This window comes from Bombus vosnesenskii, unplaced genomic scaffold (genome assembly GCF_011952255.1).
Source record: "Bombus vosnesenskii isolate JDL3184/JDL3185 unplaced genomic scaffold, Bvos_JDL3184-5_v1.1 scf7180000014443, whole genome shotgun sequence".
In the NCBI taxonomy this organism is placed as follows: domain Eukaryota; kingdom Metazoa; phylum Arthropoda; class Insecta; order Hymenoptera; family Apidae; genus Bombus; species Bombus vosnesenskii.
The window spans coordinates 152,493-292,934 of record NW_022883453.1 but is presented as its reverse complement, the minus strand read 5'-3'; the positions used below and the strand labels follow the sequence as shown (position 1 = coordinate 292,934).

At 48.4% G+C, this 140,442-nt stretch overlaps 2 protein-coding genes and 1 pseudogene across 2 annotated transcripts; all 3 read left to right on the top strand.

The window, feature by feature from the left end:
- Positions 1-4,864: 4,864 nt before the first annotated feature.
- On the top strand, positions 4,865-5,695 carry LOC117239872. The gene is made up of 2 exons (XM_033505711.1): positions 4,865-5,144; positions 5,274-5,695. Exons 1-2 carry the CDS (start codon positions 4,865-4,867, stop codon positions 5,693-5,695), a joined length of 702 nt encoding a protein of 233 aa, XP_033361602.1.
- Positions 5,696-30,430: 24,735 nt separating this feature from the next.
- LOC117239874 lies at positions 30,431-30,551 on the top strand (annotated as a pseudogene).
- Positions 30,552-39,991: 9,440 nt separating this feature from the next.
- LOC117239870 (leucine-rich repeat-containing protein 24-like) lies at positions 39,992-99,435 on the top strand. Its single transcript, XM_033505709.1, has 3 exons — positions 39,992-40,038; positions 95,636-96,836; positions 97,996-99,435. Exons 2-3 carry the CDS (start codon positions 95,857-95,859, stop codon positions 99,188-99,190), a joined length of 2,175 nt encoding a protein of 724 aa, XP_033361600.1. The 5' UTR covers positions 39,992-40,038; positions 95,636-95,856; the 3' UTR covers positions 99,191-99,435.
- Positions 99,436-140,442: the final 41,007 nt, after the last annotated feature.

Genomic DNA, 140,442 nt, shown 5'->3' with positions numbered 1-140,442 from the left:
CAATTTTCGGTAAACTTAATTTTACGAATTTCGCATTTTCTAGTTCGGGCTTGAATATTACGTCACGGCTTAATATTACATTTTTTACTGTTGGCACGTACAATCGATACCCTTGTCCGTCATCTACATAACCTACCAAATATCCCTTGTTAGCCTTTTTGTCTAGTTTTGTTCTCTTCTTCGCAGGTATGTGTGCAAAGCACTCAGTACCGAAAACCCTAAACTTTTCTAAATTCGGCGGTTTCCCGTACCACAGTTCATATGGTGTTTTCTTGTCTTGTCTTGTCGGCCCCGTCTTATTTATGACATGTACTGCTGTGTTCATGGCTTCGGCCCATAAAAACAGCGGTAGATTTGGTTTCGGATATAGCATCGACCGACCTGCCTCTACTATTGTTCTATTTCCCCTTTCTGCGACACCATTCTGTTCAGGAGTGTATGGGACGTTAATTGTGTGCCTAATTCCCTGACTTCTTAAAAATTCTTTGACTTTTTTATTTTTGAATTCTTTCCCTCCATCACTATGAATTTCGTTAATTTTATCATTAAACTGATTCTCAACTTCTAGGCAAAGGATTTTTAATTTTTCAATTACTTCTGACTTAAGTCGTAAGAAGTACATCTTTGTGAATTTTGAAAAATCATCGTTAAATGTCAGAAAATACAGTTTCTTGCCTAATGACTCGACTTCCATAGGTCCACATACATCCGCATAAATAATTTCGCGAGGTTTAGTCGCCCGATTGATTTTCTCCTGAAAACTCGATCTATGATGTTTCCCGTACGCGCAACGTTCACAGAAAAAGTTACTATTCTCTACCACTTTCATATTTGAATTCTTTAAGAACTCTTTAACATGCCTGATATTTTGATGACATAGCCGTTCGTGCCATAACTGTAACGTGTCCGTGTTTGACTCCGCTCTATTGCTAAAATTACAAACTGACGGTATGATAACTCGCGTATCTACTTTATACAAATTTCCAATAACTGAACCTCTTGCTATTATTTTCCGATTTTGTAAAAATACACAATTGGTCCCTTCCTTTGAAATACAGAAATCTACGCCCCTTCTTGCGACAGATCTAATCGAAAATAAATTTGTTTTCATACCTGGTACGTACAGAACATCGTTCATTGTACATGTTACCCATTTGCCGTCCACAAAAGTCTCTATTTTAATTTTTCCTTTGCCGCACGCATCCATGAATGTACCATCGTCGATCTCTATCATCGTATTATCGAATTCTTCGAAGACGCTAAACCATTCCCGTCGTTCTGTCATGTGATCCATAGCTCCTGAATCGATTATCCAAACATCAGCTTGTATCGCTGAGGTATTTCCTAATAGACCAATTCCGCTGTGATCCCGATTTTGATTTCTAGGTTCCTGGTTGTCTCTTCTGTCACTTTTAAAACAATTTTTACTTGTGTGGCCTTTCCTTTTGTATATAAAGCATCTAAAGCAATCCTTCTTTAGATGGCCAACTTTTCCACAATTGAAGCAGCTTGGTCCTTGTTTCTCGTATTCACGTTTACTTGACTGCTTCTGCTGTTCCCTTTTATAATTATTATTTTTTGTTACCAGTAGCACCGATGTTTCCTGCTCGTCTTTCTTCCAACTGATTTCTTCCGTCATCAGCCTGGTACTAAGCCTGTCTAAGGTCTTCTTTTCTTCTTCCACGGAATCCCACGCACTGTGAAAATGATCAAATTTGTATGGTAACACCGATAAAATGCGCGTTATCAGCATTTTCTCGCCAATTTCACTTCCAAGGGCTTTCATCTTTGCCGCTATGAGTTCCAACTTTGATAGGTTGTACGAGACATTTTCAGATTCTTCCCATTTAAGATCGAAGAACTGCTCCTGGACCATATTTAAATTCTCATCCGACTTCATGTCATATACTGTATTCAACTTTTTCCACATTTCGTGTGCTGTTGTGCAACATAAAAGAAGATTCAACGGTTTCCTTCCTACTGAAGTCACGATTAATTTTCGCGCTAATCGATCTGCTTTCAAAAATCTTTCACGAGCGATTTCTTTCTCCGCGCTGTTACCTGGATGACACAGATTACCTTCACACACATTGATCAGGTCGTCATCTTCGCCCAAAAGTGTACGCATAACAAAACGCCACTGGAGCCAATTTTCGTCACCGCGTAACATCTCGATCTTCGCATTTGCTGATTCCATTTTAGCACCATCCCTTATTTTACTATGCACAACACTTTAACAATTTGTTCACTTCACGTTGCTACCTTGCAATTTACAGCCCTGGGCCCATAACCTGTTGAGGTTATTCGATGTGTAAACAGAGAAAACACGTGGATAAGTTGTAAGGTAGAAAATATATTTAAATAGAAGTGTAATAAGTAAGAATACAATTTGAGCTGGTCCAGATCCGCACGCAAGCTGTGTTACCCAATAACTGAAAAACCCCGAAGTCAACGTCGCCTGTCTACTGTTTATGGCCTGACTTCGTCGCAGTCTTTTATCTACGCGCTGTCGATGGCTTCAGTGCTTGAGTAAAACTAAAAAGACCGGATGTAGAGTTTTCTTAGAAGTGGTAACCACTTCAACAGCGAACATAAGCCCGCAGACAAAGAAGCTGGCACGGAGGAAGCCAGAGAAGCGACGACGCTAGGGGGTCGAAAATGCGCATCCTCCAGACGAACCTAGGAAGATCAAGGCGAGCGCAAGACCTGCTCTACCAAACCATTCGGGAGAGCACGGTCGCCCTAGCGGTGGTGGCGGAACCATACAGAGTCCCGGATGCTTCGGAATGGGCCGGAGATACGGACGGAATCGTTGTCGTCACCTGGACATCAACGCCCGGGGCATTCGCCCGCGGAGCCCTGCTGGAACGCGGCAACGGATACGTAGCGATCGAGTGGGCAGGGATGGTGGTGGTGGGTGTGTACGTGTCACCCAACAGCGGAAGGGCAACATTCGAGGAATTCCTGGACGGAGTCGGCGACTGCGTCAGGCGACGACTCCCCCGGCAAGTGCTCGTCCTGGGAGACATCAACGCGCACTCCATGGTATGGGGGAACGCCAGGACCAACGCGCGCGGCTGCACGCTGTCAAACTGGGCCGCGGGACTTGGACTCCTGTTGGTGAACAGGTGCTCGAGCAGTACCTGCGTGGCGTGGAGAGGGAGCTCCATCGTCGACATCACATGGGCCTCCCCCGATGCATTCAGGCGGATCTCAGGCTAGAGAGTAGCCGAAGGGGTCGAGACACTTTCGGACCGCCTCTACATATTCATGGAGGTGGACACACCTGGACCCCGAACGTGGACTACAGGCGATGGTCGCGGTTCGTCTAGGAAAGGACACGCGCGCCCACCGCCAAGATGGAAGGTTAAGGAGATGAATAGGGATCTACTCCGGGCGGCTGCCATAGCAACAGCTTGGAGCTGGGAAGCCCCGACGGCGACGACCGAGACAGACGTGGAAGAGGAGGCCGAGAACCTACGCCGAGCCTTGACAGCAATCTGCGACGCATCCATGTCACGTGCCATACCAGGCACGGTGCGAAGCAGGGCAGTCTACTGGTGGAACCCTCACATCGCGGAGCTGAGTACGAGCTGGTGTCCGGGCCCGAAGACAGTACCTAAGGGCCCGCCGTTGGCGACGACGCGACGAAGAAGGAGTCTCCTCGCGCTACCGGGCGTACCGCGTACTACGGCGCTCGCTGCAAAAGGAAATTAAAAACGCGAAGGACCGTGCCTGGTTCGAACTGATCGGAACAGTCGAGGCCGACCCATGGGGAAGGCCGTATAGGACGGTGACGCGGAAACTGCGCGCGAAGGGCCCCCTGGCAACGACGGAAATGGAACCTGCCCTGCTGCTGCGGATCATCGCGACACTGTTCCCCTCGTAAGAAGACAGGGCGACAGAACGGCCGCGGGAACCGACACGGACGTTGGAATGGAGGGATGACTGGGAAGTCACAGAGGAAGAGATATGGGAGGCGAGCAGAAGAATGGTCTCCCGCAACGTGATGCCGGGCCCAGACGGATTCTCGGGTCGGATCTGGGGGGAAGTGATGGGAGTCATGGAACCCAGACATCGGCGCTTCTATACAAGATGCCTGAAAGAGGGAGCCTACCCCCGGGCATGGCAGACGGCGAGGCTGGCCTTGCTCGGTAAAGAGGGTCGACCGACGACCTCGCCGTCAGCATACCGGCCGATATGCCTGCTAGACGAGGTCGGCAAACTGCTCGAGAGGGTAGTTGCCACTTGCTTGGAGCGACACATAGCGGGCCAGGTGCCAGGTTGGCACGAAAGCCAGTACGGCTTCCGGAAGGGACGCTCGACGATCGACGCGGTAAGACGCGTGCGGACACTGGCAGAGGACAGAGTTTCCCGGAACGACGTGGCGCTGGCGTTTTCCCTAGACATCGTCAACGCGTTTAACTCCATGCCGTGGGACAGGATACCGACGGCCTTGGAGCACTTCGAGGTTCTCAGCTACCTCGTCCGGCTGATCCGGTCCTACATCGGCGACAGGTGGATTTGCTACAGCAACAAGGAGGGAGAGGAAAGGCGTCCTGTTGAGCGCGGAGTCCCGCAGGGCTCGGTACTGGGACCGATCCTATGGAACATTACGCACGATGAGGTACTGCGATGCCCGCTGCCCCCAGACGCGGCCATGTAGTGCAACGCGGACGACACCCTGGTCCTGGTCGGGGGTCGTGGCTGGCACGGGACACTGCGCATCGGCGAAATCGCAAGGGCCTCCGCAATCCGTGCCGTGCGCGGATTGGGCCTGAGGGTCTCCCCTGCGAAGTCGCAGGCCATCTGGTTCTATGACAAGAAGCGGCAAGGGACCCCACCGCCCGGCCTATGCATAAACATGGCAGACGAAACCGTCCAGGTGGGACCGCAGATGAAATATCTGGGTCTCGTCATCGACAGCCAGTGGACGTTCGAGCCACACTTCGATTGCCTGATTCCGAAAGTGTCGGTGGCTGCTAATGCCTTGTGCGGCCTGCTACCGTACATCGGCGGAGGAGGAGACGCGGTGCGCCGATTTTCAGAGGGCGTCATTCTGTCCCGAGCGATGTACCCCGGTATGGGCGGACGACCTGTTGGCGAGCCGCCGCAGCATCCTGCTCCTGAGGAGGCTACACGAGGTAACCGCCATCAGAATCATTAGGGGATACTGGACGGTGTCTCACGCGTCGGCGACCGCCATAATCGCCCCCCCCCCCGTGGAAGCTCCGTGCGCTAGCGCTTAAAACAGTGATACACCCACCGGAGAGTATGGCATCCGGGAGAAGATCCGACCGAGCAGGCTGCTCCGAACGACATAGGAACCGCTGAGGATGACACGTGGGACCGGTTGCGATCCCAGCTGATCAAAGAGGGAGGTGAATATCTGGGCGCGGAGGCGGTCTTCTCAAACTGGGAGGCATGGAGGAGCCGCCACGGCCTCCCGCTCACATTCAGAATGACCCAGATACTCACCGGACACGGCATGTTCTGCGAGTTTCTGAAGAGAATCGGACGGGAGACGACAGACATCTGCCACCACTGCGGAGAGGACAGGGACATGGCGCAGCACACCCTGGGATTCTGTCCGGCGTGGGAGCTGCCCCGATACTCCCTGCGGCACGCCACAGGAGGAACATTGACCCCCACTCCTGTGATTATAGAGGCGATGCTGAGGGGGCCACAGACATAGACGATTTCCTCGTAGCTTCCGAGAATGACGAACAACATCGCGAAAACTTGCAGGTCCTGTTTCAACGCCTCAACGATTACGGGGTCGTTATTAATTCCGCGAAGTGCGAATTCGGCGTCCGCGAAATTCAATTCCTCGCTTATACTGTAACCGCCGAAGGGATAAAGCCGCTGGCTGAACGCGTGGGCGCTATCGCTAAAGTACCGCAACCCGCAACCGTTAAAGATCTTCGAAGATACCTCGGTATGATTAATTACAGTCGTTTCATACCGAGGGCCGCGCACACTCTCCGACCACTCAACGACTTATGGAAAGGCACAACCAAGCGCAACGCGTCTATTGAGTAGTCCGAGCATGCGAAAAAAAGCTTCCGCGAGTCGAAACGCGTTTTGGTCGACGCGACAATGTTAGCGCACCCGATCCCCTGCGCGCCCGTTAGCCTCGCGGTCGACGCATCCGATTACGCTATTGGTGCGGTACTTCAGCAACGCGTCAACGATTCGCGGCAACCACTAGGCTTTATGACAAAACTGATATCCCCCGCGCAACGAAAATACAGAGCGTATGATTGCGAATTGCTGGCGATGTACTACGCGGTTAAACGCTTCCGACATGCCGTCGAAGATAGGGAGTTCGCGATCTATACAGATCACAAACCTCTAATTTATGCGTTCAAGCAGAACCTCGACAAGTGTTCGCCAACTTTCCAACGGCTCCGTGATACAAAGCGCTACGCCGCCTAAGCGTAACACGACGCACTCAATCCGTCATCGATATCTCCACGCACCTTCCGCCGAATTTCTCGGAAGAGCATACACTCGCCAGCCGCGGCGGCACTTCTAATGAACGCACTCTAGTGGGAATATCGATGGCGAACGAAGGGAAGAATTAGTTCGATCGAAAAAATAAGGACATTCGACCACGAGCCGCGAAGCGCAAAAGACGAAAGTAAACGAGTCCGCTATTATCGAGGAATCGCCAGAACGTCGCTATTGTTGATCGTCGTTAAGTATCAACTGTTGTTAACTGTTAATTGTTATTCGTTGTTACCAAGTTTAATAAACGTTATTGGTTAAACATAACCGAGTGCATTTCAGTACCTATTACACCATTCCACCTCATATTTTTCGTGCACAATACAATTTTTGGGTTTAAGCCGCTGGGGAGCGAAGCCTTTTTATGAATTTTTTTTATTTTTTTCTGTCCTGAAAACTTGGTCGCAAAACAGGACGCTTCGGTAGTCTGCTTTTTGGGTGCTGTGTAACTTTGGGGAGGGGTGGGATGGGAGGGAGGGGGCGGGGGAGGGGGAATAATGAATAATATGTATCTGTCGGAGATGAAAGAACACCGGAACCTTTGGATAGCCCCGCAACATTGTAATCTAAAGTCTACTATAGTCGTAACTAAACAATTACATTCCAACAAGCCACACGCAGACCCTATTCTTCGAGTAAGATGATTGCCAGATGTCGATGCGTCTCCGCAGTACATGTTCGGCTAGCCCGAGGGCCCGTTATAAATCTTAAGGTTTAGTTAACTAAAGTCCTTCAAACAGACAAACAGTCTCAGTCCCAACTACGGGAAGATAGGGGAGACATATTTTTCAACGAGCGGCGTCTCCCACTAGCAACTTTCCCTCGAGGGCGGCTAGCATCTTTTTCTAACCACCGATATGGAGATTGACCAATTAGCAGCAACGCCAATTTCCCTTACTTTCTGAACGAAGGCTTTTCTCGACGAATCCGATGATCTCGTATCCTTAGACACACCCCGTTATAGTTTTCCTCTGTTGCATCATCGGGACGGGAAAGGCATTCTTTCTCGCGATCTCATTGATGAAAGGAGTAACCCTTTACCACCAGTGAATATTACGCGTCCGACTTAGATTTTGTGAGCACGTTCATCTATCATCCCGTCGACTGCGGATTCGTTATTGAACCTAGGATCATTGTCATTAGTTTCTCGAGTACCTAACTACCACGGTTACTTGTCCGGTTCTATAATAATCGTATTTGCACTAGTCAATGTCTTCTCCATTGCATAACGACAACGTGTAACCCAAACGAAGATTCGTTTCACGCCCCTAACCCTAATTCTAATGTAAACCCGACATCAGAAGTGGAATCAGTGCCGGTTATAACAGTGCAAGAGCTTACGACCATCTTGCGCGAGTTAATTCCCTCGCTAGTGCAAAAATCGAGTATGGAACCTAAAAATTTTTCGCCACCGCGTTTTAACCCTGAAACCGCGGGCTTCGACTCCGCTGCATGGTGCGCAGCTACCAATCTGATTATGGAGGAAAATCCTTTACAAAGCAGTGCCCTGAATATAATTTCAATAACAAGTGTCGAATCGGCTTCTACGTAGTGGAGACACTAAGTGGTAGATCAAGCCATCCGGGTGAGTCGTTTCCATTTTACCCCGATTTCGGAGCCGAGTGTTCGCTAATTAAAGAATCCGTAGTCTTGAGAATTTCTGACAAAAGAACGATTGATATAGTAGTAATGCGAGGAATAAGAGATATTGGTACTAAACGTATCGCTCAAATCTTGTCCGTTGCAGGTGTTAGTGGTTAGAGATAAATTTTTCATGTCCTCGCTGATAGTTATTTAACAATACGATATCGCGATTACTCGTTAAATTTTAAGCCAAGATTTTGACGTAATATTACACAAAATAGCCTCGCTATGTGTAAAACAAAAATAATTAATGCCTGTAATAAAACCGCTGAAAACGAGATCGATGTTAATGAAGTTGACAATGAGGTACGTGGTAGCGATAAAAGTCGATTAATCTTTCTTTTCGAAAATTCAGAGATTCATCCGTTACGGGTTCCCTACGTACTCGTACAAAAAATACAGGCCAGTTAGAAGTACAATTAATTGATCCTAACATCGCCGTACAAGGAGTCCTAATAGACTTCGCGAGCGCAGAATAGTACGTGATAGAACAAGCGACTTAATTACAGCCAAAAATCATAAAGCCTAGTAATTCACCGTTCGCGAGCCCTGTGTTACTCGTGAAGACGAACAATGGTTCAGATAGATGATAGGTAGATTTTCGAGAACTAAATAAATATACGGTCGCGGATCGGTATCCTTTACCCCTCATTGCGGATCAAGTCGCGAGATTGCAAAAGCAAGATATTTTATTATTCTGGACATGGCTGGTGTGTTTCTTCAAATCCCTATTCATCCTCATTCTAGGAAGTATACAGCATTGATTACTCTCGATGAGCAATTTGGATAATAAGTTGTTGTTTTCTTCGAATTCTTTTGTGCCTTTGTTCGATCCATTCGATGTCCTTTATTTGCATAACATAAGTGCGTGCGCGTTTAATATTTCTTCCGGAAGTCATTTTCGGGACGGCGATACTATGCTGACCCCGTCGAAAATGGGGATTCTTATACTTTCGGACAACCCTAATAATTGTGCAGCTCATACTTGCCTAAATATTCTAATATTTATGTTCTTCCTTGCTACAATTTTGTAAACCATCAAAGCGTTTAGTACGAAAATCCTCAGGAGTAGTCGTGTGCCAAGTCTTCTGTAGCATTTGACCCTTTTTAATTGCGGTGACATAAGAAATCATTTGGTCGGAGTGATCTGTACTACACTTCCCTTCGTTCCATTCAGCAGCGGCTGCTGATTTCGAGGTTGCGAACAAACGAAACGAGAGATCATTCTTGAGATTCTTTTGAAAACACGTATAACAGCCAACGTGCCATTCTTACGTTGTCGTCTATTTGAACGATCCCCTAATTATTGCCGACTCGATAGATCAAGCTCTAAAAGTATTGCACACCGTACTAGATACCCTTGTAAAAGCCGGATTCTCCTTTAACTTTTCAAAATGTTCTTTTCTAAAGGCATCGGTACTCTATTTGGAATATGTAATTTACGACGGAGAAGTTCGTCCCAATCCGGGTAAAATGCACGCTTTGAGTTCTTTACCTGCGTCAACGACCGTCACACAGCTCAGGCAGTTCATAGGTTTAGCCCTTTATTTCCGAAAATTCGTCCCTAAATTTTCACGGGTAATGAAACCCTTGTATGCGCTTACTTCCGATAATAAAAACATGACTTGGACAGATAGGCATGGAAAAATAAGGCAAAAGGTAATTTCCGCCCTGACCGACGCGCCGGTGTTAATGGTATTTGTCCCGAACTACCCGATAGAACTTCGTATCGACGCTAGTTCGGATGGATATGAGGTTATTTTAATGCACAAGATTGAGGGTAAAAATAGAGTAATAGAATATTACAGTATAAGAAGTAACCCTGCGGAATCTAGGTATCATTCTTACGAACCAGAAACGTTAGCAGTTATGAACGCCGTCAAGCATTTCCGTCATTATCTCCGCGGACGAGAATTTCTTGTCGTCTCCGATTGTAATCCTTTGAAGGCGTCCAGTAGTAAGGTAAATTTAAATGACAGGGTTTACAGGTGGTAGGCTTACTTACTAACTTTTACTTTTGACATTCTGTACCGGGAAGGTAAACGAATAGCCCACGTAAATTTTGTCTCGCGAAATCCCGTAGACTTGGATCGCAGTACGTTCAGCAAAATCGTAGAGAAAGAAATTAACCTAACCGAAATCTCCGACGATTGGCTACTAGCGGAACAACGTCGCGACCCACAAATTTCCGAGATCGTCGATAAATTACAGAACGAAGAGCTCGCGGAAGACGTCGTGAATGCGTGTGAGTTACGGTCCGGTACCCCTCATCGTAAAATACAGAGAAAAGGCAGAACTCTCTGCTTGTCCATTGTCCCCAGAGGTTTTAGATGATCTGTTATTAACCATGTACAACAGTCAATTATGCACTTAGGTTGGGATAAAACGCTTGGGAAACTGTGCGAGTGTTACTGGTTCGAAGGAATGGCGGAGTATGTTCGTCAATTCGTAGAGAACTGTCACGCTTGTCAAGTTTCGAAGGCCAGTTCAGGTAAAATACAAGCTGAATTACATCCTATACCTAAGACCAGCATACCTTGGCATACAGTTCACGTCGACATAACGGGCAAACTAAGCGGTAAAAGTGGTTCGAAACAGTATGTCATTGTTTTGGTCGACGTCTTCACTAAATTCGCATATCTGCATCATACTCGTAAAGTAGATTTCCTTAGTACCGTTAAAGCACTTAAGTACTATATTTTTATTCGGCAGTCCTTGCCGGATTATAGCGGATCAAGAGAGGTGTCCTAACGGGTAAAGAATTCCAAGATTTCTGGCAAGGTAAACACTGAAACTCCACTTAATCTCAACCGGTGCGAGTAGGGCCAATGGTCAGGTAGAGCGTACTATGGGTACGTTGAAAATTATGTTCACAATCATAGAAACGACCGGGCGATCGTGGCTAGACGCGATTGGCAAAATACAGCTGGCTTTGAATTGCACCACCAACCGCGTGACTAAATCGAGCCCATTGGAACTATTAATTGGTGGAACAGCAAAGACCTTACGACTCGTTGATACCCGATAATATCGAAGAAAGAGAAGTAGATATCTCTGATGTAAGACAGCGGGCAATAGAGGATATAGAAATTAGTGCTAGGTACGATAAAGGTGGAGTTGACAAAACTAAAGCTAAGGTAGTTAGGTTTAACCTTGGTGATTTTGTATTATGCAAAAACGAGGAAAGAAACCAGACGAAGTTAGATCCGAAATTCAGGGGTCCATTCGAGATAGCAAAGATTTTGGAAGGAGATAGATATACTTTAAAAAACCTTAGACGGCAAACAATCATATAAGGACAGACATGACAGACTGAGAAAAATGCTAGAAAGTTGTGCCCCTGCTGAGATGGACGTCTGCGATGATGACAACGATGGTGATTATAACGATGCAAGTGCACTGACCTCAGAGGATCATTAACATCACGTTGTGGTCGTAGTAACCTAACCCACAGTGACGTTTGCGTATCTGTAATATATCCACTGCGATGTTTCATGTACCTGTAATATACCCACAGTGACGTTTTGCGTGTCTGCAATATATCCACTGTGATGTTTCATGCATCTGCAATATACCCACAGTGATAACCCAACGTAGCAATATGATCCAACCAACTGAGATTCATCAGTGTACGAAATCGAACATGATCTGTCGTGTCATTACGGTCTGGCGACTCACAGAACGCAACTAGCACTTTGAATACAAACTATAACGCTACAAATTCTTGTTCTCTTTTAGTTTTGTGTTGTCAAGCCCCCGAACGAAATTTTGTTATTACACTGGACCCCTGACTTACTTGGACATTTATTTAAATCGTAAATAATGTCAGTTGCATCGAATCTAATGTAAGAAAGCACGATATTTTCGTTACACACGAGAACCTGTGATAGTCAGGATGGCTGTGTCGGAGATGAAAGAACGCCGGAGTCTTTGGAATTTTGGTTAATCCCGCAACATTGTAACCTAGAGTCTACTATAGCTGTAATTAAACAATTGTAGTTATTCAATCCGATTGTAATTGTTCGAGAGTTGTGATAATGAGCTTGGGCTCGAGGCGACAGCCAGTCGCCGAACGTAGCCGCGGTCACGGGATGAACGCTTTGTCTAACAAAGGCATGGAATAATTCTATAGCTCTCCTTGAAAAGGAAATAGTTGTAACACTCGACAGTAAACATTCCAACGGTTTCTGTCCCGTGGCTCGCCACACGCAGACCCTATTCTTTGAGTAAGATGATTGCCAGATGTCGATGCGTCTCCGCAGTACATGTTCGGCTAGCCCGAGGGCCCGTTATAAATCGTAAGGTTTAGTTAACTAAAGTCCTTCAAACTGACAAACAGTCTTTGTCCCAACTACGGGAAGATAGGGGAGACATATTTTTCAACGAGCGGCGTCTCCCACTAGCAACTTTCCCTCGAAGGCGGCTAGCATCTTTTTCTAACCACCGATATGGAGATTGACCAATCAGCAGCAACGCCAATTTCCCTTACTTTCTAAACGAAATATTTTCTCGACGAATCCGATGATCTCGTGTCCTTAGACACACCCCATTATAGGTTTCCTCTGTGGCTTCATCGGGACGGGAGATTCATTCTCGCTCGCGATCCTGTCGACTAAAGAGTAACGTCTTTACACTCAGAAACTATTTTCACGTTTTACCAACAAAGAGTCAGACTTAGATTCTGCGACAACGTCCATCTATCATCCCGTTGGCCGCGGATTCGTTATCGAACCTGAGACCATTGTCACTAGTGTCGCGAGCGCCCAACCGCCGTGGTAGATTGTCGGATCCGCGTTACCCATACTTGTGTCAATAAATCGTATCTTTGTCACACCGCAACGATGGCTACCTTCAATGAAGACTCATCAAACACCAACAACTCTATCCTCAACGCTACCCTGACATATCTAATTGTGCGAGATCAGAATGTTTAGCCTCAAATAAGAATTATGGAACTACACATTGTACAGGACGACGGTGGCTATGTGGTTACTGTAGCTGACTGCAAACACATAGATTGGCGGTTGGAATCCATTCTCGACTGGATTTTGACATAAGTGTGTTCAGGATCAGAAGTAAAATGTGATGTGTGTGAGAATGCGTACTTGGGCGACCGAGCTTCTACGTCTTAGGTCTCTCTAGGAAATTACCTCACGAGATGTGAAAAATAAAAATAAAAATACAATAAAGAAAAAATAAAAAAAAGTAAAAAAGAAAAAGAAGTCTACCTATGAAAACAACATAGAAAAAATGTGAAAAAAGGAAAAAAACTCTTTCTCCTCATATTCGTAATACTTGTAACACAGCAACATTGATACTAACCCAGAACAACGAAACGAAGGTCACCTGTCATCAAAAGGGTTGTGAAGAAGAATGAGGTTATGAATATCCGTACTGCCATGGTCTTAGTGTAGTAGTCCAGCTACAGATTCAAGGATTACATCCCCCTGGGGCCCCGTAGTCCATATTTTTTGATAATTCCTACAATAATATTTTATAATTGTACTTACAGATATTTATGCCAATTTATCTGCGAGAATATGTTTAAAAAAGTAAAATCCCGGTAAAAGATAAAAGGGTAGACATTTGCATTACCTATTAAGTATTATAGAAATATATTAGAGGAAACATATATATTTCGTCGTCCTCTCCAAGGTCGGTGCTGCTGATATTTAAAGGGGTTCTCTCCAAGGTCGGTGCTGCTGATATATAAAGGGGGTGCTCTCCAAGGTCGGCACTGCTGGTATATAAAGGCGGTCCGATTCCCGGCGGAGCCAGCATCATCCGACCTAGGCAGATCAGTATAGTCCAATATTTAACATTCGAAATTTTTTCGAAAACTTGTAAACCATGGAGATTTGACAAAAGACAAACGATCGGTTCCGAGAAGGAGTTCCCGTCCGGGTGGTTCGAGTCGAATCACTTACCACCATGTGGGTTCGTTTGGCTGGATGGCCGAAGATAACCCAAACACTCAATTTGAAGATGATAGAACATTCCGTGGAGTACTTGCCGAAGGCGAAAAGTTTAAGAACAGGCATGCTAGTCGCCGTGCTAGTAGATTTTAAGGAATCTAGCGCTTGGGAAAGAGCCATCCTTTTACAAAGGACCATGACTGGCTACATCGTCTTTCTAATCGATTGGGGGTTAGAAAGCGAGCAATGTCTCGATTCAATACGGCTGCTGCCCCGTAAATTGGCAAAAATGGCACCGTGGGCTAGAAAAATCGTCCTGCCAGGTGTACGAGAACAACCGATCCAAGGGAAGAGACATCGAGTGGCCCAATTCACCATGTTGAGACGGACAGGGAGCCTAGTCAACATCGATCCTTCTCCAGGAGAAGCAATAACTGCAAGGTTGCTGCTGGACCGAGAGCCGGGAGAATCCGCAAGAGATATGGCAGCATACTGGCTGGAGTTGGGATACCTCGATCCCGAATAATCGCTACTATTGCCAGACTCTTTTTTTCTAAGTATAATAATTCTTGTATGTATGGTTCTGTATGTATGGTTGTATGTACAGTTTTATGTGGATATTCGTATTTTTTTTTATATATATTACTACTGAATTGTATATTCTTAGTCAAGTTTGGTTTTGTATGTATGGTTCCGTATGTATGATTGTATGTACAGTTTTATGTGGATATTTGTATTTTTCTATATTTGTATTTTTCTTAGTCAAGACTGTAGGTGAATAAAAACTAATGAAAGCTTAAAAACTTGTTAACTCTCTCTTATCCTTCCTCCCCATTCACACAAGTCCTACAATACTAAATTTAATATTCAGCTGTACGAATTGCAAGGTACATAATAAAAAAAAAAGAATAAAAAAGTAAAATAAAATAAAAAAAGGAATAAAAGAAATAAAATAAAATAAAATAAAAAAGAGTTAAATTTAAGATATCTTTTAAACTAATCATTTTGCAAATCAAGTACTTGTATACTCCTCTGTAGAGAATCAAAAACTGCGGACCGGATCGTCCATCCAGAAAACGAGAAACCCGAGAAAAAGGAATTGCCCGTGTTGATGTTAGGTCGCGTCCTCGTCGCTTCGTTTATCGTTGGACACACGCTGATCGAACAACGACGCCTTTTCACGGATCCCTCGTGTTTTTCCTCCCTTTCGGTTTCGGAGAAAGACGCCGAGCAACGTGAATCTCGACGCGTGGCATAACGTTGTTTCGTCGGCCCGGCCTTTGACGCTGGTCGCGGAAGCGAATCGATACCTCGTCGATCGACGCGTGGCGGCGATACGCGTTGCTCTCGTCCCCCTGAGACGCGTAATTAAGAACGACGATCGAAGAACGACGGAGAATCGACGGACGAGGAGGCGGATGAATTCATTGGATATCGTGTAGCCGGCGATTATCGCTTCCCGATTAATAACTGCGACCATCTTCTCCGGAGTTCGTGGGTTATGACGTTTAGTCGCGATATTAACGTACTTCCAAAGATTACGGATCTAAGCCTGCTTCGTTCGCTTTATCGCGACTCTTCTTACGATCTCCATCGAACGCACCCCTGCGATATTTAATCGCACAGGGGACGAGGATCGTGCGAGTGCTCCTCTTTCCCTTGTTTCATGACCGATCTCCCTTGAGCGATACTCGACGTCGTTCGAGTCAAGTACCTTCAGATTTGTATCAACGTCGGCTATCGCGTCGTTCCGTGTCGCGGCATTTTCCATCCTAAAGGGATTCTTCGTTTCACATCGCAATGTCCTACGACGCGTTATATGGTCGTAAGAACGACGAAACCAAGATCCAACCTTTTTATACTTATTCGTATCTAGATCTCGAGTCGGTTATTAATCGTCCGGCGGCACACAGCGCTATTATCTCCGAACCGAGAGAGCAACGTCGAAAGAAACGGCGCAGCCGGCCGTTCTCACGAAACTCGCTCGCTCCAAGAATCCCGTGGCTCTCTTTTTCGTCCGAGGTCACCCTTTGTCCGTGAATTGGCATTAAGCCGCACTCCGATCTGTGCGCAGATCGTGTTCCACTGCGAACACTGTAAAGGGCAATTGTACGTCGAGTGGTACGCGGAAGCCGTTATCCCGCGGGTTACATATCGCAGCCCGTGGTTTCCGTATACTCGCCCTATAGCGTGCCGCGTTAATTCCAATTTATTCGCTCATTCGAAACGTGGCTCGAAACTTGATCCGTCTTACGTTCGCCAGTCCGTATTCTCGATACGAGAAATCGATCGACGTATTCCACGTATTCGACTCTTTTAAGCCGCCAAAGTACGACTCCCCGATCCTTTATCATTTAATATATATCCTATGTTTTATCGTTCTTGTAATATCGGAAAATAAGGATAGAAATTTTTTTTTCGATTACTTACAATTTATTAATATTAAATTGAATATACAAATATAAATTGGACAGAGAACGATATTTATTTAACGGAAACTAAGTGCAATACTCGTATCTATATCAAATAACTTTACAGTTATTCGACCACTCTCGTCACAACGAATCTAACACACACACACTCTCTCTCTAACATCTCTATCAATTCTCACGACTCTACTCTTCGACGACTCAAAACCTCTAACGACTCTACTCTTCGACGACTCAATTAGCTCTGATCTCCGCCAATACACTCCTGCCCGGTCGTGCTCGTTCTTGCTCTCGTCCTCTCACACACATACACACTTTTCGGCTCACATACTCTGGCCTCTCGATTGCCACTGCTTGAAATATGAAACCGTACCTCTGTTTTGACGCTGCTTATCCTTTCTCGCGTCGCTGTTACTAGGCGCTCTTGGATGTAAACAAACCACGAAAGACGACGTACACGGTTTTTTCTATTTTCAACCGACCTCTAATTCAAATCTATTCTACGATATTACATTCTTGCATTGTTTTCTTCCTCGACGTTGCACTAATCGGAGCAGATGCAAAGTGTTGGATAATCGATTCGAGATAATGGGATCTCGAGCGACAGGCGTCGTAGAGCCAAGGACAACCATGCCCGGACAGTGTCACGGTTACGAGCGCGAAGCCTTTTAATCGTCTTTCGCTCGTAATATGCGCTCGTACGCGCGTATTACGCCGATCCCGACACCGATCACGATCGATCGCGAGATCGCCAAATTAACGCTTAAAGCGACCTTCCAATCGCTACGTTCGGATCGCGTCGTCGGCGCAGGTACCGCAGTCGAGGTTGACACCTCCTCCTTCGCTCGTCTCGTCGTTTCTTGCTGGATCGCGAGAGAAAAGGGCTGATATCCTCTGAAACGCGCGACGCGGCATCGAGTTGTACCTCGTCGCGTTCTACGTATATCGACGATCCGTCAGAGAAGAACATCGGGAATCCTCGATCGCACTCTCTCGAGCCGTCAAGCCACTCACACCCGCTTTTCGCTCGACGCGCTACCCAGAGAAAAAAACGAAAATAGAGGTAACCGATCGAGCGCGTTTGCGCTTACGCCAACGAGGAGAATCTCTCGAAAAGACGAATCGATTCTTTAAGAATACGGACAAACTGTGTTTCCGGGTTTGCCTTCGGCGTCGCTGGACCTTACGCGGAGATCGTTCCGCGGCAACGACGATAAATCCTATGCCCTGGCGGATTCCCTAGTTTAGCCTGCGTGGGTCTAGCGAATTATCCGTCTTTTTTGTCGAGAGTCGCGATCCCCGGCAACGAGGTTGCAACCCGCTCGAAATCGTTGCCGTTATAAATTGCGTAGCGATAGGAAGACATCGATTCGTCGATCGAATCGAGGGGATGTAACGTCTGTGCGCGCATTTAGTTTCTAGAATCGCCAACGACATGTTTATTATCGACGGTTTCTTATTTAAAACGGTCGTTAACGAGACACCGTTTACCTACGACCGATCTAGTCGCATTTACATCGAGTTGCTTTCCGTGGTTCGAACGATTCGAATTCGTACAGCCGATTTACCGGATATTATCGACGACCGGACCTCGAGGCCCGAAATTACGAGGGTCGACAGCCTGATGATAACGCGTCGCCATTCTTCGGGCGTATTTCGATCGCTGTTAATCCGGCCTCGTTCTGCGAGCTGCAATCCGATCGAACTCTCGACGGAAAAATCCTCGACGAGTGCGTCTCCGATCGAGACGACGCGGCGACGACGACGTCTGGAACGTCGAATACCTCTGCGATCCTTAACGACTCGACACACGCGAGAACTCGAAGCGGGAGAATGCAACCGCGCCGGATCGGGATCGGAGTACTCTTAGGCCGGGTATGCAGGCTTTATTTGCCCGTGATAGAGGAGTTGCATAAGGAGAAGGCGAGTGCACGGGCGGCTGGTGGGAGCGATGAAGCGGTGCGAGAGGGAGAAGCTAGGTTTTGCGAACGTGGACGAGCGAGAAGGAACGAGAAGGGAGGGTTAGGTCGAGCAGGTCGTTGACGGTTGGAGGATGATGCCGTGTTGTCCCTGGATCGATCCCGGCCCGTCACCACCCCGACACCGCAACCACCAAGCGTCGGCTAACTACCTCTCGCAGATGTACGCGTGTGCGTATAACGGCGCACACTCGCGCGACACGGGCCTACCTCTCCCCATCCAGCGCCGCTCCAACAACCGCTTCTCATCCACTCTCATCCACTCCGATCTACCGACCTTCTCGTCCTTCTCTCCTCCGCCCTCTCCTACGCCACTCCACGTTCCGCTCTACGCTCCCGTCTGCGTTTCGGTCTAGGCATGGTGGCCGAGCCTCGGCCGAAACCTAGGCAGGCCACCATGTACCGCATACGATACGAACGTATCCTCGTCGTCGTCGGATCACCGAGAGAGCGGGCTGCTGTCGCGCACAGGCACGCTACGACGCACAGCGTTACTCTCTTCTCTCCGCGAACGCTGACACCGCGTCGTATCGCTGTAGCACGCGTGTCTGCCAACTCGTGCGAAAGCCGGGTATCAAGCACAGACGTGGCGCGATTCGTACGCCGTGCTCGAAACGCCGAGCCACACCAGGTTTCGTCGGAGCTCGCCGCCGCTTACTACTTTGGATGGAAATTTCCGCCGGGTCGACCAGGTTCGAGCTTCGCGCCGGGAAACGAAAACGCGGCACGCTCCATACGAAAGAATCGGATGTACGCGAGAACGTAAACGAAAGGATCTGCTCTCCCGGGAACGAGCACGGCGACTTTCTTCGGAAATTTACAATTTTGATGCGCGGCGTTGCCTACGGAAGCGATCACGGTGTCGGTGGTCAAGGCGGGCTTTCTCCGTCTTCCGCTCGTATTCCGCGCTCGCAATCGTTCACGGTCCGTCGACCACGTCCGCGAAACTCCCTCGCCACCGCTGTTCGCTTCTCGCGAACGCCCGCGTGCCCGCCCCTTCTTTTCGCAACGTTCCAAACGTCCCGTGCTGTCGCAAATATTACCTCGTTGCAAAAAGACATCGAGTTTTATCGCGACCAGCGGCAGAACGAAGGAACCGAATCGCCGCGCTGCCTACGTGCTCTGGACGCCATTAGCGAGCACTTGCGCGGGCCGGCGTCGTTATATATAATCGTTAAATATAATCGGACGAAGAATCTTATTCGATTTAATTTCGCGATGCTAAAGCAAACCGTGTTTCTTCGTCGAAGAAACGCTCGCGGTGCAGAGCAAACAAATTTTCACCAACTTGGATGTTTTCCCCTTATTTTTCCTTTTTTCTCCCCGAGGGACCATTCGTCGAGAAGACAGCAAGCAACGGCTGTTCATTTTCGCGAATCCAGCGAGGATAATTACGGATAAAATCTTGAGAAACAGTCGCTAAAAAATGACCGGTCCCAAAGGGGGGAAGGATAGAACGGGAAAACGGATGTACGGGCACGCTAGCGGCCACGGTTTCACATAAATCACCGGAGGTGAAAGAGCGGGAGCAATCGGGCCGAATATCGTATTTAGCTCTATCCGGCAAAGATTTATTTACGAAGTCGAGCTAACCACCGACGATACGTTTCCTTAAATCGCAGTGCCGCGTGGATACAAGCCTCCCGTTCCACGATCTGCCACTCCGTGTTCGCGCAGAAAGCGTAGAAAGCGTAGAAAGCGAAGTTTGAAAAATTCGCGCATCTTTGGCGAACGGCGAAACGAACGTGCGGTCGCGGAAAAGAAAACTATTAAAGGAACGAACGAGTAGGTGGATGGGCGAGCAGAAGAACGGGTAGAGAGAGAGAGAGAACAGAACGAACGAATAAATTAACGTTTCGAAGACAACGGGACGAAGACAATGGAACGAAGAGAGTCATCGGGATGTTTGAAACGCTGCGAGGATCTCTGAACTATTTCGCTTCTAACGAGTGAAAGGAAAGGAGAAGAAGCTTGCGCGCTAACTAGACGAGAGAAACAATTGGAACTTTCACGCTAAATAGGAAACGATTTTGCCTAGAATCGCAAACGAACACCGTTTCGATCTTGTAGGCGAGTCGGTGACATGGCACATAGCCAGTCGGTGTGTTACTACGAAATTACGAAGCAATTTCGCAGGAAATATATTGGGAAATGATTTCGACGCCGACATCGAAAGTATCTATTACACGACTAACGTTACCGTTACACGAGACCAAGCTTGTACGGATTATAACGACGAGGTTGATGTCGCGTTGAGCCTGTATCGTCGGACACCTGCCACGAGCAGATTGACGTAAGCAGGCCAACGTCGATTATAGGAGATGGTATTACCGGCGGTCACACAGATTTTCCTACGAATCGTCGGTCTCGTATTTGCGATTTCGTAGGTATCCTGCCGAGGAGGACAGCCAATTTAAGGACAAGCATATTGGCTTCGAATCGAGGCGAGAATTCGTTCGGCCCGAATTTGCTTCGAATTTGCTTCGAATTTGCTTCGAATTCGCTTCGACGAAGATTTTCTATCAAATTATTCGTGTCGTTCGTATTCGAGTTCCTTTCCCAACGTTCCACGCAGGGAAATTAAAAGGGACGATCTGAAAAAAGCAGAGTAAACTGGAGTAGCTTTGACCTGTATACCAGGTTCAAAAGGTAATTCAAACGTTTCGGTGTAGTTACATGTTTAATTAAGGAACGGTTAACCGGAATATCTTTGTAATTGAAAAGCATTGAATTCCGAGTAAAGTTGGCGAGCAGATTTCAGCTAGTTGAAGGGTCTTAAACGAGGTCGAAAATTCCACTAACGGCTATCTTGGAACACTCGATGAAAAGGATCCGTGGAGTAATGATTTTCCACAAACTTTATTCGGCATGTCCCTCGTACACGATGACGTAAAGCGACCAACCATCGTGATTAACTCAAATACGGCGGAAGAAGAGAAAGAAAAAGAAAAGTATCGTGGAGAAAAGGTAATACCATCGTAACCGTCGTAAATCGTTGGCAGTTGTCGCCTGTCGATGGTACGTTGATCGGGTCGGTTGTACGCGGAAGCTCTTTATCGACGGACTCGAAAAAACTTTCACATCCGGCGATCGCTAAGCAATTTAAGTTTAGCGGAAAATCCATTTCTCTGGCGAAGAAAAGAGTGCGAGCTAGCGGCGCGTGGAAAATATTAACTGATTTATATCCCGGGATTTAATAACCTGGCGACGTTGGGCCGGAGTACAGAGGCTCTCAATTACAGTCGGGACAGCGTCGTTAATACAAAAGGAGGCTCTTACGGTCTATAGATGGCGGGCCTTATCGTTGGCTCTCTGCCACCAGCAGGTTTCAGCGACGCTGCCTCGATATATCGATACAACCCCCCATTGGGTGAAACGACAGCGGGCTGGATGCTGTTTTTTCGCTACGGTCGGACCCGCGCTCCCTGTCGCGAAATGCTTTTGCGTCACGATGGTTTCGCGTCGGTTGTTTGCGCGCCGTTTCGTTACATTCCTGTGACTATAACGCTTGGTTACGAGTCGAAAAACGTTTCGTTTCCCGCTGATCTTTGCACGAGTAGGCATTTTTCTATTTTTCGACAGTGGATATTTTTTAGAAGTTTCTATACGCGAACATTCGTTGATTTATGCAACGTCGTATACGTATTGTCGTTGCTTGGACGCTGGTTTGCTGAACAGCGCGACGTTTTTTCCATCGCGGGAATCGCACAGACGCGTAAAGCGAAGGCCACCTTGGTATTAGGTATTCTCTTTGAGAAACGTGCAAGCAGAATAGGAGAAAAACGGCACGAGACGCGTTGCAAGGCGCGCGTTGATATACTTGTACGTATAGCCAGAAGCGGAAGGAGTTTTCGCGGAGACTCGAGTTTCCAAGACTGACCGGGGCACTCGTCGCGTCTATTTCGCAGGATCGTTTTATTTTAGAAAAACCGGTCTCGCCGTTCTCTCCAGTCGGCGCCCGTAACTTTTCGCAAACTCTGTTGCCAAATTCCTGGCGAAGAGATGGAAACACGGGCGGCTGGATAGCGCGGTCCACGGGGAAAATTTTGTAAGAAAGAAATTTTTTAACAGGAGTCGGCCAGATTTTTTCCGCGCACCGATTCTGCGTCGCCAGTGCGAATTTCCGCGAAATTTTTCACGCGTGTGTATAAAAGGACGACCCTGGATGAAACGGGGCCGCGTATTTCGCGTAACGTTATTTGCTCGCCGTAGGGTACTTGCAAACAAACGCGTATTTGCCCGTTCATTACATTCGTTTGGCAACAACGTTGCCGTTGCCGTTCTTCCCCCCCCCCCCTCATCAGCGCATGGTTTTTCACGTGTTTATCACTGGCGATTTATGTTCCGCGTTGATTAATTTTTCAGCAGAAATTCAGCGACCGTTCCGAGGCAGGCCGCTCGAATATTCGCTGGTTTAGCTCGGGCGAACGCCGAAGATTCGTTTCTGCCGAGCTGCAACGGCAAACAGGTCGTTAAGCCTTTAAGTTCAGGCCTCGAGTGTACAGAGCAAACTCACGGCTGTTCGCTCGCCGCGCGTTCCAATGGCAACGACGATCGGCAACGCAGCGATTAGGCATCGCCACAACGCGCGCCGAAACTTGGATCGGCCAGACCAACGAAAGACCAGACTTGCCAAAGAAATTCTCTTTCCGTAGGATTCTCGAGAGGGGTCGGATTTCGATCGCAATCGCTATCCCAAATTGCGCGTCACTGGTTTACAAACGGTTCGAACGTAACAGCAGCTAGCTGTAAAATCGACGACTTGAAATCCGCTGGGGCGTCGAGGGGCATGCCTCGACGTCCCCAAAGGCTAATTAGTTTATTTTCGCACGACGGTGGGGCGATGCCCCGGTTAGCGAAACTCCCTTTCCGAATCGTTGATCAGTGTACGTAATATTATACGACGGGTTATTTACCGAGGTTACGACGCTCGCTCGATCGCAGTAGCTTCGGCGCACGCGAGCATCGCGACGCTCGCGGCTCGGGGCTCGGGGCTCGTGGCTCGCGTGCCGCTCAAATTAATCAACAGTCAACCTTTTGATCTTTCTTCTCGCGTCCCGATGCATTCACCGATATTAAAATCGGAAAATTTCCATTTCCATCCGCTTTCCGCGGCTCCACCAACTGTATTAATGTCTCGTGTTACAAACCGTACGTCCGATTTGCTCTACCATCGAATCCCTCTTTCATCTATCTCTTCGAATTCGACGCTGAATTTGTATTTTCATGCGGATTACGCGGTCCAGTGAAATTTGGTCGTTCCGGTTTTTACTTATTAATTGGAATTTAGGAATTTCAAAGTTATCGTAGACATCTAGAGACGGGTTGTTCGGAGGTCTCAAAGTTTCCAAAGAGAACGAAATTCGGTCAATCTAACTGCTCGGGTTAGGTCGTTTGAATTAAAAAAAAAATCTGCACGTTCGATTTCCAGATAAATAAAATTTTTCGAATGCGATTCGCAGCGCGAAATTCGAGCAGCGGCTATTCGATACGACAATTGCACGATATAGAAGGGGTTTGTAACGCGCGCAATGCTTGCGTAGAATCTCGACGATAGGTACGCGGTATTTGTCGACTAGCTATAAATATCGAACAGTTCGACTGGCTGCGCGAAGTAGCGAGTTTCCACGCACGAGCAATAACGTTGACAATATCTTTCAACTAACGGCAAGTAGCGGTAATTGTACGCAAGCGTTTTGCCACAGCGATCGTGCGATAGTCAGTGGTACGTACGGCTCGCTCGTATTCACATTCGTGAAACTTAAATTCGGATCGTGCGAATGGCCAATCGAAACCGATCGAATGCGAGATTTCGGGGGAAAAAACGATAGATCGGAGGGTATTCGGACTAATTCTCGGACTAATTCTCCGACTGATTCTCGAACGATGCCGCTCGAACATGGACGAACCGCATTAATGGACGATTTAATTTGCAGTTATCTGTTAATCGGTTTAAAACGCTCTATATTTAACCGGGCATTCTATTATACTTGGCTGTTTCATTCGCTAATTTATCATTTCATCTCGGCTCAGCGGGCTCATCGTCGTTCCATCAGTCGCGTCGATCGAGCGAGCGGAATTTAAATTACCCGGATAATCCTCGAGCGGTATCGCGGCTCGTTAAAATTACACCGACAGATTTATTTGCCGCGCGTTTGACGGATGGCATGCCGATCGACCCAGCGCGCTCGCATGATTCCAAATTCGAACATCTTGTCGCGTTTTCCACGTTACGTTGAGTCGTCGAGTACGTTACGTCGTGAAATTTGAAATGCGTGGAACGCGCGTAACGCGCGTCCACGTAAGATTTGCGTTTGCCAATCGTAGCCGAAATCGGCAGCAACCGCGGCGCTTCGGCGAGAGAAGAAGGGAAAAGAGGATAAAAGGAGAAGAGGGGAAAGAAGAGAATGAAAAAGAAGGGGAGGAAAACGGCGGACGGTTGGGAAATAACAGGCGGCAGAAGCGTGGTCGGCATCGATCGTCGAGGGTAAAGCGCGAACGGGCTGTCATATTCGCAACAAAGGGCGAAAGTCAGAGTGGATCTCGGTGCGGGGCGGCGCAGCTAAGCGTTCGGGTCTGAAAGCACGTTCCAGCCTTTTGATCGCCAGGCTATTTTCTTCCGTGCGGCCTCTTTCATCGTTCCACGTTACGGATTTTCAGTTGAATTTACTCCTGAAATCAGCGGTTTCCTCGTTGGTTACTAGTTGGAGTCGCCTGATAGACGAGTAGGTGCGAGGGTGCGACCGGCAATTAACTTAGCAGTCGATTCTAGCCAGTTTCGAAGTTTCGTAACGCGGCACGTTGGATCCGGTAAATCTGTTAGATCCGTGGCAGCCGAGCCGTGGGGCAGACAGGACCGAAAGGCACGTCGACGGCGCTCTCTAGTAATTTCACCTATACGTTCGTCCGTCGCGCGATTAAAATCCTCTCGGAGCCCGCCATACAGTTTCTGCTAGTGGCACGAGTGGCCAACTTTACGAGGGGATAACGCTACGTGATACGAAATCGCACGGCCGAAGCTTGCCGTATCCATTCCTTTTCTATTCCGCCCGTTCTGCCTTCTACTCCCGGTCTCCCGTAATTCGCCTTGTTTCATCGGCCGTCTCCAGCGTGGATCGAGGGACATCGGTCCTTAAACTTTTCCCCACGCTGGACAAAGTTTTCTCCTTGATAAGTACCGATTCGTTTCTACTTTGTTCCGATGTTAGCGAAACAGCTCGTTCGTTCCACGGAATACACCGAATCTACCTTTCGTTTCAGCCAGCGCAGTTCTGAAACTGTAATTAACCGCGCCTATCTGTTTCTCCAGGATCGTCGTTCGAATCGAAACGTCGGACGGGTAAAAATTTCACGACGCGAGGCGCCTGTTCGACCGTGCTTTCCGCGTAGAATCGTCCAATTTCCGACAAGTCGACCGATTAAAACGAATTCATCGGATTACGGAGTGCCACGTCTGTCTGCAAAGAGAATTAACTCGGACAAGATGGATCGTAATTCCGTGAAAGCGGCGCGTCCCTCGGAGACGAGGAAAACGTGGCCACGCGAGTGTGTGGATCAGGACGAGAGGAGACGCAGCGGGGTTAGCTGAGTCGTAAAGCTGCGCGTATCTGGTCCCCAGTGCACACGAACGTCCTTCTAGCGTGTAGCTACATCGGCTTACGAGTGGAGTTGCGATGCGTTCGGTGTCAGGATTTGTTGAAGTCTCGCCAACACACGGATTCGGCCGACGCGGTTCTAATACAGCGCGCATATCGCAGGTTTCACGGGTCGGCTGTCAAACCATAGCCCAGGGCTTTCCTTTATCCCGTTCCCTATTTCTCTCGGTGGTCACCGTTGTTACGTCTGTTGGGCCGACACGGCTGCAGTGCTTCGATTCTACGACGACCGTGTCGCGGTTCGTCGTCCTTTCTTCGCGGTTTCTGGTACTCTCCTACCTACACGGTCTGTTGGTTAACGACTCGATCCCCAAGGCTTTCCGTATCGTGTCTCTGTCGCTTCGAAGCAAATGGCAACGATACTTAAGTAAGACGTTTCCGTCGCGGATCGCTCCAACTCGTGCACGATTTGTTTCGTGGCCATTTTTCGATAGGCCGACCACGTGTTTCGCACGATGGAATTACGAGGGACTATTTATCGTTTCTTCGATAGACCAACGAAAGCAGTAATTCTTCTTGCGCGACGCGCGATCCTTGGTTTCTCACAGTTCGGGCACGAGGTATTATCGTTTTCTAGTTTTCTAGTGGACGTCGATGCGTTCGAAACGCATCTGACTGGCGACACCGCGAGACACGTTGTAACCATGTTCGCTGAAAAGTTAACGTCGGTTCTGCAAGCGTGGTTTCCGTCGTTCGAAAGGAGTTAAAGCGGAGCAAAATCACGACCATTTAAAGAGACGTCAAGAGGATAACGTTTCAACAGCGAGTTCCACTTTCTACCGGAAACCGAAACCGAAACCGAAAGCGAAACTGAAACTGAACTTGCTTACCGATCCGGTGGCGAAAGCGTGTACGGGGAGGAACGGAACGTGACTCGATCGTTCGTTTCGAAACGTTTTTCGAAATACAAAGTTGCAAAGAGAGGAGAGTTTGTATCTCTTATAATCTCTTCCTGTTGCTGTAATAATCCTGTTTGCTGGATTTATCGAACACGAGCCAGGCATTTTTAAAGCGATCCCGATCCCGTCGATAATTCGCACGCGATACAACCGCGACTATCGGATATTTCTGCTGCCGCGTACCGTCTGCTTTTCAAACAGTTTCGCCGTGCAAAGTATCACCACGTTTCACCCGGAAACGAACGAACGCATCGTCGTCGGCTAATTTTCATTTCGTGCTTGTGATAATTAAGCAGTTGCGCGACGCTCCACCCTCGCGAGTCGACGATTTTCTAGGAGACCGCTCTAGTCCGTGGCAACCGAGCCGGGAAACGTCAACCAGCTGTAACTAGCGAGCATCGTTACAAGCAAATTAACCAGCCAGCTCTGCCCTGTTTTGTACCGTGTTTCCTCCTTTCTTCTCTTTTCCCTCCTTTCGTATGCTTTGCAAGTGTCACGTAATTTTTGGGTTGGTCGGTGAAAATAAAATATAGTCGAGTCGTAACACAACTATTTACTTGGTTTTAATCAGCCTTTCTTATGAATTCGCCAATCACAATGTAACACGCACTGAATTAACATAAATCACAATTCACTCCAACCACGTTATGTAAGACTTAGTTACAACAATACATTAAGTACGCGACTTATAAGAGACCGACATAGATATGTTGACTATTCTAAGGATACAGAATAAGTGAAGTTTTACTGACGATACTGTGTCTGAGGAAAGCTAGGGGTGGGTGTGTCTAAGGACACGGGACTATCGGATTTGTTGATGACAATTTTGGTTAAGGAAGTGAGGGCAGTAGACACCATCTCCGATTGGATAATAGGACGGTTGGTGGACCAGGAAGGGTTTTAGCCGCCCTCGCGAGAAAGTTGCCAACGGAACATACCAGATGTGGAGAAAACCAACTTTCTAAGCTAACACGTGGTAGACAATAAACGTAAAGGGAAATTTAAGACAGGAAATACTCGCTTGGTCCGAAGGACCTTGACTATAAAAATGCCAAGGCCCCCTGGTGGGCACTTAAGACTATTGAGGGTGCGCGCCAAGGATATGCAGACATCTGGGTGCCATCCTGTCCGTGGTGTGTGGCCTGGTCTCTGATATGAATTGACGTTACACAAGCGTCACCCACGCAACGAGATTCGTCGCTTTTCTTTCAAACGAGCGAATAAAAATAATATTTCTACGAAATATCGCTTTCGCGAATACGAAGGCTCCCACGAACCAGCGGTTCCAACGTCTTTCGGTTTTTTTCGTGATTTTCTTTTCCACGCAATTTTTCCTCGATCAGTTCGGTTTATATGTAGATGTAAACAAACTAGCGGCAGCCAGTTACTTTTAATACGAAAAAGTAAATTGAAAATGCAGATAAAAGCTCGCGGCGTTTGGAATCGTGCCCAGGTAATACCGAGTCTACGCGTTCAAGAACGTCAGCAACTTTCCGATACTCTTTCCGTTTCATTCTGAAAAGCATCGCGTTAATAGGTTCCGCGCCACGTAAGATCGAACTCGAAACATCGATGACGATACGAGTACATGTAAATTAAATCGAAACGTTTACATTATGAAATTGCCGGGAATTTACTCAAAATCGCGCTTTTTCCACGTTTATTTCACTTTCGAAGAATAGAAATTTCAAATCGCCGAACTTGTTGCGTTGTCAAGAGTCATCGGGCCGTACGCCGCGTGTAGAGAAATTTCTTTTTTTCCTGGCATTTTTTCATCGCTATAAACTTGCAACATTGCGTATCCGGTGAGCGATTACGGTTAAAAAATTGACCTTACCAAAGGTTTTCTTGTATTTTTCGCCGGGAACAAATACGCGGTGTCGGGCGTTTCATAGATCGGTGAAAATTCGCCCGTTTATTTCGATCGCAATGGAGGTTTCATCGACGCCAAAAGCAGCATCGACGAATACGAATACGCTTTTTTCTCCTTGTTTTTGCCCTGCCACGTTAATACTTGGACTGCATCGAAAGTTTATGAGAGCGTTAGAAAATAGCGAGCGGCGTGCATGTACGTCGTCGGCTTTCCCAAACTTTCCAAAGCGTACGAATTGCGAACAGTAGCTGGAAACCAGAGCTGTCCGTACGTATATTTTTGAAATAACTTACTCGACTGCCTCGTTCGGTGTTTGTCGTGGAAATTTATCCTGATATTCCTCGCCAATCCCTCCGCCTCTCTCTCCTTTCCGCCTGTCCTCTTTCTTCCTTCCTGTTTTCCTCCTATTCATAAAGCGTAAACACGAGATAGGTACCTTTGTTTGCCGCGTTTTATAAATATTCTCGAGATTGGAGAAATTACTTTTCCGTTTCTCTGTTTGTCAACGTCGTGAGCAAAGCTTGCGCTGCGTCAGCTTCGCAGAATCGTTCGCTTCTTTTCCTCGCATTCCGGTTCGACGGAATCGCCACTCCCTTATCTACACGCGTTTCCTCCAAAACTGTTTCTCATCGCGAAGCCAAGTCTCGAACGAGCGTTCGTCGCATCGACAAAGTATCGCGACATCGTTGATTTTATCGTTAATAAGCTGGCGATACCGAGGCTGCGACGACTTTATCCGCCTGTATTTATTCACCGTCTAACGTTGCATTGTTCAGTGGAACGCTGCATTTTCGGTCATTGCTTTTCTTACTGCAGTTCAATTTACTTTGCGGATTTAAGAACAAGCGAGAAGCACTTGGATCTTTCCTTTCTGCCGGGATTATGCTTTTTCCTCTCCACTTTTACGTTGTATCTTTCGAGCTTGGATGCTCGATCATAGTTGCGCGAGGGAAACCTTTTTCTCCATAGACACGCACAAAACCTACGCTTTCAGGTTTACATCCCCCTGGGGCCCCGTAGTCCATATTTTTTGATAATTCCTACAATAATATTTTATAATTAGACTTACAGATTTTTATGCAAATTTATCTGCGAGAATATATTTAAAAAAGTAAAATCCCGGTAAAAGACAAATGGGTGGACAATTGCATTACCTATTAAGTATTAAAGAAGAATATTAAAGGAAGCATATATATTTCGTCGAGTTACGTGCACATTTTCCACAAATGCGTAAAAAACCGCGGTCTATTTACATAATAAAATAAATAATTCTTATGTGTCATAAGTCAAATTTTCTTTACCATTCTGTCCAAAACTTCTTGACCCCTCAGAATATTGCCTAACGTTGTGTCTAAAGATGTAATCGCATCTCAGCAGAGATAAAAATTTGTCAAAAGAGGAAACTAATTATCCTGCTAATGATACGTCGAACGACGTCGTAGACCAAGAAAATGAGATCGATGCTTGAGGAGTGGAATCCGGAAAGATGGAAGAAAAACGTTGGTAAAGAGCCATTTACTCGCAACGCCAACGCCCTGGCCGCGCTGAATGCACTCGTTCCCGTCAAATCACGAAAGTTAAGCAGCGCCGGACACGGGTAGAGTACTCGGATGGGTGAACGCCTGAGACCTCCGTGTGGCGTTGGCGAAGCGTGCTGCCCCCCCCCCCGTGGGTTTCGGGCCTTGGGCGCTTGGCGGCTCAGCGCCTCGGGGCCGCCAAACAGTTCAGTAGGGGAACCGGGCTGCCTGGCATGGCGAAGAGGCGGTGTAACAATGGTCACACACCGCTCCATCAGCCGTGGTTTTAAACGCGCGGGGGAGGCCCTGTTGCAACGCTCATATCGGTTCCCGGGCCTCTCTCGATCGTAGCCGGGACGGTTATCGTGGAGGTTTTAGTCGGTTGGAATCCGACACTACTACGCCGCTTTCCCCAGAAGCGGCCTGGCGTCCGTGCGGATTTCCTCCACGTAAAATATAAAAAAAAATTTACTCGCAACTGCGACGAAGCATTCACGAAGCTCGTAAGCGACACAAAAGCTCCAGGATCTGGCTTTTTCCTCATCGCAAACGATTCGGCGATAAAAACAAATCACGAGTTACCTAAACACGAGCTAAGGTCATTATGCCCGCGTTCCTTATCTTTATAAACGATAAGAATTATTTATTTTATTATAAAGTATTATATACACGATTTTTACTATAAAACAAAGGAAGTAAAGTTTCATATATATTTTACAATGAATAATATATTTTTTTTGTTTATTTAGCGCAAGATACAGTTTTAGATACATATTCGCAATAAACGGTCAATTTTTGTAATGATATTGTTAGAATTTAATCTTGGAATGAAGATTAATAATCTGTGGAAGACACAATGTTTGTGTTGAAATAATACAATGTTATATTTATTAAACAATTATTACAAGGATTACAAATGTGCGTTCTGCAATGTAGACAGTTGGCTAGTTATTCACAGACTGACTGGCTTAGTGACCCATGGCCCTTGAAAAGGTTTAGAGCCCCACTCTCTATGCAGTAATGAGTGTGACCTGTGTGGGTGTCTGTGTGGCGTCACATGTGGCACAGAACCTTCTAGTAGCTTCTCGACGTGCCCATCTAGAATGTTCCATCCATATCCTCACGCTTCTTTCGGCGAATTTTCGAAAGAGCCTGCACGTGCTAGCCGCCGTTGTGCATCTCACGAATGCACGCTAGTGGGGATGGCGCTGGGCGACGAAGGGAGGAATCCGTACGATCAATTACTTTATCTGCATGCGAATGATATCGTCGTATTCCAACAGATATGTCAGGCAAAGGTACCGATACGCGGTGGTACGACGTACCCATGCTGTATTATGCGTCGGCGCTTTATATTTTTCGTGTATGATACAATTTTTGGGTTTAAGCCGCTGGGGAGCGGAGCTTTTTTATGAATTTTTTTTATTTTTTTCTGTCCTGAAAACTTGGTCGCAAAACAGGGCGCTTCGGTAGCCTGCTTTTTGGGTGCTGTGTAACTTTGGGGAGAAGTGGGATGAGAGGGAGGGGGCGGGGGAGGGGTGGATGAGAGGGGGGTGAGGGAGGGGAATAATGAATAATATATATCTAATAGTGCGAGATCAGAATGTTTAGCCTCAAATGAGAATTATGGAACTTCACTTTGCACAGGACGACGGTGGCTATGTGGTTACTGTAGCTGACTGCAAACAAATAGGTTAACGGTTCGAATCCATTCCCTCCTGGATTTTGATATAAGTGAGTTCAGGATCAGAAGTGAAATGTGATGTGTGCGAGAATCCGTACTTGGGCGACGCAGCTTCTACGTCTTAGGTGTCTCTCTAGGAGAAATTACCTCCCGAGATGTGAAAAATAAAAATAAAATAAAAAATAAAATAAAAAAAAGTAAAAAAAAGAATACCTATGAAAACAACATAGAAAAAACAAAAAAAAAGAAAAGAGGAAAAAAAATTCTTCCTCCTGATATTCGTAATACTTGTAACACAGCAACATTGATACTAACCCCGAACAACGAAACGAAGGTCACCTGTCATCAAAATGTGGTAGTGAAGAAGAGTAATTGTGTTGTGTATACAGAAGAACAGTTGTGTTGTGAATATCCGTACTGCCATTGCCTTAGTGTAGTAGTCCAGCTACAGATTCCAGGTTTACATCCACCTGGGGCCCCGTAGTCCATATTTTTTGATAATTCCTACAATAATATTTTAGAATTAGTCCGGTAGGGGAATCGGGCTGCCTGGCACGGCGGCTCCGGCGACGAGGCGGTGTGACAATGGTCACACACCGCTCCATCAGCCGTGGTATTAAGCGCGCGGGGGAGGCCCCGTTGCAACGCTCACATCGGTTCCCGGGCCTCTCTCGATCGCAACCGGGACGGTTATCGTGGATGTTTTTGTCGGTTGGAATCCGACATTACCACGCCACTTTCCCCAGAAGCGGCCTCTCGTCCGTGCGAATTTCCTCCACGTAAAATATAAAAAAAAATTTACTCGCAACTGCGACGAATCATTCACAAAGCTCGTAAGCGACTCAAAAGTTCCAGGATCTGGCTTTTTCCTCATCGCAAACGATTCGGCGATAAAAACAAATCACGAGTTACCTAAACACGAGCCAAGGTCATTATGCCCGCGTTCCTTGTCGTTTGATCTTCCGCCTCTGATCTGCTTTCATCGGATGGATGTTCTTCGCGAACGAGCGTCATCCTCTCCGGACGTAGACACGTTTACGCGACTCCTTCCAGATGCTGGTTAACTCCGCGCGCGGAAATAGACTCGCTCGCCCACTGCCCCTCGAACTTTTCGAACGAGGCTGGTGCTGCCCGGCACGAGCGAATCACAGAAGGAAATCACGCTGACGATAGCACGTTGTAAGATTTTTCCTGGATAATTTGTTCTACGATAAGAAATAATCGATAATCGAGGGCAAGTTGCGAAGGAAAATACAGAATGATGCGAAATTTATCTAAAATTTTCTATCGCTCGTTTGATCGCCGTTTTCGACGACGAATGCGGAGAATACGAGAAGAAGCGCAACGATTCGAGAGTCGGTAAATATTCGAAAAAATGAGGCCACCTTCGATCTCGATGCTTTCGAAATACGTTGCGAAGCTCGACGTTTCGAACGGTTTTGTCCTATACGCACGGCCGGCGCTCGGCCTTCAATCACGAATTACACGGAAATATATTACACGTAGCTCGGCCCGAGTTTCCAAGCTGGGTCGGGTTATAGTATTTAGCAATTTTCACGGCTTACCCGTATCAGTGTAAACATAAAAAATGCCACGGCGGTGAGCGGATTAATATTAGATACTGCTACCTACATCGAGCTTCAAGCACCGAGGCCTACTTTCCCGCATAACCGCAACACTAAGACCAAACGCCGCATCGGTTGTACGTATGCGCAGGAAAAAGTTGTTTAAAACGTCTTTAGCGTTTAGCGATATATCGGAAAAGCGTGAAAATCCAAAGTGCCCTTTTCTCGATATTCGACCGATATACGAGAAAAGTTTCGCATTGTTGCGATAATTGGATACGTTAATAGCCAATAGTCACGGTGCGTTTAAGCGGCTTTGTAAAACGCATTGCCAGCCTGTATGTTATAACGCGCGTTCACGACTCTCCATATACATTTTCGGAATAAGATTACCTGCACGCTCGTAGGAGGCGTAAGAAGAGGAGCGAAAAGTTGTGCTGGCGAACGCTCGATCGAGAACGCTCGATTTCGCAGGTCCGACAGGTCTAACTACGAACGATCAGGTGGACAAACGTTTCCGTTTGCGTCGTTGTACGTATAGACATTGACGCGATCGTGATTTGTTTGCCATTGTTCCTCCCGTCTAATAAGATCGATACGTAGCACCTGTCGCTGGCGGTCTATCGACGTGGCAAGATATACCAATCACGAGCACACGGATACGATTAGGTTTGTAGCGAGTAGGTTGCCGTTTACTCGGACGGAATTGCGGCTATCGCCGAGGAATTCTCATCGTCGTAGACGATCTCGTTAACAGCTTTTTATTTTACCTTTGGCCGCCGTATCCCATTGGAAACCACTAACAACGAACAACTGGAAGCCGCCACGTTTCGTCCGAGTTTAGCTACGATCGTTCGAGCACGACGTGACAAATTTCCAACACTTTGCTCGAGCGCGTCACGACAGAATGCGTTACGACAGCGGCTCTGTTTATCGATAAACGACGGTGTTCGTTTTATCCGTCCAATGTTCCGCGTATCGTACCGTCTTCTGCCAGATCCAAGCGACGCTCCGGGTGTCGAGCTCGTAACCGTTTGCTAGTTTTTCTTATCGGCACGCCACGCCGGACTCGCAGAAATAATACGGTTTTGTTAAGCTTTTGTCGTTCGACGCGATCAGCGAGCATCCGCAAGTTTAGCGAACGGATACATAAATTATCATCCGGTTCAGCGACACCCGGTGGCGTTTTCGTCGCGAAACAACACGCTGGGATATGCGTTGAAACCGAGCCGCTGATCGAGCTCGACGACCGAGCAAAAATTCCGATTGATTGCGCTGGCTGCTCGCCGATCCATGTCAAACGTCTCAATTCCTTGGACGTAACAGCGTTGAAAGCAAAGTGAACTTTATGGCGTGCCGTGACGATTCCGGTATAGGCGAACGTAGTCCGCTATAGGGACAATTTGCAGGATCGACGAACGATCGGTCATCGCTGCTTTCGTCCGGAGCCTGGCGATTAAGAAAGGGAAGAAGTTAATTTTGTTATTTACGTCGGGTGTCGTGGGGCGGCCTGTGACTCGGGACACCGGCCAGCTGTTAATCACGGTCTACGTAGAACCGTACTTTAATTACCGTAGTTAACGTCGTAATATCTTGGGAACTGCGGCTGAAACGCAGCAAAGGGAAGCAAGGGGGCTGTAAGCGCGCGTGTTCAACGGAAAGTTCGTAATAACGAAACACGGTGCGGGACATTGATTCTTCGTTCGGTCGCTGAGCTTGGAAGGCGATCGCCGCGATGCGCGATACGTCCATGTCCATCGAACTTTTTTCGACAAGAAAGCCAAGTTTAACGGTAAAGTTTAATTTCGCGCAGCGCGTGTAAGAGCCGATTCGCCAAAGAAAATGCAACTGTACGGCCGGAGAAGTGGTAATTAAAGTAGAAGAAGAAAACTTGGCCGAGATAATTGGATCGTCTACCATGGAATCGCAAATAACGTGCTAAAGTTAGAAGCTTGTAAACGGTAGCGAAAATCAAGGTGGCGGCAACCGTTTCCTTCAAATTGGAAATTTCGCGTCGTATTTTCTACTCCGGCAAATTAGCGGCTATACGTCATCGTCGGCAGCATCAATACGGTTACTCGATATCCCTGGCAAAGACTGACCGTCGCTCGATCTCGGTTCAGAAGCAATCCGCTGTTCTCGTATACTCGGTCTGCTGCGTTCTTGCCCCTGCACGCCCTGCTTGTCAGATCCAGCCTCGCATTAATCACTCGCTCCACTCGCTCAATCCAGAGAACCCTTCTATCTTAAATCCTCTGTGCGGCATTCACCGGTGGAATTCTTACACGAAAGGATTTCCGGAAGCAACGGGTTTGCAGCGGGCCGTGTATTTTCCAAGGGGTGGCGACAACCCGGTAACGAAAGGGCGTGCGACGGTAGGCCGTGATAAAGAACGCTGTCACCGGACGGCAATCGAAGACAAAAGGGGAACACGGTACGCGGTTCGTAGCGGCACGGCGTGGCGCGGTGTGGCGCGGTGTGGCGCGGCGTGGCGCAGCGGTGAAAAAGGGGGCCGTGAATCTCCGTCGCTTTCGGCTCTGCAATTATTTTTTACCGGCCTGGTATAAAGGGAGGTGGCGACCGAACGAGGAGACGGGTGAATCGCTCGCGATGAAACAAAAGGGATCAGCGCGAGGTGCTCTTTATTTCCGGCGACGGGTTGGCGCGTTATTATCGGAATGGGGCGGCAGCGAACGGAGACACGGATCGACTGGAGCTTGGAACGACGGGGCAGGAGGGTTTAACCGGCTGAGAAGGGAATTAGGGACAGCGACGAGGAGGGAGAGGCGGGAGGCGGGAGACGAGAGGCGCGAGGCAGGCCTCGGTGAAAAACTAGAAAGAACGCGGCGAAGAAGAGAGGAGAGGCTGGGGATTAAATAAGAGAAAGCGTGACAAGCGAAGGAGAAAAAGGAAGCGGGCAGGAAACGGGGGAAGGCAGGCTGAGAAACAGGCTAGAGGTAGAGATACGACGGAACAAATGGAACGGCGAAGAATGGAGGAAAAGCGTGGAAAGTGGTAAGAGGGGGAAGATGAAAGAGGAAACGTAGGAAAAGGGCGGATGATGTACAATATAATAAAATCGGGGTCAGGCCAGTCTCTACTGGACGGGGCAGCAGCGGATGAAATTATAGAAACGACGACAAATGGGGAAGAACTATCGTCGTATGGATGCGCGCCCACTATCCGCCAAACTATCCGTCGCCTTTTGTTCGGTTCGGTTGGCACGAAAGAAACGAAAACCGGAGAAACGGAGGATCGCCCCGGGGCTATCGATACGTCCAGGTATCCAACGCGTTATAATCGTTGTATCTGTCAATTCTATTATACGTATAGAAAACCGCGGCGGAGAACGCGGTGCGAGAAAAACGGCCGACGGAGACGCGAAACAGGCCAAGAGGATAAGAGTCGGCGGAAGAATCCTCGAAATTATTCGATTCGGTCGGTTGACGACGGCTAAGTTGATCAGCGATTAACGCTAAACACGCTCGCCGAACGGCCATTTTTTCCAAAGAAAGTCCCGGGGTTACGCGCCAGAAACGATACCTACAACTTTTCTCCTCTCTTTCCATGGTTCGCGTCTCCTCGAAGATGGAAATCTTATCTGAAATCGGAATAGTTCGGGGTTAGGTTGCGCTCGTAGAAATTCATATCTAAGAAACCGTGTTATACGCTCAGCTGGTCAGATACTTTCTTCGCGATCCTGGAAAATCGACTCGCGTCAACGATAAGATCCGAGTCCTTGCGAATCATTTCTTCCGGCACCGTGAAATTTCGCGGAAACGAAATTCGAGATACGTACGTACGTCTGTCGTGTTGCCCGTAGAGCTAATAAAATACGACGAATCGTACGACGTTTCTACAAATTTCTCGACTTTTCCGCTCGAAAATTCGCTTGAAATTTTCCGAAAGGAGGACGTCGTCGCGCGGCTAAATTCATCTCAATATCCAGTACTCGTCCGCAGCTTCGCCGGGAAGTCTCGCACCGTCGATTCCCTCCCGTTTTTAATCATCGGGCTCGGTGAAATCAGCCCGCTGCGTTCGGGCTGCTTTCGTTGCGTATCGCGCGGCGAAGGACCGGCGCGTTTTCTTCGCCGATACCGGATATCGATCTTGGTATCTCGGCGGAGAAACGGAGTCGAGAGACGTACGTCGCCTCGTCCGGCTTCGTTAAAAGCTTCTCGCTAGGAACCGCACCGACGACGACTCGACGCGACCAGTGACATTGTTAATTAGAAGTGCGCGCGCAGTGGCGACCAGCGAGAAACGAGCAGCGGAAGGAACTGCCGTGGTACGAGCTTTTTAAAAAGGCACGCTTCGACACACGGCCACCGATAAAACAGCGATAAAACTAGGGTCGCGTAAATCGGCCGATGGAGAGACGAACGCGGAGGCAGAGGGACGAGCTTTTCCGATTACCGACCGATAGAAAACGCTTCTAGGTGAACAGCGACTTAACGAACGAAACACCACGCCTTCTATACGACTCGGAAACCGCTGCTAATCGCGGTCCCACGATATTCCGTCAACGAGCCGCAACCGGATCGTTACCCGGCTCGTCCATCTGTCGCTGCTTTCACAAACTTATTGTTCTTACACCTTTGCCTCGTGTCTCGTTTACGAGTCACGCGAAACAGCGCTCGCGTTTACGGGTATTTCGATACGGCCGATAGCTGGCAACGTGCTTGGAGAAGCTGGTCCGCGCAAACGATTTCCATCGTTGATGTTATTAGAAAGATCGAGGTTTCCAGTTGCGCTTTCCAGTTTGGCTCTTCGTTCCGCGAATCTCAATACCGCGACGATTCTTTCTCACCATACGCGTTTCGATGTTAACGGCAGCGAGCCACGTTAAAATCGTCAACCTTCTCGCCCTCATCCGACGTTCGACGCAAAACCGAAAACGCAAAACCGCCGACACGTTTATTTATGAACTTTACTCGAGAGAGCGTTTCACTGTATCGGTGCGCATGACGTGGCAGAAACTTTTGTCTGGGGGCGTCGCGTCGCGCCGCGTCCTTCGACACCGTTGCATACGCCGAGTTCGAACCGGTAGCTAGCTAGTTTTCTGTAAACTGGCTGCCGATTTTAAACGATTTCCAGGATACGATTTCCGTTTGTTGTTTAACGTCAAAGCCGGATAATATATATGTATATAAGCCGTATTCGAGGACGCATCATGGTACGTTCTGGACGGAAGCCACGTTCTCGCGAAAAGTCTCGACAGAAGCCTGGATCGATCCGCCACTCTATTCCGAAGTTTCGAGTCCTTTGTCTCGTTCCCATTGCCAAAGTAGACGGAGCAGAGTTAGTTGTGGGAGCACGCCGAGTTGAAAGAGTCCGATGCACAAAGGTTGGAGGAAATTACGGAGAAAGACGTATGCGCGATAGGTTTGAAAGGGGACGCACGATCCAAGAACGAGGCTCGTTAAAAACGTTAAAAGGCCAGATCCTGAATACGGGTCTCTGGTTGTAACTGTATAGATCGACGGGCGGAGTATAGATCGACAGAGGCGCTCCGACTTTGGAACAATTTTTATTATCATCGAAGGATAGTCTTCGAACCGTGGCACGGAGGAAGAACGCGACGCGGAGAAAGGGGGCGTAAGATCGATTTAGAAGCGTGGTGACGGCGCAAGAGGACAGCCTCCACGGAGGACGAGCAAAACGTGAAACGCTGGAAAGGGACGTTCCTCGGCTCGAAAGTCCTGTCTTTTTTTTGTCGAGAAGCTTCGCTCCGGGGAAGCGAGATTGCCCTTTCAGAACGAGAACGTTCCTCCCTCGCATACGCGACGACCGCAACTTCCTTTCGGATCATTATCGAAGCTGCTGGGAAATCGTCTCCACTCGTCGTTCCGATCCTTCCAAAAATGTGACTCGTGGCGAACTTGGCCGCTTTTCTAGATCTCCTAGTCGCGATGCTGCCGTCCAATAGCGTAGATAACGTAGGAATTGGAAAGCGAAGGCGCACAACGAGTCGTGACAAACGAGGTTTCGCCCGTTCCGTGGTCGGGGGAGCGGGTAGATGAGTCCCAGGGCGCCGGTACGAACCGGTAGCGGAGAAAAGTCGGAAATGGATTCCTCGGGGGTGCGCAAACGAGGGTAGACCGCGACGTAATATTACGAATCTCTCAGGAGCTCGGCTAAATTCAATAGGAAATTCGACTCGAGGTAGCTCGACCTATCCTTCCACCCTGCCTTTCTATCGCCGCGACTGTCCGCCACGATCACGCGTAATACACACGTACGCGCGGTAGTCGGTGGATGAGAAAGAAAGGGAGGATAGTCGCGTCGAATCTAATTGCATCCGTTGTCGTTTTTGTTTTAGGACCACTCGACGGATGAGTAACGAAGCGTGGCCCGCTGCTCTCAAGGTACACGGGATACGCTCCCTTTTCTTGTCTCTAACGAACCGTCGCGCAAACCGTATTCCGGCTTACCTGTCGACGTACAACCCGCGAACGCATCGCTCCGTCTCGCCCTTCGTTTCTTACCTTCCTCGTCCACCTTTTTTCTTTCTCTCTTTCCTCTCTCCTATTGTATCTTTTCTTTTTTTCTCTTTTTCTTCGAACTATCTCTCGGAACGATTTGTACATTGTTTTTTCTTTCTTTCTTCGTCTTTTCTTTTTTTGGTCTTTTTTCTTTTTTTTTTTTTTTTTTTGTAGTCGAGACGAAACGAGGTGGTGGTCGATCTCTTCTACGATTGGGCTGTTGTTCGCCTTATCAGGAAGAAAATTTAGCAACGGTCTAAAAGATGACGAGAGAAGAATTGTTGAGAACGAAGAGTTGATTCCGCCAGTGACTTACGTATCGGAGCAGATGTTTCTTTATCGACTCGCGCCATCCTAATTACTTTCATTCCTCTCGGTCGCATCTGCAGTTGGCACAATTAAGATAATTACTGGAAAACTCGACGCTGCGCTACGCTTGCACGGCGTTTACCGTCTGAGCGATCATCCTTTAAGTTATTCGCGTTTGCCGTTCAATTAAACAAATTATCACCGAATTTGACGCAACGTGCTGAAATTTCTACGGAAACGTTATTAATCGTTTTAATACGGAAGGATGATCAATGGAAATTCACAATCGCCTCGGATAAAGCGGCAGACCGGACGATATCGAATTTCGACCTCCGATTCCCAGAGTTCACGGATTTATCTACAAATGTTTTTCACTCGTGGACACGGAATTCCCACGATATCGCCCTCCCTCGCGATCATACGTTGGTCAATTTTTATTTTAATCGTGGCAATGCACCGCGGCAATGTACCGCGGCGCTAAACAATTACGGTAGGCGCGATCGCGCGTTCGGATTAAATTCTTGGATATCGCTCATTAATTGGCGGCCGCAGATTTCCATTTAATTTCCCGTAATTCGAACGGGATTGACATGTATTTAGAATCGCGGAAGGGAAACACGCAGAATCTTGGGAACCGTGGCACGCTTGGATCGCACGCGTTCCAATTTATAGCTTTTATATTATATTTACGAATATTTGCCACGCGATAAATGCTTTCTCGGCGATACAGTGCCGTTCTAATTATGCCATAATTGGCCAATTTTGTCGATTCGCCGTCGGTAGATGAGACAAAGTCGAAATTGGAAAGTTTAATGGAGAAAATAACGCGAATTTTAAGAGCAGAAACCTTCTCACGTTGAATGGACTGGACGACCGTCGAGTTCGCTATCGAAATTGTCGCAAACGCCACGGTTGCTCGTGGTTAAAGCCGAAAGCTTCTTAAACTTTTCTTCCATATTCCGAACGTAATTTCCACGTTTTCTCGATTTGCAACCCTGACGCGTTGGACGACAGAAATTTCATGACTTGGCTGAGCGTATCTATCGTTGCAAATAATTATTATATATTAGACTCGAACGATATCTTCTCCGGCGATTTCTTTCATCGAAAATCGACGACTCGTTGGTTCCTTAACGCGGCTCGTTCCACCAGCCGTAACACCCCGTTCCGTCGATTCGACCGTTCCGAAACGGTCCGCAACGCAATAACTAAGCGAGTTTAATCGAAGATCGGAACGACCGTAACTCCAGGGAGAAAATTTCGAACGATTCCGCACTGTTCACCGCCACCACCACCACTACCGCCACGTGCCTCGTGAAACGCCACGGTCTTTAATTATTTTTCGTAGCTCGTGGCCGTTTATCGATAGTTCCAAGGAACTAACTCGCTGGATATTTCAGGCCTCGGCCCGAATCCCCGTCAAACATACTCATAGACGTTTCTGCACGCCAGTTAATCCGATCGAGCAATTATCGGAGATGCCGTGCATCTAGCGAATTTCGCAGGTGAGGAAACGAGAATTCGTTTATCGTTGAAAGGGTGACACGCGTCGTATCGGGTGTCCGGTATTCGGTGAATATACCGCGTTCGATTCGATGGGCATAACGACGAAAAATAGCTTCGAAGGAATTTCAGAGACGAAATTCTTGTCTGTCATCTTTTTGCTAGTAATGTTTCGAGCGTTGCAAACGATTTTCCGACCGCAAAGAGAAAGCTTCGACGCGATTAGCGAATTTTTTTTTAAATAATACGTTGGCTAGACGTAAAAACGTGGTGAGATTATCACGAATCGCTACGTAGGAGACGCGAGAGTCGCGTCCAAGAGCAACGAAATACCAGTGGCATACGTAAACTACAAAGGAAAGCAGAGCACGGGGACATTCGCGTGCATCGGGTCCCCTCGATCGAAAATCTCGAGATTTCCTACTTTCTCCGACATCGTGGAAAGCGTGTTTCCGAAATGAGCGCAGTTTTCACCTAGATCTTTGTTGTCTCTGAAACCCTCTTGCAAAAGTATCGTCGCGAGAGAACTTTTGTTATAGAACGGCTTGCTCGAATAGGAAATTCCATTTCATTTCCTTCTTCTACTAAGAAAATCAAAACCTAAATATTTAACTCGAGATGGCTCGTAAATATCGCTAGAGATCGTTAATCCTTAGTTTCCTTGTAATCTTAGTATCTTGTATCGCGACTATGCGGATGCAGAATTTCAGGAAAATAAAAATCTATTAACCTCTATCGTTTCTAAATTTAACGGGTAACAAGATATTTCGCTCAGCGTTTCCTAGAAAATTTCCTTCGCGTAACGCGAACTCCTTGCTGATATCGAGTTTCCAACTCGAAGAAAGTTTTCAGCGAACGAAACAAAACATCTCGATAGCTGCCAAGTTTTCGAATTATAGCAATTCGTTGTTACATTTTATTGCAAATTCCACATTTTTCTCGCTCTTGGCTACTCTCGAACGCAATGGAACTCTCTAACGTTCCAAAAACGTTGAAAAATTGCCAGCTAAGTTAGGACAGACGTCTCTACTTAGAAAAGAGGCGCGCGCGCGCGTTAACACGTTTCGATTAACCACGTGGAAACCACGCAACTCTCGTAGACGACAATATCACGACCTAACATGCTGACTCAAAGCCGCTTTTACGCAACAACGTAATTCCTTTGATTCGGATGATTTTATTATTTATCAAAGGGACGCCGCTCGGTCGTTGGCGATTAATTTCCATCTTTTTCGGATGGTCGTCTACCCATAGGGCTGGCAAATGGTTCTACGGGCGGAAAACAGCTTCAGCGCGATAGAAATTTCGTGTACGCGGAAACGCCTCTTTTTAAACGGACATAATCAGAGAACGGTAGTGGCATCGCTAATTGCGTTAATTCTCCACTCCCGTTCGTTTGACTACCGGCGACAAGCGGCGCCGAACCGGCCGGTACAATACGCATACAAAATGCAAAACAGACGTTCGTGTTCGTTAATCTTTTAAATCTGGTCGCGTTCGCCGCCATTTTTTTCAACTGTTATACGATTAGCGTCGATGAGCGGAGCCGCGCCGTTCCCTGCATCTCCATGCGTTCGAAAAATTAACCAGTGCTTTAAAACTTGCCTCGTCGAGGCGGATTTTCGCGTCTTTAACTCTATTTCCGATTTTGATTTGTGATTTCGTCGTTTCCGTCTCTCTCTCTCTCTCTCCCCCTCTTCTACGTTGCCGAACGTGGGAAGAATGAACGAAGAAAACCGGTTAACAGGTTGGGAAAAGTTGCTGCGATTCATCTTGGCGAGGAAGAGAAAGCGGAGAAAGAGGAGGGCGGAGGTTAGAAAAATCGTAATAACCGATCGAAAAAGGGTAGAAAATAAGAGACGCGGTTGACTCGCTCGGTAACGGAGATAGCGTTATCGCGATCGGCAACCAACCGGATGACGGAAACGGAGATACCGTTATCGGACATTCGCCTGCGAGCTCCACTAATTTCAACCAACGTTGGAAATATCGCGCAACTTTCGAGCAGCGAGCTTATCTCGCGATCTTTCGGAAGGAGACACGGATACAGCGGGGATATACGACGTTGGAAGGAAAGGAGAACGAAGATGGAGGGAAACCGGCAGAGACCTACGGGTTGGCTTGACCGAAGAAAAACAAAAGAGCCAGAGCCCAGGGCTGTTTTATCGTTTTACTTATCTACCTACTTTGTGGCTGCTAGGGGTTTTAGCGTCTTTTGTGCCAGCACGTAACCCTAAAAATTACGGTATAACCGTTGTAGGATGGAAGTAGCTTAACGCGCAAGATGGGTACCGATAATTAATTCTAACGCCAACGTCGCTACGCGAACTACGCGGAGACAAGCGGATATCGAATACCGAGTACTCCACTATTTTTATCAATCGTGTCCTCGTTGAATTGTTTTCACGCGCGTTTAAAAACAACAACTATTACTTACCAGCGAATTTCGATCCAATTTCCAGCTTTGCTCTCCGCTCATATCTCCGGCGAAATTGCTCCATGAAGCTTTTCGATTCTCTCTCTATTCTTCCTTCCTTTCTTTTTTTTTTCTTTTTTTTTTTTATCTTTTCCTCCCTTTTTTATTACACCGCTTCATCGTTTGCACACATAGATAGTGGGTTGAAAAGTTAATTTAAAACCGAGAAACGTTACAGTCGGCAAATTAATTTCATTACGTTGATCGATTTCGAGCCGAGAAAAGGTTTCCGCTCGAACGAATCGAAGCGGAATCGTCCGCTTAACCAAGTGTAACTCCACTAGCCGCTAATACACGCGTATGCGGTTAATTAATAATCGGCCCGTTCACGCAGATTCGATGCTGTGCCGCCGCATTAATTGAAATTCGGTATCGTGCCCTGGCGTTGTCGGCGTTATCGCGACGCTGCTCGATATCGTTGTTCGATCTGAATTCGGTTCGATTATCGGAACGACCTAAGGAATATTTAACGAACGAAAATGGCGTAGAAGCGGCGCGAAGCGACGCCAATGAAAGCTTATCCGTTCGTTGAATCCTTCTCCCGTCCCATATATGTTGCCCATCGACGTTTCTATTAAACGCAAAGCACAGTTTTATTTTTTATCAGGGCGCGCGATGTTTCGCTGAAACGATGGCACTGAACGCGTTAGGAGGTTAGCGGGACCGCATAAAGCGTTGGGAAATTTCCGCTTAAATCAACGATGCGGCGCGTGTAATAGCCGGAACGCGCGACTCGCTACGGCAGAGATCCGATGAAAACGAAGGAATATTAAAATTTGTAATGGGGAGAAGGGCGCTTTATTCGAATGGAACGCGTCGCGCGATTAACGAACTGACGCAACGAAATAAAACGCCATTGTATTATTTCCATTGGAAGCTGATTGAAATTCGAGGGAAATAAAGCTTGGCTGCGATGTCACTCTACATGACGCGCCGTTTTCAAAGCACTCGCTACTCCGAGTGGGATTTCGCGACGCGTAAATTTTCGAGTCATTGATATCGCGCGAATTTCATCGATTCCAAAGGGAACAAGATGCTGACTGAATAAACATTGAAAAAAAGTCTAAAGCTTTTTCCCGATCGGTTGATATTTTTTCACATTGATATTTATTCGATCGGAGTATTTCCGCTTTGCGAATCGATCGGCCTCGAATTCCCACTTACGGTATAAATGCACCGTATAACTAAGATTTAAACGGTTTCTAATTCCGTCAGTTTCTAATTTGCTCGATGATAATCAGAGGAATTGCGTTTAGTGGATCGGCGTTGAACGTAGCGGCTGTCGTTTCTACGAGGGAACGAGCAAGGGATCGAAGCAGTTTAACGGACCAGAGAGACATTGTAAATTTGATTTGGTTATGGTTTCGGTAACGAACAAAGGCGATTTATACCGCGTTCAAGCCGTGTATACATACCGTTGGCGCACAGATTGTTCGTTCTCGCGCGAGACGAGCAAACAATCGCGATAATAATCGGACACGGCCGTTTTCCAGTCGAGGACGAGTGGAAAGTCGGAACGCGATCCAAGGCGTGGTAATTGCGCCACGTTGAAGAACACGGCGAGAGTCACGGGCTATGAATGAGACATAAATTTCTAAGGAGATAGGAATCGTTAGTGGCGCGAAACGTATGCGCGTCGCCAGCACAATAGAGCCTTGCGAGAGTTTGCCGGTCTGACGCGTGCACATCGCACGGCCTAACTACTTCGTAGATAAGCGAATGCTCTGCGGTGCACCCCTCGCGTCGCTCGGCCATCGCGTCGCATCGGCCTCTCGCAAGGATGCTACTTTTCGGAATTTCCATTCGTCCGGAAGACGGTCTGCCCGTTGCATTTGTTTCTTGCTCGAGCTTTTACCAACGCGGACAATTCCTACGAAGAGAAAGAGAAGTAATCGGAGCGGCGGTACAAAGAGTCGATACACGGACATTAAACAGACTTTGTCTCTCTAGCGAGATCGCTTCGTTCGTTGTAGTTCGACAGGATAATACCATCGCGTGCAACGAAAAACAAGAGGAAAAGTAGAACGTTCTATTTTTTCTTTTCTTTTTCTTTTCCACGCCCAAGTGTATTTAATCCGAGATACGGCTTTCCAATATCGTTGATTAAAGGAAGCGCACGGCGACTCTCCCAATATCGCTAGCTCTTCTTTAAGACAGAAATAAAATCCACTGTAACCCGGTTACGTTTTCCTAGCGAGAATCGTTTTTCGTCGTACCGTTTAAATCGAGGGAGGGCCATAATCGCGTCGGTGCACGTTGCGTGTCCATTGTGCAGCGAGTAAAGGCGCCGGTTACTGTTGCGGCACGTGCGTGTCGGTGGCCGTATACCCGCAACTAGATAAGCCCCTATCTCGACAGGCCAATAACATTAGCCGTGCACCGAAACCGGGATACCCCTGGCACGCGGGAATATTTCAACATGGGGCCATTAACGTCTTGCCCTCGGCTGCTGCCGTTGCCACCGCTTCATTCTCTCTCTCTCTCTCTCTCTCTCGCTCTCTCCATCCTTCTATCTATCTATCTTTCTCTTTATCTCTCGTTCGTTCGGTCTTTCGATTTTTTCCACCGTTTAAATCCGCTCAATTCGCTCGCCTCTTCAGTTTCGCGAATAATTCCTTGGCACGATCGTTCTTTCATTACCAACTTTGCTCTCTCTTTATTGCCGCTGAAAGAATAGCGTGTCGGTCTTTGAGAGCCGATAACGGCTAGCAGGCAGAATTTATGCAGTTGCTTTTTTCAACGGAATTCTCCCAAAGTCGTTTCGTGTCCTTTGAAAATTGTACATTTCTCTGGCAGTCGAGTTCCTCTCCAAGTTAGACGAAGAAGAAACGTTAGAAATACGGTAACGCCGCAAGATAAAATTTAACGTTGGCGATTAATTCGGATCCGAAAGAGCGGCAAATTGCCACGCTCCACGCACTCTGCACGCACTCTTCACGCACGCTCTGACCTCTCTCCGTTTCATTTCGAAATGCTGAGCGAGAATATAGATACGTCGAGAGGATACGTCGTCGTTGTTGAGTAAGAAGTCGGCTCGCAGCTGCTACTTTTACGCGAGTTTATCGCGGCAGTCGCTAGGAGAGGGCCGATAAGACTGGCGGAATGACACCGAGCGGAACATCGCTCGACTTTGTCGTCCCGCGTCGTTATCTTTGCGTTAACGACGTGTACGAGTGTATGGTCTAGTTACGTCGTGGGCGGTAGAACTGGCTGATAAATTCTCGTCCGTTGTGTTACCTCGACGTATCTAGAGTCTGCGTGCCGTGCAACAGTACGCGACAATATGGATGCGTAATTGGCGTGGTTGTCGCGTTCTTGGTTGTCGTGTTTGAAAATTCGTCAACGTTATCGAGATTTCGCTATTCCATTCCGACAAGCGATCTACGAGTATTCGATCCGAGCGTTACAGCTTACGGCTGGCAACTATAAAACGCGTCTACCGTTCGACCGTTTCGAGTATCGATCAGATCGAAGTAACGAGCGATACTCCGGCGACAGGATGGCGTTTCGAAGGAGCGAAATATTCTAAGCGTAGACTGCCGGATGATTTTCGCCTTGACATTTGCAAGAAGTTGGAACAGTCAGAGGCGGAGCCGTGATGCCGCGCGACGGAAGCTTTCGATCCGATGAATTCAGCCGAAACTGTATCAAGCCGATAGAGGGAAAGACCTGGTCGAGATAGGGCGTGTGGAATGGTCTGTGAACAAACTCGGCAACTCGGGAGAGAGAGAAAGAGAGAGAGAGAGAAAGAGAGATCGGTGTTTGACCGATTAAACGAAAATCCGTGTAAAGGACGTGCGAAAGGAGCTTACAGAGCGTTTTCGTTTGTATCGGTAATGCGACGATATCCAGTCGACGATCCGCGAAAATCCCTGCCAGATTTGGAACGTAAATTTCCTTGGGACGGTAGCACGAACCACCGCGATCGACCCGTAGAATCGGAGGATTCGAGTCGTCGCGTTGTCGATATCTGATCGCGGTGGATATCGCGGAAGCGGATGCAGAAGCGACACGACACGATCGAGCGGTCGATTTCATTAAGCTGGTCGGCCACGATCGCGGCACCACGCCACAGACGGTGTCGCTCCGTTCGTCACTCGTTAGAGTTTCAACTTTTTCAATCGCGTTAAAACGTTTGCTCGTGGCCCGAGCACGAGGCGGGCAACTTTGTTCCTCGCGAGCGTCCGTTCCACGAGAGAAAAAAGGAAGAAAGCTTCCGTGTTGACTCGTCCCGGTTGTTTTAACGACGTGGAATATCACCGGCCGACGACGTCGTTACGAAGAACAACGACGAGCTTTCGAGGTTATCGAGAGAACCGAAAAACGAGGTACGCGCATTAAGCCGACTCACGCTTTGTTCCGGCCTCTCTCCGCCTTCGTTCTTTCCTTTGTTCGTCGTTTTCGTCGTTTTCGTCGTTTTCGTCGTTTTCGCCGTTTTCGCCGTTTTCGTTCTTTTTGCGCGACATCCGCCGCGCAAAATGTCGGACAACCCGATATTATTTGCACAAGGAGCTAATTACGTTCGAGCTGTATCGCCCTAATAACGCGACGAATAACGACACTTAATAGGGACGCTTTTAATCACGAAGGAGTTACGGGGTTAAGCTGTTTGATAACGAGTGCTTTAACTGCCGCGTCTTCTTCGTTAACGGTTAGCTGAAGCAGGTAGAGGCCGAAACTAGCGTAAAACTGTTATTACCACTTATCACCTCGATAATTACTATCTACACGGAGAAGCAGCTAATTTATCTGTGTACAGAATCTTTAATGTAATTAACTCGGTGCCCTGTACCGATACGTTTCCTCTGCCGCCCTTCCTTCCCTTTTCCTGTCCATCGGAATTCTTCGACGCGAATAATTCGCGAGAGGCTGCTGCCAGACGAAATCGTGAACCGGTTACTCCTTCCTCGAAATTTATACAAACCGTTTGTTTGGATATCAGCGCGTTCCCGGAAAACGGCGAGCTCGCTGCAAAATCGACCTTGCCTTTATTTCCTTGGTAAATGAATTGTAACGCACGTTCTGATTTTTCCCGAAGAAAGTTTCGTTTTAAACACCGATCGCGCACTTCGGTCGCACCACCGAGGGCAGAAAGATACACGAAACTCGTATAAAAGAGTGTTTGCACGATATACGGGGCACGTCTATCAAACACTTTCGAATCGAAGATTCTGCCGGGTTTCGAGAATCGCTAAACTCCGTGTCACCGTGGATCGAGCGTTCCGAGAATGGAACGTTCGAGAATTCAGCATCTCCGGGCTCAAACATTTCCGAACCGAGCGTCAGCGAATAAAACATTTCGGAATCGAACGTTTCTCAAATCGAATGTTCCCGAGTCAACGTTTCCGAATCGAACGCTGCCGCAAGCGACGGTGAATAGAAAAATGGGTTGGTAAACATACTGAAAAACGAAGGAGGAAAAAAATGTCTATTTATTTTGCTCGACAAAAAGGTCCTCCTCCGGCAATTGTCGATTCCGACGGCGGAAAGCTCGCTGAAACGCGGATCGAACCGTGTCGATTTCCACGAGATGCGAATCCCTTTTCTATCTTCGTTCTTATCCCCTCTCCTTCTTTCTTTCTCCCTTTTTCCCAGTTAGCGATACGTTAATCGCGTTTAAGAGAGAACCGGTGTTTCGAATGCGTGACCCCGGGGCTCCGGTTACGCGAAAGCAAGTAGGTTACACGGTTGCTTTCCACGGAAATGGTGTTTCGCGTTTGTCGCAGACCGGCGTGGCGCGGCTTCGCTCTGGCCGTATAGAGCTATCGATTTGTCTGCAGCCGGAGAAAAACGAACGAGGACCGGCCCCTGTCAGATATCCCCGGAGATTGATTCGAAATTGCGCGTTCCTGTCGTCCGCGCGGCCCGTTGTACAACCGATTAGTCCCATGGCTAATATGATGGATTCACGGCTGTCTAGTTAGCCTTAATTACTTTTTACTTTTTTTTGTCACCGAACCAACTCGTCCGCCCGGAAAATTCGATTCCACGCATTATCGATGACAACGTCGATAGGTATATTTTCAACGCGCGCTGTCACAGTTTCACGCGTTCGCTCCTTTTCCCCGTCGCCGGCGTCCTTTTCTTCCCTCTGATCCAACCGTTCCAAACGGAATATCGATCCTTCCGTTTTGAAAAAAACACGCACTGCTCTTCCTTTCTTCTCTTCTCTTCTCTTCTCTTCTCTCTCGTTTCATTTTCCACTAGTCAACGAATACGAGTAACCGTGTATCTCGAAGCGAAATTCGTCGAAACTATCGATCCCAGCCGAATCGTTCGATCCTTTGTCGCGAAACTCGCCGTTCTGCCATTAAAAACCAGCCAATTTAATCGTATATCGTCGTTCGTTGATCACATTTGTTCGCCTTTATTTTTGTCTTCGTCTTCTTACGTTTTCGAAACCAACCATCTCCGACAGTCGGATGCGCACCGTTCGTTTAACCGATTGAATTTATTAACATTTACTCCCCACGATAGGATTATTTTACGGCTCAGCGTAATAACGCAATATTCAATGCGTAATATATGGCGATATTTAATAGGTCACCGTGATAATAATTCTTTGCTTCGATAATTATCATATTAATTAGTTTCATCAGCCAGCGAGTGTATTCCGAATCGAGCGACACAGCTCGATATTATGTATATCCGAATTACTAACCAGAAAATCTGTCCTCCTGTAATCGACGAACAGCTGTTTGTCCATTCGTTCGGCCAACAAACGCGAAGCAAACGAAGACGGAGAAAGCGCATCGGTCGTCTCGCAAGATGATGGTTTTACTTTACCGATGGGTTGACGAAGCGTGTTCGAAGCAAGGGAAAGGCGGAGACTGGATCACGAAGAGGAGGATGAGGAGGAGCAGGAGGGGGAGAACGTAGGAGGGAAGGAAGGAAGGAAGGAAGGAAGGAAGGAAGGAAGGAAGGAAGGAAGAGTCGGGAGGAACGAAGGTTCGCGTGGACTCCTCCTTATTACCCTATCGGTTAATCCTCTTATCGAGCAACGGGCGGCTGCTTTCGCTCGCTTCGGCCGACTTTAAACTAATCTAAAATGCAGAGAACAGTAAGGCGCGTCGGGGTAAGGTGTAGTAGAACGGGGGTGCGGCCGTTGATAGAGGTCAGCGCACCGCACCACCACAGTAATTGCCCCTATAACGAACCTTTTCATCCGGATGAATGGACGCGTGTATATTTCAGCTCCCACGACCTTTTCCTCTCTTTCCATCGTGTTTTTTCATTCGCGTGCGCTGCAAACACGACGACGAACCTCGTGTATCTGGTCTCGTTGGCCTCCGCCTTCGGCCCCGCCATCGAGTTTCCAAAGCACAGCACAGCGACTCGCAGTTTCTCGAGATCCTCCTCGATCCGACGTTTCTAGATCCGGATCGACCAACATCGGCAGTCGTTCCAGCGGATGGCGTTTTTTTTCCGCCCGGAGAAATCCCTTTTCCTTCTCGACATCCAGGAGAGAAAAATTTCGAGATTAGCCCCGGGATAAGACGTTTAAGAATGTCTTTGATTATTACGGCCGTCTCCTTCTCTCTCTCTCTCTTTCTCCATTGCCGCCCCCGTGCAATCTTCGAAACCACTTTGAAGAAAGATCCCCTCGTCGCGTTTGAACAAACGACTGCCATTTTTTCCCTTCTTCCTCTCGCGGAATAATAATTATTCCTCGTGGTCCGTCACCGGCCGAGCAGGCCGATTCCAGAGATCGTTCGAAGAGTAAAAAAGCAAAGTAATAGACGCCGTCGCTGCTCTTTACAACCCTCTCCTCCCCACCCCTCTCTAGAGTCGACGTTTGTTCGAGGAGCGGGCTCTCGCGATCGATCGGTCCAACCGAGAAAATAACCGGCAAACTGCCTTCGACTCTGGCCTACCTTCCACCTTTCCGTTATCCCGCTATCTAGGAGCGATCGGCCCTCGACGAATTTGCGAGCCGTCGATCGCAAAACGAAGAATCTCCTTTCGTTACGCGTTAAACGTGTTTTCTTCCAACGATTTCGTTTCACCTGCCCGAAACGCGTACTCGAATCGTTCCACGCAAAGTCCAATTTCTCGGATGAAAGTAAACGGGACTTCTCGTCTTCCATCTCTGGTCAAATTCCGAGACGACCGTGTCTCCAAGCACGGTATGGTCGACCGGAACTTTGTTCGATGAATTTTCTCCGGATCGACCGTTTCCTTTGCAGTTGGCAAACCTGTCCGCAAGACGTACGAGCTGCATATCGACGAGCATAGTCGACTAACGATATCTTCGGTCAACCCACGCTATCCTTAAGACTCGAGACATTCTCTCGAGCATGTTTTCCGACCATCTTACATTACTATATCCTGTTCTTTGTCCTTTTGTACTTTCTTCTCTTGTCTCGTTACTCCATCTACATATGTATTTTCTTTTCCTCTTCTCTTACGTACGTGTACTTACCGTCCTATTTTCCGTCTTCCAAGCTAATCTTTCTTGCGATCCATTCTCTCGATAGGGTTTATCCCGTAAAAGTAAATAAATAAATAAATAAATATTTGTTACCGGCGCTAATATCGCTATTGTATCGTGCACGCGATTATACAATTTCGCGAGTATCCGTCGAACGGAAGATCCGTTCTCACTTGGAAAGTGGAGACGGTAGCGCGAAAAGTGCACGGCAAAACACGGAATCTTTGACGAATTACGCATTCATGAAGGCCGCGCAAGTCGGCCAACTAGTTTGCAAGAATCTCGAATGATTCTAATGCATTTTCCTCTTCGGTATCTCGTCTTACTTCTTGCCCTCTTACTTCCTGCTCGCAACAACGATCTTTCGACTTTAATCTGGTCCGATTTACGCGCTCCTCGCGTTTCGCAACTTTCCCGACAATAACGCCCGTGATATATTTATCTTGGCTTCGAGGACATTCAGCAGTGCCCCGAACGTTTCGACGATTTCTCGCGCGCGCAAGAACGGTGGCTCGGCGAACACGGAGATATACCGCCCAACGAACTTTCAGCCTAGAAACAACTCTTTCTCTTTCTTTTTTGTTTTTTCCTTTCGTTTGTTTGCCGCTTAATAAAATATACGGACGCACGGTGCACCGGTAAAAGGGGCAACGTACGAAGCCCGGCACACGATGATGCTTGAAAAAGCTGAATGCGAATTGCCGAGAACCTGCGTAACTTTCCGTCCGCCGCCCCCTTCTGCCGGCCGACTGACTGACGGAGAGAGCGCGTAGAGCGGAACGCGCTTCTAATTTCCGCCGACTCGTTCTTGCCTGCCCGTATCGTTATACGACCTGATCCCCCTACACCATGGAAATTGAAGCGATAAAACGGTCTGGTCCGCGTTTCCGCAGCGCCGCGCCGTACCGCGGCAATATCGTTGCGAATTCGTGAGCCAACCTCTCGGCGTTTCGACCAAATTAATAAGCAGCGTTCAGCTTCGAGATCGTTATTCGAGCCACAAAGTCGCGCCAAACCGCTCTATCCCTCTCTTCTGGTCGTTCTCACGCGCGACAGCAAAGCGAGTGGAGAAGCTGTCGAGTTTCTCGGTGAACGCTGGAGACTCGGGGAAGTAGGTGAATATATACCGGTTCTTCGCGATCATTTTTCTCACCTGTAAACCGAAGCTGGGAAAAGTTGGAGCAGCGCTGTCCTCCTCGATAAGCTTTAAAGCCGAAATCCTTTGACGCGGCATGACGCGTCGCGTTGTCGCGTGTCGTCTCCGAGATGAAAGACGGAGGCAAAATGTACGGCAGTTTACGGCAAAAATTAAAGTACGTATCGCGCTAATAAAATTCCGGTGATAACTCGGTTCCGCTGCGAGATATAATTTACCGTTTACATAAAACAGACACCTTTCCCACCCCCAAGAGATAAATAATTAACAGTTTTACGCTTTCGAGAGACCGAGACTCGCCGCCAGGAATACGTAACTCGAGAAACTTGCTCGCGACACCCTTAACGACCACCCTCTTGTAATGTTATTTCTCGCTAATAGGTGTAATTAACGACTGACCCAATTTCTTTTCGCCAAGAAATCTCGTAAAAGTCGATCAACCGTACAACTTTCTGCTCCTTTCCCCAGAGCTTATCAGTCTGTATTTACGAGCTTTACTTACGCCGGCTGATAGATATCGCGTTATTAATAACCGCGTTCGCGAATTCCTCGCTCTTTATAAGAGTAAGAATATCTCGATACTCCGTAAATTATCTCCGCTTCCGATGGAGAAGAAAAAGGGACGAGCGGAACAAAAGTCGCTTTTTCACAGTCTAAATTATTACGCTTTAATCCGTGAAAGTTTTCGTCTCGAGATAATTCTCGACTACACGAACGCCGCTGCAACCCGAAATTCGCTTAATTTATTCCCCACACGATAGTTCTCGCGCGGCAAGTTTTCCATGCACGAAGGAAACTTTGCCGCCGGCATAAACTCGCGATTGTACGTTGCCTGCGAGTTAGACAAATCGACGATACTACGCAAAATGAGCCGTGTCGCCGAACAAGAGACATCTAGCTACAATGCCCACCTAATTGTGCACGACCGAGTGAATTAATAACGAGAGCTACCGCAGTAGTATACCCAGATCGTGTACCGCGCTAGCGATAGTAGCCGCGATTCACACGTTCGTTCGAAAGCGCGATTGCTCGCAATCTGCGTGAAAAACGAAACTGTGCCTGCCTACTGCGGATTAATCGGATTTCAGGGTTGCTGCGGTGTTTGTTGTTCGAACGTCGGTCGTGTAAACGATCGTAGACGTAAACGACCATCGCGTAAAGCCGTTTCGAAAGCCTGTGCGATATCGATTTCCAACTTATTTATTAAATATTTATCATCTTGCTAACGAACGCTCCAACGTTATATACGCTTTCAATGGAAGCACTGGAAGCACTCAACGTGCAAGAGAAAGTAAGCAACGTATTTGCTCGTTAGAGCTGTATGCCTTAAACGTCCGATGGAGTTGAGTTACGAGGATAAGGAGCAGCGTAGTGGTTCCGAGGTCCGACCTATCGCTGCAAGTTCTACGTATCTTCTATATTTCGTCACGATTCGATCGAGACGTTGGATGTCGAAGAATCGAAGGATATAAAACGTAACAGGTATCCGAAGAAATTAAGGAGAAAAGGAAGAAAAAAGAAGCAAGTTGTTCGCAGCTTTCGCCCTGTTTTCGCTTGAAAGATTAATAGACGCGCGATCATGGAAGTGACAAGCGTGCGGAACAGTTCCGCCCGTCGGACAGGGATAGAGATGGCACGACGAGACTGCACCTTGGCTCGCGTATCCGAGTGCAACGTTGTCGCGAATTACGATGTAACCGCGATAACAGCGCGGTATACGGTACCACCTCTGGGGGATTAATAATGCAAGCAGCCGTATTTAGAACCGCGTTGGGACCGGTCTTCTTACACGGTCTACGGACGACTTGGCGTTTCCTACGTCTACGGGTGTGTGTTTACGGCAGACTCGAAAATACTTTAGCACGCACCTAGCACGTAAGTGCAACCGCGCGCCAAGCCGAGTACGTGCACCAGCAACTGTGGAACCGGGGGAAAGTTTCACAATTGCAAGAAGATGCACACCGTCGTCGTATCAACGACTCGATCATAGGCGCGCGCTAACGTGGACGACGTTGAAACAATTTGCAACGACCGCCGTACCGTGCCGGAAACTCGCTCCAACGTTTCGAATTTCGAATATCCGCTCCTCCCCCTCTTCGAATACGGACGCTATGACGCGAGAATTCGCGAGAAAACGCGGCCTTTCGCTCGCAGCGGTTAAAATCGCAACGGCATCAACAACGATCGAAACGGGTTCTAGTTGCCAGGTTAGGTCTAGTTACGTCACCGGGAGACGTAAACGATCGCGCCTGCTCCTCTAAGCAATGGTTGGGACGAAGCAGAGGTCGCGTAACCGATCAATTACTACATCGTCCAGTGGAGATCCTATCGTTGCGACAGTGGTCCCCTAATTTCACATTTTAACCGCGCGAAATCCCGAATCGAACCGTAATCGAACCACAAATCCATTAGAAAGCTCGATGGTACTCATATTACGCGAATAGATTGGACATATTATACGAAAGTGTATTATTGTTTACGACCAAATGTGTTTCGATATTACGTTTCGAATATGCAAACGAATATCATCTGGCCGATCCGTTTTTAATAACTCGGCCACATCGATAACCCGATAAAAATATTCCCACGACTCGGAGATGCGATAGCAGCCGAGTAACAAAGCCTCCTGTCGTCTCTAGAACAGCCGTACGATCTACTTGACCGAAAACGAAACGACTGCCGGCCTCCTGTCGCGAACGGAAATCTTTTACGAGCACAGACATCGGTGGGAATAAATGCCGCAAGAGCGAACGAGAGAATCTAGACGGTAGGGATCGAATCGGTAGATCGTCACCACGGGGTAACGTCGATCCTCGGGAAAAAGAGGACACGGCGTAGCACAAAGAAGTTAACCAAATCAGCTTGGCAGGTTAACAACCAGGAACGTATCGAACTCGACGTGCACCGAATCGAAAGAATAGAACAAAACGGGACGAAAAGAGGAGAAACACGCTTCTGAGTGGTGCGATTGGAGGCACGAAACGGTACGGAAAATAAAAGTTGAGGAACCGCAGCCGCGCGGGGAAGAATAGTCTGCCGGGTTGTCTAAAACGAAAACCGACTAAAACGAAAACGATCGATGGAAAAACTAACTCGATATACGGTGGCGATTCGCGATACAGAGAAAAATAGAGAGGTACGAGCGTCGGACAGAGGCGCGGAAGCTCGCGGTGAGAGGTTGAGCGCGGAAGAACGAAATTGCTCTCGAAATAAAATGTTAGAACCGGTCCTGGTCGGGAATAATCGATTACATAAAAATCAAATAGTACCGAGCGAGATATAACGATCGACGGGGGAGGAAGGGGAAGCGCGTCTAACGTTTCGCTGAATTTGTGGCCGAGACACGTGCTCTTGTGGATATCGAGTCGGCCGAAACGGTGAATATCGAGACAGTAAACGGCTCGACAACGGCTTCTTCTTGTCTCGGACGAGGCATAGAGCCAGATAATGTAACGCGGGACGATCGGTGTGAAAAAAATTTCAACTATTTCTCCTATACCATCTTTCCTCCGTTATTTTAACTATGGTTCTACAACGATACTCTACCGCGACTATCTTATTATCTATTACGTTACGTTACCTATGTTAAGGGGCTTGGGAATATTCGCATCGGACGTTGCCGTTTCTTGAGCGCGAGCTGCAAGAATCTTCGCGGTTTCGACGAAAGAACGCTTCGAAAGTTTTTGTTCCGCTTGTGCCCGTAAAGTATTAGCGGGGAAATTATTAAAAAAGGCGAAAGGAAATCGATAAAAACGAGCCACGAAGATAGGGTAGACTGTGAAAGGAGAGTGCAGGCGATAAAGCGCGTAATTCGATCTGGCTAAAAGACAGCGAGTGCGCGGATGCGATGTCGTAGAACTGGTTGAAGAGCCGCGCCAAGAGACGAGCCACCCTTCTCTCGTCTGTCTATTTGCCAGGGTGTTTTACAACCCTGGACAGATATCGTTACTCGTGCTAGCTGCCGCGACGTCTAAGAGAGAAAAGGACACCGTATTCTAGTAACGCGGCCAGATTTTCTCGTCTCGTATTTTTCTCCCGTATTATCTCGCCGTTGTTTTCAACGATTCGTTTCTGCTATCGAGTAACGTAAAATATCGTACCGTATCGTATCGTATCGAGTAAGTAAAATTTCGTACTTACGCGGCCGATGTAGATCCTGTCGATCGATCAAAGCCAGTGCTCGTTACTGCGCGACGTCTTCGTTTCCAGGAATCTGGAGAATATTCGCTGGCGACATCGTAGCAGTCGCAGTTTACAAGGCTGCTCCTCGTCCGTTTTCCGTCAACACAGTTGGATTTCGATAGTCTCGAGTGTCTTAACGGAGATGTTATTCAAAGTTTCTGGTCGGACAGCTTTACCAGAGATCCCACGGGAGCAAATCTTGCGACTACGTGTTCTCCATGTCAGATTTCGTTGGTCGGTGCGCGAGACCGTTTACCAACCGCGATCGTTCGCGATTCAAGGAATCGTGAAATCGTCGGACTACTATCAGCCTAACGATACAGGGACATTGGGATTCGACGAGCGGAGAAAATCTGCCGACCTAACGATGCAACCGCGCGGCATCTTATACGGCGAATATAATTTTCTGCTGCGGAAATTTTGCCCGCAACCAGCCTCGCACCGTGAACACCGTGAACGCGATACGCCGCGTGTATAACGGCCACTACGCTCCGTACGACGTGGCGGCCAAAATTTCTCCCAACTTAGTAGTCAGCTTTTCTTACATACGCCACGTGAATTATTCGCGGAGCACGAAACAATTGTTACCGCGAACGTTTGTCACGCACGCGGGGATCCGTGTCCCCGGAGAGTTAGGTGGCGCACGACGCTCTATAAAAATGTAGCTAACGGAACAGGTTTCGCATATAACGCAGCTACCAACGTACCATCCACGATTAATGTTTCTCGCGCGATCCAACTATCTAATTTCGGCAATTAAATTATTTAGGTCGACCGAATTCTTCCCCATTTCTTCTCCGCCCCATCTTCCTCGGGCCAAAATGGCCGTCACACGCCGCGATTTAAGCGACCGTCACTTGTCGAGAGCGAGACGGATTCCTGATATTATTATTTATATATAATAACGGACAAAGATAGTCGCGCGTCGTGAAAAAAGATAGTCGTAGAAAAAGTAGATGTAAATGGTGGCGGGACGAGCGGAAGAAACCGAGGGGAGCCGGAAAGTTATGATTTGTCTGTTCCACGGAAAACATAGCTCATACGCGGCCGACGTGTCGCACCGTTGGACAGGTGTCGTTATTCATAACGGCGGAACTTTCGAGGAGGAAGGTGTTTGCGTTCGAGCGGAAAAGATAGATAGCGGGCGACGGGAAAGGCCGTGACAAAGAAAGGAATTCCCATTTGCCTCGCTCGGGGATTCCCGCTAGTTTTGTGCATAATATATTTGCCAAGACGAACACGCTCGGTCTACTCCGTCGCTGCCTGCCTGCCTACCAAAAGTCTCGTAACAGATCCCAATGCGACTCTAGTTTCCGTGAATGAACGTGGCTCGCGCGCTATGTATACGAATCGATGTCGAAGGATCCAAGGATCGACGTAACGAATTCATCGACCTAACAAATTCATCGACGTAACACGCGACGTGAATCTATAGATCTACGAATCGCCGATCGCGCGATTGGTGCGATCACGCCGCGGCTTTAAAGCAACCGAAATCACTCGGACAAGTCTCGGCAAACATTGATCTTGGCGCAAGTTTGCTCGGTCGGGAGAAACGGAGGAACCAGAGGAACAGGAGGAATCGGAGGAGACCGGGGCAACGCCCCGTTTAAAAATCCTCGCTTCCTCCTTTAGCTCGAACGATTCGCTAACGTTTTAGGACGAGGCGCATCGAAATCCAAGACGAAGCTTAATCGACGATTACAGTCTTTGTTCGCGAGAACCGGTCGAAAGACGCGTGTACTTTGCATTGAAGCAGGCGTTTGCGGATCTTTGTCGCGGACTTCGGCTTATGTTAATTCGATAGGAGGGAAGTTTGGCATCGGCGTGCGAGTTTCGGCAGGCAGCAGTTTCGTATTAAAACTTGGACGAAACCGGCCGGCCGGTCGGTCGGTCCGGAATGTCTTTGAACGAGCGTTACTGGGTCGAACACAGGCGCGGCAGAGAGAGTTTCGCGCGAGGCGTTCCACACTTTGTGGTGGCACGTTTAAAAACCGATGGTCCCGATTTTTGCCCCGCACACCCCGTGTCGCCGTCTGTTATCGAAGCTGGCTAGTCCGGCACAAAGAAGCGATATTGGAATTTTTATGTAACGCGGAACAGAGATATCGGGCTTCGTGGCGGAACAAACAGAAGCTTTCTCCCGCTGCATGCGAACCAAGATTCCCGATTCGATGAAATTTCCTTTTACCCGTCCCCGTCGGCTTTCATAAACAACGGGGCAAATACGAGTCGGATTCGCCGAACGACTACGCGTCTTAAAGCACCGTATTACTTTCCATCCTACGCAAACATGTCTCCTGCAACAAACGCCTACTTTTCTCCCGTAAATATAGATCGAGCATAAGTCGTGCATTTGCATTGGGCGAGGGGGGAGGGGCGGATATTTCCTACGCTTACTTCTCCGACTGGTCACGAATACACGTAGGGACGCGAACGTTCGATCTCCGACACCTTTACGATTTCCGTTGGACCCCCGTCTTCGTTCGTCCGATAGATATCCGCGAAATCTTCTTATAAATATAAAAAAATATTTTTAAAATCAACAACGAACGAAAGCGAACGTCCCGTCTCGGATCTGGTCCTCCGCGACTGGCGTCGCGTATAGTTCGCGTTCGTAGAATTATCCGTTAACGTTTAACTTTAACCAATAGGGGAAACGAACGTTCGAAAGAAAAATATGGGCCGTGAAAGGCCGAACAATTCGTGCGTTTTCGCGCTTCGTTTAACGCGAGGCAGAGTTGGCTTTCGTATACGATAATCGAAGGGTGCCGGCGCTCGTGGAAACTGGCGGATATTGCAAAGCCCGTCACGTACACGAGGATTAAGAAGCGTTTGCCGGAAGAATTTGCCTGGGAAAATTCGAGAAGAACGTCGAACCGGAACGTTCGTTTCGCAATCTCAACTATCCTTCCTGTATAATGTTTGAAAAATACAGGGACGAATAGCGTCGGCGAAAGTGCATGAATAATTCAGTCGAATACTGGAAAAATAAGTAACAGTGTACCACTAGGGGAGATGGTGCGCCGGTTGTCGGAATATCGGAGGAAAAAATATGTTCCTGCTGTGAGCTAGTCGCTTCGATGGACGAACAACGCGTTATTTAACAATAGTTTTTGTACTCCGCGTGTGTCTCGTGGCTAATTCGGAACTCCGATTCGGAGTGCTCCGATATCGAACAATTAGCCGCATATTAATGAAATAACGTAGCAGTTGAATAAAGAACGCGGACAGCCGAGAAGAAATCGCGAGCGGTCGATCGATTTCTCTCTGCTCACCGCAGCGTTTCCGCGTATTTTTCTTCGGTTGTTCCTCTCGGAGTTACCGCTGTCTAGCGGCCGTTGTTTCTTTTCTTCGATCGACGGACAGACGCTGTCGCGGTTAGAAAAAACGCGAGCCTCGTTTACTTCGCTCGTTCGTTCGTTTCTCCCTTTGGATGGCTGGTTCGCGCGTAGACCGCACGAAACGAAGAGACCGAGGAATCCTAGACGAGCCGTTAATGCCGTTATCGACGAGCCTGCCGGCAATTCGTCTTTGTTCGTTGCGTCGACGCGGCCACGTTTCCGCTCCGTTTTCCCTTGGCTGCAGTCACGCCGCGCCATCCTCTCCACCGTCCGCGTAATCTTTCTGCGTGCGCTCTAAGCACGCTGTCGACAGACCTGCCGACCTCCTCGCCGTTCGACGATTCGCTTATTTATTACCCGATCCCAGGCCAGCTTCCGCTGCTTCTCATTGAAACAGCAGTAAATTTCGCAACGATAGAATTTACCGTCGAGTTCTTTTCGGTTCCATCGAAATATACGGAGCTACCACGCTTTCGAAACCGACAAAGAAACTCGCGGGAGGAGCTCTCGTCGGTCTTTCGCTTCCCTGGAAAATTTACGGAACGCGTATAAATTTTCCAGCTAATTTCTCTTAAAACGTACAAAACGATTACGTTCGGAGGAAAGAAAGTGGAACTCTGGCTTGTTTCTTACCAAGCGTAGCAGACTTTATCGAACGAACACGTAGTTTAGAACGCGAAGCACGTGGAAGGCCGTCCACGGTTCCGCTATCCAACGACTCGACGTCCCTCTGGTAATAAATGCCTCCGCCTTTCTATGCATTCTCTTCTCCTTGGCAACCAAATTACGTCGCATCTGGCAAATTTGTCGTAATCACGTTAAATCGCGTTTACTTTGTTCAACCGTCGATTCAGCTAACGAGACGATTCCGCGTTTATTTCGCTCCGAATGCGGATTATCTCGATCGACTGGAACAATTAATCAGTCGAATTATCGTTTAATTTGATTCAACGCGAATTGGATATTGCATCCCGGGACAGCGACACAGGTCAGAGCACCTCGTGTAAATATTCGATTCGCGACGCATCGAGTTTTGCGCGAGCGCGTGTTCCATCTGCCGGAAAGATGAAATGCCACGTCTCAAAAGGTTCGCGATATGCCGCTCATTGTGTACGCAGATGGTTGCAAATCGATTCCGACCGATCGAAGGTGAGCACCCGCTAAATATCGATATTGGTTTCCGTTATCGAGCTAGAATCTCTGTGCAGTGTTAGGGCAGGAAATAGTACGCAATTCGCGTAATTAGGCGAATAACGCGTGCTGCTTCCTTGCCGATACCTGCTTCCTTGTCAGATAGAAAGGGAAGTTTACGCGTTTAAATCATAAAGTTTCTCGTAGACGCGCGTCTACGTGTACATAAAGATCGTATCTATTACTTGGTTCGTACAACGTGTATCTAAGCGTTTCGAATTGGCGAGCTCCTTAATTAGAACACGCGGGACTGTCGAGACCGCGCCGAGTTTCGCAATAGTACTCGTGCAAATGGGAAAACATTTACGTACATCGGGAATTATGTTAAGCTGCACGGAAACGAAGTCATAAAGGTTAACAGCGCGAAGCTAATCCTCGGTTAAATCATGCCCACCCATATTCCAAGTCCGTAAACTCGACTTTATAGGGCTGTACAGACAGTCGCTGGACAATCCGAATCGATCGTAAGTTTCTGACCAGCGAATTTGTCTACCACGATATCGCGAGCGTTCGTTAACGACGTCGAGGCGCGTTCGCACGCACTTGGCGGAGATCGTGGCGCCAGCCTCTCGTCGAAATTTTCTCGATCGCCTTTCATCGTCGACAGGGGACAAACACGTCGACGGTCGGCACGAGGCGAACTCGAGCGAAACTTTGGAGATTGCACGACGGAAGTTCGGCCCGACGAAAGGACGTCGCGCGTTCCGAAGAAATTGAATTAAATCGCTGATTCCTTGATTTTGTCGCGCGACCTCGCCCCTTCGAATCTAATTAATGGGACTCGGCCAAGCCGATGGGTTTAACGAACGCTCGATATTTGTCGTCGTTCCAACCTTCTCGTTTTCTCCTTTTTCTCTCGCTCTTGCTCCACGAATAATCGATTTCGTCGAAGACTGGCCAGATCCATGGCAGAGTAGTTAACGTCGAGCAAGAAGAGACAAGGATAATAAGCATAGGATATAATAGGCGAGAAGCGGTATTTCTTCTTAATTTTTTTTTTCTTTCTTAACCAAGAGATCTACTCGCGGCGAATTTATAAATCGAGCAACGCGACGAACGTTATCGCGGCCCGTTAAGAACGTAGGTTGACGATCGATTCGAGTCGGTGGTCGAGCAAGTCGATGGCATCTCGGAGAAGCGGCGAGAATCGTCGAGTGGAAAGAAGACGCGACGCAGCAAAGTGTCAGGGATCGCAGATCCGTAGAGAGCAGAACGAGACGGAGACCTGCGGGCGTCGAACGTCGTCTCACGATCTCGTCGTGCTTAGTTAAAATGTAGAAAACGTGGCTCGTTTGCTCCTCTTAGCAACGACAATCCCACTTGTTTCATACGCAAACCGATCCATGTCCGAACTTGGCCCGATCGGGCAACCCACTGATTCCGCCTGTTTCCTCTTCTTTTGCTCTCCTTCCGTCTCCCTTTCCTACTTCCCTTATTCCCTTGCCCGCGTTCTTCATCCCCTCGGTCATTTTCTCTTGCCCTCTTCGACCGTCGAACACGTATTCGCTTCTGTTGCTGCTTCTTTCGAAGCTATAGTTTCGATAATACGTTTTCGATTCGTTAGTTGGCCGATTCGTAATTCATCGTAGTTCGATTAAAATATTAGAAACGCTCGTTCGATCGCTAAGAAGCTTCGAAGGGGGTTGTTGGCTTTGCTCGTAAACCCATCCTGTCGTCGTATCGCCGCCATCGATATTTTCCAAAAAATCGTACTCGACGTTCAAATTCACACGGCCGTGGACGTGCATCGATTATCATCTTACGACGGGTCGATAACAAATGAAACTGATTTCGTGGAACGAAATCTACGACGAGATTCGTGCATACGTTGCTCGGGTTCGATGTTCGAAATACGAAAAACGGAGAACACGCGAAGCGCAAATACCGTCCGATTTTTATACATTCTCGTTGCTCTCTCGACTAGCTCTCGATTCCGAATCCCTATTTTTTATGCGTCCTCGACGAGAACGCACATTTATCATAACCATCCGCGTTTGTCGATTTGTCACGTACAGATTACTTTGATTTTTCAACAATGCCCAGCCGATACTTTTCTGTTTTTCATAATGCTTTTTCAATTTCTCGATATGCAGAATTTTGTACGGTCAGCGACTGAAATCGCCACGTTCGAATCCCCTTCGACCTGTACACGCGTATTCCCCGTCGTGGACCCAAACATTTCTCGCAAACATTTTATTTCTCGTTCAAAACGTTTCTATCGCATTTTCCCGCCCCTAATTAAGGCTTCGGATTCACAATAGAAACAAAGTGTTACACGTTTCTTCCGGAACTATTAATCTCGGCACGCGAAGCGCCACTAAATACTGCCACTTGCGCGAGAGCTTAATCAAGAATACCTTTCTCCGGCGATTTCTCGGAAAAATTCGCGGAACAGAGGAGAAAGGAGAGGAGAAAAAAAGCTCGGAGGTATTCTCCGCGGATTTAATTGGCGCGAAGATGCACGGTTGAAGCGCACGCCACCTTTCACCGCACGATTCTCCAACGTTTTCAAAAGAAACTGCTGCACGCGTCGAATTCTTGCCAGTCTCTCGCGTGCACGAGCGACACCGATCGATCGATCACGCTTCTCACCCCGATAAATAGCAACGAGAGATATTTTTACGCGCCGACGATCGCTGAATCTCTTAAGCCACGATCGCGTTTAAGCAACTTCATCGAGCGAATATCGTGCGAAATTCTTGTGGAAACAGCCGGGATAGACGACGAAACAACCGTGAATTACGCAACTTACTTTTACGATCGACAACGCCTCGGCCATTTCATCTTGATCGTAGCAGCAGCTTGATCTCGAAACGTCGTTTCTCGAACGCCGAAAACGACGATTTTCACGGATGATTGCATAAAGTTAATTAATTTTGCTGTTATTTCTAAGCCCTTTCATCTGTATTTCGCTGGAATCTTTTTTCGCAAGTGTCTGTACCTGGCAACTACCTGTCGTCGTAAATGCGTGTATTCTAACGAGCTCGCCCCGTATATAAGTAAACCATATAAATAAATAAATAAATAACATTGCTCGAACGAAATATTACGCAGCCGAATAATACGAGCGAAAGATGACGAGCGGTTTTATTCGTTGATAGATTTTAACGCTTCCGATCGAATATAGGATCTATCGCAATTCGAATAAAGCGCACCTATGGTAATGCGATTCGCCTGAAAATATTGGCTCTCCAATCGGCCGCCGAAGGAAAAAAACGCCTTCCCTCGTGTAACAACCTCGAACAACTTGCTGACGCTGCGCTGCTCGTCTGTGCAAGACCGACGAAATTTTCTGCAAACAATCTGGTTATTAGATTTACGATCGCCGACGAAATTCCTCGGTTTAGAAAAAATCCAATTTCACGCTGGGATTTCTTGATAAGCCTATCGATCGTCTGTAATTGCGGCTACCAAGTATACATACCGTGAAAATTAAGCTTAATTAGCTCGTAAACGACTGGTTGAATTCGGCCTTCTAGAATTCACAAGCTAATAACGCAAAATGGCTCGTAATAATAAGTAGCAGCGTACGGCTGTTCGATCGGATAGTAAAAAGACGTACGAATTCGGAATTCTGCAAATCTGATTTCAAACAGCAGGAGAATAAAGAGAAAGAAAGAAAGAAAAAAAAATGAGAGAAAAGAAGGCTCTGGCGTTCGAGTCAAACAAAGCGTTCGTTCGAGAGAAGTTTGACTCAAAGTTACTCTGTCGTTCCATTTCGACCAAGAGAAAAAGTTAATTGTTCGGACCACTGAACCAGAATGGGAGACCAGGGGTTCGCGTAGCAACCGATCGAACTACGGCATATCTTTTCCCTCTAAATCTAAGATCTCCAAAGATCAACAACCCCCAAACTACGCGAACATTCGCCAACAAATCGTAAGATTCTGTCTGGAACGACGGGGCGTTGCCCGCTTCGGTTACTACGGAAGAAGGTGAAAGCCGAAAGCTCGACCACCGTGTTCTCTCGAGCAGTCGCCGAAAAGCCTCCAGTTGCTATAAAAAAAAAAAAAAAAAAGAGAAAAAAGAAAAAAGAAAAAAGAGAAACAACAAGAAATAAGGAAGAGGAAAAAGAGAAAAGAAATAAGAAATAACAGCCTCCCGCCGGAGAGAGTGGGAGCGCGCAGCGAGAAAATATATAAATACGGCAAGATCTAGCGGGGAAGAAGGAACGCATCGTGGAGAGCCGCGCTCGAGTCGCACTAGAAGCGTTCATTTTTGATGCCCATTATTTCCGTAATTAGTCTCGAGCGCGCGAGACTCTTCTTAAAGCCGTCGACGAAACGAGATCCAGATGCAGCCGGATGGAAAACTTGAAGCGAGGCTCGGTAGGTATGCTGGCGTACGCGAACCTGCAGCAGGGATAGAGGGTTGTATGCGAGAACGAGCGGCTGAATCCGGGGGAGGGTCGGCACACGTCGGCCAGGAAAATCTCTCGCAATCATGTATTTAAATGGAACGTAGCGGCCACTGGTTACCGCGTGCTTGGTTAAATAATCATATAAAACTTGTGCCGCAGCTACGTTTTCGTGATTCGGCTTTGTGCCAGTTTCCAGCCGTTGCCTTTAACCCGGACGCAGCTAGGTATATACTCTCTCTCTCTCTCTCTCTCTCTCATGTACATTCTTTTTCGGTCGGAGCGTTACCGCGATACCCCAGTCGATGATACCAGCGACACTTTTAGTAACGCAAAACGGACACTTATAACGTATCGAACGATGTTTAAGAGTCAGAGTTCGTATTCAGCCTAGGATTACTTCGTCATTTATTTATTATTAATGTTAAATAAATTTATCATAAATGTTATCGACGATATTGGCACGATCGAGTGGAGACACTGTAAACGTATTGGGTGGAATATTTGCACGTTCATTTGGGAAACGATAGATGTGCTCTCTTGCTACTACGTCTTTCGATTTTCTCTTTGAATTCAGCAATATCGAGAGTTCTGGGAAAATTAGGAAATTATTTAGCCTTTTCATCTTCTACTTGGCGTTATTAGCGATAGCTGATACTCGGCACAGCTGCGGATGACTTACTCTCGGGAGAGCCATTTTTTCCCTTTATCGAAGCGGCAACCTCGTCCAAGAAATCAATCTCCGGAGAAGTCGCTGAAAATTTCATTCTCTCGTAACGTTCCACGCTTGAGCTCGCTATACAAATTTCATGGATCTGTCAGCGCGACTGCCTGCAGTTGCAGGTCCGATATCGAGGCCATCGTGTTACCCTATTGCTTGAAAGCATTTAGCTTCGTTAAATCAATGTTTTAACATCGCGTTCGACTAAAAATGCAATCGAATCAACGACGAAAAAGAAACGAGAGAAACGAGAGAAACGAGAGAAACGAGAAAAACATGGAGAAGCGTTTTGGTCGGAGAACGGGAAAAACAATATTATACGTTAGCGGAGAAGAGATTCGATGCGGCTTCCATGTCAGTTTAGAATGAAATCCCGCCACGGCTGAAACATTCATGGATATAGCGATCTCGCGGAGAACGGGCATTCTGCTCGGTCGGCGAACAGCGTATTTTCGTCGGCTCCATCCTGGCTCAGTCCCTTGATCCCCGTGGCTTTTTCAAAGCAGATTTTTCTCCGCTCGTCGGTGAAATGAAAATTTCGTTCGATCCGGCCGATGCAATTCCCTCGGCCGAAATTACTCGATTATCCGAGCCGCTTATTAGCCCGAGAGAAAGTAACGCTCCTTCGCTCTGCTCTCGTCGCGCCGCACTATTCCCACGTTTGCCGCTCCGAACGATGTCCCGGCGCCCGCGCCCGCGCCCGCGCCCGCGCCACCGACAAAACCCTTTCGACGTCGACGCTTAATTGAAAAAGTTGCCGGCCGACCCAACGAATCGACGCTCGCGATTAATCGGCCGAGATCCCTGTTCGTTTCCACCGGCCGACTATTTATTCGTCGGCTGCTACGCGACCTGACTTAATCCTCGCCACGGCACGAGCTTCAAATCCTAAGTAGACCCGTAACGCCTTCCCCTTTGCCCTCCCTCTGTCAAAAGACTATCTGATTTTTAGCTACTGTGAAACTCGCTCGGAGACGTTGTTTCGCGTTTGTCGTACAACTCTGATTATAAAATACATTTTTCGAGTAATTTCGACGGGTTGCGTGACCGTGAACATTCGAGAGTCCGCGTTTAAATCTTCGGTCAGTTCGTATTCGAAACGAGTGAATTCGCAGAGATGCTCGTTGCGAAAGTTTAAGCATCTGGATGCAACCGTTAATTAAAAAACGGAGAGACGTTGTTAACTCGCATCGCTTTACGTGCACAGTGGTTATGAAAGAATTTGTTCAGCGGAATACAACGAGTTAATTGCTACGGAGAGATGCTTATTGCATGAGAGGCGCAAAGAATAGAGCCCTGATAAATTTTATGCTCGTCGCTTACGGACCCGTACGCGTGTTCCGCGTGTTCGCCACAGTCTAACGTTTTGCATACGCTGCCTCGCTACCGTAATCCAGTTGTTCGTTAGACAACGTAATGTACGTTCTTTTCTCTTTCGCCGCTTTAGAAGAAATATGAAACGTCTGTGCAAGAAAAATACGAGCGCCACGACTACGTAACCTGCGTTGTAAACTTTGATTTTCCTTCCCTTTCTCAGTTAAAGAGGCACACAAGAAAGATGAGATTGAATTCCGTGTCTATACGGTCTGTAAACGCACATCACAAACTTGGAAACGCTTAAAATTCCAGATATTATTTTCGATGAGTTCGTGAGTGGCCCCGACCATTTCCAATCTCTTTAACGTATGACTTTTCCGGGAACAGCATTCTGAAAGGCGAGTGCCGTTTACCATCGACAGAAATCATACCGCAATTTCCAACGATTCCGACGTTATAGCACGAACGACGTGCTCGAGGATTTCGCTTTCGTTCCAAAAGTCATCCAGCCGGATGGATCCAATTCACTTGCCTCGTAACATCGTACGAAACTTGAGATACGTTTCGTTGGCCATGCGTAAAAAGCAAGGGGTCGCGAGACGCGTCGCCGTGAATCATGTAAATCATAAAGCAACGGGTTAGCGCAACGTTTCTACGTACTCGCGCAAGACAACCAGCCGTTTTCCTCGAGAAATTTATCTTCTTGCTATCGGAATATACAGAAAGCTCCTATCCTCGGATTTCCCAGCGTAACAAGGACAAAGAAGGGACAATGGTGCCGTAAACGAGTTAGTACCAGGTCGTCGAAGAAGAGTTCGGTGAAATCGGAGTGTCCCGTAGCCGCCAGATCGCGACGAATCCGCCGCTTTTCGATTCGACGATTTTATCATGGAAAAATTTCCCAACATTTCGATAAACAGAGTCACACAGTTTTCCAGTACAAGACAGGAACGTCGGGCGAAACAAAAAGTGCCTCGGCGAATCACTCGTCATCCACAAAATCGTCCGCCTCGCTTTCGAACAGCTAATTATCCAGTTGCTTCGTTTCTCGCGACATACTCGAAACGAATAATCGAGCGACAAATCGCAGGCTGATGCATGGACGCGAACGTCGTCGTAACTCGACGGAGTGTTCTCGAGGCAGAGTCGGCCGCACGTCGAGCATAATTCCTTGCTTTCGGACCCGTTACGATCAGCTCGATCGCTCCGCGGAATTGTTTTTTCCTTCGGTTTACATCGCGGTTTATCGCGCGATAAAACGCGAGATCGACCGCTACCGCCAGCGTTTCCATCACGAGGTGCCGAGAACAAGCGAGTCCCATCGCTGGGTGCGAATGAGCGATATCGCGGTGCCGCTTTACGACATTTCTCTGGAACAGAGAAACGTACGTTTGCCGTGCTTCCACCGGTAGACCGACCTGCAGACTTCTTTACGCGGCGCGTGTATACTTGTTAGAGCCGCGAGCGAATTTTATCCTCGATGGATTAACCTAACGAGTTACAAGGGTCACCGTGACCGTAAATTCCGGCGAGATAGTTTGTTATTTGTGCGTTTAACGACGCGATAGGATAGATTTTCACGTTCGGCGAACGTTATATTTTGGCTGAAAGAATATCGTTGTATCAGTCAGTCAGGCAAGATTAAAATCCTTGCCAATTTATTCGCGACTTGTCGAATTTCCACGACGTTTCCCTGGAGTTCATCGATTTGGGAGCAGGTGTCGCGCAAGCTGGTTGGTATGCGGCCGCGTTTTCATCGTCGACGTTATGCAAGCAGTGTGTACACGTCTGTCGCCGGTGTAAGCCCTTTCACGCGTAACATTCAACTCGAACGTATCCCGAGCTGCATATTTTTCCTGGGCAAACTTTACGCGACGCCTCGTACGCGCACCTCGCTCCGCATTTTCACGCGGATTACCGTGTTGTCGTTTCGCGTGAAAAATTTCCAGCTCTTCGCTCGCGCGAACCTGATCGCGCGATCTTACGCGCTCGAACACCGCCGATCGTCGAGCAAAAAACACCGTCGGTGACTTGCAGAGTTAAAACTGGCTGGTCGATTTGCTTTTTTACGACAGTCCGGAAAACCTGCGAGAGCAATGAACGCGACGATGCCGAGCAAAATGTTCACCTAACCCGTTTCTGTTTCCAAATCGTTCGAGCGATTTATCGTACCGTGAAGTTGCGACGTTCGATCACCGTTCGTAATAAATGCGATCTTCGGAGACGAATGACGACTTTGCGCTTCAACGACGCGACTTCCGATACCGATAACCTCGCACGATCGTTCGTTTATCGCGCTGCTAACTGAAACTTACTTTCTCGCTAGATTCGTTCTTGCTCTTGGAAATTGATTTTTCTCTCAACCGGTAGGCTAATAAAATCATCGTTTGTTTGCAGCAGTTTACCTAGATCCTACGGCGGCAGACTTTGGCCCACGTTGCAGAAAGGCTCGTTAAGATCGACTGCCACACGGATAGTTAACAAAGTCTAAACTCCCGTGATACCAGTTAATTGAAGGGAGCACGGTAGTAGCTGCCGTAGCAGTAGGCTAGTACAGCGAAGTCACGAAGCGAAATGTTTCGTTGGCATGCGCGCTATCCTCGTGTAAACCGGCCGTTGCGTTGTATCGTTAGGTTCGAACGCTGCTTTGAAACGCCGAGCAGGCACGTTCGAGGATCAGCAACCTCACCGCTTCTCCGCCAAAATACCCGAATCATTCAGCTGAAGCACGCAATGTTCGCCCGACGGCTGAAATATTAAGGTGACGAGGGGATTTTTCAGCGGCAACTTCTTCTTCGGCGAGTCAGGTCGCCCGTCGTTTTTTCCCAAAGTACCTGAATCATCGCATAGACTGGCAGCTTTTCGACTTCCGCCGGAAACTATGCCTGTCGTACACTTTTCACGCTGCTCTCGCAAACTTTCTCCTCGCATCCGACCGATTAACCGCTATTCGACTTGGACGACAAATTGAAACGCCGTCTATGAATCGTGACGGCCCTCGCGAAAGAGCTCGGCGCATCCGAGACGAGATCGCGTAAGCGAATCGTTGAACAGAGTGGCGTCTGCTTCGCCGAAGGTATTGGCAGCCGAAAGCAATTAGCGAATTTCTGCGAATTTCCGCGAATTTCCGCGAGTTCTGCGGCGTGAGTTCGTCTTGGCGACAGAGTACACGGTTGACATGTTAAGAAGCGCGTCGTTGGCTGCCAGCTACTCAGCGGAATTAGAATCCGAGCGATACGATCGCTGAAATTTGCGGCTGTAGGTTCGGTCTGGCGAATTTACGCGGCCCGCAATCGAGATTCGTTAGCTTGAAGCGAGTGGCCTCGCACAAAGAGACCACGATGCGAAGAAAACGAGGTACCGGCGGGTTGCCGCTTCCGCGTTCCAGGCTACCTCGTCGTGCTCTGTTCTATGGAAATGGTTCTACAAACGCGTAATAAGAGAAACCGGTTGACGAGGGTACTCTACTCGTTACGTAACGTCTTGTAACGCGACGGCTTGGCGCGATCGTATTTCACGTTACGTAATCCATCTCGCGGCAACGAACGAACGAACGAACGAACGAACCGCTGTTTGGATTCACAGGGAAATATGTTTTGAAAATGGAAGCGTGATTTAGGATGTGACGCGTGGAAGCTGCGATAGCTAGACTTGGTGGAATTTAGTCACCGACGACGATTCGATTCGGCGCTCGCCGGATAGGACGTGCATAACAATAGGCCGGTGCGAAACGGCGCACGTGCCAAGCGTGCGCTAATACGACGTTCGTAAAAGAAACACACCTACACATTTGCATATGTATTCATTTGCGTAATGCACGCTCATACGCTTTTTTGTTCGTTTACACGCGTTACTTGCCATTTGCAGCGGTGCTATCGAAAGGCTTTTCGAAAATAAGTGGAGTAATAGCGTACAGTGTGTTTGTACGAGGATATTTTGCAAATAGTAACCGGTATAACTGGCACCGACAGGTTGCATTACGCAGATTGAGATGTGTTTTGCGCAGAACATGCAGCGTCCGTAAGCTGATTATACGAACGAGTTTGAAAATTATCGATATTCGTCAAACGTAATACAAATTCATTCGTAGCTCGGTCATACTCGATTCGAAAAATTCGAAAAATTTGAAAAATTCGAAAAATATAAAACCAATGATAATACGATACAGATACGGTACTCGTCGTAAAACCGATTTACCATGATAAGATGGAGGGTTCGGCCGTGACTTCCACGTCCGACTATGCACGGAGTAAATCTACTTCGCGTTCTTTGCCGACGTTAGGACGAACAGCTCTACCTATCTGCAAGTAAAGTATTCGTTTTACCATCCTGCTGTCTCTCGCGGCATAAAATTATCAAATGACATGGCGATCTACGCGGATTTTCATCGAGTCTGAACATTACGTCTCTACGTTCTCCGTTCGCTCTCGATAGAGATAAGACGAGTGTAACGCAGCAACCGCGTTACACTCTGGTCGTTCGTAGTTTAATCGCTAACGGTCGGTTTCGCCGACTAGCGATTAATTTAGAATTACCATAATGCCGTCGTGTTCCATTTAGCGGAGAGCGGAAGCACGGCATCAAAGCAAGTTCGAAACGCGTTCTCCGCAAATGGGGCGCCAGCTTTCGACCACGCCACAGACTTCCTTCGTTGCAAAATTGATTCGTGGATGTGCACAAAGAGAGCGGTTCGTTCGAGATACGATTCGCCGGCGGAAGTTGGCGAGAGCGGTCGAGGCGGCGGCACGGCGGCGCGGTGGCGCGGCGAGTCGAGCGTCAGATGAAAACGACTTCCGGCTGCTGTACGACGCGCACCCACCAAAACGCGCCGGAAAACTTCTCTCGTCCTGTTGCCCGCGAGAACGAGCATCTTTTTCTATCCGAACCATCCTCGACCGTCGGTCGTTTCGACGACTTGGCAACTGCCTCGCCCTTCTTTTCGCCGCAGACAAGCGTGTCTACCTGTACGGGAACGGGAAGATTTTAGGCACGATACATCCTGTAAACGAAGCGGATCGGTCGAGTTTGAAGGAAATTAGTACACAACTTGGATGTTCTTGAGAATTCGGAATCGTACACCTTACCAGACGTACACCTGGTATCTTCGATTTGGTTATTTACGGGCAGGAGGACTCGTTCTAATTAGTACTCTTAGGGAGGACTCCGAGTTGCATCTTGTTTCGCAATAGCGATCGATACGCATTGGCCCCGGTGGGACGCGAAACTTCAAACGGACCCTGCTTCGGCATCGCAAGCCAACTTTGTCCGAATATACTCCGAATATACTCCGAATATACTCCGAATATACTTTGAATATACTTTGAATATACTCGGAAAATACTCGGAAAATACTCCGAACACGCGTCGCATTGATCCCTTTACTGCGGCCGACTTTCGTGTACGTTCGCGCAACTTGTTTAGACACGCGAGTTTGGAAAGCCTCGTAACAAGGTGTTCTTGGACCGCGCTAAAGCGTCGTTAACCTTATCGCTAACCTGTTACTCCGACTCTATCGAACGGCAACACGCGCGTCGTTTTTATTCTAAAATTACCGATCGTTCGCGTTCCTCCTTCGAATCTAACGAATCTGCTGAAATAGCGTCCATTTAATTACCGCGAAGAGCCCCCGTGTCTGCAGCAACTCGATTAAGAAAATCAGACGCTCGTTACCGTCATCCACGGGGCTTTAACAAAAGGCAAAGAAGCGAGGATACATTAGGAGAAGCTGCGGCCAAACTGTTCGCTCCAGTGGTTGTTTTTTTACCGCCACGAAGGTGTAATCGTGGCGAGCGTGGGCGGGCGCAATTGTCGGGCGGGACATATGTCGTTCGTAGAGACAACCGGCCACCGATCGCTGTAAAACGGCGAAAGTCACCCGCGAGCAAGTACATCGTGGCCGATAAAGGAGACGCCGTTGAAAAAATTGGAGCGTCGACGTAGTTTCGGGCGAATAAACGGCCACCGTAACTCATCGACTTTTCGAGCTTTTGGCTTCTGGCCGCGAGGTCAACGTCTGGCTGCTCGTTTCGGGTGTAGGTTGTCACGCTACCGATACCTTTGCCCGCTCGACCGTGCTTCCCATCGTCTCTGTCTCACGATCCCTCCTAGACTCGCCCGGGCATCCCTCGACCGACAACCATCGACTCTCCGCCAACGTAAAAATTAGTTTACGGATGCGCAACTCTGGAAATTGGGTCTCTCGATCGCGGCGGCTCACTCCGGGCTGAGGTTCACCGAACCCGAATTTCCACTACGATAGACTTTCGAGACGACTCTCGTGTCCAAACTTGACGTTGCATCGCGATCTTTGCTTAAATCGTTGCCAAGCAACGATACGAACAAACAAGTGCCAAAGGACCGAGTAAAGCTTACGTCGAACGATCTTTTGCACGTTCGAGCCGGTAATTGAAACAAAATCGCGCGTAAACGAACTCGATACCAAGAGATTGCCACCTCTGCCGCGATGCATCGTGGAAAAACTGGCGAAGCTCGTGGGAACAGGTATATCGTGGTTGTTGCCGATGCTATTATATTTAAAAGAATCGGTCCGAAGCGTTCGATCGGGAGGCGGCGCGACGCGACGCGGCTTTTGTCGAAGGCTCTCAGCCAGTCTGGTTCGTTGGGGCGACGCAAAGCGACGTTAGCGCGCACAAACAGGAAGAAAAAGAGATGGAGGAAACGTGCGTGATCGAAGGATGGCCTGCGGAATAGCGTAGCGAGCGCGTCGCGTTGCATTTGTCGCGCGCGTTGCCATACGCCGGCGCGGCCTGCCATGCTGGCGGACAAGCGCGCTGCCGCGCCGGGAGAGGCGCCGACAAGCACAAGATGAAAAAGGCAAAGCCGAGGAGACGCCGTGTCGCCGTTGCGACCAGTCGGCGGCCGATGCTCGTAGAAAAAAGAAAAAAGAAAAAAGGAAAACAGAAAAAGAAAATAAAAGAAAGAAAATGGGGAAGCGCGACACACTTGGAAAAGGGAGAGGGTCCGAACCGCCATGCGGAGATGCGCAGAACGTTCTTCAACTCGCGTACCTTGTACACCTTGTATGCTGTACGTTGCACAGTTGCGAGCCGTCGAAGATCAGTGGTCGACGGCGAGATTCGATCGAAATTGACGCGGAAGAATAAGAAGAATGAACGCGATTTTCGGCTTTGTCGAGTTCACGAGGGTAAACGTTGCGTCTGTCAAACACGCGAAATCCAGCTTTCGTTTCTCTGGCGCATCGTGATACACGATATCGGGAAAAATTTATTAGAGAAAGAACGCGTTCGAAATTATTAAATATAACGCTTTAGCCAGTGGGAAAGCCGGCTTTTATCAGATGCGAATGAACGAGTCGCCGAAAAAGTGCGGCGCTGGAACGTTGAAACGTAAAATATGGTCGAGCGTGTAGAGCACGCGAGTAAATCAAGCAAGGCTAATCTGCTTTTGCACACGGGATATATATTTATGGGATTTATCGGGATAATTCTTGTTATTTATTCCGTACTAGCGGGCATTTTTTGCATTTACAAATATTTGCTGAAACACGGAACAACGCTGAAAACACGAAAGAAACTAGACGCGTAAATCGCTCGAACGTTTGAACGCGAAAGCGTGGAACTCCCGTTGGATGAAGTCGGGCCGGAGGAACAGATGGTAGTCGATGTTCAAGGAAATGTCTGGCATTATATTTAATCGCGACTAATCGCCGGCTATAAATTAATTACGTAAATACCGCGGGCTCGTTAGTGGACACCCGGTATTACGTTTCGCAAACAAATAAATAAATAAGTTTCGCCGACCGAATTAGGCGAATTAACGCAGCTCTCCGAGATTGAGCATGTTTTAATAGCGTTGCTCCGTTTATTGCGAATAATCGACACAGAATGCGGTGCGATTATAGGCCATTTCGTATTCCACCGAGTGCCACTAAAATTAGTCATGTCACGAACGTTTGTTTCGCAATAGGAACCATTAATCCCGAATAGTCGGCGGGTCTTTCGCATAATCGTAACATGGGTGTAAAATCGCAATCAGCCTTTGAGGTTACCCATTCGGTTTCGCCGATAGCCTTCGAGGGAGGAATGCGCGTTAATTTACACGAGTGAAAAACCTGTGTCCATGAACGAGCTCTATGCGACGTGCCTATATCGCGATAATCGAGGCATTAGCTCGAGTAATTCGTTCATCGATTCGAACGACCAAGTTAACTCGGATAATAATGCCTAGCCGAAAGTATGCCGGTCGATGCGTTACGCTCGTTCTCTCTTTACACCCGTCCGTTTCATCGCTCGGACAACGAACATTGTGACAACGAACGGACCGTCGAACCTTGCCGAAAATTCGGGAAAATCAGTTAGCTGGACGAAATCCTTTCTCTCTCTCTCTCTCTCTCTCTCTTTTGTCGCAGCGAGATTAAATTCGCTCAGCTGTTAGACCGAACGAATTTCATAATTTACCCTGCTCGGATAACTTCCTTAATTTAGCCTCCTGTGACGAGCTCCGCTTTTGTGCAAGATTATGAAATTTTAAACGATGTCTCTGGTGGACGATGAAAGGAATCTCTTTGGTCGACGGAATAAACGTTTGTTCCGAGCGTTAAGAGTCGCGAGTGGAATTATCGGTAACTTACCGTTACGTTGAGACGATTAATTTCTACGACGGGGATCCCTACCAATTTAGTTAGTGGCATTTCCGTGAGAACAGTCGCTCGAATTTCGTCGGATTTTAGAAAGCTTGCACGACCCAGAAAAAGGTAAGGAGCCACGGTTTAGATAATGAAAAGAACGTCCCGAGAAGACAAATGCGGCCGAGAAGGCCGTCGCGGCTGCAATTTAAGGCGCATTTAACGTTTCCGGAGCGAGTAATTTGCGTCGGCTCGAGAATACGCTCCGTTCCTTTTGTCTTTTCCCTTCGTGTCTCGTGCGTGAGAACGCGTCCTATTTTCTCGCCAATGAGAGCAGCTCCGTTCGAAACGATTGGCCCACGTTTCCGCGGATAAGTAGGAAAAACGCGTCAGAAATGACTCGTCGCGGTGTCCGTGCGAGGCGAAGCTATCGCGGCAACTTTGCTCTGCTCTGCCAGTTTTCCAACGTCGCGTCGTAAATCGCGCCATTTGCCACTCCCTGCTCGCTGCCAGCCGAACGCCAGTCGGGCGGTGCTCGCGTTCAAAGCTGAAAAGCTTGCTTCGTCATCTCTGACAGTCGTGTCGGTTCACGGACTCGAGACTCGCGGATCCGTTTCGAAAGTGGCTGCGATGCGTTTGCGAACTCGGTGCGGAGAAATGGGAGAAAATGGGAAAAAGGGTGGCTGGCCCGCTTTCTGAAACCTCGCAGGAACACGAGATTCGCGTGACTGATCGAAGAAATAGGGGCGCTTCGGCTCGACTCGAATCTCGCGGAAAATCGAAACGACGGATAATCCGTGTTTCGACGGAGCTCGTTGAAGAAAATACGGCGCGAGGACGAACGAAGCTCGCGGGCGCGCCGGTAATTTCGTCGGATGGCGTTGAAGCAATGGCGCGACAGACAGGCAATAGCGCGGCAAACGAAATCAAGATCCAAAAGAACCGTCGTAAAGCTCCGTGACCGTTGATTTCCGCCGGACAATTCAATCGCAAGATTAAACAGTCGATTAGAATTTCAAGCGGGGCTCGTTCGAAATTAATTTGGCCCCGATCCAAAATCGTCCGCCGGTAAACATATTAGGTTGCATTCCCGTGACTAACGGCCGCGACGGAGAACGAAAGAACGCTACACCGGCAATTTTCATTATGAGTTGGCGCGACCACGTTTAGAGTTCGTCGAATCGAGCTGTACACGAGAATGCCGCTGAGAATCTCGCGATTACGAAACGGAATATTACCAAACGAACTAATAACGATCCGTAATCGCTCGCTGCGTTATTATTTCCGCTACTGTTATTTCCGTTCCTTTGCCGGATTATAGTCGACCGAGTGTACGAAATTTTTCAGTCGCGTCACGGTCCGAGTTCGTTTTCCTCCCGACTTTGCAAATCGAAGGGTATATCGTATCCTTCGAACAAAGGCAACCAACGACCAAGAAGCTTCTTCGTCGCTCTACCAGCGAGTTTGTTCCATCAATCCGGCTAATCGATTCCCAACTACGTTTCCACCTCCATCGTGCGCTACCGACTCGACGATCAGCGGTCACATTTCCTTTGGTCGTTCGATAGCATACACACGAACCACCTAATCCCTTCCAGTAAATACGGCATTACGACAAAGTGAATTTCAATGGAACTTGCGAGACAGGTCGCGGAATGACCGAACGAAAGAGGAATGCTCGTGCACCGCGCTACATACCATCTGTATACGGTATATGCGCACGGAGGCAAGCACGAGAGAGAGAGAGAGAGAGAGAGAGAGAGAGACGCGTGGCAACTGCGAGCAAGCAAATAAAAAGTGGGGAAAAGAGTATCGAGGAAACAAAGGTAGGTTGCCCGTGGATATCGGACGCCGCGTCGGTTCGATTCCAGTTTACAAAGGAAACCGAAAAATGTCCGAGCAACGGGAACGTTCCGATAAAGGCAGCACGCTCGAACGAACGTTCGCTCGGCCGAATGCATCTGGCTGCGTGTTATCGCCTCGCCTGCAGACCCTGCGGTTCGACGTTCGACCAACCTATAGGCTTGGCCGGGGTGTTAAGGGCGCGCGTCGTGATCGACCCTCGAGATTATCGCCGGTGACACGGGGCTGAAATCGGTGTCGTAAAGCGACCACCGGTCGATCGACCGACCATCGGCCAGTCCCTGGCTCCCCTCGACGTCTTAATTCGGTGTAATGCGATCGAACCGGGCGATTGCGGCTCCATTTGCCTCGCTATGCCGCGCAGACTCGACGAATCTCGATCGCGTGGTCGCGCTATTCATTGTACGCGCTAAGGCAGACGATGTCCGATTATCAGCGGGATTACGGCCGAAGCGCGAGGTATTCCTTGCGAATCGTCGCTCCGTGTTCGCCCGTTGAGACGATTCGTAACGCTAAACATAGTTACGAAGCGTAGTTACCGCTGCAAGCGTATCGAGGGAAAATCACGTTCGTCGTTAATTTTTGTCCTAGGATCTTGTTTAGACACGGTGTTTGTCCTTTGTCCGGCTACGAACCGCTACAAAAATTACGCGAGAAAAGTGCGTTCCCGCGTACCCGATGACCGTACGCCATACCGCGCGGCATGTAGTTCGCGCGTTGTTCTTTCCACACTCCTCTTTTTTTTCTGCTCCGTATGATCCATGCCAACGAGCTTTAAATTTCACAGAAATTTACCCAGCGTCGCCGTATACCGTACCAGTGCATCGTTAATTTGAAAACATAGACGAGAGTGTGCTCCTTGCTCCTTGTGTTCTAAATGTCAACGGTATAAAAACCTATAAATTTTATATAACGCAACGACGTTAAATTGGTTCGTTTCGTTGTGCGGATTTGGCAGCTAATTCGGTCGCCCGTGTCTGCAAGGGTTCCGACGACCACCGGTTTAACGTAAACCGAAAGCTCTGCGAGCGACGTTCGAACAAAGAATACTTTGGAGTTTTCCAGTGATCGTATAGACCGCGACTCACAACCTGAAAGTATATCGTGAAACGACATCGTTTCCTGTACGGTATGATTCATAACTCTCTCCGCGAGGGTAAAGAGGCAAAATAAAAGCCATTGTTCCACGGCTTCCCCGTGACAGTCGCGTCGTAAATTCAGGCTTGCCGAGAGTTCAACCATTAGACACACGCCGTGTCTTGAGTTTCAGGATCGCATTTTTCTATCCGCAGCCTCGGCAATCCGCGATGTGTATCGTACGGGCAATAATTTGATTTGTTTCGATTCGAACGACGTTTCTGATATAGCTACGCGTTATGCTCGCGAGATTCGATATTTCAAGTCGAGTAATTTACGTCGGAAATAATCGTTTTTCCTATGGCGAGTCAAGACATCGCGACGAGACAAAGCGGATATGAATCGACCACGAATCAAAGCTCGCACAGGCATAAATCGATAACGAGTCGCGTACCCAGGGACGAATTTCCTGCCGGTTTGACGAACATCCAGCGACGGATATATTATTAATCGAAGTTGATCGGTGGCTGCTGCTAGTGCGCGAGCCGAACGCGAGATCGACGTCGTAAACCGTCGGCGAGATCACCCTCTTCGTCTTGATTCCGAGCCGAGAGGATCGAGACTCCGATCGCGAGATAATTGTGCCATTCGAACGTCGTGATTTAGCGACAGCGAGGATGACAATTGGAGCAATCGAGTCCCGCGCATTAATCGTTGGCGCGGTAACGTCGCGTATCGCTATCGAGAGCCAAGCGCTCGATAACTCGAACGTTCGAAAGCTCGAATTTTATCCGACGGAGCGGTCTCGGCCGGCGGTGTTCGGCTCGCGCAATCGCGATTTCGATTATCGGGAAAACCGAGCTGGTCGGAAAGAGACGTTCGCTCTTTGCCGGAACCGTTGGCAAATATCATAGAGGAGGAGAAGAAAATCTCTGGGAACCGCTTGACGTGCCGGGAATTTTGGCTCCGGCGACTTGCTTAAAAATTGACGTCGCGACGCGATTAGACCTATTTCGGTAACGGTCGATGCTCCCACGGAATTCGTTCATCCTTTGGCAGGGTTAAGCAAACGCGGTACGTAGTGGCCGGAGAGTGGGCAGAACAGAGTCGGGCAAAACTGAAACAGACCGAGAACGAAGTTAACCGTTTCGCGTTCGACTTGCATCTGGGCCCAGAGAAACTGCGAAATGGGAATGCGACTCGTAAACTGATCGAACATGGTTGAAAATATCTAACGTAGCCGGCGTTTTCCATTTATATTTAAATTCGCCGCCGCCGAGAGAACTCGGTTACTCCCCACCCCCATGTATAATATTTTTCGAGGACGGCCCATCACCGCAACTGTCGCAGACGCGTCGATTCGCGATGGTTTCGCTGGATAAACGACCAACCGAACTTGATAAAACGATACTAATAACGACGGTGTAGGACGCGTCGTCACAATGGAAAGGATGCTTTGCATATCGTACGTGCTTTCGATAGAACGCGCATCTCCGATTTGTAATCGCGAGCAGCGATACTCTCGTTTCGTTGAGCGTCGTGAAATATCTTTCGATCGGGAAACAAACGACGAAACCAAGTTTATCGGCATTTTCTCGCGAATCTATCCTATCGATTCGACTCTTTCGCGTTATTTCGGCCTCGAACGTAGAAACGAGGCGAAGCAAAAGTCGGACACAGCTGCAAGACGAGCACGCTTGAAACTCTACACCTTGAATTAAACGACGAATCGCTGAAACAAAGGAAGCGGAAGCGAAAGACCGTGTCGCGAACGATCCCCGAAAAAGAGTACAGGTTTTTCCTGTATCGAGGAGTGCCGTGGCTTTCGCGGCTCCGTTGCATCCTCCGGCATTGTCACAGAGTGGCTGCGAGCGGAACGCAAAGTCCCCTTTTGTCGGCAATAGCGAGAAATCGAGCACCCCGCTATCGAAATAACCGGTTTTCGCCCGAAAGAACGTCAGAGACCAATGGAATCGCGAAGGAACGCTCCTCTTTTTATCAAGGAGAACATCTTTGGCTTTGCCCGCTACACTCGTGGAGATTCCACGGAATTTGAATGGAAGGACGTCACGGAGAAAGCCGCCGAGCGATTCCATTTCTCAAGACTCGTGTCACTCGTGCCACAGTTCATTGGGTATTCTGGAATGTTCTCGGACGGAATATCGAAGTCATAACGTCGAGATTGATTCGGAAGAACCGTGGCGTTTAATTGAATTCGTCGTCGCTATTCCCATTTCTATTTGGGAATTCGTCTTCGAGTATTCGCATAGAAGAATGCCGAGCAGAGACTTACGAAGAAAGAGGAAAACGCTCGAATCGAGCGTTCCGATAAATCCTGTTTCCTAGGTTCGGTATAAAATGCAAACTACATCTGCCGACAGGTTCATAAAAATGACGATATACGTTGTACTATATCCGCTGAACTTGTGCATTTGTCTCTATAAGCACGAAGAAGTTGGTGCAGATGTATTTGCCGCATAATAGAAGTAGAATGAGTACCCTTAAACAAGTAAATACGAAGGAAAGGAGGGGATTCTCGAAGCTCCGTCTCTTCCTCTCTCTCTCTCTCTCTCTCTCTTCCTTTCTTGGCATTTCAAACATCGAAGAATCGAATAATTCTTGCGTTTCCACAGGATACAAATTGAACGAACGAGTCTCTGTCTCCTTCTTCTCGGCTCTTTTTGTACCGTTTCACGAAGCTCGAAGAAAATCCTTGTGTAAATTTTGCGAAAAGAACGAGGGCGAGGGGGCGAGAGGGGGGTTTGAGCCCCTTGGGGACTCGAACCCGCGCCATTTTTGCGAGAAGCCAGAGCGCCTTCCATCGTGCCATCGATGCTCGACGATGTCAGCAACTTTTTCCACTTACTTCGCTTGTTCGATTTCGCCGTGCGCTCCTGGAATACTCGTCCAGTGGCATATTTTTTCCTATTGTTGGAACTTACGGGACTGTGAGATATCCTGGTTAGTCTACTCTGTAAATATCGTGGCATGTCGGGGAACGTACGGCAGAAAACAAGCGACGATATCGAACCCTGTGTTCGATCGCTTTAACGAGTAACAACCTAACAGTTTTGTTCGGGACGTTTCGAATAAACGGCACCGTGAAGTAAAAATGCCCACTTTAGTTTCTTCCCTACTCTGTCGAGTAACAGCGGCGATGTAAACCACCGCGCTAGACGAAGTGCGATGGGAAATCGTCGTGATCGGATCGCGCGATATCGTTGCCCGAAGCGTGCAGCTGTCGTTTAACTTCGGTAACGACGTCACCTTCTTCGCCCGTATCGCGCACCTGAATAATAATTATCAGGTCGATAGTAGGACAACTGTATTAATGGGGCAGTATTAATGGCAGCGATTAAAATAGCGGTGGAAACGACGGTAACGAGAGCGGCCGGTTATGCTTTTAGAGTATATCGCCAGCCTAATTTCGTTAACACGTTCACGAGTTTGAATATTTTCGCCGGACTCTCACGGTCGCACAGAATCGCTCGTCCTCGCATCGTTTCAGATTTTCTACAGCGTAGCGCGAGCGCCACCGCTGCACGCCATTTCACAGACGCGTCTGGCTATGTACGGTTACACGGCCGAGCATCTAGATAATTATGTTTGGCATGGTTTTCACGATCCCGTGATAAAATAACGCCATGGCAATATTTACAGCGACTCGTTAACACAACAGGATAATGGAATTTACCGTGTAAACCTTCGGCCAAGTTCATTTTGATAATTATATTCATCCGGCCGGACTGCTTTCTTTGTTTGCATCGGGATTGCCGTTGCTATGCAGCCTGCTAGAACGTTTCGCGAAATTTACACTTCCGTCGAGACGGAACGAATTCGCCGTCGACGACTCTTTGCCACCTTCCAGCGACCTAACGTTCCATCGCTCGCTGAAAGATCCGATGTTCCAAAGAACCGATGTTCCGATCTTTCGGCAGCTACGATGCTCGAACCAAACTGATTCCGCTACTTTGTCGTCTAAGCAATTATCTCGCACGGGACAGCCGACGCGCGAAAGTAACCGCGTAGAAGCACGTACGTTAAAAGCAATATCCCGACAGGTAGGCGTAATTACAGCCACGATAAGGATAACTGTGGCACGTCGAACGATACCGGGGGCACGATAGCACGGTACAGTGCGATTGCCAGACCTAACGCACTGCAGGTAATCGTAATAGCTGGAGGTTTACAGCGCAGACCGAGGTCGAGGGCAGTGGCTTACCGCTTACGATTCGTTCGTTTTTGTCACGATTTCGTCTCGACGTTGTACGCGTTCAGGCCCGAAATAGCGGAACGTGCTATTCAGCGATATTAATATTCTATTCGGAACGATTCTTGCCGTTGGTAACGCGACACAATGGCCGCGAGTTACAGAGACGAGTTCGATTGGTGCCACGTTGAAAGCGTTAAATGTTTCCGCGTCGACGATCCACGCCTTCGCCCCTTCGGTGCTCTCGTTCGTTTCACCAGCTCTTAATACCGATGTTTCACCATCGAAGTAGGATCGATCATCGAGGAAACGCTGATTGGGGCGCGAGAGTTTCGTAGCTGAAAAAGGCAGACTGTCGCAGCTGATAGCGACTACTTGCCCGCTTCGTGGACGTTGCAAGCAACGCAGTCGTAAAATCGGCGATATCGCGGCAAGCGGTCGTTAAAGCGCTCGAGTTAACCAAGTCACCCGAATCGTCGCAAACGGTGCAACGTTTGTTTCGCTAGCTGTTGGCTAAGTCTGATCTCGACGAAGGCGGGGAACGTTTCGTTGAAACACGAATCTTCCGAAAATCGGAACTTTGCCTTTCAGGTTAATAAAACTCGTCAGCGTGAACCAGAGTTTAACCACGTAACGCCCTAAATCTGCGTTCCTGTATCTCTAAACTTGCATGTTGACAGCTTTGGGTTAGACAAAAAAAAAAAAAAAAAAAAAGAAAAAAGAAAAATCGATTAACTGAAAAAACTCAATTTCGACGGTGTACCGTTTGCTAGTTACCAGGTTTCTCTCGGAAACGGGTCTTCGTTCGCTCGTCTTGCCGACGAACCTCGGCCAAAAGTCGAACAACGAATAAAACGGACATGCGGAATTGCCAACGTCGCCACGTTCCCGTGTTTCGCCGAGGGACAGGCATGCGGAAGCAAGTCGTTAAAACCGCCGGACGGTTTATCGCGGGCCCGTTAACGAGAGACTAAAATTGCCGTTAGTTGTTGGCCGCGAGACCGAAATGGGACGAGACGGAGCGACGGATTATGGAACTGGGGACTGGAGCTCGTAAAGCGCCGCGAGGATGACGACGCCCTGTCCGCCAGACAGACATTCCGTCATTCTGCCGTGTCGGGGAACGAGCCTGTGAAGAATGTCGCCGCAAAAAGCGCCACGGATCTGCAGGATTCGCTAAGAGCCAGAAGGAACTAAGAGCGCGGTAACGATGCGCGTCGAGCGTCGACAGTCGATTCCAGGACGATCGAGAGGGCGTCGCCGGAGAAATTGCCTTTCTATCGCCACCAAGTGTGTCGTCGGTCGCCATATACTGGATTCGTTCGATTTTTTCGGAAGAAAAACTATTCGAGAGAGGATAGAACGAAACTAGGAGAAACGAAAGCGCGTTCGCACTATGAGATATTCAATGGCGAATGATTTACGCTCGTAGCGGACGAAATCCGACTCGATCGACTTTACAAATTTTCTAGAAAATGTTTTCATTCCGAAATATCGGTTCTTTTACGAAGATATTGTAGCGACGTATTACGAAGTGACGTATCGTCCAGCGAGGGAAACGTGTTTCGTCGTAAATCGATATTTCGAGACTATATGGAAGTCGGTGAATCAAGGTCGCTATCTTCGATTCTTCCAGATCTTCGATTTTGGATAATCCGGCAACCTCGAGTATACGATATTTCCGTGGCACATAACCTCGCGTAGTCTTTTTCGGCGTTAGTCGCTCGTTAGCCGAAATCCATTCGTTGCTTTGCGCGCAAGTTGCGAGGAGAGATGGTAAAACTCGATTATCCGAAGCAATCCGAAGTTGGGTTAATTGGTTCGAGTTCCATCGATAGAAAGCGATCTCGAACATCGAGGAAGGAGCGAGGAAGGAGCGAGGAAGGAGCGAGAAAGGAACGAGGAAGGAACGAGCAGGACTGCTTAACGAAACGTCCTGTTTTTAATTAGCTGCCGCTGCTTAATGGCTCGAACCTGCTTTTATTCCATTAGACATTTTCCTGCAGACACAAAGGGGCTGCGAGTCGTCGATTCCAGATACAAATAGAACGATCATTGCGTGCGAATCGCTGGAAAACCAAACTACTCGATTAATCGAACGATCGGAAACGCTCGATTCGACAACCGTTTCACGCGTACACCAACGCGAACGATCGAGCGCCTTGGATCGCCAAACGAATCGACAGCCGGAATAACGGCCGTTAATCAACTAATCGATGTCATTCGATCGGAGGCACCTCTGATCCGTCCGATGAATAATTCGAGGTGGATAAAGGGGGCACGTCTTTCGCATCGGCAACTCGCCAAGCTCCTCGATATTCCTAATGGATTGCAAATGTTACGCGGCCACGAAGCACGACGGGTTCTCGGCCGAACGTTCGCTCGATATTCGCCTCGACGCTTCCCAAAGCCGGCGGATATTACCGGTCACCTTGGGTTACGCGAGCATGGAACGGAGCGCGAATTAATCCTGCTAGACTGCGCGCCACAGCACGTTAGAGACGACTAGAGAAACTCCGTACGGCGCGGCGCTTCGGACCACATAGACGTAATAAAATTACGGACGACGGAGCGATCGACGGCTTCGAGGATTTCACCGACCGTTGTTCGCAAACGCCGCTCTAACGCGCTTCCACGGAATCTCGATCCGAGGTTTTCGAGAGAACGAGACGCGGATTTGCCTGCCGCTATTTCTCTCCTAGCCCGAAAATTCCTGACAAATACGAAAGCACGTATTACGTCTCGTTGCTGCTCGGCTGATATTCGGCTAAATCTTTTCAAAATCTGCAGAATATATGATCAAACATCGACCGTATCATCGGTCGTGACGATAATCGCTTGGCGTTATGAACCTCGGCAACGCGAAAAACAATATCGTCACGTCGGAGGGCGAACATTTTCTAGGAAGCTGTTCGCCTAACGAGACGAACAAAGCGTTTCATTGGCGGAAGAACGGACGGACTGCTTGGTAATTCAGTTCGGAGGAGCGTCGAACGACGATCGTAATAGGGTAATGCTTCATCGAGTCACCCCCTGCAGGTTCCCAGAGCCTTCTCGCGGTCGCACAGGACGAACCGTTCGTGGTGCGGGAACGGGTGTCGATCGATCCCGGCATTCGCTAATTTTACGCTTCGACGGAGCGGGTTATGTTAAAAGATCGCGCAACGTCACGTGCCACCCGGTATCCTGCTGTTGCTGGTCGTCGCCCTTCGATTCGCCCACATACTTTCCCCCTATTTGTCTTATCCGGCGAAATTATCATCGCGTTTTCTCCGTTCGAACGAATCGTCGCACCGTTATCCCGGCCGGGATTAGCGTTCCTTCTACAATAGAACGCGCTGTAATTGACATTTCCTTTTCGAACCGTGAAATTGACTTCACGCTAAACGACGAAGCGTTATTTGCGACACGAACCGCGCGATCTCTGTGGCACCGTCCATTCGCTTCGTCGATCCGCATCCAGACACTCTTCTTATTATAATTGTTCGAGGGACGCTCGGTAAAGGGATAGAATCGAGTCATCGTTGATCAATTTTCCTCTTCAGCGGAACGTCGCGACCCTTTACGAACAACCCACTCGCATTTCGACAACTGTGCCAGAGGTTTGCCGGCTGTTGGGGCCGGCCACGCCGGTAAGCTGGAACGACGTGGCCAAGATTTCCTAGCTTCTCGATCACCGCGATAAGAGTATCTTTAAAATGACTGAATAGCGCGAACGAATAGCGTTACCTTTCCGTAGAATCGGACGAAACTCTTGGAGCAAACGTGCCCTCCAATTTAATACTTCGACGGTCGTATTTTATACGAGAACCGTTCGTTTATAGCATCCGTTGCCTTTTCTCTTCTTCCTCTTCGCTGTTTTATTTAACAGCAGGAAACAGTAGTTTTAATTCGCGTCTCCGGTCGTCAAAGTGTTACGTTGCTAACGTTTATCGATTATCGTCAGTTTCTTCGAGCGTTCGTTGGCATCGTTGCGCTCGTCCACGTATCCGTGAATAATTCCGCTGGAAGAGCATTTCGAAGATGGCTTCGTCGTGTAGCAGTTACAAATTATCTCGTCCTTTCGAAACGGATCATACCGCGACACCGAAAGTAGGCTCGCGCGAGGAAAACGGAAGTTGCATCGCATCGGAAACTAGGTTAGACTCCGTGGGATTCACTGGCGACCCGAATTACGGCATAATTATGCGGCAAACGTAGCTAGGAACTCGCGTCTCGTCGGTGAACCCCCCTCGGTCGTCGGTGGACATCCCTCTCCAACTTGACTCGGACGCTTATCATGGCCGATTGCTCGAACGCGAATCGATTCCGCAAAATCGATCACGAGTATCCCGTACTCGAAAACAGATTGTCACAAGTCTGATCTCCTTTTCGATAATCTTGGCTTTTCAATCTTAGGTCAGAATCCGTGTGACACTTATGGGATACTTGTATCTTACTTTTTACTTACTGGTCGACTCGTTTCCCAATTTTTCTATTTGGTCCAGGACGAAACGAGTTTCATACCTTATTAGCCTCCGATCATCTTCAATTTCGTCGATCGAACCATCTTAGAAACGGAAATTTTTCGTTTCCGAAGGGATACCTATAATATGGAACGAGCAGAGACATCAAAGCGTCGTCACGTATCAAGGTCTGAAAGAATCGAGACGATGCGTAGCATGCCAAGGATGCATTAAACGTAACGATAACGTCAGCGAATGTATCTCGAGCCATGCGAAAGAATTCCAAATTCTGCGAAACGAAAATGCGAAAACGGATTTCGTACGATAAGAAAGGCACAAACAAGGTAAGGCGAAGGGATGATGGATGAAAAATCAAAGTACAAACCATCTTCGAAAGGATAGCCGGCACCGAATCGAAAGAAAATTCCCTTTTTTTCTTTTTCTGTCTTCTTTCGCACGACACGATTCTTTGAAATCGTCACCGACGTTCTCCTATCCTTGGCAGGCCGACGAGGAGAAGAAAGGAGACCCGCGTTTGCGTTTGTCTTTTTTAAATACAATCTGCTCGAACGGAGCGTAAAATTGCCGAATTCCGTAGATCGATCGTTGACGAATCGAACGAGGACATTCCCGATTCCAGGTTTGATCCGTCGTTATCTCCGTTCTTCCAGTTTTATGGAATCGAATCGCGCGAGCAGAAATTTTTGAAACGCGAACCGGAACGATCGCGCCGATTCTTCGCCGATTCTTCGCCGATAGAAAAAATTGGTGACGCCGGGTAAACCCGTTTTACTGCGAAGAGCCGAGGTTTACGACTCGCCGCGAAAATGGCTCGGGATTCATCTTTCATGGAAGGTTTGTAAGCCTGTCACGTGTCGGGGTACCGTTCTCTCCGATTTATAACGGACGCGATTCGCAATAATCGTGCTTGTAATTGGCTAAGAGAATTGATAAATGGTGCTTTAAATGCATGAAATCCGGGCGAGAAGCTTGAGAACAGAGAGTCTGGAGCATCCATCGAGAGGGAAGCCAGTTTCCTCGTCGGGATTAGTACCCGCGTCTTTCGACGTCAGCGTCCGAGTGATTTCGGTGCGCCGTCGTAGTTGTTTACGCTTCTGGGTTTCCGCAGACGAAAAGAATCCGAGTAAACCGAAGAAGAACGGTCGAGGAGAAGATTGAAAAGGTGGAAGATTCCAAGGGCGAGCGAGGGAACGAGGGTTAAAAGCAAGAGGTTCTCAAGCTTGATAAATCGTCTGGTCGCTCGAAATCGGAACGCCGGTCAATACATACGCTTCCTATGTTCAAGGAGGAGACACACTCGTTCATCGATATCAGCGACAATCTAATCGCGGACTGTCCGATATCCTGTTAATTTCGTTCCACTCGGAACTAGTAAAATCCCGTTGCACGGGCAAAGATCGCGGCAGATATTCGGAAATTAGAAGGAAAAAGAGAAGCGAATATCCGAAAGTTTGGGAACCTCTAGCGGCGGAGTGGGAGAAATAAGGGTGGATTTGGTCCACTCGGTCGGATCGATGAGAGACCCGTAGGTTGTCCTCTTGTTCGTCTAGGGTATTGTAAGTCGAGGACGAAGACTTTGATGGCCTTTTTCTCGGTAGAAGAGCCACGAACAACAGCTTCGATCGGATGCAAGCAACTTTAACGAATATCTCGTCGACTCTTTTGTCACCGCTTCCCCTTTGTCCAGCGACGCTTAATGCGGCCAATCACCGGTCGATGTTAATTAAATTCGTTTGTATTCTTACTCGTTGTCTCGTTCTCCGAGGAACGCTCCCCGTCTCTGCTTTTTTCCGATTCGCTTTATTCTCGTTCGACGACCCGACTGGCACGATCAAAGTATCGGGTCGTCCCGAAACTTTCTTTCCTTTTACGAGGAAATAATAGACGCGCGATTCTATCGCGGCAAGAAATATCGCGCATCTGTCGTTTCCTTCTAAAACGACAGAAACTTTCGCGAGGATCCGATCCGATCCGATACGATACGATACGATACGTTATTTCTCTAGCCACGAATACGAACGTTGCAAGCGTTCATAAACAATTCGTTCGCACGATATTTAATTCGAGCGTAGAATCACCGTTTCTTTCGTTCCACTGGCATTTTCCATCTTCGTGCGATGCTCGTATCTCGGCAAGTCTGCGAATATTTCCCCACTGGCGTTTTTCTTCGTCTCGACGAACGCTCGTCGTTGAATTCGTGTCGCGATAGAGACCATTACCTTCTTCGCGGCAGGCAAGAAACTCGAAGTTGGATTCTCGAAGACGCGGCGCGGCATCCAGTTTATCGGAAATGCTATCGAGAATACATCGAATTCCCATTTTTCGTCTCCTCTTTCATTTTCGCGCGAATGGCTAGGGTGTCAGGACTGGTTCGACTAGAACGGAGGAAGAAACAGCGCGTTTCGTGACACGGCGCGTTTTATACCTAGTATCTGGCAATTTCTTGCGCGTTTTTAAGAGCTTTAACCGGTTTTTAAGAGCGTTTAACCGGTGGATATCTCGGCGAACCGGTGAAAGTATTCTGGCCGCCGTTTGAAAAGTACAAGTCGTTTAACGTCGTTTAACGTCGTTTAACGTCGCTAAAAAGTCCATGAAATTTCAGTCGAACCGGATGATTTTCGATGATATTCGGTGACCGAATATCGCCGAACGAGCAATTTATCATCCTTGCGCAATGTTTCGCGCGCCTCGTATCCTTCGATTTAGTCAGTTCTTCTCTCTGCTTCAAGTTCAGACGTTTCTCTTTCTTTCATCTACGGGTTTTGCGTCACGAACCGATAAAGAACGATCCGAAAGCTATCGCGACTCTCGTCTCTTTCGGCGAGACCTTCCACCCACGATTTTATCATTACCGGCTTAATAAACGCAGGCCGTTCCGCAGGTGATAGACACGTTGGTTTCGCCTATCCGATAAGAGAGGGAATTCGACAAAATCAGGAAATACGAGTGGAATTGCCACGGTATTTCAAGCGTTTCAGCGTCAGAGGTATTTAGGTTCGAATTTCATTAGTGGTAGGCCTGTGCCACTCCTCTTCGTCTTTACGAATTCTACGAGGTGTCTGTCGAGCGTCCCCATTTGTTTATTCGACCCAAACGATCCCACGGAGATAGAAGTCTTGGCAATGGAAGCTTTCCCCCGACGCGCATTTCGATTAGGCCCGTCCAAAGTAGAAACGTGCTGCGTACAGAGAACCTTCTTCCTCTACCATCGACGTATTCCCTTCGCTACGATATAGTACGATACAAAACTGTTCGAAGATACAAAAGTCGACTCGGACCGTTGCTCGTTAAACCGGACAAATTCGGAGGAGAGACGCAGAAAGGGCGTCCACGATGGTTTCCGCGAACAGCGACGGTAATAAATATCGCTCGACAGTTTGGACTACGAACGTGCCAACGATGCTAGCGATCGAAGAAGCGTGATGTTCTTGTTAAGGAAATTCGAGGATTTGGAAATACAAATAATTGACTATATTTCACACACAACAGCTATACATCTATATTACACTCTGAAGAACGTCTTGCACGCACGCTTGTCGCCAACCGACTATCCAGAATCTTCTAACGGCAGTCTTTTGTCTCAACTAACACCTGGACGCCCTCTGACCCTTACACACACACTCTCATGTACAGTGTAAATGTATCACTTCCCTAACAGTTCTTAATGCTGTGTGGTCCGCTGGATCCGATCGACGAGGAACCACGCAAAGACGTTGGCTCGCCAGAGGCTGGGGAACGTTAGCGCGTTAGAAGGAGCATCGTCGGAATTGCGGAGGAAAAAAGCGGCGATAGTAGATATTGGATTGGAAATGTCGAGCAGGCAATATCCTGGAGGCCTCCCTTTGCACCAGAGCCGCTGGGAAACCTCGTTGAACGGGGCATGCTGGAATAAAGCCACGAAAAATCGTGGGGTTTGCGCGCCTAACCGCCACGCCAGGTCGCGGCGCGGCCGCTCGATATTCCGATATCCTGATATCGGTCGCCACCCCGCGCCGTCAGGAGTGTTTCTTCTCCAGCCGACGTCTTCGCCGTCAGAATGCACACGCTCTCGCCCCTCCTCTCTTCGCTATACTCCCATCTCTCCGCTCCGTCGGTTGTCCGCATCGTCCGCCACCTTTTTCGCCGACGAAACGTCTCGCCGTTTCTCCCTCGCCAACTTGCCGACGCTTTCTTTCGCGCACTCCGAACCCAGCTCCGACCGTGTTTCCACGGTTATTCGATAGTTGCAGTTGCTCGCTGTTTCTGTTCGATCGTTGACCGGACCGAGGATTTCATCTTCCGATACTCTTTTCCGATACTCTTTCTCGCGTCTCTCGTCAAATGTTCGACTAAACGAGGATTCTACCTTCATCGATATCGAACAGCTCTTGACCCGTGCTTGTATCCGCTCGATCTTGGAGATTTCGCTAATGGACCGCGATTTCAGCACTTCGACATCGCGGCAAAGAGGATTTGCCACGGTGGTGGATTTAACGCGTCGAACAGGAACAATTTCCAATTGTTCCGTCTACCACGGCGAAACTCCGGTTTTCGCGAAACCCGCAGTTTCCTCCGCGATATTCACTCGAGAAGAGGACTCGTCCGTTCGGAATACGAAACGACACGGTGGCGCGAGCATATCAAAGCTGGAAAAACACTTCCTAAAGGGATTAACTTCTCGTTTATGCGACGAGTTTCCTCGCAACGCGATACACTCCGCTCTTTCTTGCTCCTCCTCGGTTTTCCCATCGCCTCTCGACTCCCACTTTCAAAGTCCTCCGACTACATACTTTCCTACTCTCGCTGAATCCCTTCTCTCGTCCTCGCACCCGTCTCGCCAAGATTTTCCAAGTTTTGCGCAGCCTAACGCGGGCCAGATTTTTCCATAAAATACGCCCGGCTCTCTCGCCGGCAGAACTCCATTCTCCTCGCCGATTCCTGATCGCACTTTTACGAGCGAAAGATACGGACGGGCAGCTTTGCGTACTCCGCTTTCGTCAAGGTTGCCAGCTTTCTCCCAGCCGGAACATCGAATTCTCGTTACTCGATCTGACCCATCGGCGAAACGCTCTGTCTGTTTCCGATGGTAGCTTAGAACGGTTAATTCTAACTAACAGCTATTTCGTTCCTCGCGATAATAACGCTACGTCGTTGAATTCTCATCGCGACGAATCCGTAGATCGTTCGTCGATGGTTAATCAAGCATTTAGGAGGGAACGAGATAGGTTCCCGCCGCGGAGAACGTTAGTCGTTGAAACGACCATCGTTCCGGCGAGATGAATCGATCACAGGAAAGGTTCCGCGCCAACTTTACGAGCCCCAGGGTTTACGATCGAGACTCGGTGTCCTACGGAGAAGCGAACCCGGATCCCGCGTCTTGCAAATAAGGACGCCGCTATCACGGCCTAATTTTCAAGTACACGTACCGCCTACTTACTCGTTCTGCGTCGATGGCTGCGTGACGCGTCGATTGGTACGCGCTCCGATGCCTCGTTCAAAATGTACCGCAGGGTCGGACGATTAATTATCAATACGCGCTACGTCAATTAGAGAACAGTACCTACGCCGATCCATGGAAACGTCAACGGTGTCTGTTTCACGGGTGCCACGAACGCTGAATTTCCAACCAATTACACGCCTCGTTGTGCCAAGTCGATGCTTTCACGTCGTTATTACTAATTAATCGTCGAGCGACGAAAAGCGTTTCTTGTTTTACTTTACGTTTCTTTCTATCTACCTTTCTTTCTTTCTTTCTTTCCTTTTTACCGCTTCTTCGTTTTTTCTTTCCCTTTTCTTTTTTTGCCTTGCGTTAGACATCACGAACCCGGAACTGGCGAAGTAGCAAATAGAACGAGCTCGTCTGAAAAATATAAAGCCTCGATGGAACCTTCTGACCTATTTTTCGTGCGTTCGTTGTAAGCTCATAAATTTTTGTACGATGATGAACGCGCTAACCTCGTCGTTTTAAAGAGCGTGTATATGCAGGCGAGTGGAATAGCTGCGCTCATTTACGGAGAGCATGTGCACACTGCGAGCCAGCTGTCTAAAACGAAGCACCATTAGTTACCTAGATATGAAAATATCGTCGATCGGGTTGTTACCGGCAGGTAAAGGAATAGCGTCTCCGGGGGTGTGGCATCTCCTACGCGGTTAGAAGTTGTAGGACGGGGAGCTCATTAACGCCAAATTTCTTCGTTATTCTTTTTTTCTTTTTTTCTTTTTTTCCAGTGTGCAGTGGTACGATGGGGAATCGATTTGGACTAATCGTCGATCGATGATCGTTGTTGTTTCAGGAGATCGACCGCGTCGCCTCGACGAGTTTGCAGACCGGACCAACCATCTTGGAGGACGAGGGGATCGCTGGCGATGTTTTCGGCGAGACGAAGCATCGGCGGAAGGCCAAAGTAGAGATAAAGGCGTGAAACGAGATCGAGTATAAGATGAGATAGATAGAGAGAGAGAGAGAGAGAGAGAGAGAGAGCGGGTCGCTGGAGATCTCGAGGAACGAAACACAATGTGCTGGAGTGTACGAGCCTGGTGGTGGAGAGGCGCGCTTCTCGGGACGATGATGCTGTTATCGTGGACGTGGCCGGTGGTGGAGGGCTGCCCGAACATGTGTACGTGCAAGTGGAAGAGCGGGAAAGAGTGGGTGGAGTGCGCGAATCGAGACCTCAAGGGACTTCCCCAAGGCGCCAGAGAGGAGACCCAGGTGTTGGATCTGTCGAACAATCATCTGGTCAGTCTGCCGCCGGAATGCTTTCACGCGCTCGGCTTGATCAATCTGCAACGACTGTACCTGAGTAGATCGCACATCAGCCGTATAGCAGCCAGAGCGTTCGTCGGTCTGGTGGGGCTGGTGGAGTTGGATCTATCGGAGAATCTGATCGAGGAGATACCTAGCGAAACTTTCCCCTCCTACTCGAATCTGATGAAGCTACTGCTCAACGGCAATCCTATACGGGAGATCCGTGCAGCAGCGTTCCAGCATCTGCCGCATCTGACCAACCTGGAATTGAGTCACTGCCGGCTGGAGAATATCGAGCAGGGGGCGTTCGACGGCCTTCATCTGCTCGAGTGGCTACGACTCGACGGCAATCGGTTGACTCGCGTGCCCGAACGCACGCTGCCCCTAGGCGGCAGCCTCCGCGGACTCACGCTGCACAACAATCCCTGGGTCTGCGATTGTCGTCTGCAGGCCACGCAAGCTTGGCTCAAGGAATCCGCGCCGGCCGCCCCTCAGGAGTCCGACCCCGTCTGCGACGCTCCTGCCAAACTCCGCGGCAAACAGATCAAGACCGTCAACGAACTCGCTTGCCTGCCACGGATCGAGCTGCGGAACCGAGTGGAGGCCTACGAGGGAGACAACGTCACGCTCAAGTGCGACGTTTACGCCGTCCCGGCTGCCAAGCTCACCTGGTGGTTCAACGGCGAACTCTGCGAACTCCAGAACGAGAACGACACGCTCTCCGCTTCCTCGGCTACCACCTTTCCCCGGTAAGTGCAGCCTCCTTCCCAACTTCAATCTCAAAGTTGGCTAAATAAATAGTCAATCACCGACTCACCGAACCGCTAAACCTTCGAAATATTCGTTGCCAGTATCGTCGAACCGCAGACGATGTTAAAGTTTCTCGTGCAAAAGCAATTCCAGCTGTTGATTCTCATCGACGCGACGCGACGCGACGCGACGCGACCCAACGAGAAGCATCGCGAACAAGGCGACGTTCGGTCGCGATCGTTCGCAATCTAAATAAAACTTCGATAACGTTCGAGCATCTCCTCCGTTGAAAATTTCTCGCTATAGCGATATAACCAACCCAGCGCGTGTTTCTTGCAGCGCTTGTTATTACACCGGCAAATTGTCCGTGAAAATTGCGTTGCGAACAGCGTCGCGATTCGACGTCGAATTCTAGCTCTTCGAAAAGACGCTCGTCACGGTCGTTAATCACGAAAGTATTCTAATTAACGGCGCGGCGACGCCGGGTTCGTCCTTGTACCACGAATTTTTAACGACGTCTCCGTAGAATTTCAATGGTTTTCCCGCGTGAATTTTTCCAGGGCTGTTATGCCTGTCCGGTGACACGAAACACGAGTGCTTTTCACCCCGTGCCGTTAACGATACTCGCGCCTCGTTAATAATTCAAATTGCGCACGACGGCCAGAAGAGTGAAAAAGGAGGGTGGCGAACGGGGCCAAACGGCGCGAAGCCGGCGTATCGCGGTCGCCATACAGTTTTCATCGCAAACGGTGTATCGCGACGCGTTTTCAAAAGCACGTTTTTAAACAAGCTCGTTTCAAATCGAGCGCGTATGGCGCGATTCCGTGAAATTTCTAAGACATTTTAACCGCCATAGTTCCGACAAAAGGCGAACAGAGCTATCGTTAGCGGGGACAGCATTCTAATTTCAAATCATACGGGCTGCGTGTTTGCAACGAAATTCAATCGCGGCGAAAGGTTAACTTTCCTTTTTGCACTTACTTATTTCTACTTACTTACCAAACTTGCATTTTCTACTCTCTTTCTCTCTCTCTCTTTCTCTCTCTCTCTTTCTTTCTATCTATCTATCTATCTCTGTCTCTACAGCAGAGATCTGTGTATCAAAAGTATAAGAAAAGAAACACGACTTGTTGATTTGAGTTTGACGATTCGTTGCAGGTACGTCTACAGGCAGCGCGGCGGGATCAACACGAGCAGCACTCTGCTACTCTACTCCGTGGAGACTTTGAACGAGGGCACGTACACGTGCATAGCAGAGAACGGAGCGGGGTCCGCGGAGGCGAATTTATCTTTGCGAGTGCTGTTCCAGGAGAAAATAACCGTGGAACCGCCAAACGATCGCTCAAGATCGGGATACGTGGTGGCCATAGCAGCTGGTGCTCTGCTGGGCACTCTGTTTGCCCTGGGCTCTCTGATCGGCAGCATAGTGTTCTGCGTGCGGAAACGTCGTCGCGACCGCAAAAGGAACTCGAAAGCTCTGGTATCGCAGAACAAATCTGTTATGCCTATCACCAAGGATACCGCCACCAGTTTACCGTGCAGAAAGGGCAACGGCAGCTTGATCGGGCTCGAGCACCAGCAGATGGTTTCGTACACCGAACGAGAGTTGAACCGAGCCGCGACACTCGAACGCAGAGAGCACAGAAACCTGGAGGAACCGTACTGCAGCCCGGTTTCCAAGTATCTGACGGAACCAGATCTGATAAACGAGGTGCCAGAGACGACGGACGTCGGATACGGTCAGTTGTATCGCCATCAGCCCGGTGACAGACAGATCCTGGAATACGACTCCGGATACCCGCTGCAACCCGATCTACGACCAGCGAATATCCCACAGCTGAGCTATCTCGATCAAGACGGTTACCCGCTCAACTTTGGCCTACCGAAGATCCCTTTCAGCGCCGCGAGCACGCTACCGCGTCTCAGGCAGAGGATGCCGGTGGAAGGTTCCGCGGTCGCGCCACCAGCCAGGTACTCGAGGGAAGCGGAGTTCCTCGCCAGATCGCCAGGATACGACCCCGTGCTGCCTCGAACCGACACCAGGTACACCGCCGAGGGATACCCTTACCCCGCTCAACAATCGCAGCCGATTCAACCGGTCGAGCAACCCATTCAGCAGCAGCTTCCTGTGTCCCCGGTGTCGCCGGTCGCCGTGTTCCCCGAGGTACCGTTCATTCCCTCTCCCCCAGCCGCCTACAGAGGCGAGACGACGCCGCTGTCGCCGAGATCGCTATTGAGCAAAACTGCCCGGGAAGCTGCCGCGGCAGCCGCCGCCAGGGCGGACGATCTCCAGCCGCCTCATCATCCGGAGAGTCCCGACGAGGGATACGTTGGCGACGCGATGGACGTCTAAGAGAACTCGGGATCGACGACACGAAGATGGCTCGCGCATAGAGCAGAAGACCGGCGGGTCGTTTCGAATCCGATTATCTCGGTTCCCGGGGGCAGAGCAGAGACAGCGGATCTGTCGCGTACACGAACCGAGGAAACTGTCGGGACGTACGTTCGCACAAATTAATCCAAGGGAAACAAGGCACGGACACGATTGGCAGAACAAGAAACTCGACAGAGAGCTACGTCGTCGTTGTCGTCGTCGTCGTCGTCGTCGTCGTCGTCGTCGTCGTCGTCACCGTCGCCGTCGCCGTCGTTGTCTGCGAGAATAGATATCAAACGTCGTGCGGCCAAAATGCCGGTTGAGCAGGAACAAAAGGAGCCGGAGCAACGGAAACGTAATGGATTAATCAGGTGCGAGGCTTCCCAGGCGTCCCGAATCACGTGTCTGCGGATAATAATTTCTTGTCAGTAACAGGTCTCCGTGTTCGAGGAACAGCCAGCGTTGCTAATCAAATCGTCTACCCCGCAAAGTGAGAGGGGGGGGGGGGGCAACGTTCGAACGCGGCAACGGATTTTTCACCAGCTTTTTCCAGGTGAAAAGCGTCGTAAAAGCCGTTTTCGGTATAGAAATTTTGGCGAAAAATTCGAGTTGTTTGTCGGAGAGGAGAGCATAGGGAAATTCAGGAAATTCTGCGTTGAAATTATACGAGCTCGGTTAGTCGAGCAAAATCCGCAAAATAGAAGAGCGAGCGAGCGATTTTTCGGCGTTGTCGAACGATCGACGTGGATGCAAGTTCGATGGCGACTGGTGCAGGGAATTTTCGCATGGTTCCGGAACGCAGATCTCGACCATTCTCGCCAGCCTCGCTTGGCAATGGAATTTGCCGGAACGAGGGTTACGCGAGCGGTGCACCGATCAGAGGAATCGAATTTTCCAAAAGCTTACGGAAGCCGACGAACGCAAACGAACGGCCGCGAGCGCAGTCGGAATTTTGAAAACCGGCTGATCCGATCGCGCAGTCCGATCGAAGCTGATCTGTCCACGTACCGAAGAACGCTCGCCCTTTACGCTCGCTCGTACTATTGCGATCTGTCACTCCGACTACAGCCGGAAATTGGAAACGTTTCTGGAACGAACGGTAACTTTGCTCGCTGGTCGGCAACGGTGGTCAACTTTGTCAAAGTTATGCGTTTGATAGCGCGGGAATCCTCGATGAAATAGTTGAGAGAAATTGTTTGTATGTACATAGGGGACGAGTGGGACGAGTGTGTGTCAAAGTGTAAGAAACGAAAGAAATTACAAAGGAGCGTGTAGTGGAGAGTAAAATACCGAATGGCGTACTACCGACCTTAAAGCTTAAGAATATTCTTCCGTTAACAAACACAAACTCTTTCGCCTCGTTAAAATGGACGTCTTTCATCGTACACGGTACGTTTAAAAGTAAGAGATGCAAATGCGTGGAATAGCAACTCGTTTGCAGCCACTGTAAGCGGTAAGAGGAGCGCAAAGCGCGAGAGAGAAGCGTGCTTTCGAAACGAAAAAAGGATACGACGGAGAAGAAACGAGAATACTCTGCTGGTTTACGAGTCCCTCGAGAGGACTCGTTCGATATCTGCTCAAGTTCATACGCATCCTTCACCCCCTTCATCCACCGTTCCATCTCCTGGTCATTTCCTCTTTAGGCTAACCAATTGTATCGTTATTAGAGTCTACTGCTCGTCGGTTTCCCAAGAAACGAACAGGCTCTATCCGATCTGGAAAGTTCCGACGAAAGGTTATAGCAATTCTACCGTAGTGATAATAACGTTAACTCGGTGTTTAAGACTGGTGAACTGTGCGAGATTACGAGAGAGCCGGTATAGGCCTCGGCTAGCCCCATGTACAGACACGTTAAATATACATATACATATGTATAAATTTGTACACCACTCTGGAAAACGCGAAAGCCAACGGACACACACGTACGTAAATGTCCACATATTATATATAATACAAGTATACAGACGTGAATGTGAATAGGCGGAAACGAGGGTTGGTCAGAACACGCGCTGGACACGCGCGGAAAGTAGATATTTTTTGAAAGGTGTCGTAGAGCCTAACACGCGTGACCAGACAACCGCTCGCTCCGTCTTCTCGCCCTGTATTCGTTATCGTTGTGTAGCCGATTTTTAAGAGTTCGATCGTACGCGTTGCTTCGCGATACTCGACCAATCGATATCAACAACCGACTGCAAAACACTCGTACAATTTTCACCGTGACTCCTCATCTTCGTCCAGGAAGAAGACGTGCACGTTTTTCTCTGAATTTGTTCAATGAATCCGCGCGAGGTTGGTGGTGTATCGCGAACCAGGCTGGCGTCGCACCGATCAAGCGGCAAGATCGGTTCATCTAGAATCTAGGTAATAAACGAATCGATCGTTCTTCGAGGGCTATCTATCTAGCCCGATCCAACGCTAGGTTTACGAATTACGATCAGCGGATGGCGGACCGTCGGACGTGCAGCGAAAGGATGCACAGCTCCGTTTAGTAGTGGATCGTCTATTCGGGCGATCGTAAACGCAACTGCTGCTGCCCTCTTTTCTGCCTCTTGTCGATCATCGGCCGATTCACGGACGAACGGCGACAGTCTCTCCGCCTCGAAGCGTGAACTCGAATCCGCACATCCTTCCGAGCTCACCACGGCCCGAATACCACGACCCCTCGAATTTTTCGTTCGATACGCCCCGCGTCTCGCTCGCGCGCACCCACACACGCGCACACAAAATTTTGAATCAGCGTTAACGGCGTTTTACAGGGTATCCGGCTGATTGGCGAAAGGATCGTCGAGACGGAAACTTCGTTAGCCGCGACAATAGGAAGCGACACTTGGGATCAGTGGTAGCTGAAAGCGAACCGAGTCTACGCACTCCTCCGTGTTTACGAGTACCACGAAGATGTTCTCGGTTTGTACGAAGGAAATCGAGTTCACTCGAGTCTTTTTTCACCTCGAGGTTGCTCGTGTTGCCGTACTCGCGTCAACGTTCGCACTTGCGAAAGTCGGATCAGCGATCATCGATCGAAGCTCGTCTCCCGTCTCTGCCTCGACGTTCCAAGCGAGTCGAAGGACGATCTTCGCCAACTGCGAGTCGCGAATGGAAATACTCTTCCGGTTTCCTCTTGCACGCGTACGCCAGATACGAAAGGGACCGCCCGTTGGCGTCGAACCGCGTTTATCGGTTTGTCAAACCAGCGAAAAGGGAGCAAGTTTCGATGAAGAATTTCACGGCAATATATCAAACGTAATAATTTGCGTGGCGCATCCGTACGCGGTGCACGCGCAGGCTAGCAATAAAATTTTCAGGAAAAAAATCGTCGCTGCTCGACCACGGACGCGCCGTAATTCACGACCGCGGCAACGCCGCTTTTTGAGTTACGACGCGGTCCAGATTATTTGGCACGCCCCGAGTGGAATTAGGTTTACGATGTTCCCCGAACCTCGTCTCGTTTTCCCATCGCGTCGATGTACAAAACGCACGTGTTCATGTACCTACACCGCTTTATTCTCCGCGTGTTACCGTCCTTTCTTCTTTTATTTTCCTTTTTTTACACTTTCCCATCGACTATCGGAACGCGCCGCTCGTTCAACAGGGCTCTTATCGTGGCTTCGCTCGAATTTTCCCCTTCGATGTTGTGCGCAATGAATATGTTGTACTTTTTCCGGATTAATTGGACGCGCTCGTTTCGTCGAATTTTTCCCATTTTTCAGCCGCTCTTCCCGACCTCGCTCGCGTAGTAACTGGCATCATGAAAATCGTTCGCCTCCCGATAATCGATGGTGAATTTATCGTTCGTGGCGCGACAATCAAAGGCGAAAAAGCAACCTTTAAACGGAACAAACGCATCTTCCACCTCGATTCGTTCGCTTATATTTTATAGAATTTAATTTTCCATTTTCGGCCGTTCGTTCCACATTTTCCAACGTTTTTCAATTTAGTCTCTGACGCGCTATTAGGCAAACGTATCGAACTTAACGTTTTTATTTCACTCGTATCGTTTCTCTTGCTTCTTTCTTTTCTTCTTGCTTCTTTTCTTCTCTTTGTTTCATCCCGGAACAAACTTTTAGTCCTTTCTCGCCAGGATGTATACGCGAAACGACCAGTCTGTCGAACTATGCCTGTTCGGCTACGTTGGCGGGGACCCACGACGATTTTTCCTCCGAGTTCCATTTTTGCAACCCGCTTTGCAACAAACAACAGGTGGCTGCGACTCGAACGCGAAACACATAGGAACGAAACGTGCATCCGGAACGACTGCTGTTGTCATCCTCGGGGACGGCAGAATACACTTCTGCGGAACGTATAGAAACGCGCGGCGAGCTTAAACGAGTTACGCGAACGCGATAGAGAAACAGAGAAAACAGTAGAAACGGGATCGGACAGTACGGAAACGTGTTGGACGACCGGAGCCCGGCTATTGGAATTCGCCGAAACCCAGGAATCCCTGCAGAATCGGCGAACGATGTCGGTCGACTTCCGGATTCGTGCCCGCGTGCCACGAAATCGTAATCGCCCGACTCCTCTTCCTGGTTGCCGACTAACGGTAACGGGCCTCTGCAAACGCTCGAACAAGCACGCGTGGCCGCGTTGAAAGGGCTTGTTGTGCCGCGGACACAACCGGGATAATCACTGTTTGCAAGGCGGATGCTCGTTGTCCACCTAGTAACAGGCATCGAGGCTGTGCCGTGGCACAGAGTGCACGCGCATCGTTCGAAATGCCGATCGTTGTCGCGCCAACCGTCACCGTTTCATGGTTTTCGGCAGCCTTTTTTCGCCGAGCTTCGTCCGCCCGACTCCCGACGATCTTCGACGTGGACTCGTGTTTCGGATAGTTGCCGTTGTTTTCTGCCGCGACACGCCTGTATACCTTGTTTCCGTTTAATCCTCTTGCGAAGCTGTCGCGGATTTCAGGACGGATGTCCGGTTTTCCAACGAGTTGCCGAAGATTTTACAGACAGGTGTTAACGCTGTAGAGTTGGCAGCAGGATTTTATATATGTCGCGAGTCCAGCAAAATCCGTATCGTTTTCCCTGTGGCAAAATTTACAACGTAACGCGTAATGTAACGTAACGGTGTAATGGAAACCGCGTGTCTGGGTCCTAATGAAAGCTACATTCTCTTGAGATTGGACTGGCAGCGGCGTCGTTTAACAAGGCCTACGGTATTACTGCGCAAAGTGTGCCGTTTACGGTCTCACGACCATACTCATTCCGTCGTATCACGCGCAACGGTTCTCGAATCCAAAATTCATCTAAACCTTATTACCTAACCCGTCCCTCTCGGTAGGATAGCAACATCCTGTTACAGCCTCTTTCCATCCACGCTTAGTACGTACCTAGTTCGTGCGAGGTTGGAACTTAACAGTCCGAATCTAGTAAACTAGAATCTAGTAAAACCGTCGAGTCTTGGACGCGCGCGGCGTCCGCTCGTTTATCAACGACGCTCGTTTATTAACGGCGATTTTACCTTAGCGTTTAACGGGACGGGTAACGAGCGTTGACGCAGCCACGCGTCCTCGCGCGTTATTGCACGCGGCAAATAATGAATCGTCGCGATTCGTTGATTCGTTGATTCGTTATTTTCTATCTCGCTCCCTGTGTATTTCCAAAGCTTAAAGCCAGACGCAAAGGTTCTCGCCGTTTGATCGGCTGAATATTTTCACGCGCTTGTTCGTCGACGATTAACGACTGGTTACGAGCGTGGCAACGGACCGTGATAATTATTAGCCGGTATAAACGATGGTTATTGGCGCGCGACAATTTAATTATTTGACGCTAATGCGGTTCACCGTTTCGACGATATCGTCAAGCTGGTCGCCATTGTCATCCCCCCGCCCTCCCTATAGAGATCAAAAACCATTGACTCTTCGTATCGTGCCAATCCTTTCTTGCTGATTCACAGCTTTCTATTCCCTCGGAGATGGACGCTCTTCGCGGCGAATAAATTGCCATTATACCAGCGCTTTCTGCTGGCGATTTCCCAAATTGATGATTCTCCAATTTCCAATATGCTGAAAATTATGCTTCCGCTGCTGGACGAGGAGTGCAGGCCAAGCCGCGTTGATTAAATCGATGCATAATCGAAATTAAACATTAACCGCACGGTGGCCTCGATCGGCAACCGTCGACCAGGCGACGACCGAATTAATATGGAACTCGTAGCAACGCTGTGCGAGGTAGCAGCTCCTTGCCGTCCATTTCACGAATACTTTCAATTTAATCGAACACTGACTGGCTCGATAAAGGATACGGTGTAATTACGATGATTAGAATTTAATGGACCGCGCGTAGCTGGCCACCGATCCCGGATCAGTTTCAAAGCAGCGGATGACGTCGAGGCAGCCCGCTTATCTGTCTTCGCTTCGGATATCGAACTCGTCGCGGTGTGAAAATTGCGAGAGGCGTGTTTATAGAACGTCAGGAAATTGCTCGTCAACCTTCGTCGTTCATAGACTTTGCTGTTCGACTCGGTACTTGGATCCGTGCCCCGTAGGTACCGCTTTCGCCGTAACGAGAACGTAGATTCCGTCATGGTGTGTCTGGTTGCGATAATTTGCTCGATGTAACCGTGTTTACCGTCGTGGGTTACGATACTTTTGCCTCTCCTCGAATCTCCGATCACACATTCGCTACTATTCCCCTGCTATCGAAATCATGGTTGTTCAACGCGGTAACGCGGCTCATTCTGTTACAGCGGATCTCGTTTCAAGGTCGATCAAATGCTTCCATCGTTTGCTTATTCCTATACCTATTCCATTTGCCGACATTGCTATTCCAACAACGTGAAACGCTCTACGAGCAGCACGAGCATACCTTGTTACTCGCGGAGTCGCTCTTCTCACCTTATACTCGCGTATCTTCTAAAACACCGAGAACCGTGAAATACCTTCTCCGTTCGGAGAAGTTTGGTTTTCGAAAGGAATCGAATTTTTGAAGTTGACGGGGGAGAGAAGCGGCGCGTGAGAATCGAGCTTAAACGAAATCGAGATTAAACGCGCGGTCGGACGAGATTCGTCCATCGACTTCCTGGTGTTTGCGTTCGGTTACGAGATACGCGTTGAATTATCGAGCGACGCGTGCCGCCATCAAACTTCCCACGCGACTGGTGCTCCGGCAAAATCGATCCCAGTAGCCTTCTCTTCGCGTGTCTTTAATCTCGTTGCAGCTTGTCGCCTTGATGACGTTCGTCAGAGTCCAAACGTCGTTTCGCAAACATCGCCACGAGTTTGGACGCGATCTGCAGGCACGACACCAGGCATCTCAGGCGTAATCGCGTGCTTCGTTTCGAAGCGAGTAGTTGGTCCGGTTCTTGAGACTTTTCCTATTTTTCAGGGCATACGCGTAATTTTCATCCTATTTCACGGGAGAATAACAGTTAACAGATCACAGCCGTAATCTCGGCCTTCTTTCGAAACCGGATAGAGCGCAAAGAGAATCAGAGAACAGGTTGTTGAACGCATCGGAAGAAAGTTTCGCCGGTGTCGGACGAAACTGAATAGCTCGCAGCGAGGAAGCCGAGAGTCGTGTAACTACGCCGTACCGTCTACTACATAGCACTGCTATGAATATATGTATGAAATACAAGCAGACGCCTGTTTGTCGATCGATGGATCGCGATCAACGCTGTAGAGAATTTATATCGAAATTTTCGCGAGGAACGAGCAACGTTCCGTGGAAACGGCAAATCTCGCGCGATCGCGGTGTCTCTGACGCCTGGCGATCCGAGCGCAACATTATTCCAACTTTTCTTTCTTCTTGATCATCGTTGCGAAATATGGCTGCACCGTGGCAATATTTCGTCGATTCGAGGAAACAACCCGCAATCGCGTAGCTTCGTAGACGTATTGCTTTTCCTATTTGACACGTCGATGGTTTCCTCTTGTCTTCGACAAATCGAGCGTGGACTGGAAACGGCTGGGTTATGGAAATATTCGAACCTTTTCTTTCACCGAACCTGACTTGTTTCGTTTAGTTTTTTTTTTTTTTCTTTTCTTCTTTTTATTAATTCGCCGTTATTATTCGATATTGGAATTCTATACGAGGCATGATATTAAATTTCGGATAGAAGACGGAAACCCGCGAACAAGCGCAAATTGGAATGGTGCGTCAAACGCGATATCGGATTAAGATTCTCAGCGACGAAACACGGTTTACTATCGAGACTCGAAGAAGCGCCGGCTCCGCGTAAACCTCGTGCTTTGCGGCGTTCGTGACTCGCGAACCCCCTGCTTAGATTGCCTCGAATCGAGTCAGAACACGAACGTATCGACCAAGTTGGTGAAACTCGGTCAGCGTGTTTTCCTTTCGCACGGTGTAACGAATATCATGGCTGTCGGACGAGAGACGGGAGAAGAATGTTAGTAGCCGATGGGAAAGCGGCAGAGAAGCGCGCGAAGCGTGGCATGTACGGCAAAAGGATTAGGATGGGACTACGACGAGGTCGCGTCAAGTTTTTCGCCGTAATCGTTAGAAAATGGGAGAGAAAAGAGGTAAAAGGGCCAGGAAAAAAGAGGAGAGATAAGTAAGGGGGAGAGGAGAATCGAGGGCAGACGTATCGATCTCGTTCGACCCTCCCTTCGACCGTAAAGTTCGTCGCGAACGGAATTACGATTCCGCACAATTACACAGTCGCACATCTATATCATTTGTGCACACACACGTACACATAGGCGCGCGTGCGCGCATACATCGGCATATATACACCGCGATCACCTCCGTGAATCCACATTCATATACATATATATATATATACATATATATATATATATACATAAATATAAATATAAATATATAAGTATACATGTAATACGTACACGCGCTCATGTACACACGATGTTCCGAAGGATTGAGCAATACGATTTGTATTACCGTGTATAACGTAATGTATTCGATTCTGCACATGTCGTACGTACTTTTGATGTAGCGAAGGATTTTTCACGACTGATACGAGATTAAAGAATAAAAATAGCTTTTGTATTAATGGTCGTTTTCTTTCTGCAGCCCCTCCGATTCCAATCCTCGCTCCCCGCCGGAATACCGGAATAGGCGAACGCTGGCAGAATCGGGTCTCCGGCCTCTCGGCATCTCGCATTTTTCCTCCAAATGGATTTGCGGCGATTCGACGGATTCTCGGATACGAAACAACACGATCTATGCATTTGCATAGGACCATTTGCTTTGAAAATCGTTCATCGCGTAAGAGGAGCGCGCACGCGATGCCGAATAGAATTTCCCGTATACGCGATCACGAACCAGCCACCTCCAAACGAAATACGCTTCTCGGAAATGTTATTCCGCGAATTTCTTTCGTTTTCCTTCTTACGAGAGAATCCTTAGGACATTCGTAAACCGTTCGAAGCGAATTATACGTTTACGTAGTTGGGTTCGGAACAGCGGTCTTTTCCATCGTCGACGACATCGTCAAACGTTAGGATCGCTGCGGGAAAAAGTGGAAGGGCGCGCGATGAAGCGAAACAAATTTAAAGACGAACGCGTAACAGCATCGTGACGACAAATCTTTTCTTCTCCGCTCGATACATCAGTCCCGTGGGACGACCGGGCTACCGGCCGCCGTTCCTTTCCCGACTTTTGCAGAATTTAAGTAGAGCGACAGAGATTCGAGCGGCTCGTATTCTCGCAAATCTCTTCCCTCGGAAAAAGAAACTGTAATGTCTACATTCGTTTTTCCGCTTCGGTCGCCACTTCAAAGCGGAGCTTTGCCTTCCATGCATTAATTACAGTCGCAAGAAAAATGGATTTGCAGGGAATTAAATTGCCACAGAGGGTGCACGAATTAGAGGTACTCGAGGCACGGTATCTCTTAACGCGCGACAGGATTAAACGCGGTCGAAAGGCTCGTTTACGAAGCGATCTCGGAAATTCGTTGGGTAAATTTTGGTCGGTCGCCGTTTAACGTCGCGACGCGATCCTTGGTTAAACAGGCCGCTGTCCTTATCTTTATTCCGAAATATTTCCATGAGAAATGAACGATCCTTTACATCGTTGCTCGTTTGCGCGCATTAAATCGATATTTCTTCGAAAATTTCGATAAATATCATGTTCCCGCTTACCGTTCCAACGATTTTTCCCCCACAATCGCAGTTGCAACGCAACGCAACGCAACGCAATTACTTTCCAAAGCGAATCGTTTGAAAAACTTGCCTGTAATTTGATTTTCGTTTTTTACCTCGTTTTTGGCTCACGAATTAACAAAGGTGGATCTCGCTGTTTCTCCTTTTATAGCCAGCCAACGAAAACACGTGCGTAGTTGGCGAGATCCGGCTGTTACGGTAATTCGACGATTAAGCCTCTCGTTGGACGCGAGACGGGTGCAGGTTTAAAGTGGCTTTGCATTCAACCGTCACCTCCGTGATCTTTTTATTCAATTGCTCGAGCCGAGTCTCGTCGAAACGTGTCGGACAGTGTAAACGGTTCGCAGGAAATTCACCTTCTCCTAATCCTGTCATTTGCTCGACGGCTGTATCCAAAGTGCCGCTTGCTGCTCGTTTACTACTACGCTGTTACCATCGACCAAACGATTCAACTTCTCGAAAGAGACGTCCAATTGTACGCAATTTAGCGCGCAAGAAAGCGTCGCTTCCCCCTTGCCCGCCCTAAGCCCCCCTTCCCGGCCCTTAACTCTAAGCTGAAAACTTAACGCACGGTAACCTAAATACGTAGTCGAGACACTTTGTGTACTTTGCATATTATATGTACGTTGGTGCGCCTTTTAAACGGGACAGCGGTTGTCGGTAGAACGGTAGAAACGGCGCAACGCCGTGAAATTTTTCGCTGGACTCCGGACTAAACTGTTATTTTCGGCAAGAGGAAGCAATTTCGACGCGGCTTACCGGATCTAGAGATCCGAGCAGTTACCAGTTCGGTGCATGGCGTCTTCGACCACGCGCAGATAACTCGAAATCCACCGTGAAAATAATTGGCCGGTTCCTATCCTGTGCGTGCACGATACGGACTTGTTTCTGTTGGAGCGGTGGCCTGGAAAATTTTGCATGCGACCGACCGCCTCGCTCGGACCGGCCACCGATAAGGGAGCGGCGATAAAAGTTCAGTTGCACGGGAAGAAAGGTCCGACGATCGAACGATAGTAGCTCGCTTGATAACTGTAAAATCTATCGAAACGGACGAAGGCAATAATCTTGAAACGGCGCTAGGACGCCGTGCAGTTGCCCTTCGATTGCCATTTTTTCAGCGACTCTCCGCGGAACGCGACCGCCTCTGCTTGCCGGTTGTTCGCGAAACCTCGCGCGAATCCTTTCCTTCGCCCTTTCCTAAATAGTTTAAATAACGGAAGACGAACGTATTCGCGAACGTTTAAGCACGACTATTTAAAAGAAAAACGAATGGTGTTTAACTTTGTGTTCGATTAAACGTTACTTGGCGTGGAAAGCAAGAAGGGAGCCAAAGTTAGACCGTGATTGTTACGTAGTTTCTGATATTAAACGGCCATTACGAATGTAAACAGGTTTATAGAGTGTCTGAGGCCGCGGTTTAACTCGGCCCGATACAAAAGACGAGCGAAGCCAAATTGAAATTTGTGAAGTGAAATTAAATATTTCGTAGAGAAATTTATTTGACACGGCTGTCCGCGCTCGTTGGTGGGAATAAAGCGTATTATGTAAACGGCCGATCGAAAATTAACGAGAAACCGCGCACCGGAAAAGTTTATGAACTCCTGTAAATCATTCGGGCGGATAACGATGAAATAAATAAAGCAGAAGTTGCTGTTAATTTCCTGCTTATAATTCTATGCATTGTCGTAGCTCTGCCACGGAAAATGTAACACAGAGAAATACATTTTCAAAGCGAACGATAATTCATTGGCCCCGGCTCACGAACGCTGTACCAGTTATAAACTTAATTTTTATATCCCAGTGTGTCGTCTAAGAACACACGTTCTTTAATCGCTTCGTTGTAAATGCCAATAGCTTTTGCGACAAACTCCAGCGAAAGTGCAGTTCCTACCGCCTCGGGCCGGTCGATCGCGCGAAATTTACAATTTCGATGATTTTTTGCGAGCGGTGTCGATGCGTAATTCGTTGTTACGCAACAGCAATCGAGATTCGTCGGTGGACAAACGACGGGAAGCAGGAAAAACACGGCCGCGTGTCGCGTCGATATACATACTCGGTTTGTTGGCTGGATGGCTGACTGGCCAAACGTCGCGCCCGTTCTCGATTTCCGAGCCGGGATAAAACGCTCGGGCAAATTAGGCGCAAAATGGTCACGCGCATAATCAAGTCCCGCAGGAAACATAGTTGCGGCCGAAATACGGGATGCGGATGATGCCGGTCGATTTTCGTGGATGCACGGTAATTCTACGTGCCTACGTTCCGTATAACGGTGGAAAAACAGCGATGGCAATCGCAGCTTTACATCCCGTTGCTCTTTCTTTTTTTTTTTTTTTTTTTTTTTTAATAGATGTAAGTATCAAGCAACTAGATTAAACATTGGACGGTAATCTATGTAGCGCTCGATCGAGCCGCGAGTGGCGAGTAGCAAGTGGCGAGTCGCGCTACTGCCGGAATTTCACATTACCCGTCTCGCGCAAACTCGCTCGCCTCGAGGGGCAGATTACTCAAGTGGATCGTAACGCGTGTTTTATTACAGCTGCTACTTTTGCTGCGCATAAATAAGATTGTAGATACGAAAAGTAAATTGGACCATAATATTTTTTACCAACTTTTTTTATCTTTAGACAGAGACAAGCTACTCTCGAACGTTCTATTTGAAGTAACGGTTGACAAATTTTGCCGCGATGTCGCGGAACATTGATTAAACAGCTCGCTAATTTTTCATAGGTCCGAAACCGTTTCCTCGTCCCCAGTCTGTTTCGCGGATGATCGAAGAGGGTCAGGAGAAATTTTCCTCGGATTCCAAGCGAGTCGATTAAAAGCGTTTCGGGAGAAGCGAGAAAGGGGGATACGAGCGGATGCAGAGGGGCGCGTCGCGGTGAAAATAATTTGAAAATTTTTGATCGTTACACGAGTGACTCGGCGAGTAAACTTCTCCACGAGAATATCGTATTCAGGCGGTCCTTTTATTCGCTTCCCTTTTATATCGGCTATCGCGATATCGTCCAACGGTTTTCACAAAGTGACTTCTTCCACGAATCTCCTTCTTCTCCTCCTTTTACTCGTTCGAATCGCCGCGCCTCTTCCAGCCTAGTTTTCCCGCTCGTCTCCCAGCACGGTTTCTTCCGTATTCCCCGGCTTTTTTCCTTTTCTTTCGTCGTTCCGCGATTCACTGCCGACATTGCCCTTTTCATACACTCGACGCTCGATTCGCGCAGAACTTTACGAGTCGGCGTATCTACGCTCATAAAGAAACTTTTCAGATCGAGCTCCTAGCGGGAGCCTGCTACCCTCTTTATCATCGCGCGTGTCCGACTCGACCTCCCGAGAGATTTTCTCCTTCCTTCTGACCGCAGCTTCCTCCGACTCCTCCTTGCCGACCATTCTATACTGCTATTTTGACATTGCCATGTCGATTTCCCTCTTTTCCTTTTCCTCTCTCTCTTTCTCTCTCTCTCTCCCTCTCTCTCTCTCTCCCTCTACCGCGCGCGCGCGTCACATTTTTTCCCTGGTCCGACTGCATCGAGTGTTCTTCTTCAATTTCCGGACTGTTGTCGACCCTACCCCTTCCTTCCTCCCCTTTTCTTCGTCCCAGGTCCTCCGTTCTTGTTCCCCTTCTTACGATGTCCAATGTTCGAGGCGCGTGGCTGCCCATCGTTTGTACCGTTCCCAAAGTCGACCTCGGTCGAAAGGGTGAAACGTTTTCCACCGCTCAAGTTCCATCGGTTTACCACGATTCCGTGCGCTGGACGCTTCGTCGAGCGATAGTCTAGAGATTCTTATCCATTATTACCCGTCATCTTCCAACGAGAAATCCAACGAGATATCCAACGAGAAATCCAACGAGAAATCCAACGAGAAATCCAACGAGAAATCCAACGAGAAGCATCGTTAAACCCGCGTGATTCGACTCGATTTCTATACCGTTCGGCGGATCTGACTCCGCGCCGTTTCCCTAAAAGACGCTCGTTCCTCCGTCTACCAGCCAGAAATGGATCGATGGCAATTAGACAAAGTCTGGATTCCCCCGAGAACTAGGCTCTAGAACGCCAGCTCGGAAAAGACGGCTGATAAGCTACAACTGGATCAGTCGGAAGGCACCTTCCAGCAGACTGAACCGTCGCTATCGACGACGCGGATTTCGTGCGACCCACTTTTACGCCGTTTGCCAGAATGGAAAATAATCGACCTATTATCTGTGTACGCTTCGTTGGCCGGGGCGGGATCCAGTTATCGGTACGCGTGAAACCGTGCAGGGTGATTCGATGAAATTGTGGACCGCGATCGCTTTTCAGTTTCCACAGGTTTTTGGATAATCGATGGTGGTATTCGCGCGAAGAAGTCGCAAGAGGAGTCGTTTTAACGCTTTAGGTTAACAGAAGCGATAGAGTGGTAAATGATACGCGATCGAATGGATCATCCCGAGCGGATCTTTACACGCGTACGTATGCGAATGCTTGCTATATATGTAGTAACTGGTGGATTCTTAGAGTAAGGACAAGTGATTGCTGGTAGAGTTTAAAGTTTAAGGTATTTTAATGAATGATATTCAATAACAAAGGACAGACTACGATATCTTCGCACGCCGACTCACACTCCGTGTCCGCTCAACTCGCACTCTGCTTCTCGACTCACACTCTGGCCGTTGTCGCATTCTATTGCCTTTTTCCTAGGCCCACCGCATACGTGTTCTACAGACGCTCGTAGCCAGGGTCACGTAGGCCTTTTCGGCAAAGCTATTTACCTGAAGGACCCGGTAATGCATTGATGGAGCCGACAGCGCCTCGGCTCTCGCGACATTGTCTGTAGTTAGCTCGACATTTCCTAGGCCCTTCTTCCCGATACTACATATATATGTCGGAGATGAAAGGACATCGGGACTTCCCTTTTGCAATGTTGGGAAAACCCCCAATACCCTAGTCCAGACTTTTACTATAGCTACGCTTTCCTTAAAAACAAAGATTGACCCGAGATGTGTGGAGAGGAATATATAAGGGCAGTTCCACTTGGACTTTTTTTTCAGTTCATGCAGATAAGTTTCACTTGTACGTGGAGTTATACGTGTATCACATCGCATTCGTCATTCCGGGGACCGTGGATTCGTTATCGAACCTAAATTCGTTGTCATCGACGTCTCGATCATCCGATCGCCGCTATTACTTATAGCCTCTTGTAGTGTCCACCTATTCGTACCAATAAATATCAGCTATATCCTCGATGATAAATTTGAGTGAAGGTTCATCGAACGCCCAAAATTCCAAACTTAATCCGACATATATATATGGCCGAGTATCAAGCTTTTAACTTTAGTGGACACGGAGACACGGTTGTTATCCTGTAAAGAAAATATTTCGAAGAATCCTTCCTTATTCCATACGTCATAAAATACATCTACGTTATAAAAGAAGTATACCGTGCGAACTTTACGTTTCTAGATACAGCGGCTAGGGTTAGGCGTTGACGAGTAGTCCGGTGGTTTCTGCATTATTTCGTTCGATTCGATTCAAATGAGGATTCGACGGTTAGCGATCGACATGTATTTACATCGCGCGGAAAAATAAATGTATATGTATATTTATATGGAGTGTGAGATCGAGAAGAGGCTGAGCACGTGCGAGTAGTAGCAACGTCGAATGTAAAGCTTGGTAAGATTTGGTACGAAGCGTTTCAATAAACCGCGAATATACGGACTTTTGTCTCGTTTAGAATAGTTTAGAGGACTCGCCAACTTGTACTCGGCAAGGAGCATACATTTACTTTGCTTATCGGTGACGCGTACACACGCAACAAAGCATCGCCAACTCGGCGAAAAGAAACGGAATCTCTATCGAATTGATTTCGCATGCTTCGCTCCCGACTCGCCTCTAATTCGCGTTCCAACTCTGCTCCAACCGAATATACTCGACGGTCGCGAAAACAGTTCTCCTCCACGGCGAAATCTTCGCCGTAACTCGTATCTGACGGCCGCGGGAATAAACAGTTGGATGATCGCACGATTTACAATGTTGCGCCACTCGTTCCGAATAGGTTTGTTCGCAGGTTCAGCAGCTAGCCAAAATTCCACTTCTGCCAAGATTGTCGCGGAACGTTGCCATGCAATGTACTTGGCGTAGATTCGCGTCGGATACAATACGAGTTGGAGCTAAAACGTTGGCGATAGCGCGCCAGGACGTTGAGTCGGAAGAAGCTTGGTCCAGTCGATTGCTTGCTCGAGGTTCATCGTCGTCGCTAACTCGTGCCTGTCTACGAGCCGTCTCGCTCGCAGACTTCGTGACCGTTCACGATCGAAGAAAAACGAAGAGAGGGAATAGAAAGTTTCCACGGTACGTAGATGGAATTTTTCTTCCATCTGTTCAACGGAAAACTTGTAGTCGATTAGGATCTCGCGTACGATGTTCCGACGTGCTTGCAACGCGATACCAACTTTCAAGACCATCCGACACAGTCCTAACGAGGAACAACAGCGCTTTCGCGAAGCGTGTCTGTAAATTCTAGCGTGATTTTAACACATCGACGCGTGCGATAAACGACGCGTGCCAATTGATTTCTCAATTAATGGTGCAACGACAACCGGTCGAACGAAAACTAAGTACGCATCGCGTCTCCACGGAGAAGCTCGCCAACGTGTTCTAATCACGATCCTTTTCGCCAGAGGCAAACCGAAAGAGCAAAGGAACCCCTTGAAACGTGTTTCCTCTCGACGATTAATCCGGTCTTGCTACCGGTTGGTCGCGTTGAACTAGAAACGGACGTAGCCACGCAAACGGAACGAGCCGAAGCTCGAGTCGCGAACGTCGTTTGACCCGCGGACCGTGCGTCCGTTCAAAGCGAAATCCGGCGCGTATCGAAATCCGGCGAGAGGCAGAACGCTGCTCTTTAACGGCGGACTCGTGTTTGTCTATCGACGAACGAGGAAAAGGCAGACTCGGGTATCCGAGGATCCGGAACAATTTTTCTCTTCTTTGGCGAATATTTGTCGAGGACGCGACGCGCGCATTCAGAGAAAGAGAAAGAGCGACAGGGGCGACAGCAGCGACAGGAGGACGTGCGCGATCAAAGGCGGACAGTTATTTATAGCGGACGAGGCTGGAACCCTTGAAAAATGTAAGGGAGTCGAGCTCTCATTGACTTTACGATGGCCACGGCCCTCTGAATCGGTTGCCGGCGCCCGATAAAAGCAGCTTGCCACCGCGTACCATTGGCCAAACATCGAGCGGAAGGAAGCGAGGGAATGCGATTCGATGCGCTCAGCCTTTCCGATGCACCGAGCACTTTCTTAAATTAGTTAGAACGCGCGGATCCTCGGCTCTTTCTCTTTCTTTATTACGGGATCTTGTCCGCCCGATTTCGCCTCGCTCCGCGCTCCCCGGAACACACATCTATCGAGATTTCATTTTCAAGCTGGCCTTCGTCTCGAACGCTTTCCTCGGCTATCTCTAAACTCTCCACTATCCTGCATCTTCCTTTCCCAGGCCTTCCAGACAGCCCGCACGCTTTATTGCGAGCACGCCACACCACCACTCTTCGCTGTCCGATCTTGAACTTTTTAGCGAACCTCTACCGCGAAACGACGCCTCCAATAGCTGCTTTACGACGGGGATGACGGTAAATCGTAATCGTAGAATCGAGGCCACTCGGATCTTCCCTTTCTGCGGTCGTTTCGCCGGCCGATTCGTCCTTCTGTTCCCTTATCTTTGCTTTCTTGCGTGCGTCGAAGGAAAAAAGATATATAAAAGATGGCAATCCGTGATCTGCTGTAATTTACTCCGATCTTTTTCTTCTACAGAGACGTTTTGTTCGCGAAAGGGAACGTAATAAATTCGGACTTGTAATTGAAAAAGTAGCGAGGCAAGAGACGCGGAATATCGCGCAGAAAGGCAGTGCCACTTCCGAATAGGAAGTATAGCCGCTGCACCAGCAACTTACGGGCGAACGTTTCTCCAATCCGGAAATTCAAAAAGTTGCCAAGTTTCGAGGAAACGGGCACGCCGTGTTTTCGTAAGGACGCGATTTAATTCACTTTTACATCGTTTGCGAACCGAACATACCACGAATCATTAGCTACTGGTAAATTACGTAACTATATTCCAACAACGTACGTTTAATGGCTGTAATGGCCTACAACGAATACCGATCAAACTTCCTTCAGTGTGTCAAACTAATTTTAACTGAATTAATTACAAAAATAAGATAGTGGATACCGTACATCGACCGGAGAAAAAGCGTCGAGAGAGAGAGAGAGAGAGGGAGGGAGAGAGAGTACGCTACGAAGCGGATGTCACGACGAATCCGGCTAAGGAGTGAAAATTACGAGTTAAAAACTGCCTTCGTGATTGACCGTTTGTACTCGGAGTACCAATTTGCCGAGGGTTCACTGGTTCTTACGTGCGAGAAAACCGCCGCGCTACCGTAACAGGCCGCTCCGATTGACCCACTTCCGCCTCTACACCAACCACGGAATTACCGTCGCTGAATCGTCAGATTACAAAGATTAGAAACTGATCAGGCTACCACCGTTCGATCAGTTACTTTTTCCAAAAACTTGAAAAGTCAAGACCGAACGACTCGGAATTGCTTACCTTCGAGAAAACGTAGATTCGTAGATCGCGGTTACGCGATAACGTCCGAAGAATTTTCGATACACTTGCCTCGAGTCTCAGCTGCTTCGAACAACTTTTCATTTTCCGTAACGCAGTGTTGTCGTTAAGGGCTATCGATATTCGGCGATATCCGGAAATCAACTATTCCGCAAGCCAATCATCGTTGCAACGTCGGCTGAAATTGAACATCGAAGTAAGCAGCCTCTTAAAACTTTTTCTTCCCAACGATGTCCATGAAAATATTCGCGCTACATTCTCGCGCAACTTACGTCCAAATGTATTCGATTATTACTTATGGAGAATCGTGGAAGCGAACGTTCGGACACGATAGTCCCAAACGATCGGCATTGATGAAACATTCGAAGTAACTTAACAAATTGCTGTTAAAGTTCCGTAGGAAAGCGTTCAGAGGCCTCTAACGAGGTGAGTTCCGCGCTTCCGGTCAAGGAGGAATAATTTGCCATGCGATTTATCGTCGCGTCATTGCGATACGCGTCTGCACGGACGGTTAAATAAAGGTGGCGCGTCGGCGTCGATTTACTAACGAAGCCCATTCATAAAAACGGCCGGACACGGCTAACAACCACGCGAAAACTACATTTAATTACGGAACTTTTCGATATTCATATTAGCCGTGTGCTGCAGCGCGTAGAATCGCGGTAATTCGACCTCGAATCGTGCTCCGGACACCGACTTTTTTACCGTCAGCTTCCCTTTCCGATTCCCGACCTTCCCTCCGTCCTCTCTTTTCCTATTTCTCGGACACCACCTCGATTCTTCGATCCGTAATCGATCCACGTGTTTAAGACGCCGTTTTGGTTACCGTAGATCTTTCTCTGTCTGGCGAATCCAAAGGTAGTCAATAACGAAAGCTCGAACGTTAACAGGGCCGCCGAACGTTACTTGATTAATCGTTGCCATTCGGACAAATGGAGGCGGTGCTGCCTTAATCATATCCTTCTCGTCGTCCGCCGCAAGTACAATTTCTCACGCCACGTCGGCAGTCTGTTTAGCACGTCGTCCCGGACTTGCCTGGGTATTACACCGCTTAACAAGATGCATTGTTTTAACATTAATATTCGTCCGACGGCTTATTCCTTCCGTTTTCTTAACGTCTTACACAGCGAATATCAGACCGATAATTCCCCGAGGCATCAACTATCTAACCGACGTGTTATCATAGATGCTGCAGTAAAAAGGCATCACGTTGTTGTAGCGCTACCGATACAACAACCGTCCAACGAAACGCTTGCCGTGTTGTCTAGCTAGCGTACACAGCGCGCGTTATGCAAACATCCCAGTGGCAGAGGCACGAACCGACATCTGTGTTTTCCCGCCAATTGCACGGCGCTATGCAAATTCGCGGCGAGCAAAAGGAGATAGAGAGACAGCGCCACGCGACTGCCGCTCGTCCGATGCGCAGCTACGCCGAATTACGGAGGGAGGGAGAGAGGGAATAGGGACGTTGGTGGCGTGGTGGTGGAGAGGCGTTAGTGGACGCTGGAAAATGGGAAAAGGCGACTGGAGGAACGAGACCGAAGACGAATAGGAATTTCTGCTTCGCGCAGCATCCACGCCCGGCCCTTTGAATTTAAATGGCCTTTCGAACAACATTACTCGCGTTCCATCTCTGACCAGCCGATGCTCGTTAAACGCGTAACGAGTTAACCACGGACACGGAATACTTTCCCAATGGGATCCCGGTGGGGCGCGAATCCTCTGACATTCCCCCTTGCCCCCTTTCGTTCCCTCTATCGGTCAACCGGATTGTTTCGATGATGTTGCGGATTTACGTATCTATCCGCAAAGACAGATTTTTTTGAATAAAACACCGAGGAACGAACGTGGACGTTAGGTTTAATATATACATAACATTTGCATGCAGCATATCCACTCTTTTAATATCGTTCGAATAATGCGATAGGGTGGACGATTCGTAATCGAGTTACGTGTTATTTGCCGCTGCGTCGACAGCTTTACATTAAATTTACATTAAATTGACTTATTTCTTTAACATTTGAAACGATTCTGCGAAATTTATACATACGCGTCATAGATAAACGATTGTATTATTTAAATTAGCAGATTATGTGATTCGCGTCGCGTGCCGCGAACTTTGCATTTAACGCGTTGATAAACCGCATTGCTGAGAATAAAGAATACCGTTGTACTTATCAGTTGCCAATGATCTTTCCCCGTTTCGGCTGTTAGCCGTTCCAACGTTATCAGCAGCCACTCTAGTTTTTAGAAATAAATCGTCGTCGTAGAAGGATAAAATCAACGACCCACTAGTCTCGCTGAAGATCGAGTTGGCCGAGCGATCGATTACCCGCCAACGTAGGTATTTAGAAAAGCGAGCGTCATTTTCGAAAAAGTCGACTGGCTCGAAACGTGGCAAGATAGTCGTGGCCGTTAGTCAAGATAGTTGGTAAAAAAGAAATTCGGAGCCGCGAAGGACGAAGAGAAGAAGGCGAGCAAGTAGGATAGAAAGCGGAGAGGCGGAGAAAGGGAAATGCGTATCGCCGTCCCGTATTGCGACCGGGCGAAATAAACGAGCATTGGCGCTGGTAAAGGAAAAGAGCGAAGCAACTGTGTATAAGCGGCACAATGCAACTCGCTCCACGCTGTACGTGCCTAATGGACCAAGTAGAAAACCGTCGCGCCATTTCTTCTTCTACTTTTCGTCTCTTCTCCTTTTTCCACTTTCTTTCGCCTCCGGTTTCCTCGTGCGTTCCGCCGCGCGGCCGTATACCTAGCTATCGCCAGGCGGTTTCCTTCTCGCGTCCCAGGGGCAACATCCATGCGAGATTCCTTCGAGCCAGCAAGAAACGCCATGGATCAGAAGAGGGAAGATTCTCCGACAAAGTTTAACGCAACTCTTCCCTCGAACGTTGTCCAGAAATACAGCCGTGAGTAAATATCGAAGCGGATGTCACAAACTTTGTTCCTCGATCATCCAGCCGTGGCATCGACTCGCCGATCGGCATCGTTCCGACTTTCCGCTCTTTTTTATCTCGTCAGCATCCTGCGCTCGTCCATCGAGTTTCAACCCGATTGCTTTCTTCCTCGATATATACTTGTGCTTGTCGGGTCGGCGATCGAACCTGCTCGCACGCCTGAAAATGTTCTAGGTTTCACGCGCGACGGTGACTGCTGTCGTAAATATCATTTTACGCGCTGGCAATAAACCTCGCGTCTTTTTATTTTCATCGTTTCGTTCGATTTGGCATTTAGAACGTGCAGGAAACGCAAACACCGTACGCAGAAAATCGCTCTCGACCAAGATACGTCCAGTCAGTTGCAAGTTGCGAAGCGTCTCGCTCCATCGAAGAAATAGGTAATAGCTGGTAATCCGTCGTCGATAGGTTTAGTCGAGTCTGGAACCGGTGCAGCGCAGATTCGCGTCGGTTGCTCGAAAAGTCGCTGGTTATCGAGTTCATCGAGCTGGTTGTCGGGGAATCGCCGATGTCCGAAGCTAGGATTGCAGGCTCGTGGTTGCTTTCGAACGGCGATTAGAACGTCGCTGAGGGATCAGCGCGGAGGTCACGCAAACTACACCCACGCTTGTTTCCTCTTGTTGCTCCGCCCGTAGATCGTGTTGCATTCCATCGTCGCAGTACTGCGCGTCTCCGACCGTTTTTCATGGACGTCGAAATTCTGCCGGCTCTTAACGCGATTGTTCCCGGATTTCTCGTCGCTTCGACCGAAACAGTACGGACCACACTTTGGTATTCTCTTTTGATCGATTCGAGAAGCTGCCTCGCGAAAAGAAGCCTCGAAATTTAGACTCGCGTCTCTGTCGATATTTAGGTATGAAAAAACGAGCACATACCGTAGTACGCGTTCTGCGAAGAACTTTCCATAGTTTCCATAATCGCGCGCTTCGTCGCGTCGATCGGCAATGTTCTTTGTAAACACGGTAGATGCGATCGACGAAATCTAACCATCGGGAAACCAATGTTTCTTCCGATGTATTTGTTTCGCAAATTTCCACCGATAATTTCCGTAGAGATATGCTACGCGTTTTCCAAATGTTTAAACTTGTTTGCTCCGTATTATTAATATCATTTTCCATTGAATATTTGCGTAAAAGTTATTCAGGGTGCTGCAATTGTTGCCTCGTTATCGATAAATTACGATCGATGACGATCGTATACGTAACACCACGGCAAATGCAGGTTTTTTCCAGCTGATATAATTTCACGCACACCGTTATGAATCTCCGTCGCGTTCTATTTATTAGCTCTGATTCTTCCGTTCCAATTGTTGATGCAATATCGCGCGTGTTTACTGGGACGTGTTACACATTTTTGGACCATCATAAACATCCGTGAAACGTACAACTTGCCTCTCGATCGGAAAACACAGCATCCCCGCAAATTCCATTTAGAATCGCCTGGTTGCTCGCTATAAATAAAATTTGCTCCGACGTTCGAAAGGAAAGGCATCGGATCGCGATCCAGGAATCGTGCAACTCGAATACGCGACAACATCCTCGTTCCGGAGCACGCGTTTTCCCGTTCTACAGTTATAAAAGCGATATATATTCGGTCGCCTGTTTCGCCATCGAAATTGTATTCTAAAATATTCACGGTCGAGCATGTGTATTTCGAAATAATTGCGTCCTCGTGATCCGCCAGCGCACACAGCGACGACGTTAATATTCGAGCACGCGGTTCACCGTGTATATGGGTCGATCGCGTCGTCGTGGATAATGGACGCGGTGCAGCGTTACGCACGGACAACGCACGTTGCGTTCCCGATTTCTTTCCTGCAGGCATTCAGCCGGTAGATGGACGGACGGTGGCAGGCGACTCGGAAGAAGAAAGGGGCGGCTTGTTGAAAGAGCACGGATCTCGAACAGCGGACAGAAGGATGTCGAGGGCAAGGTGTGGCGTGGTCAAGTAGACCAAGTCGAACCGAGTCATTCGCGCGGAGAAGGTCGAGCATCGTAAGAAGTTGGAAGATTTCGCTCGGCGACTAGGTTGCCAACAACGATGAGAAGGAACGGCCTCCGGTAAGCACGAGGACACGAGACCGGCAGCCGTCCCGTTATTTCCCACGAGTTCCTTTTTCTTCGCCGCGCCGCTCTCTTCAGCCGCTACCAAAGTATCGCGCAACTACCCCGAGAACGCTTTGTGAAAGTTTCCGTGGCGCGAGCGCCAACGCGGCCCGCTTAATACTCCGAGACCCGGCCATCCGCCGCCGCGCGCCACCACGCCATGCCGGCACTCCTTTTCTTCTTTTCACCATCGTTTCCACCTTTTAACTTGGTCGCTTAATTCGCACGATCCTGCGCTCCTCTTTCCCCTTTCGTCCGCCCCTTAACCAAACGCGCCACCGCCACCACCGTCGCTCTCCCCTTTCCCACAGGAAAACAGCATTCGCCCCGCGCGATCCGCTCTTTTTCTTTCTCTTTCTCTCTTTCTTTCCACCTTCCTTCCTTTTTCCTCCCTCTCTCTCTCTCTCTCTCTCTCTCTTCGCCGCCTGTTTGACGCTCGAACCATTGCCCTCTATCAAGTCTCGTTCGGAGACTTGTTATTTATTCCGTGAACGGGCACGCGCCCGGCAGACTTTCGATACGTCGCCGTGACGAGATCCGGCAATTTATGTGTTTCTCGAAATTACCACGTCGGAGAAGATAAAACACAGCTACCGAACTTTACGATTCACCAATGTCCGGCCGTACTTTTACGAAAGATTAGAATTTCACTGTCGGAATACCTCGTGTCATCTTCGTTTGGCGAAAGCGTGGCAAAATTGAGCGACGGAGAACGTTCTCGTTCGTTCGATAAGCCCGCAAGTGCCGACCAGAAGTTTGAGCAACGAACTGGTCGGAACAGGCCAACAATCGGTGACAGAAGTTAGTCGCGCCGGTGTATCTGACCGTGACATAAATCACTCGTGATCCATGCGTAGCACGCCGGAAAAATATATCGAGAATGCGCGCGTTTATCGCGGCAACGTGAGCAGGCGGCATTACGTTTTCAAAAGTTATAACACGCCACCGCTATTTATCGTCGCCAGCGGGACACTTTTTTCTCTTCAAGAACGGCGGGTTTTTCCTCTTCCGCGCCGCGATTCTCGACTAGAACCAAGGTAATCCCGTCTTCCCGGTACGGTGTCCAGCTAGCGACGTTCGAGAGCGAAACGTCTCCGCCACCTCGACCGCTTCTTTTTCTCTCGTCTCCAGTCTCTTTCGTTTCAAATATTTGAAACGAATATATATATATACGAATTGATATATACCAAACTTGTTCCCTTGTACTTTGTACTTTCCAGATTTTCCTCGGTGGACCATGATAAAGAGAAGCAGGGGGCCTGGCACTTCGCGCCGTCAATTCCCATTGGCTTTCTCTTACGTGCGCCGTCCATTCGACAAACACGCTGTGAGAATTCTTCGGCCGTTTGCGCGCCGTTACGCCCACGTTCTTCGACTTACCATTTGACTTCGACCTCTGTCGGGATGCAAAATTCCCCTCTTCTTCCCCGCCCCTCCCCCTCTTTCAGCGACCAAGAACCGACGAAGAACCGCCGTGAACTAGAAGCAAAGCCCGGAGGAATCTCGCGCGAACGACCAAGATTCTACCAAGAATCACGCGAAACGTCGTTTTAGAGCATCGACGAACGAAAGCTCTGACAAAGTCGTTCGATAACGATTACCGAAACTTGTTTCGCGTTACGAACGCGTCTACGAGACCAGGCACTCGATTTCATTTCTTCCGGATCAACAAACTTTGAGATTGCCGGTTTTTGCATTGGATCCTTTGGTTCAACGATTCGATTTGCCGAAACGAGACCTTGTCGAATTTCTTAAGGTCGACTTCCCCGATTATCCAACTGTGACGCGTCCCGTCCCTTCTTTTCGCGATCGTCACTAACGCGAGTGTTTCGATCGTTCGCGGAGAGACGCGATCGCGAGATAGCACGTCAACGAGAGTTGTAAGTTCCCGTTACGATTAAATAATCGACGCCACGAACTGATCGATTCCCTTATTTCGATTAGGATAATAAGGGTAGTTCAATGAATTCCACAGAATTAACACAAATAAATTAACGTTTATTTTAACAAATTATCAACTAGGAAGACATAAAGAGAACAACAAAAAGAAATGTAACTGCGTTTTGCTTGATAAGTAATGCGCGATATATGAGATGTGTTGACGGTTCGGCTTCTCGAAAAGTTCTGCACGCCTTTCGATTTTTTCCGTTTTTTCTGGAAGGCGACCCCCACTACGTTCGGATCACGCCACATTCTTTTACGCGAGGTAAAATAACGGCCACGAGTCGACGTTTCTGAAGGTCGCCCTGCTTAATGAACCATGCGCTTGCCACTACAATGTTTGTTTGCCGGGCAGCCGCGACGATCCGTCTGCGACATTATAGTGCCACGATCGACAGTTAAGAATATGATCTATGGTAAGCCGCATGGCGTAACAGCGAACTAGTTTTTTTTTTATTTTTTCTATTTTTTCAAATTTTACAATTTGTCCAGTAGGACATTTGGTAAAATATTATAGCGGTGTGCTAATATAACATGTGGGTGGCTACCCCCAGCGGGGTACCATCATCGTGTTTGTTAGGTTATGTCCTTTGTGAGTTCTGTTGGTTGTTTCCTTTTTAATCTTCTTTTTATGCTTAATGTGTCGACCGTTTCCGCTGCCAGCCGGTTTAGGTGCGTTGCTATTCTTTCTCTGTACCTTCTTGCAAATTCTGTTAATCTCCTCCTTGACCGTTGGTATTCCCAGGTCTTTCCGAATGTCCTCGTTTCTAACGTACCATGGCGCGTTTACTAGCGCAAGCTAGTGAAAAGCGTTGTTTCGATAAAAGAAGAAGCAGGAGTTTTGGCGTTAGGAGTTTCGGTCCTCCAGCTCTCTATCGGGTTTCATAAATTTCCACGAGAAGCGATAGACGGCGATATGACGTTCGTTGCGCGAAAAGTGCCGTGGTAGTGTAGCGGCATTAGGCCGCAGAGAACGACTCTCTTTCCAACGGTTTTGCATCGCTGAAACACTGCTTACGAGAGACCGGCGAAACATAAGCAAGGCCGCGATAAAGCGTAAATGTTGACAGGCCTTGTTACGTCGGGCGACACTCTACCTAGACCAGACCATACACCGAGGGCCAGACGGGAACCAGATGTCCGCTCATCCTTACTGCGTACCCTCGATAGTCTTAAGGACCCGTCGTAAATCGCAGTAATTTGCTAGCTAAGGTCCTTCAGACCGAACAAATATCTTTGTTTCTAAATCATTTTCTAAAGATTCTTGCTTACTACGTCTTGACTGTATGTATGTATACTACCCTCACTTTCCTGACCGAAATGTCATGAACAAATCCGATGGTCCCGTGCGCTAGACACACCCATCGCTAGCTTTCCTCCGACACAACATCGTCACTGTACCTTACTTATTCTACAACGTTAAAATAGTCAACACGTCAGTAACGAGATCTTTTTCTGTTTTTTTCCCTTATCGCGACGTCAACTGTAACAAAACTCTAAGAGCCTTGCTCGATCACCAACGAATATCGTGCCAGTGTATCGCATCTCTATGCGCCAAATCATTGTCGACGATGTATATCACAAGCAACGGTGTAACTTAATTGTTAAAAATATAAATTTTATAGCCCTGTTGATCGCAGTGTTATACCCTCTCAAACACCCCTATTATCTTAACGGAAATCAGGGGATCGATCAACTCGTGGTGTCGATTATTATAATCGTAACGGGAATTTACGACTCCCGTTGACGTGTTTCCTCGCGATTGCGTCTCCCCGCGATTGGTCGAAAATACAGACCTAATGGGCCATCGGTATCCCGTCACACGGTGCTTCCGCCAAATACTCGGAAAAAGGCGTACATGACCACGATCGCCGACGCTTAACGAACACGTGCGTAGTGGGGATATCGAAAGATGACAAAAGTGAAGAAAGCGGATTAAGAGATGAATGGTGATTAAACGGTTGTCAGCAAGTTGTCGTCCGCAGGAATCGCGAATCGAGGGTTGTAAAGAAGCCGCTAGTCGAGTTAATAAACGCACTATTGAATAAAACGCCAAGTATTCCTTTGGCACTCTACGCCTCACGTCCTACACCTCAGAAGTGACGGTGCAGTTCAAAAACTACTCCGTAACGAATACTTTGCAAACAATTTTATTCGTTGGAAAAATAAATGAAAAAGTCCTCGAGAGGGATCGTTCACGCTATCTAATACTGGAGAAATAAGAGAAAAAAAGAGAAGAAAGAAGAAACGAAAAAATAAAACGAGCAGGATCCGTTCGATGCGTATTAATCACGCAAGAAATTCTCGTCTTATCCATTAGGGGAAAATCGAAACGATTCGATCGATTCGTGACACTCTCGAAATCTCGGTTGGTTGGAAAATCCAGGGCAGGTAATGGCGGCGTGGCGACAGAGTGACTCGATAAATCGTTTCAGGATCGGGCGGGAAGAGCAACGCCTATGACGAACGATCTAAGAGGTCTTGTTTCCCTCTGCTGGCGGCTATCACGGAGCGTCGGGATAGACAATGATAAGAAAGAATAGCCTTGGGTAAGCGCAAGGACACACCGGGCCTGTAAATTCCCTCGGCGAATTGCTTCTCCTCTATCTATTTCTCCTCTCTCTCTCTCTCTCTCTCTCCCTCTCTGTATTTCTTCCATTTGTTGCGTCGGTAAATCGTTTCGTCGTATTCGCTCGACGAGTAGGAACGTCTTCCCATCGGCTCGATGCGGATTTAATTGCGACGGAGATCGCGAAACGTCACCCTCGGCTGACGCCGTTGCCTCGTTATTTCCAATAGAAATCTGTTCCAATTTCGCTATTCTCCATTCGCTAGTTAAGCTTCTGTTCCCCTGCAAACGTTTTCAATTCTCTCAAATAGTTCCACCTGATAATTTATCGGTCCGTTTATATATACTACTATATAGTAGTAGTAGTATATTCGGTAGTCACCGTTGAGTCAACTTGTACGAGGATCAAGCAACGAGATCAAGAGAAGAAAATATTTACATATACGCTTCGTTGCAGTAAATAAAAAGAGTTCGTAGGTCGTTGGTTTTATCGCAAATAATTTATAAATTAATTAGATGTCCCATCGTAAAGCAGAAAGAGAAACGAGAGAAACGAGAGAAACGAGAGAAACGAGAGAGTTTGGTGCCGACATAATTCTAAAATGCCATTATTTTCCCTTCGATATTTATTCTACGCGAGTATCCTCCAAGTAAACAATACTTAATACCCAATACCCAAGTATACGATAAAAGTGTTCGGTCTCCCTCTATCTCCTTTTCCTTGTCACCTATCTTCTTCTTCGCTTTCCCGTTTTCCCAGGTAAACGTTGTTCCCATGGCCCTATCAGCTTCCCGCGTCTCTTTCGACGTTTGACAAATGTTCGTCGTCGACGAGACGTCGAATTCGCCCGGGACATCGCAAAGGGAAGCGCGCGCTCGATTCACCGGTGGATCGATATCGATCGCGAGGAAGCCGTACTTGGTCGCGAATACGTTCAGGGATTTCGAAGCTGTGGCAGCGTGCATGCGCGAAATGCCCTTATGACGCCTTTAAAAACCGACTATGAATCGAGGCTAGAGTTATGGAAGCCGCGTCTTAGCTTCGATCCATCGATCGATCTTCCTTAACGGCTCGCGGACTCGCGTTTCACCGCAGCCTCGAGATTTATTTGCGTTACCTCTCCAAACGTGAAAAACGAACATCGGAATACGCGCCTGTAGCACGGCCAGAGTTCAATTAGTCGCCTCGAAAGCCGGCTAATTCCCATTCTCCCACGGTTTCTTTACTCTTTCGCGCGATCTTAGAAAAACGAACGGTCGCGCAAGTTGCCTATCACCATCGTAACTGTTTTCAACGCGCCACAGCTTTCACGCTAGACTCTGTGCATCTCGTTGAAAATTTCATACCGCAAGAATGAAAAACTTTCACACCGTTAAAGGAGTCGGTGCCATAGGAGACTATGGGGGTGCGTGCGCGCGTGACCTCGGCCAAATCGGCCTCCAACTAATCGCCAACTAAGCGCCAAGTCGCTATCCAACTTAGCGAGTAACTTTACAGAACCGAACTCGTACGGAGCCGTGTGCAAAGTTCGAGAACAGAGAGCTTTTAACTCTTGAACCTAAACAGAGTGTATTTGACGATCGGAGTTGATATCGAAGTTGACATTTAATATCGTGCACTTCTTATCGAAATTTTCCAAATCGTTCTAAGAAGAGGTCGTTTTCATTTAATGTGATCGAATCGAGTTTATCGAACGAATCGAATAGCCTTCTCGGCTACAAAGATAAACGCACACAAAGCCGTGTAACAACGCTCTGAACATTTTTATGGTGCGTGTTTCTATGGACGCGCCGTTTAAATAATCGTCGGACTCGTCTCGATCGGCGGGGAAATTCGCTCGAATGTCCACCCCATCCACGAGGCGTGATTGATTTCCCCGGGACTCGATACCTTTTCGTGAATCCGGTTATTCCGTTCCTTCCTCGTCCGGTGACTCCGGGAATCGAGAACAGAAAAGGACACGAAATTGATTTCGTCCGGCTTTCTCGACCTCGATTCTCTTCGATGCTTTTAGATGCCGTTAGAAGCAGGAACCGAGCGATCGAGCGTGCTTTGGTTCGTGCAGCGCGACCGGAACACCAGCTCGAGCTCCGCTGACGCGACCACCAGCATTAGACGACGAAACAGGAGAAATTAAGTTCATTGGGTTTCTAAGTGCGCAGTCCAACTTTATTCATAACGCTTTATCCGGCTTAAACGGGGGTTAGTGGTATTACTTTGATATCGGGATTGTCTGGATCTGACCATGTGGACTTAGTGGAGCGCAGTCATTGCGCAGCGGCGGCTTCTGCAACCGAGAATGCCCAAACAGAGGCAAAGTTGGTCGGATTTGAAAAAAATCTTTAAAAGATAGACGTTCGACGGGCAGTGGTTGCTTGAAAAGCAGAGCAGAAGCAGAGTGCTCTCTCCTGCTGTTGCGGGGTGCATCGGGAAGCAGCAAAGCGGAACGTTCATCCGGTCCGTCGGCCTTCCTCCGACCCCTTATCCCGCAGGAAACATTGGTATCGCGCGCATTGGAAACGTCGAGGAGATGGTCGGGGTCCGATAATATGGTTGGCGCACGGCTATGCTTTTCACGCGAGAGCTGCCCGGATAGAAATACGCGCGGCATGCAAACATGGCCGGACATAGAAAGGGAAGAGAGACAAGGACGAATCCCTGCGAGTGAGAAGGGGTCGGCGATCGGGCGAAAAAGAGAGGAGCCAAGGAGGAAGAGATGGAAGTAACGCTGCAACGCGCTTTCCCAATTTCCGAACCTTTCAAAAGCGACGTGGATTTATGGGTGTAGCGAAGTAACGAGATTCCTCTCTTAGACGAGTTTCGTGGGTGCGCGTGGCCCGTCCGTTGCAGGGGAATGCCGTGTCGGCGGGTAAACCTAATAACCGAAGGCCAGACGCGGCATTCACCCCGTCTACGGCCCTCGACCAGCACGTTAAGTATCTTTTAAGTAGCTCGAATGCCCCTCTTGCTGCGATAGAATCCACCCGGCGCCGAGCAACTGCTGATTTTATGCGTTATTAACCTTCTGACCGATCTTCTGGCTCGTTTGTTACAACTACCTCACGGCCGATGATGCTCCACGTACCCGTTTACGCGGCCAAAAGGAACAGACGCGCCTCCGGAGAGGATACTACGTGTCAATCTCGTCAATTTTCACCGAGTCTCGTGGCGTTCCTCAGCTCGCGCCGATACCGGAGACAAAAAAAGTCTCTGACGAGGAACGAGCGGAATCGTTGCCAAAATTAGGTTACCGCCGGGAACTTTAGCCGTTCTTTCTGCGCTTCTCCGCTTCAGTTCGCAACAGTTTCCGCCCGCATCGATCCATCACCGGCTTCTCGATCCATTTCCTTTCTTATTAACTGGATTCGCGTTTTTGCCAAGCAAAGTAGCCACCACGATAAATCCCGACGAACCAGATGTCCATAAGGGTACGAGGGTGGCGATAAATCGTTTTTATAGTCGGGCGAATTATTGGGCGGGTACGAGTATGGCCAATTGTGAACCAGCCGCGTAATTCCGGTGATATCGAAACGCATCACTTCCGACGGCTCCCGTTCGCCACTCGTCTGGCCGCTAATGCCGCGATTTGCACCGCTTTAAACGTCGGCCGGCCGGCTGGCGTATATCACAAGCATGTGACTAATTTCCTCTATGCACGCGCAAATGCGAGCTGTTAACGCGCAACACGCCACTCCGAATCGAAGAAACTCGTACTCGTTTAACCGTTTACCGCGATAATCGTACGCCGCGTTTCAAACCGTATTCCAGCCGGCTTCGTGATATTAACGTTCGCGCGATTCCAACATCCAACAGAGGCTAAAAGACTCGTCCGGGGTATTCGAGTTGTGACGATAAAGGTGAAATTCTGGGCTACCTTCGCTTTTGACCGGCCAGTTGATATCAACGCCAAGGAAAAATTCGTCAGTTTGACTCTTCGTTTGTCGGATGCGCGAAACGTCTCGATCAACTCGATCGCATTCGGTTCCCGTGCCGTTTTACGTTCACGTTTGCGTTTCACCTACGGAGTAGGAACGTGCGACGGGGGCAAGTTGTTCGCGTCAATTTCCGCTTAGATATTGGCTAAACGCTAGTTCGCTGTTTGGAAATTTTGCGGAAAAACAAAGGATAAGCGGCGACTGCCCGGACGTAGTTCAGAGGGTGGACTCGTGGCAACAATGTACCGCGGCTATTAGCTATTACGCCTACCAGCGATTAATAATTTCGTCGGCTAATAATTAACAAAGTTTTAACGAACTGCCGTTAAATCGCGCAGTAGCTACGACGCGAGAATGCTGCGGGCTAATCGTGGGTACAACTGAAGCGTTGCTTCCGAAACGTATCCACCGGTTTGCCGAACGTACAGAAGCGTCGAACGATGTTTGAAGAACGTGCAAAACGGAAAGACGGGCAGCGAGAAGAAACGAGAGAAAGAGGGAGAAACGGCTGGATCGGTGGAAGTAATTTTCGGCACACTTGATAGGACAGGGAAATATTTCACTCGACCCTGATCGCGCGACAGAGCGAACGCGTGCATACCCCTCTCTACCCCCCCTCCCCACCCAAACGTTCAACAAATTCTCTCGCCACGATCGTTTCTCCGCCGCGAATAGGTTCGTATCTGGAACGTGAAAATTTCTATCGCGCAGATTCAGCCTGTCGCTGCTTGTGTCGCGATTCAGAGCCGATAAGGTGTAGGACGGAATGGAATCGTTTTATTGCCAACGGAGGATCAAAGACCTCGAAAAACGATACAGTGGGACTCGGTCGAATCGAAACTCCAGGGGACACGGCACACAGGGGAATTCCGCGTTACCGTTTGGGTAAAAAGAGGAGACGAAGGTAGGAAGAGTTAGGGCACTGCGTACGAGGCGTACGAGCGAAACGAATAACGCCGTTTAAATGAAGAAGATCTTCTTGGAACAACGGAGACTCGGATAGTGAGTAAGGATAGTGATCAGCCGATCGAAGGGCAAGGAGCTTGCGACGAGTCTCGACGAGTTTATGGTATGGCCGTGCATACATGAATCTTTAAGGATCCTCGATACGCTTCGTGGGGATACGCTTCGCTGGGAAGAGAGCAACCGCTCGTGGATGGACTGGTTTGAAGAGAAACGTACGAGACGAAATGAAACGGGACGAAACGAATGCGGAAATAGAAAATGAATTTGATACGTTTAATTCGAGCATGGCGGTCGTTGACTGCGAAAACGCTCGTGTCCTGATTTCCCCTCAAGCCAATAATATGCGACTGTTTGTAGTAGCGCTTTTGGCAAATTTTTATCGTACCAGAGAGAGAGAGAGAGATGAAGAGAGTGAGAGAAGGGGAGGGGAGAATATCGCAAACAGTCGAACTCTTATCGGATTTTCAATGAGCTTTAGCGTTTCCGAATCGCGAATACTTTTTTAGTTTACGAGCTCTCGATCGATAAGTTAAATTAAAGCTTCACGGAACTCGATTTTCCTGCTCGCGCACGCATAACAGGGAAGCATAAACAGATTAAATCGCGCTTTTCCAAAACATCGACGCTCCGATAGCCCCGCGAATTATGCAGAAAGCCATTATACGTAGCTTATTGGAAATGCCGGTACTCCGGTCCATCATGAATAATTGCTACTTCCCGACCCGTCGAATAAAAACAAATACACGCTACCTCGTTGTATTTTCAAACTGTCGTCAACATTTTTGCAACGGAGGCGTGCAGACGTGTTCATTCGGCAATGGGAAAGAGACGAAACGGCAGGCAAGGAGAACGCGAGTAAAATCATACGCGTGCAGGCAATCGATTTGCCGCGTATCGGGAGTAAAAACATGCAGCAACGGAATTAAAAAGTTTGTCGGCATCACGGTAAAAATTGAAAAATATATTCACGACGGCACAGGATCGGAAATTCACGATGCAAATTAACAATCCTTGCGAGCGTATAGACAGCGTGTAACGAACGAGCTCGAGCTCGGCCGATTTAAAGAACAACTCTCCGCAGATATATCCACACCATATATTCCATCTCTGCGGAAATGAAACGTAGATTGGATGCATGGCAAATGAATCGCGTTCGCCGAGTCTTGCCAGTGACAAATGGCCATAAATATTTTGAAAAGCTGCATGCCGCGTGCAACTCGATTCTTAAATGGAACCAACCGCGCAATTACGAAATGCGTTTGTTTCCAGCTACTTTCGCTTGAACTTTATCGTAGCCCCGGTCGAAGAGGGTCGGTCGATTCCTTTCAGCGTCCTTTCAACGGCCTTTCAGCGGCCTTTCAACGACCGTGTACGATTCTGTCCTTTGAAATCCGCCGAAAGCCGGACCGACGGACATGCTCGCTTCTCCGTTAAATCTAAAAACCAGTTTAATTGCGGCCAGTCGACGAACAGTTAATTGCCGTTTATTCGAATCTCGTCCGGTCAGATTTCGGACGAAATGCCACTCGTTTGGTTTTCTCCCGTTTGCCTTTCGCCCCAACGAGCCTGACGCTACCCCAAACCGGTCGAAACGTTCCGGCATCGAAGGGAATTGGAAGCAGCAGGGGTCGCAAACGAGAACGAAACGAGGCTATCGTGACACGTAGAGTCGCGAAACGTAGTTACATGTGGTCAGGCCGTGGCTAACGAGAACTCCTCTTCGTATCGTTAGGAAATGAAAACTCGTCGTATCTGTTTCTCCGACGAATCCTTCGCTGCCTCTTTCCCTTCCTACATCGATCTTCATCAAAATTCTCACCTTTCCGTCATAGAGAAGACAAATTTGCTCGTCGGCATAATTTTAAGTACTTTGAGAAACTTGTTCATTTTCTATTCCCTTTGTTCAGAGCTGAGCTTTTCTTATCTGCGTAGCACGCGCGCGTGGGCGAGAGAGAGAGAGAGAGAAAGAGACAGACAGACAGACAGACAGACAGAGTGTCTAGCCATAACTCGAACAGGTGAACAACTCTTTCGAATAAACATCGTTTCTGTCGCTTTATCCTTCTCCTTTCTTTCTTTCAAATCTCTGTCGTTGACGTCTCCTTCTCTGCCCGTCAAATCGAACAGCTACTATGTCGCGATTTAATTTACCCTGGCTTCCTATCCTCTTCTGTACACGAAACTTTAAATGGATACTCTACGTAAAATCTAGCGCGAATTGTCGGCAACCTCGGCGTGATCGCCATCGATCGGTCCCAATTTACTTTCGTTTCTTTCACCTTGCTAATTATAGACGCGAGTGATGAATTGGCGACGGTGTATCGCCGGCCCTGGATCTCGCGAACGAAGCCAAGATCGGCGAAAAGTGTGGCGATTAACGCTTCGCCAAGCACGAAACCAATTTTCGAAAAGTGGAGTTATTTAATTAAAGCAATTTATTCGAGTTTCGGCCGATACACTGGACGGCGCAACTTTCGTTTCTTGCTACTCGTTTTTCCCCCTGTCCCTTTCCCATCCACGCTCCGGAGAATCTGCAATATCCACGGCCGCTGGCGGTCAGCCAATTTCCGCGATAAGCTTTTAATTATTATCTCGAAACTAGGTAAGCTCGTACGCTGACCGAATAGGTCGCGGTCCGTGGAAACGTCGAAAGCCTTTTCATTCCGCCATAGAACGCCGCCGTTCGTCCTACTTTGCCCGACCTTTTGTCGCGCGTCAATCACTTACCTTTCCCGCGCGGACACCACTACACCGGATTTCACGCGAGATTACTTACTCACCACGAGACTTTGTCACAAAGCTCGACATTTTCAAACGTTTCGACCTACCAAATAGAAAGTACAGGATGCGAATAACCATCGATGCTAGATTAATTGGACGAGTCGAGCGATCTTGCGAAATAGAAAATCGCGTGGGAAAGAGTCGTATCTTTTACATCTCTCCGCGACAATCCCTCGAAACCGAATGAAAAAAGTTATCTATAGGAAATACCTCGAGGAGGGCGCAAAGCGAAGTGGCGAGAACCAAGTTTCTGCCTCTTTCGCTCGTTCCCTTTCTCCAGGGGCTGTTCTTTATCGAGCAAAGATTGGACATCGCGGTTCTCGACGATCGAGACGCGTTACCCACAAGTTCCGGCTGCGGCGGCGACGACGACGACGACGACGACGACGACGACGACGACGTATTCCTGTTCGCGGTGAGAAGCACGGCCGCAGGGTTACGAAAAGGGGTTCGTGCACGGCTTACGCCCCAACTTTCCACTAGAAGTTGTTCGCGCGTGGTGCCCGCTTCGTGGCTCGCGTATATTTCTTCTTCCCGATCAACGGCCAACTCGTGCTCCAACCGCGAACCAACGTAAGATAAACTAATCTATCTGCTGATAATAGTAAATTGAAATTGTTGCCGTGTAAACGTTCGAACCTCGAATATCGGTAAATAAAGTAAATAAATATCGAATATCGGAGCTCCGCGATCCGACAAGATGGACGCTGGAATCGAGTGAAAACGTTTCGTCGAGTAAACGGCATTTCTGTGATACAAGTTTATTAACGAACTAACGACACACAGACGCGAAACGATCATCTCCCACCGTGAAACCATGCATCTTGAAACGATGCATCTTGTTGAAATTCCATTGTAGCCCGTACTTGCTTACAAAAGGTTAGAATAGAGACCATCTTTCGATAAACTTGGATTCGAGTTTCCATTATTTTCGACTATATCCGTATTCTTGACAAAGTTCCCAAGATTCCGTACGTAAATTCGATCCATCTTTATTAAATTAAAGCGCGGCTTCATCGTGACCGCGGGCTCGCAATTTGCAACGCGACGGCCTTATCCTATCGCTTTTCTCATTAATACAACGTCGAGAACGGAAACTCCGTTATCTGACTCTCGGAGCAAGTACAAATTGCAGGTCCGGCTCGATAACCATGGTTATACAATGCAAAAGATCGTGTCGGGTCGGAAGCAACGATCGGTGCAACGTATCGCTATCCCGCGTTAAATACCGTTAAACCAATCACGCGATTTCGCTGTGTTTACCGTTTCGTTTCTTCCCTCTAACGTCCATCACCGTGGACCTATAATTTTGAAACAGCCTATGCGTTTCTATCGGACCACGCGAACCTGATTGCTCACCCTCTAACTGACTAACTAATAGCTGACTGAGGTATCGGTTCAACTGAAACCCTAATTGCTTCTGAGACTGATTAACCGATTCCGAGCCTAGCGCTAGAATCGTGATTGCTTCCCAAGTGCTTGACATTTCGTAGATGACTGGCCACTGACGACTGGCTCGCTGATTGACTGTCTCTGAGGATTAAGCCACAGTAGTGCAATCTCTCTTCCGCAGCGCTAATTTCACTTCTGGAACGTTTCTCGATCCTGTCTTTTTCTCGTCTTTTTTTTTTCCTCTTTTTTTTCTCCCTTTTTATTCGAAATACGAGAAAATACGAGAAAGGAGCGAAATATGAGAAATACGAACGATTCGGATCCGCCGAAGAAGTAGCTCGAGATACCGGAATCGATCGATCCGTCAAAACTATCAGCTACTCCGAGCGATGAGTTTATCGACGTGACACGACGCTACGCCCAAAGTTAACACGAACGAGAAAGTTAATAGCCGAAAGGAGTTGCCTTATTTTCCTTAGATCGAGTCGAGAGAGGGATCGAGGGAAAAGAAAGGAAGCTGAAACGGTGGCTGCGTGGAGCGACGTAAAAATAACGAAGGCGAAGAGCGTCGCGCGTTATCGGTCGTATCGACGACCGGCTAAAATAAGCAGGGAAATTTGAACGAGCCACGAGGAAAATAACCAGAGCGAACGATTCTTTCTTCTACGAGGCTGGCAGAGCTTTCTCGCGTCGGCGTTCAATTACCGATGAAAACACGCTTTTCCGCGGAATTTCCTGCTCGCCGTTGGCTACTCTCGAAAGGACCACTATCTCCTTTGGTAGGTGACGACACTTTGAAAGCGCTGCGCTGTCGTGTTTGTCACGCAACCGGTCCCTCCTCGGCGTTTGCCTCGCATAAAGATCGTCCCTACCTTCGACAGGGCGACGCTGAAAAGGGAGCGGAAGAAGAAGACGGAGAAGCGTTTTCTCCGGTGGGTCTTGTGCAAACAGTCGAGTCGACACCGGCTAATTACGGACGGTGGTCGAGACACGACGGGCGACAGGTTAATTACACGGCCACGCTTTTATGTTTTTCGACGGTGATCGAACGCGACGGATTTTTGCGAGATTGCTTTATGCGCCGGAATGCCCTCGAATGCTCCGGCTCGGCAAAGAAGAGGCGCGCGCGCGCGCGCCCACACACACACAATCTCTACGGCAAGTAAACTCCGTCTCGAGGATTTTCCGACGGCATCGAAGTATTCTCAAAAGCACGCCACACGTGTTCTTTGGGACAGAGATTTTTAAAGAGGTTAACGTTTCAGTCGTTCCGCTTTTGCCTGTGACTCTGGTTTGCGCTGTACCCGGAAATTGCCAGCTTGCCGCATTTCTTCCGGTGCGATTGTCGCTTACGAGAGAAACGCTTCTCGAATATCGTGTCTGTTCCGATGTAAGGAAATCGGGGAAGGATGTCAAAGTCGGTTTAAACGTTTGCATATTCGAATAAAAGACTGTTCCGTTGTTCGGAATTTCCAAGCTACTTAAACGCACGAAACTTCCATGACGTTGGAACGTTGCTGCCGAAATTGCACCAGAGGGCTATTCGAACTATCGTAAAGCGATTAACACAACGTCCGCTCGATTAAAAGCGTACCGCCCGCGGCGTCGTCGTTTCGGTGGCTGCGAGCTAATCTCTCAGACTCGACTCTCTCTCTCTCTCTCTCTCTCTCTCTCTCTCTCTCTAACGGACTTGGCGATTCCGACGATGGCGGAACTCTCGGGAAACGCTTTGAAACAAAACGGTGAAACGTCTAATCAAACGAGTTTGACGAAATGAAACGCGTTGCCGATCGTCCAACATCGGATCGTGTACCGTTCACGAATTTCCTCGACTTTACGACTTTAACGGGAAATTAATTCCGCCTCGTATTCTCGTTTTCTCGTATGACTGATCGCGCGGCGAATAAATCGCCATGGACATGTCGCGTTTGCTCAAACCTCGCTGATTTATCACGTTGCTCGCTATAATTTCGTCTGTTCAAACATTCAGCGGCCCTACAGCCTTACAAACGTACACGCTCGAGTTTGCGCAGTCGCGTGACAGGCGACCCTCTGTCTACAGGCAAACCCTACGTCGATTGTTCCGGCGGTGTTGGTAATTTTAAACAACGCGTAACAACGTGTCGCTAACGCAGATATTTGAAAACCGAGTTTCTCCGCCTCTTCCGAGTTCGTTCGAAATTATTCGACAAGCTGTTGGCACCGTGGATGCGAGCCGCGCGTTTTTTCCAAGGGAAAATTCACCAGCACCGTCAGTACGAAGAGCGTATCAGGAAACGGAAAGCGAGGCGAAACGAGCGCAATAAACGAGCTAAAAATCGTGAATGGCGCTGGGACGAGGATCGTTTCGTTGAATCACGTTGCCAAGCAAAAAATTTTGTCAGCGATATGGCCTTTGTTTCGAGCGGCGATAATTCAACGCGTTCGTACGGAAGCACTGAGCGTACAAGCGCGGAACGTCCTGCCTTATGGCCATTTTCTTCTTGTACGCCGCGCCGGTAGAAACAAAACGCCGGAAAGGTTCAAACGGTTCTGAATTGCGGGCGAAAATGCGGCTATCCACGCGTTACTAGAACTACGGTAAGTACGTAATTATTCACGAGCGTTCTTCAAAATTTGTGCAAACCCCTCTTTGTATGAACGACGAATCAATCGAGGGGAGAGGGGGAGGGGGTGAGAAAGACGCAGAGAGAGAGAGAGAGAGAGAGAGAGAGAGGGTGGAGGGAGCAGAAGCTACCGCGAAACAGAAATCGCGAAAGGATCGTAATCAGTTTTTGTCTCTTCTTCGATGAGGGATTTGTTTGGCGAGAAAACATCGAAAACGAAAATTACAAACGAACGAAAGGAAGGACAGAAGAGAGAACGAGGTGATTGTTGGTGAAAATTGAATTTTTGAAATAAATTGTTCGTAAGTCTCGAGGCCGGGAAACGGAACGAATCGTTTCAAAGAATCCGATGGAATATTCCGCGAATAAAGCACGCGAGAGAGTATTGTTCGCCGACATCCGATCGAACCCTTACAATTTCCCGGAGCCTTTAAACTCCCCGAGGACGCTCGCTGCGTATGGGCGTATCGGCCCCCATTGTTTCGCCAACAGGAAATCACAAGCTAATGCGAGCAGCTCCTGGCGAAAATTCGTGGAACATTTCCGAATGAAAATTTTAGCGTGGCATCTCGAAGCCTCTCTCGTGACACGACCAACTTTCCAATTACCGTTTATTCGTCTGGGCCTCGTTCCGTCAACTGCAACTCGCTCGCCATGCTTTCTCTTACCGCGGAGAGCCCTACCCGAATACTCCTCCGATCCGATTGCCGCTTGTTTCCGTCCAAATACGTAATTCGCAGCGTTTCTCGATCGAACCAACTTCCGACGGCCGTATGTTTGCAAAACGACGGCTTTATCGTGCTTCGCCCACGAAAGTTACAAAACTATCGGCTATCGTCTGTCTTTTAGAGATTCCTCTCTTTTTTCTCGCTTTCGAATCGCTTGTTTTTTTTTTCTTTTTTATTCGTTGCCACGGCAACGTTTGATACTCGACTGCATAGTAAATGACTGGTATTTCGCGAGGAATAAACATTTTTTTCACCTTTTTTTTCTTCTTTTTTATCCCAAATAAATTACACTAGAACCGGCCGGGCTAACGCGGCTCGATCGATAAACCGAAAAGTTGCGCTTAAACCGACAAAACCGACAAAACCGACAAAACCGACAGCTGTAATTCAAGATGAAACGTAAATCAATTTTTGCAAACGTGTATTTGTAATGGCAATCGTAATTGTAAATCGCGACTGTAAATCAACTGGTATCTATAACGGCCATACGATCGATTTTCAGATTAAAAAAATATCATTTCCAGGGTCATCTTCTCGTTCGCTTCGACGCCGTGGGAATGTTG

Excerpts from the sequence above, each read along its gene's own strand:
- LOC117239872 (XM_033505711.1), top strand. The coding sequence starts at position 4,865 with ATGGCAGACGAAACCGTCCAGGTGGGACCGCAGATGAAATATCTGGGT. Across the intron at positions 5,145-5,273 it reads TCCTGAGGAGGCTACACGAG|TATGGCATCCGGGAGAAGAT; the intron begins GTAACCGCCATC and ends CCCACCGGAGAG.
- LOC117239870 (XM_033505709.1), top strand. The coding sequence starts at position 95,857 with ATGTGCTGGAGTGTACGAGCCTGGTGGTGGAGAGGCGCGCTTCTCGGG. Across the intron at positions 96,837-97,995 it reads TCGGCTACCACCTTTCCCCG|GTACGTCTACAGGCAGCGCG; the intron begins GTAAGTGCAGCC and ends GATTCGTTGCAG.